The sequence below is a fragment of the Gopherus evgoodei genome, chromosome 10 (genome assembly GCF_007399415.2).
Source record: "Gopherus evgoodei ecotype Sinaloan lineage chromosome 10, rGopEvg1_v1.p, whole genome shotgun sequence".
Lineage (NCBI taxonomy): Eukaryota > Metazoa > Chordata > Testudines > Testudinidae > Gopherus > Gopherus evgoodei.
Window position 1 is genome coordinate 69,930,324 of NC_044331.1, and position 101,806 is coordinate 70,032,129.

The 101,806-nt window shown below is 43.9% G+C and overlaps 1 protein-coding gene across 7 annotated transcripts; it reads left to right on the forward strand.

Moving 5' to 3' along the window:
- Positions 1–2,634: 2,634 nt before the first annotated feature.
- On the forward strand, positions 2,635–100,647 carry VWA3A (von Willebrand factor A domain containing 3A). 7 transcript variants are annotated; one of them, XM_030577895.1, is made up of 34 exons: positions 2,635–3,071; positions 3,974–4,064; positions 4,334–4,460; positions 6,835–6,959; positions 7,035–7,109; positions 8,914–8,968; positions 10,145–10,243; positions 11,747–11,853; positions 12,150–12,275; positions 15,117–15,225; positions 15,682–15,747; positions 16,754–16,879; positions 34,736–34,874; positions 34,966–35,069; positions 38,117–38,197; positions 47,906–48,000; positions 55,981–56,100; positions 56,890–56,964; positions 57,589–57,733; positions 58,385–58,580; positions 59,852–59,922; positions 64,789–64,947; positions 66,845–66,935; positions 67,476–67,586; positions 68,123–68,220; positions 68,393–68,545; positions 69,346–69,454; positions 74,160–74,304; positions 75,465–75,609; positions 77,063–77,214; positions 79,151–79,277; positions 79,935–80,032; positions 81,366–81,429; positions 100,584–100,647. In XM_030577895.1, exons 2-34 carry the CDS (start codon positions 4,000–4,002, stop codon positions 100,590–100,592), a joined length of 3,567 nt encoding a protein of 1,188 aa, XP_030433755.1. In that variant the 5' UTR covers positions 2,635–3,071; positions 3,974–3,999; the 3' UTR covers positions 100,593–100,647. The 7 variants fall into 7 exon arrangements, with proteins under 7 accessions (XP_030433755.1, XP_030433754.1, XP_030433751.1 ...); XM_030577894.1 differs by lacking the exon at positions 100,584–100,647 and adding an exon at positions 82,455–83,241; XM_030577891.1 differs by lacking the exon at positions 100,584–100,647 and having other exon boundaries at positions 81,366–83,241.
- Positions 100,648–101,806: the final 1,159 nt, after the last annotated feature.

A 101,806-nucleotide genomic window follows, 5' to 3' on the forward strand; every position in this document is an offset into this window, starting at 1 on the left:
TATAGTTCAATATTCACTTAAAATCTGACCTTTATTAGCACAAAACTTTGATTGATGTGCCAGGAAGCTTGCTTGCAGGATCATGGCCTTATTCTCCAGGTAATATTTAATCTTTTTGTGGGGAAGTATTGACAAACGTATCTCTTGACAACAAAGTGTCTGTCCAAATGTACTTATGAAAAGAGCTGCATTACTTAAACTTATGCTTTTATAAAGGCATAAGTGAAACTGAGTGCATTTTTCTGTAAGAATGATGATTATATTGCTTCTGAAATGTATTTATAGTTATTTTGGAAAAAACAGCTATTATGGCAGAAACAAGTGTTAGAAATGAGATACCTTATACAATTATATTGAACTGTGTGCCATTAGAAGTATATTAATGAGGAAAAATTACCTGTTTGATGTATTGGATCATTTTCTCTTGGTTGTAGAAAAATCTCTTATCAGTTCACTCACCGGCTGAAGTAAGCTTTCACATCAAAGTCTCTCTAAATTTTTCTGAAGTATAAGAATATACAGCCAGATTCTCATCTGGAACAGCTAATTCAGATTTGATTGGTTTTTAATTCAGATTCTGATCTTGCAGTCATAGCTGCACAGGCAATCCAGAGCTTCACTGATATCAATGGAGCTCTGTATATGGATGCAATCTGGGTAGATCCAATTGCAGGACAGGGGTCTAAATGTTTTTTCAGTAGTGTTATATCAGGTGGTATAGCCTGATATAAAGTGTTAACAATGAATCATAGCTCACTACTTAATTTGATAAGCTAATAGCTTTTTTTTCCTCTCAGAAATGTCAGTCTTATTGTAAATAGTTCCATACAATATTTTAACTGGATCACTGACATGGGGGCGGGGGAAGAGTTTCTCAGCTGCTAAGAATTTTCCCCCATGTTTACTTATTTCAGTTAGTGACATCCTGTATAATAATAATCATCATTTAAGCTTATATTTAAAATGTATTAATTAAAAAAAAACACTTATCATGAAGCATATCCAGTCCATGAATGGCTGGCTAGAACCTTAGTGGGTTAGCCAATGCTATGAATCACTGAAAGACAGCATCGCTTCAGCTAGCAGGCTGTTTTAGTTAATATTTGGGCATTTAAGTCTACAACTAGATGGATCCATTTGTATTAAAAATGTCCCTGTAAGTGAAAAGAGACAGCTGTCAATAGTTGCTTTTTAATAAGGTCACTAAGTACTATATAGTACAGTATTAATTTATAGCAGAAAATCATATCTTGTAAACTGTATATAAAACACTGTTCTATGGTGCAATCATTTGTCAAATTTATGTCTGTTACTTTTGTTTTAAAGTTGTGTGCATTCTTTTCATACCTAAGAGCATCACTGTAAAATCTGCTGAATACTATTTATAGGTTTTATTTGCACAAGGATTAGTTTTTAAACTACAGGAAGTTCCTGTTGAACATGCCTAAACATCTGTAGACTTTCAACTCATTAAAGCAAATGTTTCAGTATGAATCTTCTCCAAAGGTAATAATCCATGTTACATGTTGTTGTTGTTTACGTAAACTTTTCAGACTCTGCCAGCCATTTTATATATTTTGAAGGACGGTTTATTCTATTATAGGTCACAGCACACTCTTGTGTAGTCTTCATTTCATTATCACCTGAAAGGTTTAATGTCACAGCATAATGCAATTTATGTATGCATTTTGTAGTTTTATCTGTTAACCTCAAGTCCTAATCAGAAACTTAAAATATTTTAAAAAGGAAAATTGTAAATGTGTCTGTATAACGCTTTTTGAAAACAGAAGGAATAACTCACAAGAAGCTTTTTTAGTTTCTCTGTTGGGCAGTGTGATTCTCTGAAAGCATTTACAAACCCATTCACCATTTGACTTCCATTGCTGAGCCTCTAGACATTTAACAACTGGTCCAAAATGCTGGTATTGTGTAACAACTCTAGACTTAATCCTGCTCCTGCCTTTACTCAAGCAGAACTCTCTTTGGGTTAGTTTCAATGGGCGTTTCTCTTGAGGGACACGCTCAGCTGCAGGATTAGGCCCACCAACTCCATGGACCGATCCTGCTGTTTCAGAGCCTCTGTGTAAGCATTGCAGCCCATCCCTGGACATGCCCATTCACCAGGAAGCCTGGCTGCCCTCTGCAAACGGTGCGAAGGATGGAAAAGATGAAGGCAAGAGGTGTCTGCCGCTCGCTCGTCCGGCCTCGGCGTTAGCGGGCACCTTGCTCCTGGGCGGCGGGAAAAGCTGTGTTGCAGCGCTCTCCTCCCCCAGCCTAGGACACTGCCGGCGCTGATGGCCAGGCACCTGCTACTACGGACTGTGCAAACGAACAGACTTTTCTTCACTTGTATTTTTGTTATCGAGCAAGTTTATCAAAATAAATTGTCTACGACAGGCCTGGCCCCGTCTGCACTGATTGCGAGCCGCGCCTGCTGCAGCCCCCTCCGGAGGCGGCCCTGGAAAGCCGCCACCTACCCGCCCCGCCTGGGCTGCGAAGCGGCATGTCGGGCCCCTACGGGCCCACCCCGGGCGGCTTGCAGCGCCGCAGCCCTGCCCCCCTCGGACCGTACCACTCCCTGGCATGGGGGGAGGACACCGAGCCCCTGCCGGGCGGGGAATAGTTCCTCCCGTTTCTGTTAGCGACGCGGTAACACACGGCTGGGCCGGAGGCCGCTGCTCCCGTGCCGAGGGCGGGCTGCCCTGCTGTGTCGGGCCCGCTCCGGCCGCGTGCAGGCTCTTGCAGAAGCCAGGGCGAGCTGAACTCGAACGGGCTCGCGCCTGCCTGCCGAGGTTCAAAGGCTTCAGCCCCCTGTGGCTGCGCAGCTCCCGAGTCCCTTCAGAGGCGCCTGGGCTGCCCCGGGCCGGACCCGGCGCCTTTTGAGCGCCCTCCGCTCCCGCTGACTGCGCTGAGGGTGTCAGGCCCGTGGGGCTCGGGTCTTTGCTCAGAAGAAGGAAATGTCAGCTCAGATTTAATGCAGAGAGTCAGTGGCGTGCATGGCTGTAAAATAACGGACAGTCAAATTGTATGAAGGGTGGTCGCTGTGTAGGTCCCAGGATAGGAGAGAGAGGGTGAGTAAGGGAATATATTGTATTGGACCAGCACCTGCTGGTGAGAGAGACACAAGCTTCCCATATCTTCTTCAGGGCTGGGAAATTTACTCACCGCTAAATACAAGGTGGAACAGAGAGTTTAGCATAAGTAGTTAACACATTTCAAAGGACCATTCCAGGTGAAGTGGCCCATTAGCACCTGTCCCTGATCATAGGGAAGAAAGGGACTTAGCTGGTGGGGGGTTCTTAGTAGGTTATTTTACCCACGAAAGCTTATGCCCAAATAAATCTGTAGTGCCACCGCATTCCTTGTTTTTATAGATTGTTATAATAAGCATAAGTAGCTACTGGATTTATGGTTTATCAATCTGTTCCATCTTTGTATTAAGTTATGACATTGGGAGTGAGTTTCCCAGACCTGAAGAAGAGCTCTGTGTAAGCTCGAGAGCTTGTCTCTCTCACCAACAGAAGTTGGTCAAATAAAAGATATTACCTCACCCAACTTGTCTCGAATAGTTAAATTGCCATTATTATTGAAGTACACGGGACAGTCCAACCAAAAGATAAACCCAGAGTACACATGGCTAGTGTGCTGCTCAGGGTGTCTGGTCACATACAATATGTTTTTAAAAATGCATTTGTGCTTCATACTTGCAGGGTACCCTTGGTGAATGACTTCTAGCAAAATGGTTTCCAAGTAAATTATGTAATAATAATAATCAAAGAATGACTTCCACTTTTTTTAATTTTCTTGGTCACAGGCGCTGCATGCAATGTAATTAAGTATATGGTTTCTCTTGGTTTGTGTCTATGGGACTATAAATTAGGGAAGTGATATCTTGTATCAAGCATTTATATATAGCTTTTATTCTTGCTATTCTAAACTTCCACTCTTTAATGCTGTGTCTCTTTTTTAAAAGAAGGTTAAGTCTTTGGTCATAATACAATGGATGCACAAACCAGAAAAATGGCTCAGTTATTGGACAATGATCAGTTCTTGGAAAAAGTAGGGTAAGGATGTTTTTGCAAAATTCTTAGGGGAAATGCTTAAATGGAAATTAAATATACACCTCTGGTGACGCAAACTACATTTTTCGATGCATATGTATATTGGGATACTTAAAATGGAGCAGAAGAGTTCTTAGTTGTTCAACAGACACCAGAATGTTTAATTCTTATGGGTGATGATGAACAGTTTTATAAATGGACTATTTGACAGTGCAGCAGCACTCTCACTGATGCAAACAACTGCCCAGTTTTTGAAATGCCTTATTTTGTAGTGTAAGCGTGGGATCTGGCACAGTTCCGGTGAAAGGCCGACCATCCTGGCATGATATTACAATAAGAGATTTGGAGCCCGATAATGGATTACTGGTTACACACATCAACCAGACACAAGACCTGCTGGTAAGCAGATATGCAGTAATTCCTCAGATGATGTATACTTGCATTAAATTTATAGAAGGGAGTGTATGAGGAGATAGAAAATTAATGTTCTATCACTATCACCTATGCAGTCACAAAAAAGAACACAGTAATTGTTATCACTAAAGCCACAATAAATATAGGCAACTTTTTTTGAGGAGATCTGTGTACCAGCAGGTATATCTCTTGAGGCTAAGTTGTCTGAGAGCCTGTAAGTAAGGTAAAATTAAAAATGTTTAGATCCATGAATTTTTTGTTCATGTGAAATTTTCATTCCCCCCTACATCCCCCCCGAATCCCCCAACTTTTAAACCAATGAATCAGGCTAAGGAAATTTAAGACTTCCTGTCCTTCTATAAAATACATAATGAACTTCTTCCATGTTGAGCTCTTTATTTTCTATCCCCTCTCTGCCCTCCTATCCATTCTCTATCACCAATGACAAAATCATTAACCGTTCCATCGCTCAAGTCCACAATCTTGGTGTTTCCAGGACTCCTTCCTCTCACTTGCCTCCCATGTCCAAGCTATGTCTGATTTCTTCTGCCTTTTTTCTCCACAACACCTCTAAAATCTGGCCTTCTCTTTCCATCCCTTATTAAAACTCTCATTGTATCTAATCTTGGTTACTGCAGCATCCTCTTCTCTAACATCCACATCACTCTTCTCAAATCTGTTCAAAGACCTGCTGTTAAAATTATTTTCTTTATCGGTTGTTCTGATCATGTTATGTCCTCACCTCTAACTCCCTCCACTGGTGGTGGTTCTCCCCCCACATGTAAAATTTAAACTTCTTATCCAATGTTTCAAAGCCATGCATAACTAATTATGTACCTTTGTCTTGTTTTGAATTGTCCCCCTAGCCCTCTACTCCACCAACAATGGCAGTTTCACCCATCCATTGTTTAGTTTCTTCAATAAACATCTCCATGCCTTCTTCCACAATATACCCATGCATGGAATGCGCTTGCTCAGCTCATTGACAAGGGCTCTACCCTCTCTGCATTAAAATCCCTCCTAAAGACCCAATTCTACTGTGATGTTTATAGGGAAATTGGTAGACTTATAAGTATACATTCCAGAAGTAATTTAAATGATCTGCCTTTTTAATTTAAAATCCTGTTAACCTTATTGTGGTGACATGGCCAATCACCACCTTGACCACTCTACTAATTAATTGTACTCCTTACTCTTACACCCTCTGTTTAGATTGTGAGCTCCTTAAGGCAGGCACCATTACTACTTCTCTGACTGGAAAATGCCTAGCACATTGTGATACTACTGGAAGCAAACACGTTTTCTGTTTTCCTTATTGAGATTTGTACAGCTGTGATTATTACCAGCCCTTTGGACTGTCCAGTGTCTGAAATATAGTAGGTTCTTCAGTTAATGGCAGTCTATGGACCAGCTAGATCAACCATTATAATAATTCTTTTCATTTACATGCTTCTGTATTTATCAGCTGTTCCTGTGTTGTCTTAAATTCACAAAATAAGATTATTCTGACTGCAATTTCCACTTACCTTTATGCTCCGTGATGTGCTTTTTCACATGTTGCTGGGTTTATATTGAGAAGGAAATGAGAGCAAATACTATTGAGTATCTAATTTTCTGTATTTTAGGTATCAACTTTCATGAGTATCAGTGCTTTACATCAGCAAATGTATATATTATACACAATAAAATCAGCTCCAGTGTCCTTAATGGTTATTCTCTTCTCCATGTAGCAATAGAACTCTTGCATTTTCCTACCTTTTTTGTTGGTTATTTCTTAAAAAATAATAAAGAAAAGAAAGAGAGGAATAGCTTATGGTTCTTTTTGATTCTATGGATAATTAAGCTATTATGAAACAGGAAAATGAAGAGGGACCATGACATCTAGTGGCATCATGGTGATTTATTTGTTGAATTACATGTACAGTAGATGCTTGTTTGCACCAGCACCTTGTAAGTGCAACTACTGCTTACCAGCAACATTTCCCTGGAGAACACTTTCCATACTGTGAATTGTTGACACTCCCAATAACAGCAACAGCTGCTTAGGAGCAACATAGCAAAAGGGCACTAATATGTTGCTACCAATAAGTGTCTAATATATTATGTTCCAAGAGGAAATAACAGACTATAATGCCTGTTGAAACTATGTAGCAGGCACCTTCTTTGGTGTCTGCTATAATAGACTCCAGGCAGCGTTCCTTCTGTTCCAGATCCGTACTTGCTGCAAGCAGATTTGTGTCAGTGGTTAAATTACTAAATAATACCTTTTTCCTGCCATCCCTCAGCACTGGTTACATTTGAACAAGATTTGCTGTTTTCTAGCACTATCTTTAACTTTTCTCCTGCTTCTGATCTACAGAGAGTGCAAAAGAGGAAAATGCGATCCAGTGAGGTGCAAACCACAGAAGAATGGCTAAGAAACCACAGTTTAGAATCCATGCAATTAACATTAGAAGATCTCCTAAAGAAGGGCAATGTTGTTTTGTGAGTACAATACCATCCCTTCTTAATCAATCAGTTTGCTTATATTATTCATGTTAAATATATACTTCATTCTAGGAATGCAAGAAACGCCACAGAACAGATAGAGTTTGATGCCAAGACAGTTGTTAATTTTGAATCCAAGCTGTCTGAGTAAGTATATAATATGTGCTACAGTTTCAAAGTACAAGAGTGATTTCCTTCCTCCAAACTTAGATAGTTGTAAAATGAGTTTTTTTTCATATCTGAGGCCATGGCTACACTGGCGCTTTACAGCGCTGCAACTTTCTTGCTCAGGGGTGTGAAAAAAACACACCCCTGAGCACTGAAAGATACAGCGCTGTAAAGCGTCAATATAAACAGTGCCGCAGCGCTGGGAGCGTGGCTCCCAGCGCTGCAAGCTAAACCCCATGAGGATGTGGAGTACCTGCAGCGCTGGGAGAGCTCTCTCCCAGCGCTGGCGCTGCGACTACACTCACACTTCAAAGCGCTGCTGTGGCAGTGCTCCCGCAGCAGCGCTTTGAAGTTTTGAGTGTAGCCATACCCTGATGTTGAGCTGGGTCAACACTGGAGATGCAATAAATGAAACATAAACAGCAACTTTGAAAGCTTCCCACATGCTGCCTTTCTAATGTACCTCAGTACTGAAAGGCAATCTCGGGGGAATACGGGTTCTCTCGGTGTCCATGAGAACCCCAGGTGGTGGTGGTGGTTTTTGTGATGATACCTGTCAAGTAGGATTGTAACGATCAGCTCATCTCAGATAGTCTCTGAATATCCATCAGCTGAGTAATGACTTTTGTTTGCTATTGACCTGGATTTGTTTCAGACTGATGACCTAACAGTGAAAGGCTGTATAGCCCGGGCCTGGTATGCTAAAAAAGTGTGTGTGTTTTGTGGAGGGAGGAAGAAACCTTTTTCGAGGTTTGAGGTGTGACCTTTTTTTACATAAACCTCTGCTCTTTTACAGTTTATAATCAACAAGAACAGCAGTAAAGTCACTAAAATTGTGAGACAAACCCCCAAAATCAAGGACATTTACGTTTAAAGAACAGGTCTGATAAATATGCTTAGTATTCTGCAGGATAATATTATAATAATCCTCTCAGTCTTCCATAAATACATCTGTCTGCTAGTTCCTAGGTCTACTGCCATGTATCAGATACAGAGACCCAGATTCTTCAGGATGCCCCTTTTCAGGACTCACTATCTGTATATTGTGAATGAGCTGCCTGCAAAGTTTTGGTAAAAAATAATTAAAAATAGGCTTGCAGTCCAGAGAAGTAAAGAGCTTTTTCATAAAAATCCCTTCTTTTAACTTTTTCTCGGCTCTAAAACCATGAGCATGATGTTGAAATGCAAGTTATTTAAAAGTAATTCTGAAACAGTTTGTTCTAGGGCTGGGACAGCAAATGCTAAGTTTCAGCCCAATTATAAATCCTTTAAATTCGGTTACATAATTAAAAAGATTTGTAATAGTCACCAAAATATTTTTCAACACTGATAAATTTGCTCCTTTTGTCCCACAATCAAGAGACTTTATCATTTAAAAAAAAATAAGTTTGTACGGTTTGGATTAAATAAATCTCCGGCCAATAAGCTAAATAGATAGGATGAATTGACTTGACTTTTGGCTGAACTTTCCTTTATCCATACACACATATCACACACTTTGGCCAAACACAACTGATTAAAGAGCATTTTGCTGATCTTATTTTTTTCCAGACAATTAGATATTTAAACAATTAAACAAGTTCAGAGGAGGAAGTATTAAAATAATTAACACTGCAGCCACTAGTGCTGCATCACAATTGAGAACGTTGTAAATAGAATAATTGTAAAAGATGGTTGTGCACTTGATGGAAAACTTGGCCGATATTAAAAACAGATCTGAACTTAATTTGACGTACCATTCAAGAGAATACATTATTGAAATGTGTGCACTGTATTTTGTCAGAGCAATTGAACTTTATCACCAGCGAATTCAGTGGCTGTTGGAGGACAGCAGAAAGGTAAAGTTAACTTTTTAATATGCTTTTAAAGGAGAACCTGCATATGGTGTTAAAGGATAAATTAACTCTTTAATAGTTGTCTAGAATCCCACCCAGAAAGCTTTTTTGTATTTTTCCCATATTGTGAGTAACTAGAGCACGATGGAGCAATATTTTGTCTTCTCGATTGATGTTTCATTTAAGATGGCTGTTTTACTTTTTAAACATATTCCCTAACTTTCTGACTGTTAACTCCAAAAATTATATAAGCAGGGATTGCATACTGGCAGTATCCAAAAAGCTAGCACACTTGGCTGGCCTGATGGGTGGGTAGGGTGACCAGATCTCCCATTTTTAAAGGGACAGTCCCGTTTTGGGGGACTTTTTCTTATATAGGCACCTATTACCTCCCACCCCTTGTCCGATTTTTTTCATTGTTGCTATCTGGTCACCCTAATGGGATACTATGGAACTGAAAAAGCAGCAAAGAGTTCTGTGGCACCTTATAGACTAACAAACATATTGGAGCATGAGCTTTCATGGGTGAATACCCACTTCGTCAGATGCATCTAGTGGAAATTTCCAGAGGCAGGTATAAATATGCAAGCAAGAATCAGGCTAGAGATAACAAGGTTAGTTCAGTCAGGGAGGATGAGGCCCTCTTCTAGCAGTTGAGGTGTGAACACCAAGGGAGGAGAAACTGCTTTGTCGTTGGCTAGCCATTCACAGTCTCTGTTTAATCCTGAGCTGATGGTGTCAAATTTGCAGATGAACTGAAGCTCAGCAGTTTCTCTTTGAAATCTGGTCCTGAAGTTTTTTTGCTGCAGGATGGCTACCTTTAAATTTGCTATTGTGTGTCCAGGGAGACTGAAGTGTTCTCTTACAGGTCTTTGTATATTGCCATTCCTAATATCTGATTTGTGTCCATTTAAAATGAGTATCCCTTCATTTTCTCAAGTAACAAACATGTCATCTTGGGGTAGAGGTAGTATTGCCCAGTCAGAACAGAATCTAGAATTCAAAACTCCTATCTCTTTCTCTTTGCTCTGTCCTTGTCTCTTTTTTTTTATGCGTAAAAAGTAACAGTGACAACAAATATGTAATATTTTAAATGAAAATGGCAGCATAAAGAGGTACATACTGAAATTTAAAGTTAGATCAGCACAAAATATTTAAATGAACATTTCATATGTTTAGGTGTTTGGCCTTATAAAAGGGAACAAAGTTGGACTCCTGGTTGATGTATCTGATATAAGTTGCGGACCTCGACTATTTGAGTTCCAGAAAGACCTTTTGGTAAATAACTCTGAAAGAGACTCTGACTCTTAAAGTAAGTTAAATGAGACTCTCTGAGTGCAGGGGAGAAAGTAAGTGTAATAATCTCTTGTTTACATATTACTCTAAGTATGAACCGTTAATTTTCTGGAGATGTATAGATTTACCTTAATCAGTTTTAAAGTGTTAATTATTTGTTTAATATCCAGATTCAAAAATTTTAAGCATCTACCACAATAATAAAAATTGAAGACCTGACTTCAAATATTAATGAGCCTCAGACATATGTGCTTCCAAAGCATCTCCTACAGCAGCGGTTCTCAACCAGAGGTCCGGGGGCCCCTAGGGGGCTGCCAAGCAGGGCTAGTGTTAGACTTCCTGGGACCAAGGTCAGAAAGCTGAATCCTTGCAGTGTACGACTGAAGCCCAAGGCTCCCAGACCTGCCATCTGGAGCTGAAGCTGAAGCCTGAGCAACTTAGCTTTGTGGGGACCCCTGTGGCATGCGGATCTGGGGCAGTTGCCCTGCTTGCTACCACCTAATTCTGGCCCTGGCTTTAATATGTAGAAAAACAGTTGTTGTGACACTGGTGGACTGTGGAGTTTTTATACATGTTGGGGGGAGGCCTCAGAAGGCAAAGGTTGAGAACTCCTGTGCTAGAGTAATATACATAATACAAATAAAGTTCATAGTACCTGAGAGCCAAGTTGTACATTCAGTACTATGGCTATAAAGAATAGGATGCAGTTGTGCTGATGCACTTCAATGCAGCAAAGTGTGTTTTTTGTTGGGTCAGGACCTCGCTGACTTACAGTCTGTTCTCCAACTTCCAAAAGAAACAAAATTGTGTTTTTCTGCTGTTCTTTATTTTTACAAAGTGTTTATAGTGAGAATTATTAAAGGTAAACACTATAATGTCACAATAAAAATTCTATTTTCTGTTTTTGAAGTTTTCTCTGTACGATCTTTCTTCATATACCAGTGAAGGTTACTTAAAATTGATTGGCACCTACTTCTTTGTTAATTCATGCAGCATAATTAAAGGTACTTCAAGAAAATTGTTACACTCTCCAGTTGACGGGCCTAGAATGCCCTAACTAAGGGATAGCCCTAGAAGTGAAAGCTACTTTTATCTGGCAACCTATTATAGCTGCTTCATTCTTTTTCAGTTGCTCATATGATCACAGCTCAATAGGTGCTTTCTGAATCAATAGCATTTCTCTCTCATTTTCCTTGCCTATTAAAGGGTGTTGATGAAATTAACACAGTATGTATTTTCCTCATTTAACTGACTGAATGGGACTACTATGTCAACATGGTGCACAAGGACTAGGTTAAGTTGCTGTATCTCAGTATGCCAGACTAAAACTAAATATGTGTCACTTCAGTTCTGAGCCTAGTTTTCCTCTATTATAGCTCACAATACTACAGTCTGAACTGACATTAGCAAATCGCAATTTTTTTTCTTGTACATGATAACTCCAGTGATAGCAGGGATATTAACTCATTAACATTTTTTATTAAGTGTCTAATAGACGAACAGTTGTGTTATAAGAAGCAGTTATATTTCCTCTCCTTTGGTACTGAGATTTCATCTCTGTGGGAGAATCCAGCAAACATCAACATGCGCGTGTAAGTATGTTTCCTAGTTTATCACAATGGGTTTTCAAACACTGCCTCCTTTTAATTAGGAGCAGTTTTGTTCTTTTAATGAATTGTAGCTGTAGTTTTGTGCCTTCAGTGATTTTCCAGAAAAAATACAGAAATGAATTGTGCGTGCAATGCAAGTGAGTCTGTTCATTCATACAGGTAAATCACACAGGAGATCTTAGCCATCAACCAGGAGTATGTGATCTTGACGCTGGATAAAAAAGGCCATATATTGTTTAAGTGTACAATAATTTTTTTTTAATTTTCTGTCTTCCTAGCCTAGATGAAGCAAGACAGTGGGTGCAGGAGCTGCAACCCAGTGGAGGCTGCAATTTGCTGAAAGCTTTAAAGAAGGTCCTTACAATGAGGGAACTGAATTCATTGGTTCTTATTGTAGGAAGCTGGTAGGTCCATTATCTAAACTGGCAATAACCATTAACCTGCATACAGAATTAAATGCTTCAGACTTATACTTTCCACCTAATTGTAAATTAGGCTAGATTTTTATCTTTTAAAGAGATATTATTGACATCTCCCTTTCTTCAGCTCTTCCCTTATTTACGTATGCTATTTTTTCTATTTTAACCCTTATTACTTGCTAATACTCTCCATAACAATATGAAAATAGTTTTCCCTTCCAAATTTGTCCTCTTGTTGATGAACAGAATGTCTAACACTAGTAGTATGTCAATAAAAATCCATCAGCATCACTGAGGATTTCAGTGGGAATGTGCATGGCTCTGGAATTACTCATTGACTTCTGTAAAGTAGCATTGTATGTTCACACTAATCTGCTTTCTGTAATCATGAGCAGTGGAGCTGATGGAATGGTTTAAAAATAGAATCCATAATGCTTTGGCCAGCAGCCAGTGTTGAGCTGACACAAATTTTGGACTTAAATTTCGCAGACCGTGGTGTCTGTTTTAAAGTTTGCACAATTTAAATGAATGAATACAAGAAAAGGATAATATATAAAGGACTCTGAGTGGATAGGTAACCAATGTGGACTAATTCCATTATATTGACTTATTAAATTTATTTTAAAGGTTCATTGAGGAGACTGTTGGCTTTGCTAAAGTGACATTTGGGGTAGTCAGGATCCAAATTCCATTTTGACTGAACCTCCAACACTTAGGAGACTCAAAGAAAGGTTTCCAGATTTGGCTAAGGTCTGATTTATTTTGGTTTTGCAGTAGTCTCACAACAGCAGAGAAGGGGTTAAGGAGAACTTGTGGGCCTAGCTAGCCCCATCCTGCTATGCCTGCAGCCAGTGCCAAGCCTGGAGGGGAGTTAAAAGGAAGGAGCCTGGCACAGTTCAGGCCTGACTGGCAAGGAAAGAAGATGGAGCTCTCTGCCTGAAGGGAGATTAGCCTGCAGAGTTGCATAGAGCAGGGCCTGCCAATTGGAGCAGCAGCTGGGAGGAGAAGTTAGACTCTAGGGAGTGAACCACACACGAGTAAGAGACTGTTTGGCAACCAAACCCAAAGGAAAGGGCCTGGACACCCCATGGAAAGAATGGTGGATGGCCCAATGTTGAGTTGGATTTGCTTTTTGTTTAAGAACATTTTGGAGCTATACCTCTCCACCCCCGACCCTCCCCCTCAGATAGGACTGAAGGGATAGTTAGCCAGTGGGCCAAAGCCTGCCTCGGCGTGCCTGGAAGTTCCACAGCGGAGTGCTCCCCCAACCACACCAGTACACACACAGTTATGGTTGCGTTGTAATTTTCTGTTTTACAGGGTGTGCATCTCAGTGTCTTGCCATTTTTAAAACTCTATTTTTCTAAACATGTTATGGAGAATTTGAACCAACGGTCAGGCACTAATTCATATGTGTATGGAATGATGATGATTTTTAGGAAATTTGAGGAAACTGGAGTACTGGAAAAGCCTGATTCCTTCCCTCTCCCCCATCCCCAACACACACAGAGTACATACACGTTTCTCCCTGCTGGTGCTTGAGCAGGAACATTATGACATCAGCCATGCATCACTCTCTCACTCCAGTTTATTTGGGTTGTCATGACAATGACTGTCTTGGATAACTGGTTTACCTTAGACTCCCATAATATTCTTACAAAGAAGAGTCCCAGGAGGAGTTGTAAGGAAAGCAGACTGAGTTTGGATACACTTCTGGTGTTCCGCTTTCTGGGGAAAGTTGTACTATTTCTTCTCTTACTGCTTGTTCCATTCCTCAGAAAGGGTTATATGAAAACAAGATGCAAAATTCAGCTCTTTTTCATGTAGATTATTTATCTGCTTCTTATAAATTGGGAGGTGGGGGGTGGCTTTCTGAATGTTTACCTTTAAAAAAGGGAGAAATTTTAGCTGAGAGTCCCTAATCAGTTTTCTGGTACAATTTAGAAGTTTTAGTAAAATTGAAGTTGCATTTAAAAAAAGTTAAGTCTGAATACAGTTTAATTAAGCTACTTTCAGTGTCAGCATGCTATTGACTGGTGAAATATGGAGCTTCACAATGATTGTTAGCAGTAAAAATGGTAGTCTGAGGTAAACTCACTGAAGGCAACCTATGTGTAAGCGCTTTATTTATTAAATAGCACAGATATAAAATATTTTATTTATATTAAAGAACTAAGGAAATTCAAAGACAAAAAAATCAGTTAAAGTTGCTTTAATAAATTAAACTACAAAAAATTAGGAAATACAAAGTTAAGGCTTAAGAACATTAAAAGTTTGCAAAGTCAGGCACTCTCAAATTAGGAAATGCCAGAATGAACATTGCCCAGGCATGCCCAATTTGGACCCTTTGTGTATATGCATTATGATACAGCCTTTAATTACATGCGGAAGTGAATACATGTGAAAAGTTTGTTATATATGGCTTGCCCAGCATCACACAGGAACTTGTAAACCAAGCATATTTGATCCAGAAGTCATTACAGACAAATATGGAATCCTATGAAACTTGCCCAGCATCACACAGGAACTTGTAAACCAAGCATATTTGATCCAGAAGTCATTACAGACAAATATGGAATCCTATGAAACTATTTTAGAACTTGCTTTTCAGAGTAGAACCACACTAGAGGAACTGTTGAAAAGGGAGCAGATACACAAATGTATGAAAAGTTACAAAATGGCAGGTACCCCTTTTTGGCTAATGCTTAAACTATATTCCTGCAATTTGATATTTCTCCTCCACCCCTGCCATATGCACATCAGTTTTATCAGCATGACCTTTTCTACTCTTTGGTTGATGGAACTGTGGATGTCATTTTTCATCAGCCCTGATCAGTCTTCGGAAATATTGTGTGACTATATTCAGCAATGTACCTTGGGGAGAAAGCTGCTGATACACACCATTACATATGAGTGTAGCAGTCATGTTCCTCCTGTAAGTAATCATTCTTTGTATGTGTCCTAAAAATGATGTGTCATTTGTTTCCTTTTAAGCTGTAGTTAAGATATTTTGTACATTAACAGATTTACAGAAGTGTTAAATTAAATATTTGAAAACCTATTGTGGGACCTCAGTCTCTAGTAGTGAGTTCTGTGAAATATTTCCCCTTTAGAAGGAAGAGGTTTAACTATGGCATTTTAATACAGAGGTGAAGCCTGTCTGTGACCAATCTTGTCACTTGTTATCAATCTCTTCAAGCTATGTTAGTTGTTTTCCTATTCCTAAGTATAACAGCCTAGAAAAGATTACAGTCTTAAAATTGTTTGCAGCCCTTGCTACACACAGCTAAGGGTGCTACTCTGTTCATTTTAGAGAACCGATTAGCACAAGAAATCCTATACATTGGGATGCCCAACTCTTAAGTAACTTTTCTTCTCTTCATATATGTAGGCTGTTTTAAAGAACCTTGCGGAAGTTGTTGGAGGCCGTTATCACTGCTATTCTTCAAAGAGTGAGGTAGGTTTAGGCTAGCAGTACACAGAAAAAAATTTCCTTTGTTTGTTTAGTTTGTTTTCATGCAGTCACTCTTGGTGAAATAGGTTCTCATCTTTGTAGCAATTTATAGTAAAAAGAATTGGTAACTAAGGTCTTTGTTCAGGAAAGCACTTAAGAGTGTGCTTAAAATTAAATATATTCCTAAATGCTTTCAAGAATCAGGAATGCTCTCCTAAGAGTGCAGGAGACTTCTGCAGATATAGTGGGACCAGGAACAGGGCTGCGACTGCAGGGGGAATGACACTGACAGGGATAAGGGGGCCAAGGCTGGAGCTGCAGCTGGGGATGGGTCTGGGGCCGGACCGCAATGGGGCCTGGCAGTGGGGTCTGAGGCTGGGGACAGGGCCAGAGCAGAGCTAAGGGCGAAGCAGGGCTGGGTGGCACTCCCTCCCTGCCCCTTGGGGATTGTACTGGCCCTGCTGTGCCCCATGAACATTCTTCTGTGCCACCCTACGAGGGCACACTCCACTGATTGAGGCTTACTGGTCTAACTTCTAAGCAGCATGAAAACTATGGGCTTTATCATTGAAGACTGATTCAAATATTATGGGAGAAAGTTCTGTACACAATCTTAATAGATACAACTATATTTACTCAGTTCTGCAAGGCAGCATCATTGGTAATGCCATAAAATAACTGATAAACCAGTGTCAAAAGAGCTGGCATTTTGCTTGATGTTTTACCATGAAGCATAGAGAGACAAGGTGGATGAGGTAATATCTTTTATTGGACTAACTTCTGTTAGTGAGAGAGACAAGTTTTCAAGCCACACAGAGCTGAAGAAGAGCTCTGTGCATCTCAAAAGCTTGTCTCTCTCACCAACAGAAGTTGGTCCAATAAAATATATTACCTCACCCATATTATCTCTCTAAAAACTTGGGACCGACACAGCTACAACTACACTGAATACAACATAGGAATTATAGACTCCTTTTGACCATTTTTTCCTCTTCTTGTTGCATAACAGAATTACGATAGTAGTGATGTTTATCTGCTACTTTGTGAATCCCAAAAAGCCAAGAACGTTCTCAGCAGCATCAAAGAAACTTTCCAAGGAAGGATTGGTGATTCAGTTATTGGTAGAGCACAAGATGTAAGTACAGTATTTGTTTTGTTTTCAGGTAATCTTTGTATAGCACAGACATGCAGAACTCTGTATTAATTATCAGAATAGGGAAAACATACTAACAGAACACGATAAATTTAAATGCTATTTACTGGCTGTAGTTCGTAAGATCAGATAAATACTAACAAATGATAAGAGAAAGCTTTGAATGGATCCTCAATGGATTCATGCTAGGTACAATTATTTTGGTAAACTAAAATACTTACCAAAAAAGAGAGCAGCAGGGAAAATATTTTTTTAAACATAGAGTGTGGCCATAATGGACACCAAAACAAATGCTGGCCTACCTAAAAGCTCGCCTCATTCGTTAACTTTTATTTCCATTTCCAACCTCCCGATGCCCTTGGTGAAGTTGGGAAAGAGGAAAAGGATATTTTCCTGTTCCTTTCTCTCCTTCTCTAAAGCACCTGAAGAATTTTCTGCACTGCTTTATTCAGATGGAAATGCCGCTTTATCACATCTTTCTGTTGGCTTTGATTTGCGTAGAAGGAGCTATGTTGTCTTTTATTCCACATCTTTTTCTTTGCCACATACACCAGCCATCATGTACTTGCTGGGGGCCTGACAACCTAGAAACAGTTTAATAACTCATCTGTGCTTACCAACCTTAATGTAAACGAGCTGAACAGCTCTCTTTTTTTTTTAAATTTAGATGCATAGAAGATTTTTTAAAAAAAAGTAAGCTTTTCTGTCTCGCAAGTAAAAGGGGCAATGCTGTGCAGGTGATTGGGTCCTCTCCTCCAGGGGATTTGGAGGCAGTTAAAGAGGACTTCCACCAGGTGTCACTAGGACTTTCTCATGGACTCTAGAGATGCCTGTCTCTAAGGCAAGGGAAAACAACAGCTGATAGGAGCTTCTGCTTGCATTTCTTTCTCTAGATATGTTTAACATCTCCCAGAATAGGATTTTTGACAAAATTTAACTCCCTCCTTTGTAAGGCGATAACACTTGAGCATTTTATAGGCATAATAAGAGTTCTTCTTCGAGTGATTGCTCACATCCATTCCAGTTAGGTGTGCGCGCCGCGCGTGCACGTTCGTCGGAAACTTTTTTACCCTAGCAACTCCAGTGGGCCGGCAGGTCGCCCCCTAGAGTGGCGCCGCCATGGCGCTCTATATATACCCCTGCCGGCCCGCCCGCTCCTCAGTTCCTTCTTACCGCCGTGTCGGTCGTTGGAACTGTGGAGCGCGGCTTAGCTGTCCTCCACGTCCCTAGCTCTCCTAGTTTTCAATCGCTTATCTCTAGTTCTATATAGTGTTAATTAGTGTTGTTAAGTAAATAGTTTAGTCAATAGTTGTTAAATAGTTCTTGGCCGGGGGCTTAGCCCTTCCCGGCACCCGGCGCCAGGCTCATGCCTGTTTCGCCGGGCTTCAAGCAGTGTGCGGCCTGCAAGAAGCCCATGCCCACCAGCGATCCCCACGAAGCGTGCCTGAAGTGCCTCGGGGAATCGCACAGGTCTGACAAGTGCCGCATCTGTAAGGCTTTCAAGCCGAGGACAAAAAAGGAGAGAGATCAGAGACTCCGAACTCTCCTAATGGAGGCGGCACTTGACCCGTCGACTTCGCGGACCGTGGTCTCGGCACCGGCACCGGATCGCTCCGGCACCGAGAAGACTCCTCGGCACCGACCTTCTCCGGCACCGGAATCACAGCCTAGGCCGTCGAAGTCTGCTACTCCGGCCAGGCAGACCCGGCTTGAGCGCCCGGCCTCGACATCGGCCGCGGCACCGCCGGCACCGTCAGCACCGTTGACTCCGGGCCAGGCGGGTCCGTTGAGTCCGGTGCCGCCGAGCTCCCCCATGAGATCTGGGGTTGAGATAGTGGTCCCGTCAACACCGGAGACCTTCGCCTCGGCTCGGGACCTTATTGCCCTGACGGAGGCCACTCGGCTGCCACCCCCGGTACCTACGGTGCGGGTCGTGTCCAGGGGCAAGCCCATGATGTCGGCGCCGCCCAGAGACAGTCCTTCGCCATCTAGGTCCCGACGTCTTGGGCGCTCCAGATCCCGACGCCGCTCGCAGTCCCGGCACCGCTCCCCTCAGCGGCACCGGTCGCACTCGCGGCAACGGTCGACCTCCGGACGGTCGCGGTCAAGCTCCAGTCGGCGTCACCGACACCGCGACTCCAGGAGCAGGTCCCATCGCTACTCGCCGCACCGGTCGACCTCCCGGCACCGAGCTGGTGGCAGGTCCCGGTCTCGGTCGACCTCCCGGCGCCGAGCCGGTGGTAGGTCCCGGTCGACCTCCCGGCACCGAGATGGTGGCAGGTCCCGGTCTCGGTCGACCTCCCGGCGCCGAGCCGGTGGTAGGTCCCGCTACCGAAGCGACACCCGGTACCGATCAGGATCCCGGCACCGTGACAGATCCAGGTCCCGGTCCCGATCCCGGCACCGATACGACTCCCGGCACCGGTCCCCGGCACCGAGACGATCCTCCGTGCCGACCCGCGCCGGCCCGTACCATCCGGGGTCGGCCCCGCCGTGGCCCTCGAGACAGCCGTCCGTATCTTCGCAGGCGGACAGTGCGTATGCGCTCGGCACCGACCGGCAGGCGGCGCTCTTCGGGGATCCGCCGCTGGAAGACCAAGGCCCACCACAGTGGGGATTCTGGACACCCTGGGCATACCATCAGGCCCAGGGCCCCCAGCAGCTCCCTCCCACACCGGCGAATGCGGAGCGTAGGGCCCCTGAAGCCTCCTTGTCTCGCCCCCCTCCCTCCCCGGAGGCGGAGGAAGGGTCCAAACAGCAGGACTCCGCTGTGGCTCCGGAGGTAGAGGCGAGGGCTGAGGAAGACCCTCAGTTGGACACTATCGTGCCTGGGGTCTCCTCATCCTCCTCCCCGGATGAGGCGGTGGCGGGTACCTCCTCCAACAGTCCCCCCCCGCTGGATCTCAGGGCGCACCAGGACCTCCTCAGGCGGGTGGCCCAAAACCTGAGTCTGCAGGCAGAGGAGGTCTCGGAGATAGAGGACCCGATTGTTACCATCCTCTCTTCGGATGCTCCCACCAGGGTCGCCCTGCCCTTTGTACGGACCATTCAGGCCAATGCCAATACTATCTGGCAGTCCCCGGCCTCCATCCCTCCGACAGCGAAAGGAGTCGAGAGAAAGTACATGGCCCCTTCCAAGGGGTATGAATACTTGCACGTTCACCCGACTCCCGGTTCACTGGTGGTGCAGTCGGTGAACGATAGGGAGCGTCACGGCCAGGAGGCTCCGGCCCCCAAATCCAGAGAGGCCAGGCGCATGGACCTCCTTGGCCGTAAGGTATATTCGGCTGGGGCCCTGCAGCTCAGGGTCTCTAATCAGCAGGCCCTGCTGAGCAGGTACGCTTTTAACTCCTGGGTGGCAGTGGACAAATTTAAAGAGCTGCTGCCACAGGATGCTCGCCAGGAGTTTACGGCCATCCTGGACGAGGGCAAAAAGGTCGCGCGCACGGCCTTACAAGCATCCTTGGACGCTGCGGACTCGGCTGCCCGTACCCTCGCGTCGGGAGTTACGATGCGTCGCATCTCCTGGCTGCAGGTTTCCGGCCTTCCGCCAGAGCTCCAGCACACGATACAGGACCTTCCTTTCGAAGGCCAGGGCCTGTTTTCGGAAAAGACAGACCCCAGACTCAAGAGTCTGAAGGACAACCGGGTCATTGCGCGGTCCCTCGGGATGCACACCCCCGTGACGCAGCGTAGACCCTTTAGGCCACAGCAGCAGCCGTACCGTAGGCCGTTTTCCCAGTTCCGCCAGCGGCAGGACCCTTACAGGCGCCGCGGCAGGAACGGCAGGCGCAGGCAGTCTGGGAACCAAGGGGGGCAGAACCAAGGCTCCTCAAAACCCCCGCCTGGTCCTAAGCCTTCATTTTGAAGGTGCGCCCGAGGGCGCTGTAGCAGTTTCCCCTATGGATCCTTTCCCCCCGTTTTCAAACCGCCTTTCGTTTTTCCTTCCGGCGTGGTCCCAAATAACATCGGACCGCTGGGTCTTAAACCTGGTGCAGACGGGATACCGCCTGCAGTTTGTTTCGTTTCCTCCTTCCCGCCCTCCTTCCTCGTCCCTCTTCAGGGACCCCTCTCACGAGCAATTCCTTCGACAGGAGGTGCAGACGCTCCTCAGCAAAGGAGCCATAGAGGCGGTTCCGGAAAACGAGAAAGGCAAGGGGTTTTATTCCCGCTACTTTCTGATCCCCAAGGCCAAGGGGGGCCTCAGGCCTATCCTCGACCTGCGAGAACTCAACAAATACCTCGTGAAGTTGAAGTTCCGCATGGTATCCCTGGGGACCATTATTCCATCCCTGGATCCGGGAGACTGGTACGCCGCCCTCGACATGCAGGACGCGTATTTTCATATTGCCATTTGGCCGTGCCACAGACGCTTTCTCCGCTTCGTTGTGGGGGCTCTTCATTATCAGTTTGCAGTCCTCCCTTTCGGCCTGTCCACGGCCCCAAGGGTGTTTACAAAATGCATGGCAGTTGTCGTGGCGCATCTTCGACGCAACCGTGTCCACGTGTTCCCTTATCTGGACGACTGGTTGATTCGGGGCACGTCGGAGCAGCAGGTCAGCAGCCATGTCCGCCTGATCACCGCCGTATTTGCAAGTCTGGGCCTCCTGATAAACACAGACAAATCCACTCTGAGGCCCACGCAAAAGGTGGAATTTATCGGGGCGGTCTTGGACGCCACGATGGGCAGGGCCTCGCTGCCTCTGCAACGGTTCCAGACCATGGCGGCGATCGTTCAGCGTTTGCGGTCAGCCCCGTTGACGTCAGTAAGGACATGTCTAACCCTGTTAGGCCACATGGCAGCGTGCACTTTTGTGACCGGCTACGCTCGGCTCCACATGAGGCCTCTCCAGCTGTGGCTTATCAGCCGTTACAGGCCGCAAAGGCAACCTTTAGACATGTTAGTCACAATCCCCCAGAAGGTCTTGGACTCTCTCGGCTGGTGGTTGGACCAGTCCGTGTTATGTGCGGGTCTTCCCTTTCACCCCTCTCAGCCATCGGTATCCCTGACAACGGATGCCTCAGATCTGGGCTGGGGGGCCCACCTGGGGACCCTGCGGACACAGGGCCTGTGGTCCCAGGAGGAGGTGGGGCTCCACATCAACATACGGGAGTTGAGAGCGGTCCGCCTTGCTTGTCAAGCGTTTTGTCATCAGCTTCAGGGTCGTTGTGTCGCCGTGTTTACGGACAACACGACGACGATGTACTATATCAACAAGCAGGGCGGCACCAGGTCCTCCTCCCTGTGCCACGAGGCGATACGTCTCTGGGACTTTTGCGTAGCCCACTCCGTTCACCTCAGGGCTTCCTTCCTCCCTGGAGTACGGAACACTCTGGCAGATCGACTGAGCAGATCCTTCCTGTCGCACGAGTGGTCCCTTCGCCCGGATGTCGCTCTCTCCATTTTCCGGAGGTGGGGTTATCCCCGGGTGGACCTCTTTGCGTCCAGGGGGAACAGGAAGTGCCCAGCATTCTGCTCCTTTCAGGGCAGGGAACCGGGGTCGATAGGGGACGCCTTCCTCATCCGGTGGTCGACCCACCTGTACTATGCATTTCCCCCGTTCCCTCTGGTCCACAAGGTCCTCCTGAAGGTGCGCAGGGACAAGGCGCTCGTGATCATGGTAGCCCCGGCGTGGCCCAGGCAGCACTGGTACACCATGCTGCTGGACTTGGCCATAGCCGACCCAGTTCCCCTGCCCCTTCATCCGGACCTGATTACCCAGGACCACGGGACCCTGTGTCACCCAGACCTGCAGTCGCTGCACCTAGCGGCGTGGCTCCTGCGTGGCTGACTGGCCCAGAGCTGCGATGCTCCACGCCTGTGAGAGAGGTGCTCTTGAGCAGCAGGAAACCGTCCACAAGAGCCACGTATTCAGCGAAATGGAAGCGCTTCTCCTGTTGGTGCGTAGAGAGAAATCTCCGCCCTATGGAAGTTTCGGTTTCTGAAATATTAGACTACGTTTTGTCCCTCAAAGGGCAAGGTCTGGCCTTATCGTCGTTGCGAGTCCACCTAGCTGCTATCTCCACCTTTCACCCGGGTGCGGACGGTCGCTCCGTTTTTTCTCACCCGACGGTGTCGAGATTCCTTAAAGGGCTGGAACGTTTATTCCCTAACGTCCGTCCCCCTGCTCCCACCTGGGATCTTAACCTGGTGTTGTCCCGACTCATGGGGCCCCCCTTTGAGCCGTTAGCTACTTGCTCCCTGCTCTACCTCTCTTGGAAAACTGCCTTTCTAGTGGCTGTCACCTCAGCTAGACGGGTGTCGGAGCTCCGAGCTCTTGTGGTAGACCCCCCATATACGGTCTTCCACAAGGACAAGGTGCAGCTGAGACCACACCCTGCTTTTCTGCCCAAGGTGGTCTCAGCCTTCCATGTCAACCAAGAGATTTTCCTTCCGGTTTTTTTCCCAAAACCTCACTCCTCAGGCAGGGAGCAGCAGCTCCACTCGCTGGATGTCCGTAGGGCTCTCGCGTTCTACATAGACAGGACTAAGCCCTTCCGAAAATCCCCCCAACTTTTCGTGGCGGTAGCAGATCGTATGAAAGGTCTTCCTATCTCCTCCCAGAGGATATCCTCTTGGGTTACGTCCTGTATCAGGACTTGTTATGACTTGGCCCATGTCCCTGCGGGCCGTGTGACTGCGCATTCTACCAGGGCGCAGGCGTCATCGCTGGCTTTCCTAGCCCGTGTGCCCATCCAGGAAATCTGTCGGGCAGCAACCTGGTCATCGGTCCACACTTTTGCTTCCCACTACGCCCTGGTCCAGCAGTCGAGGGAGGATGCGGCCTTCGGAACTGCGGTGCTCCGGGCCGCGACTTCTCACTCCGACCCCACCGCCTAGGTATGGCTTGGGAGTCACCTAACTGGAATGGATGTGAGCAATCACTCGAAGAAGAAAAGACGGTTACTCACCTTTGTAACTGTTGTTCTTCGAGATGTGTTGCTCACATCCATTCCACACCCGCCCTCCTTCCCCACTGTCGGAGTAGCCGGCAAGAAGGAACTGAGGAGCGGGCGGGCCGGCAGGGGTATATATAGAGCGCCATGGCGGCGCCACTCTAGGGGGCGACCTGCCGGCCCACTGGAGTTGCTAGGGTAAAAAAGTTTCCGACGAACGTGCACGCGCGGCGCGCACACCTAACTGGAATGGATGTGAGCAACACATCTCGAAGAACAACAGTTACAAAGGTGAGTAACCGTCTTTTATGACAGCACTAGGGCACAGCAACTGCGGTACATATTTCTGCCAGCTTTGTAATTACCAAGTGGAAACAAACCCACACTGTAGTATCTTTGAAGGCCATGCTTCTACAAACTAGTTCCACTGTCAGTCCAGAAACTTGCTGGCCAGACAAGCTTCATCAGGGAACCATCTGCATGATCTATTCTCCATAAATTCTAGTGTGCTCTGTAAAATTAGTATATTTATCCCTTTTTGAAAATTTATTTATATGTAATCCTTCTGCCAGTCAAAACCAGCAGCAACCAAGGCCAGGTTCAATATCTAGGGGTTTCTTTCCATCAATACAAAACAGAACCAGCTTGAGCTGCCACCCAGTAACCTGGTATCAGAGGGGTAGCCATGTTAGTCTGGATCTGTAAAAGCAGCAAAGAATCCTGTGGCACCTTATAGACTAACAGACGTTTTGGAGCATGAGCTTTCGTGGGTGAATACCCACTTCGTCAGATGCATGTAGTGGACATTTCCAGGGGCAGTGTAAGGAGGCACCCTGGCTCCCCGCCACGCCTGAGAGGGATGAGCCAGAGCAGGTGCCTCAGTGGGCGGAGTCACCGCCGCCTGTCCCCACGCCCCCTCCACCCCCCCGGAAATCACGGGGCAGGACAGGAAGTACAAAAGCCCAGCCCAAGCGCTCAGTTGGCGGCCAGCTGCCGGAGAGGACATATGCTGGAGCCCGAGCTCCCGCCGGGCCCAGCCTACCCTGTGCTCACTACCCAGAGGAACGCTGGCCTGACTTGCCTTGCGCTCGGTATCCAGAGGAGCGCTGGCCTGACCTCCCCCGCGCTCACTACCCAGAGGAACGCTGGCCGGACTTGCCTCATACCCGGTACCCGGAGGAATGTCGGCCTGACCTGCCTTGTGCCCGGTATCCCAAGGAGCGGCCTGAGCTTCCCTACTACCGGTATCCCGAGGAGTGGCCTGAGCTTCCCTACGACCGGTATCCCGAGGAGCGGCCCGAGCCTCGCTACAACTGGTACCCGGAGGAGCCCATGGTCTGGGACCCCCCAGTTGAAGCTGGCGAGAGACAGGTACCCAGAGAGGGGGAGGTCGGAAGTGGCCTGGGGGTAGCCGACCCTGGTTTGGCTCCTGAAGAGCCTGAACCCATGTCTATGTGTTTCGGCCAGGATCCCCACTGACAGCAACGTGCCTTTGCCGCTGCTAGGGCTCCGAGTTGGAACGCAGTAGAGTGGGAGGGCCTGCGTTCCCCCTGCCACCCTCCCAAGGGTGGCAGACTCCCCCTCTCCCTGGCCTGAGTCGGCCTTCTATGTGGACGTATGATATAATGTGTTTGCTCAGCCTGCTGAAGGCCTGAGCCTGAACTGCTACTGCCCCGCCCTGTCCAAGGGCCTGGGCTGATATACTTTGTTTCCAGACCCTTTATTCCCTCAACGCCTGCTGAGGGGTTAGGCCTACCCAGACTGCTGTGTGTAAGGAGGCGCCCTGGCTCCCCGCCGCGCCTGAGAGGGATGAGCCCCGACACTGCCGGCTTACACGTGGAACCAGATGTGAGGAGTTCCGCCCAGGATGTGGGCGTGGACTCTTAATGCTGGTGAACGAGGGGCTGCGGGAGAGGGAGCCCCCTCCCCCGAGATGGACATGTCTCAACTCGTCGCTCTTCTGACCGAGAACCAGGATCGGCAGCAAGCGGCTCAGTCACGGCGGCAAGAGGAGCAGCAGGCCGCCTAGCTCCAGCAGCAGCAGCAGCTCGTCGAGCAGCTGGGGACTCAGCAGCGCCAGCTGATCCAGGATCTGGTTAAGCAGCAGCAGGAGTTCCAGCTGAAATGCCTCCAGCACCTTGCCGCGGAGCGGGCCCCCTGAGAGGGGCCCGAGCCCCCGCCCACCGATCCGACTGACCAAGTTGGGCCCCGGCGATGACCCCGAGGCCTTCTTGGTCACCTTTGAGCGGGTGGCGACCGTCGCGGGGTGGAACCCTGACCAATGGGCCTCCATCCTGGCCCCATTCCTAACAGGAACAGGTCAGGCAGTCTATCGAGGCCTGTCTGCCGAGGTCGCCCAGGACTATAGTCAGGTGAAATCCACTATCCTGGACTCCCTCGACGTAAGCCCGGAGACTTTCCAACAGCGGTTCAGGGGCCTGACGTACCCCACCGGGGACTGGCCTCGTATGGTGGCCCAGGAGCTCCGGGAGACCTGCCAGCGGTGGTTGCAGCCCGAACGTCGAACATCGGAAGAGCTGGCAGAGCAGGTGATCCTCGAACAGTTCACTCACATCCTTCCATCGCGAGGAAGAGCCTGCGTCCTCCGTCATCGACCGGCAACACTGGCTGCCGCTGTCACCCTGATGGAGGACTTCCTAGCGGCGGAAGCCCCGGTGGGCCCAACTGGCCGAACAACCCCATCGGATCCGGAACACCCCAACCCCGAGAAGAAGGCGACGTCCACTCGGGCTGCAGCCCCACCTGCGAGGCCGGCCCAAGCCCCAACTCCCACTCCCCGGAAGATGCCCTGGAACCCTTCTAGGGACTCCCTAAGGATTTGGCCCTGATCGGGACTAACCGACCTGGGGCCTTGTTTCTCTTGCGGCAAGTCAGGACATCTCCAGAGAAACTGCCCCCAGATGGAGTGCACCTTTGGCCAAGTCTGCTCCGGGGAGGCTCGGGCCCATCTCTGACAGCCCGCCAAGATTACGGCGCCCGTGGTGGTTGAGGGGTACCCAACCGTGGCCCTCCTCGACTCCGGCTGCGGACAGACATTAATCTGCGACCACTTAGGTCCCCAGGCGGATGCACGCCTGGGGGAAATTCGCCTGCAGTGCATCCACGGCAACATACAGCCTTACCCCAGCGCCTGGGCCCAACTGACAATAGCCGGGGTGACCCAACGGCTGGTGGTAGGTCTCGCACCCAGGCTGGCATATCCAGTGATCCTGGGCCGGGACTGGCCTGAGTTTCCGGCCGTCCTGCGCCAACATACCGGAGGCGGCATGGGTCCCGTCCCGGCCTTGGGAGGAGAGACCCCAGAAGGGAAGGAAGATGAGTGGGTGGCCCCAGAAACAGAGGAGGATGACCAGGACCCCCCCGAGCACCCCGTCAAGACAAAGGCAGGGGATCCCTCGGCCCCCACGGACTTCTGCCAGGACCAAAGAGCTGACCCCACCCTCAACGGGGCGTATGAGCAGCTTGCCGCCGTGGATGGGGCTATCCTCGATCCGGGTCGAGCAGCCCAGTGGCTACACTTTGAATTGCGACAGGACCGCTTGTATCAGGTCGAGAGGGACCCGCACACCAGGGAGCCCCGAACTCAACTCCTCGTGCCCCGATGTCATCGGGCTGTCATGAAACTGGCCCATGATGTCCCGGCTGCTGGACATCTGGGTACCGAAAAGACCCTAGCCCGAATATTGGGACGCTTCTGTTGGCCAGGGATACACCGCAAGGTGAAGGACTATTGTACCTCGTGCCCGGATTGCCAGTTGACCGCTCTGGCAAGGACACCCAAGACACCGCTGGTCCTAATGCCACTAATCGACACCCCTTTCGAGCGTGTGGCCATGGATCTGGTGGGGCCCCTCCCTAAGAGTGTTCCGGGGTTCCAGTACATCCTGGTGATGCTGGACTATGCCACCCAGTTCCCCGAAGCGATCCCGCTCCGTAACATCACCGCCTGCACCATCGCGGGCGAACTGGTCAAGGTCTTCGCCCGCGTCGGCTTGCCCCGGGAGATCCTCACGGATCAGGGGACCAACCTCACCTCGCGGCTGTTGGAGCAGGTGTGCGGGCTCCTAGGGATCAAGCAACTGCGGACATCGGTGTATCATCCCCAAACCGATGGGTTGGTAGAGAGGTTCAATCGAACCCTAAAGGACATGTTATGAAAATTTGCCCCGGAGGACCTCCACTGGTGGGACCAGCTACTCCTGCCCTTGCTCTTGGCGGTGCGAGAGGTCCCCCGGTCCTCAACCAAGTTCTCGCCTTTCGAACTATTGTATGGCCGCCGACCCCGGGGCCTCTTGGACCTGATGAGGGAAACCTGGGAGCAAACCCCATCACCTGCCTAGGGTCTCCTACAATATGTGATCCAGCTCCAGGAGCGTCTCAAACAGGCTGGGACCCTGGCCCAAGCAAACTCGAAAGCCGCCCAAGAAATGCAGGCCCAGACGTACAACCGGGATGCGCACATCCGTGACTTCCAACCTGGAGACTGGGTCTTACTCCTCCTCCCCTCCAGTGAGTCCAAGATCCTGGCTCGATGGCAGGGCCCTTATGAGGTGGTTCGAAAGGTGGGCCCCATTACTTATGAAATTCATCAGCCTGACCGGCAGAGCTCCAACGGTACCACATCAACCTCCTCAAGCCCTGGCAGGAACGAGAAGGGTTATTGATCAATCCCTATCCACCGGAACCCGAGATAGGGCTCCAGGTACACCCCAATGAAGACCCCGAGGGACCCCAGCTTGGGGAAACGCTGACGGAGGAACAGCTCGAGCAAACCCACTGCCTCCTTCAAGCGTTCCCCCATACTTTTACGGCCCAGTCGGGACACACCTCCATGGTCTATCAATCGGATTCAGACTGAGCCGGGGGTGGTGATCTGGGCCGCGACCAGACCCCTGCTGTATCACCAAAGGCGGATCATTGACAACGAGGTGCGGGCGATGCTAGACCTAGGAGTAATCGAACCTTCGCAAAGTGAGTGGCGCAGTCCAGTCGTCCTGGTGCCAAAGCCCGATGGCTCCCAGCAATTCAGTATTGACTTTAGATGCATTAACACCGTCTCTAAGTTTGACGCCTACCCCATGCCCCGAATAGATGAGCTGCTGGCCCGGTTGGGAGAGGCCCGCTATATCACTACCCTGGACTTAAGCAAGGGATACTGGCAGATCCCCCTGGAACCGGCCTCCAGGGAGAAGACAGCATTCGCCTCTCCGACCGGCCAGTATCACTTCACACGGATGCCCTTCGGCCTTCATGGGGCACCCGCCACGTTCCAGCGCTTGATGGACCGCCTCCTCCAACCACATCACGACTACGCCGCAGCCTATCTAGATGACGTAGTCGTCTACAGTCGGCAGTGGGAAACCCACCTAGAAAAGGTCACCGCTGTCCTAAGGTCCTTGCGGGCGGCCGGGTTAACAGCCAACCCTAAGAAGTGCCGCATCGGCTGGCGTGAGACCACCTACTTGGGATATACCATCAGAAATGGGCAAGTGAAACCTCTTGTGAACAAGGTTCAGGCCATCGCAGCCTGTTCTCCTCCGACCACGAAGCGCCAAGTCCGCCAGTTCTTGGGGCTGCCAGGATATTATCGACGGTTCATTCCCCAATTTGCGGCAGTGGCCGCCCCCTTGACCGGGCTCCTCACTAAGGACAGCCCGTGACAAGTACGCTGGACCTCCGAGTGTGACGAGGCTTTCCAGTCGCTTAAGGCAAGCCTCTGTAGCAAGCCGGTCTTGTTTAGCCCTGACTTCCATCAACCCTTCGTCCTGCAGACAGACGCGTCAGCCGTGGGGCTCAGGGCTGTCCTCTCACAGGAGGTGGATGGGGAGGAGCATCCGGTCCTCTACATTAGCCGGAAACTGTTCCCCGGGGAGCAAAACTATGCAGTGGTTGAAAAGGAAGCCCTCACGGCAAAATGGGCCTGCGATGCCCTGCGTTACTACCTCTTTGGGGCCCCGTTCACTTTGGTCACTGACCACTCCGCCCTTTAATGGTTGTGCCGTATGAAGGACCACAACATGCAACTTCAACGGTGGTACGTGGCTATGCAGCCCTACGCCTTCACCGTCCGCCACAGGGCTGGAAAGGACCACGCCAATGCTGACTTCCTTTCCCGCTTGGGAGGTATGGACGAGCCTGGCCCCATGGCCCGGGAGCCAGCCTCTGGGGGGGGAGGGCGGGGGTGTAAGGAGGCGCCCTGGCTCCCCACCGCGCCTGAGAGGGACGAGCCAGAGCAGGTGCCTCAGTGGATGGAGCCACCGCCACCTGTCCCCTCCCCCCAGAAGTCACAGGGCAGGACAGGAAGTATAAAAGCCCGGCCCAAGCGCTCAGTTGGCGGCCGGCTGCCAGAGAGGACAGACGCTGGAGCTCGAGCTCCCGCTGGGCCCAGCCTACCCTGTGCTCACTACCCGGAGGAACGCTGGCCTGACCTGCCCCGCGCTCACTACCCAGAGGAACGCTGGCCAGACTTGCCTCATACCCGGTACCCGGAGGAACGTTGGCCTGACCTGCCTTGTGCCCGGTACCCCAAGGAGCGGCCTGAGCTTCCCTATGACCGGTATCCCAAGGAGCGGCCTGAGCTTCCCTACGACCGGTATCCCGAGGAGCAGCCTGAGCCTCCCTACGATCAGTACCCGGAGGAGCCCATGGTCTGGGACCCCCCAGCCGAAGCTGGCGAGAGACAGGTACCCAGAGAGGGGGAGGTCGGAAATGGCCTGGGGGTAGCCGACCTGGTTTGGCTCCTGAAGAGCCTGAACCCATGTCAGTGTGTTTTGGCCAGGATCCCCACTGAAAGCAGCGTGCCTTTGCCGCTGCTAGGGCCCCGGGCTGGAACACAATGGAGTGGGAGGGCCTGCGTTCCCCCTGCCACCCTCCTAAGGGTGGCAGACTCCCCCTCTCCCTGGCCTGAGAAGGCCTTCTGTGTGGACGTATGACATACTGTGTTTGCTCAGCCTGCTTAAGGCCTGAGCTTGAGCTGCTTACTGCCCTGCCCTGCCCTGCCCAAGAGCCTGGGCTGATATACTTTGTTTGCAGACCCTTTATTCCCTCAAAGCCTGCTGAGGGGTCAGGCCTACCCAGACTGCTGTGTGTAAAGAGGCGCCCTGGCTCCCCGCCACGCCTGAGAGGGACGAGCCCCGACACCGCCAGCTTACAGGCAGATATATATATGCAGGCAAACTAGAGATAATGAGGTTAGTTCAATCAGGGAGGATGAGGCCCTGTTCCAGCAGTTGAGGTGTGAAAACCAAGGGAGGAGAAACTGGTTTTGTAGTTGGCAAGCCATTCTGTGAATACACAGAATGGCTTGCCAACTACAAAACTAGTTTCTCCTCCCTTGGTTTTCACACCTCAACTGCTGGAACAGGGCCTCATCCTCCCTGATTGCTCTAGCTTGCCTGCATATATATACCTACCCCTGGAAATTTCTACTACATGCATCTGGCGAAGTGGGTATTCACCCACGAAAGCTCATGCTCCAAAACGTCTGTTAGTCTATAAGGTGCCACAGGATTCTCCATTAACCTGGGAAAATTACACACCACTGAGAGGCAATACTTCACCACTCACAAACACAGAATCTGAGTGTAGAAAAGAAACTTCTAATAAAGGAGGAAAGTAACTTGGCGTTAATTTGGGAAAACACTGCAAACAGAGTTGACAAATGTACACCATGTGCAAAAGACCCACCCCAAGTAAGTTGGGCAATGTCTTTTACCCCTCAGGTTCTTAAGTCCAGCAACCCAAAAGTTCCTTTAATGTGCCCGTGCCTTCTCTGCATCCCTCTCACAGTTGCTGTCCTTGGTCAGTGCAGATCCAGAGTTCAGAGGTGCATCTGCACAGTTTACGTCCCACCCCGGGTGAAGGTAAGGAGGCACCTTACTTGCTCAACTGCCTGAGCATTCACCCACTGCCCCTCTCTGCCAGCCACCCTGCTGGCCACTTGCTCTGCTCACCACCTCACGAACCACTTGTTCATCTGCCGACTGTCAAGTCACCTTCTGCTATCACCTACCTCTCTGCTGTGACCTCTGCAAATCAGTTTCTTAGTGTTTTTCAGCTCTATGCAGGCTGGGCAGAAACACTGCCCCATCTCAAGTGATTTCAACTCTGGGAAAAAACACATTCCCAGCGCAACTGATTTCAGCTCTGATTGAGCATTTAAAATAAGAAAAGAAGCTCTTAAGGAAGCCTTTTTAGCTTTCTTTAAACAGCGGGGAGGAACAGGTCAAACCATTCTGGGGACTCCTAGGGAGAGTCCACACACCACCTGGCTGGGACATCTGTCCCCACCCCTCTTACTTTCACAGGGTTCCAGCATTCGAGCCCCTGGCCTAACGAGGTGCTTTCAGCTGAGGGTGACCCCTCTCATTTAGGACTGTTTAAGCATTGTGTAATTCCTACAATAATTACGTTGGTAACAGCATTTCACTACCCCTGCATTCAGTACTAATGTGTTTTGTAACCCCACACCAGCCGAAGTTGATTACTTTGAGCAAAACACCACTCTAATTGCTGGATATCTCAGCAGAGCAGGAAAAACTGTGTTTACATAAACACACACAGTCTCTCCCCCTCCCAGCTAGCTGACAGGGAAGCACTCATTCAGACCCTACTTTTTATATTTCTGTGTGTGTGTGTATTTCAGATAACACCTAGGAGCCCCTATTCTGGATCAGGGCCCCACTGAGGCTGTTGAGCTTAAACTGACAGCTGAATATCCACAAAGGAAATGTTAGAAAGGCTGAGATTTTAATTTGGATAGAAGAAAACAGTAGAAAGGTAGATCTGTGTTTGTTCAGCACTGAGATGATAGCTGCAGAGGTGTTTTTTTAATGTGATTATCCAGAGATAAATTGGAGAGGGAGATGAGAAAGGGGACCCAGGACAGAGCCCTTTAGGACCCCACAGAAAGTTGAAGGGGAAGGATGAGGAGGATTCTCCAGATGAGACACTGGAAAAGCAATTGGAGAGGTAGAAGGAGAACCAGGAGAGGACAGAGTCAAAAAAGCTGAAGGAGGATAAAACTTCAGAGAAAAAAGCATGGGTTAAAGTAAGCTGACAGATTGAGGAGGATGAGTATGAAGTATTGGTCTTGAGCTTTGGCCTGGAAGAGGTCACTAGAGACTTTGTTGAGAGACTGATCAGAAGAGTGAAAGGGGCAGTAGCCAGACTGGAGAGGGTCCAGGATGGAGTTAGAGGAGAAGAACTCTAGAAAGAAGTTGCAGACAATGCATTCAGTGAGCTTAGAGATGGAAAAGAGAAGGAAGGCTAGTTGGAGAGGCAAGTAGGGGTCAAGGGACGTTGATGAGAGAAAATACATATTTCTGTTGCAAAGGGAATAAACTTAACCTAAATTAAACCAAAAGCCTACTTCTTTTCTGTAGTATAAATAAATGCATGGAGACGGGGTTTAAGTGAAATGATGTACTTTGTTTGCAAGAAAGTATTATCTGGGTGTGTTTTTTAACCACAACCATTTCTATTTGACCAAAGAGTGTCAGATGTAGCAGTAGTGGAAACACATCTCAACATAGTTGAGAGGAAATCACTGGTCAGCAGCCAGAGGAGAAAATAATGTTGAGAAATTTAACTGTAATTTTGTTTCAATTTTTATAGAACAGTAACATTTTAATAAGCATACGGGGGCAAAACTCTCTCCCACAGAGAACAAATCCAAATGGCTCTCTTTTGTTGTAGAATTGGCCAGCAGGCACACTGGTCCTTGACTGACATCTGGTCTGTTTTGAAGAAGCATGACTTTCTACACTACTGCACAGTGAGGGGCACTACTTCTGCTCCTTTTATATATTTTGTACAACTCTTGATAGTTATGGAGTTGTTAGAACATGTAGAACAGTTTTTGAGCCCTAGTGCTGCAGTAATAATGTGCAATCCCACTGAAATCCACAGGTTTGCAAAGTGCCTAACACAATGTATGCAGTGGAATGCTGTACTCCAAAAGCTATTTTAAAAGGGATTATTGGAAACATTATCTATGTTCAAAATATTTTACAGCATTCTGCCAGTTTTTAGTTAGCTGTGCAACTAAACATTTTAGCATATGTAAAACTGCTATGGCAAAATTCTCTTGATACATTGAAGAATTGATCTCAAATCAACAAGATTAAATTCAATAAAGATAAGTGCTTCGTTTAGGAAGGAAAAGTTGATACACAAATACAAACTGGGGAAAAAACTGGCTTGGCAGTAGTAATGCTGAAAAGGATCTGGGAGTTGTAGTGGATCACAAATTGAACATGAGCCAGCAATGTGATACACTTGTGAAAAAAGCTGTTATTATTCTAGAGTCTATTAACAGTAGCATTGTGTGTAAGACGCACCACTTGTACTCCACACTGGTGAGGCCTTAGCTGGAGTATTGTGTCCAGTTTTGAGCACCACACTTTAAGAAAGATGTGGACAAATTGAAGAGTCCAGAGAAGGGCAACAAAATTAATAAAAGGTTTAGAAAACCTAACCTATGAGGAAAGGTTTAAAAAACTGTCCATATGTTCAGTCTCAAGGAAGGAAGGCTGAAAAGATCTGAGGAGTCTTAGAGGACGGTGGTCAATTGTTCTTCATGTCCACTGGAGATAGGAAAATAAGTAGTTAATTTAAACTGCAGCAAGGGAGATTTAGGGTTAGATGTTAGGAAAAACTTTCTCACTGTAAGCATAATTAAGTATTGGAACTGGTTATCAACAGAGGTTGTGGAATCTTCATCACTGGAGGTTTTTAAGAACAAGTTAGACAAACATCTGTCAGGGATGGTTTAAGTATATTTGGTCCTGCCTCGGTGCAGGGGACTTGGACTACATGACCTCGCAAGGTCCCTTCCACCCCTATGTTTCTATGCTTCTATGTTTTAAAATTGAGAAAACTAATATTGATATTTACATAAAGCATTTTTTAAATCTCTAGATTTCCACAGTATTTACCAAATTGACGCCTGCTAGTTTCCTACCCAAGCCTCCAAAGCATGAAGGACCTCTTGTTGTACAAATGCCAAGCTTCCTGGCCAAAACCTCTGCAGGCTGGTTAAAGACAAATGGATTGAAAGGTATTGCATATAAAAGAGCTTAATGTGGTATGAAGCATGGATTACAAAATCAGTGTATATTTCATTTTAACATTTTCCTTGCTTGCTATAGCCAAGAAGTTAAGCCTTTATCAAGTTTTGGCTCCTAATGCTTTTTCACCTGTGGAAGAATTTGTGCCTATTCTTCAGAAAACAGTGTCATCAACTCTGCATGAGGTAAATAATTGATCTGTTCCTCCTCCTCCATATTCCTTTATCTGTTACACAAGATAGTGATGACTCATTTTAATGTATGTTTGCTTTCACAAAGCTGCAGCTCTTTTCTCTCTGGAGCCCACTTTATTACTCAAGTGCTTTTTGCTTTTTAAATGTCCTTAGATAAAACCATTGACTGAAAAGTCAGCCTGGTGTCTGAGCTATGTTTATAATTCTTCAAAGAAATATTTAAAATGTTTCTACAGTATTGCTGTGCTGATGAACTAAACTGTTTCACAGCCAATTTAGATAAGTAACCACAGTATGCTGATGGAAATTTTCAAGGCAGCACAGATGGGTTAGCCAAATATTATTCACAAATGTGTGGTAATTGTCTAAACATCAGGCATTGCTTTGTGGGAAGAGTTAAGGCAACTGGCTGAACTAGTGCAATTGCAAGGTTTGTAGCTTCCTGTGTAGACTAGGAGTAAATAATTGTAGACTGCACTGGTTCACCTGGATCTGAGCTAAAGACCTCATCCAGGTTGTTGCAAACAACATCTTTCCAAGATGGCCTCTACATCTATTCCCATTGTTGGGAAACATGCCCTTAGCACTATCTACCTTTTCCAGCATTGTGACTATACAGAGCCAGTGCCCCTCAATTGCATTTAATATTACCAGGAAGCTCTCTTTGCAATATGGGTTAGTCAGTCAGTTGCTCCAGTTATATGTGGGAGAGAAGAGCAGACATCTAAGACCATGACTCCAAACCTATCACCATCCCCAGTATAGTCTAAGAGGAAGTCAAAGAGTAATCATACATCTGACCTGCACCTCAGTTCTACTCTATCAAAAGAGGTGCACTTTTCAGCCCCACACTACCATTTGAGTTCAGTTGCCAACCCTCCTATATCAATACTGACTACAGTGGTTCTGTCAGTTCCAGAAACCTTGGTACCACATAGAGAAACAAGATCTGCATCGATCCCCATAGAATTAGAGCCTTCAATACCACCTCCTTTAGACCAATCAACCTCTGCTCTGGCTACATTGCAACATCTGGATTTAACTGTTGCACTGGAACTGGAACCTAACCTTCCAAACACGACACCATTACCAACATCTACAAAGCTTCTGTCAGTACCTAGGGTACTGATAAGGAAGATTTAACTTTGTCCAGCCTCATCAGCATCCAATATCTATATCTCAGGAAGAATTGTCTAGAACCTCAAAGTTCTTCAGAGATCAGGTTTTCTCTAGAAGAAGTTTATTCTTTAGCTTATAGCAGAAGTTCTTCTTTCATAGCAGATACTCACTGCCTGAGTAAATCTATGAACAGGAATCAAAGGAGGTCACATCATCTAGCTGTGAGAGACATGGATCGGGCAAAGTGCAGATTCCCTGGATTCCTCCACCATGATCTCATAGGCCATATCCTTATAGTATGCCGTCTTGGTCTTATGAAATCCTCAACCTCATTATTTAGGACCATATTTTTTGAGCATGCCTCCACCTCATCCAGGAATAGATGGTCTCCTACAGTTGAGCCTCCCAAATCAATGCAACATCCTCAACAGCATGGCCTTTGTGATCCCAAACAAGATGTACAGAGTACTGATCATGATCATCTGGAGAAACATGTGACCCCTTCTGCATCTTTGGCACTTATTTTGTCCTCCCCAGAGGAAACGGTTAATCCTTCATTACCAGCTAAAGCTGACAATTTCATGACACGCCTTTTAATACACCCTAGTATGATACTATCTTCTTTCGCAACTGCATCATATTGTTGACTCTCAGCTTGTGAATCCATTTTAACCCAAAGAACCTTTTCAGCAGTACTACCACCAAGTCAGTTACTCTCCATTTTATAGTTACGCATTTGATTTTTTTTCTTCCTATGTGAAGTATTTTTTCACTTGTCATTATTGAATTTTATCTTGTTGAATTCAGACCAATTCTCCAATTTGTCACGGTCATTTTGGATTCTAATCCTGTCCTCCTAAATTCTTGCAACCCCTCCCAGCTTTCAATGTTTCTACTAGGCCATCTGAGTGCCAAGGGTAGTTTACCAGCATATTAGAAGGGCACACTAATTTATTTATAGTTCTCCTGTATTCTATAAGCTTCCTTGTCAGTGTCTGTTAGCCTCCTGGTTACAGCAGGGGACTGAGGGTAGAGGTAGGACATTTTCAGTGAGGGGACATCAGCTCTGAAACTCCTGTTGGGCTGCCAGAAACCAATTTTTTAAATTGTGTTTTATGCTGTGATGAGATTGTAAAGTTTATTCTCAAAAGTGGGATCTTGGTGGGAGGTGGTTGTTTTTTTCAGGGGGAAAGGTTTTGTTGATTGGTTTGATATTGGTGTTTTTGGGGGATGGAGGAAGGGGTTGTCTCCTTAGGTGAATATAATCAGAATATGTATCCAAATCTTTGTTATTTTCATATTACCTGAAGTCATCGTACACTGATGGAAAAATGAGGTAAAGTATTTGTTTTCAATTGTGTAGCATTGCTGCCACAGAGAGCAGTATTCCTAGTTGTATGACCCTAAATAACTTCTCTAGACTGGCCTTGTGAGATTCTAAATACTCTCAGCTTCCTTAAACTTCACTGGAGTTGTGAATACTCTTGCAGGAGTACCTTGCAGCACTGGCTCCAAATAAAAAACTTTTTTTTAAAAAAGTATAATGCCTCATTGTATGGCCTGCTCAGAAAGCTTTCATCCTGTATAGAATATCCAGCCCAAAGAGGTTGTCTGATAGATTTTTATCTGAAAAAGTAGTATTTATTTGAAAGTGTGATGCCTAATCATTGTAGGTTTAAATATCCTTCTTTGTTCTGCCTCTTAGGCTCTCAGAATCAAATTCAGCCCTGATGTAAGCAGGTGAAACTCCATAGACTCTGAGTTTTCTTACATTTATGGATTTATATCAGACATATAATGTCATTAACTATAGTCTATGTATTTCTTCATTAATAAACTCAATGGAAAGAATGTTATGTTTATGTAACTTACAACATACATATTGCTTTAAACAGCTGAGTGTTTTCTCATCCTTTCAGAAAGCAATGATGCAGTTTGAATGGCATGATGGGACTGTGAAAAATGTTCACGTGGACCCACCAATATTATATGACTATCAGGTGAGTTATTAATATTTGTCTAGTTGGTCCTGCCATCCAGTACTATCCATGCACACCTAGTTATTCCATCTCAGTCATCATCCTGCTCTGAGAAAAGGCCAGCAACAGAGAGGGTTCACAGGCACAGTTGGTTACAAGACGAGATGCTTACAGCTGTCATTGAGTGTATCTGCAGCATACAGGAGCCAGTAACCTGGATGGATATATGAACGGATTCATCTAACAATGAAAAATCCTAAACAAGAGGAACAGGTCTGTCAGGAGCGCTGCTGGACTAGTGCTAAACATGCTTTGTTGTGTAGCAGCTAGTAATTCTGCTGTTACAGTATTAAAAGCAGTAACTCCCAAACCCACCCTAATACAATCCTCTCCTATAATTTCATACCTTAATTACGACTATGTCCCCATTCTATTCCGTCTGAGAAGCAAACAAGTCCAATAAAGGAGACTGCCTAGCAGTCATTGGTCAAACAAAAAAAGTAAAACTAGGCCATACATTGGGCATTTTAGCAAGCAAAGCACTCACAAGCTCCAACAACTGCTGTGTGATATGGCAGGTCTATATGCTGGAATATTTTTGTTTCAGGTGTACTGCTGTTACAGCTAAAAAGAAGCAGTATTGTCAGATGATAGGAGAGTAGACAGACAGGAGTCAGGAGACATAGGCAAAATTCAAAATATAGTCTGATTTCCCATGTGACTTGAAAATTACCCTTTCTATGCCTCAGTTTCTCTTCCATCAATGAATCATGGTAATTCTTACCCACCATTGTAAAGCGATGTGAGATTAATGGATGAAAAGTTCTGTATAAGTACTAAGTGTTAATAATCATCAGAGGGCCATCATGGAAATCTTCACTTTATAGTCCTTAGTAGCTCTGCATATCATATTTGTGAGTCGCATTTTAACTCAGATTTGGATGATCATTCCCACAATAACCTTTCCATGTGTTTTGATGAAATGTAATTTATGTAACCATAAATGCTAGGGCTCACCTTTGTTAAAGAATAAGAAACAGGGAACTCTTATCTCCTGACTATACATCTCTTCCCCCTTCCCCCCCCACATAGATGCACTGGTTTGCCTTATATGTGCAATTCAGGGTACTGTGTAATTCAGGTTTTAGAATGCTCTAAGGTCTTATCTACTCTAGACATTTTGAACAGGAAAAGTGTTGCCAGCATAGTGCAATTATTCCAGCAGGGTTCATTCATGCTTCATTGTTCGTGCTGGTCCATCATGTCCATACAGCATCAGGTTAGACCAGCAAAAGGTATGTTGTATTGTGGATAAGCATTTCAGTGTCCTCCATGCTGCCTTCAGGAACACTGCCTCGTGGGAAATTGTCACTGCTTTATGAGGCAGCTGCTGTATGTTGTGGGATACCTCATTCCACTCAGGAAATTTTGGGAATTTGGGTTAAATGCACACAATTCGTTCCGTTCCACCACATAATCTACTGCTCTCATGCACCATTTTCAAACTCATAACAACATGGATGTGGCACAGACAAGAAACTTTGTTGTATTTTCAAGGCTGCACCAGTCAAGCTCAGCTGAAGATGAATGAACAGTGAATGTAGTGGCTAGGTTATTACAGCCATTCATACAACTGCCTGGGGTGCTCCAGTTCAGTGAATACCAAGTGGCACAATTGGAATGTTATGCGAACCTACGTCAACCAGCACTGGCGTCAAGAACTTTCAGATGCAGAACTCCACATCCCTGCAGTTATGTGATGAGATCACTTGAGTCCTACAGCACAGAAACACCAAGACGAGAGTTGCCCTTACAAGACAGAAATTAATGGCAATCACCAAATGGAAACTTACAGCCCTGGAATGCTGTCAAGTAGTGAGGAATCAGTTTGGCATTGGAAAATCAACAATGAAGGCAGTCGTTATTGACGTATGCAAGGCAATAAAGCATGTCCTGCTATACAGGACAATAAGGCAGGGCAACATGCAGGAAATAATAGATGGATTTAACAACATGGGCTTCCTTAACTGCTGAGACAGTAGACTACGCATGTCCCCATTGTGTGCCCTCTTGACCACCAGCCTCCAGGTAAATAAAATGGGTGTTTCTTGATCGTTATGTAGTTTGGTGGATCACTAAGAATTGATGTACTAACAACACAAAGTTGGCTGGTCTGGAAAAATCCATGACACATGGATTTTTAGAAATACACAACTTTTTGGCCAACTGAAAGCTGGGACGCTTTCCAGACATCCAGTTGACATTAACAGAGTTTCTATGCCAGTTGTGATTCTTAGTGACTCTACCTTCCCTTTGCTTCCCTGGTTTATGAAGCCAAACACCAGTAACTTAGAGAGAAGTAAGGGAAGGTTTAATTATCCCCTGTGCAGCTACAAAATGAACGTGTGTGTGTCTTTGGAAGACTGAAGGGCAGGTATTTCATGGCATGATTCAAATTCAGCAAGGAAATTTTTCCTGCAGGTATTGCTGCATGCAGCAGATTGCATAACATCTGTGAGACCGAGGGTGAAACCCTAATGCCAGGGTAGATAAAGTGACGTGGACAAACAGACTGTTGGCTAAATTCAAACAGCCTGAAAGTAAGCCAGTTAATAGTGCCACCATTAGCCCTGTGTGGGTGAAGGAAGCTTAAGAGTGTCCTCTGATAGTGAGTAGTAGCCTGACGTCTCATGGAATATATACACTGACTGAGCCGCTCTTCGGATAATATGCATGAATGTGATTTGTATTAGAAATTTTAATGAGGATTGCATAAAGACAATTTTTTTTGTAGTGCACATGGATTATTAGCTTTAATATCTTATTGAAATTTTTTATTGTGGTATAGAAGCCTTTCTGGTTATATGAAGTACTTTTTACCACCTCAGACAGCTCTGTAATGCCAAAAAAACACAATAAATATGTGCAGTAACTTTCAACAACTTTGAACTCTATTTAAAACACAGTAAGACGTGCCTCACAAACAACTTTGGATTTATTAACCACACACCATAAACTATATACAATGAAATTTAACATGCAGACTGGATGTCATGCGTCTTGCAGTGTCTAGTTAAAACATTTCTCTTTATTCCCTATGCTGTTTGTCTATTGGAGTTGAGTGTAATGGGAAAGATGTGTGATTCAGGGGTGGAGAGGTGTACTATCCTTGCCAGCAGCCAGTATTACTCATGCTTTAGAGTGGGTGGAACTGCTGCAATGTTATCTTTGATATATTCACTGTTCAACAATGGTGTCTGCTGCTTCAGTAGCAGCAGCATGTCTTTCTGTGTCTGTTTTTCCAGGTCTCCTCCAGCAGATTTCACACCACACCCTAGCATTCCTCACATTTGCCTTGATCTCCTGAAAAATCTCTTTAAATGTGTCCTCCTTTGTGTGGGGCGGTGGGGGGGGGGGAGGAGAGGGATGCTTTGATTGTTACCAGATGTTCTGTAGATGTTGGTGAAGTTCTCCCCACAAAGGTCACTGATAAACAGATTAAACAAACAGCAGTTGTTAGGTTTGAGGATTTAGCATTCTATGGTAGATAGCTACGCCAGCTACTCAGATGCTCTTATCTCGGGCAGTCTACATTTGGGGTTAGCTTCAGAATTATATGGGGATTGTAAGCATTTTAGACCATACAGGATGGTGAGTATATGGGGGGTACTTAACCAGGTCACTTAAATAGGGATGGAGTGGGACATGAGGTACATATAAGAATAGTATAGTAAAGACTGCTGAATTAATTTCGGCAGTTGTGAATCCTTGAGGATTTATCCATCAGACGGATAGTAAAGTGGCAGAGAAAGGAGGTGTGTAAGAGGCCCAGAGGCTGCCTGAGAGTCTATGTAGCCAAGTTGTTTTTCCCAGTGATCCACTCACAGAAGTAGTGCTGAAGCAGCAAGGGAATATGCCATACAATGGTGGTCCAACCAAGGCAACTCGGCCTGACAATAACAAGGAAAAGATTAAATACCACCTGCTAATACAATGTTCCGTAAAATTGTGGCAGCATCCCAAATCTGTATGGGTAAAGGTTAACCAGCTATTCTGCCAGCAGCCCAAGGTACTGTAATGTCAGTTGAGGGTGTGCAAGTTCTGGCATGTCAAGTGTAAAAGCATAATAAGACAAGCCAAAAAACAATTTGAAGAGCATCTAGCAAAAGACTCAAAAGCTAAATAGCAAAAAAAATAAAGTAAGTGTATCAGAAGCAGAAAGTACCAAAAAATCAGTGGGGCCACTAGATGATCAAGATGTTAAAGGTGCACTCGAGAAAGACAAGGCTGTTGTGGAGAAGCTAAATGAATTCTTTGCATCAGTCTTCACTACAGAGGATGTCAGTGAGACTCCCACACCTGAGCCATTCTTTTTAGAACACAAATCTGAGGAACTGTCTGAGATTGAGATGTCAGTAGAGGAAGATTTGGAGCAAATGGATAAACTAAATAGTAATAAGTCACCAGGACCAGCTGGTAATCGCCCAAGAGTTGTGAAATGAGCTCAGATATGAAATTGCATAACTACTGTATGTGGTATGTAACCTATCACTTCAATCATCTCTGTGCCAGATGACTGGAAGATAGCTAAAGTAACGCCAATATTTTTAAAATGCTCCAGAGGCAGTCCTGGCAATTACAGGCTCATAAGAATGACTTCAGTACCAGGCAAATAGGTAGAAACAATAGTAAAGAGCGGAATCATCGGACACACAGATGAACAGGATATGTTGGAGAAGATTCAACAGCTTTTGAAAAGGGAAATCGAGCATTACCAATCTATTAGAATTCTTTCAGAGGGTCAGCAAACGTGGGTCAAGTGGATATAGTGTACTTGGACTTTCAGAAAGTCCTCACTAAATGTTCTTAAGCAAAGTAAGCAGTCGTGATGAAGGAAGGTCCTCTCATGGATCAGTAACTGGTTAAAAGGTAGGAAACAAAGGGAGGAATAAATGGTCAGTTTTCACAGTGTAGCGAGATAAATAGTGGGGTCCCCCAACGATCTGTACTGAGACCAGGGCTGTTCAACATATTCATAAATGATCTGGAAAAGGAGGTAAACAGTGAGGTGGCAAAGTTTGCAGATGATCCAAAATTACTCAAGATAGTTAAGTCCAAAGCAGATTGCAGAGAATTACAAAGGGATCTCGCAAAACTGAGTGACTAGGCAAGAAAATGGCAGATGAAATTCAGTGTGGATAAATGCAAAGTAATCATAGAATGATAGAACTGGAAGGGACCTTGAGAGGTCATTTAGTCCAGTCCCCTGCACTCAAAGCAGGACTAAGTATTATCTAGACCAGTGGTTCTCAAAGCTGGTCCACCACATGTTCAGGGAAAGCCCCTGGCAGGCCAGGACAGTCAGCTTATCTGCGGCGTCCACAGGTTCGGCCAATCACGGCTCCCACTGGTTGCAGTTCACTGCTCCAGGCTAGTGGGAGCTGCAGGAAGGCAGCCAGCACATCTCTTGGCCCATGCCGCTTCCCGCAGCCCCCATTGTCCTGGAGCAGCGAACCGTGGCCAGTAGGAGCCACAATTGACTGAACCTGCGGACGCAGCAAGTAAACAAACCGGCCCGGCCGGCCAGGGGCTTTCTCTAAACAAGCAGCAGACCAGCTTTGAGAATCACCGATCTAGACAATCCCTGACAGGTGTTTCTCTAACCTGTTCTTAAAAATCCCCAATGATCCCCAATCCCCAACCTCCCTAAGCAATTTATTCCAGTGCTTAATCACTCTGACAGGAAGTTTTTCCTAATGTCCAGTCTAAACTGCCCTTGCTGCAATTTAAGTTAATTGATTCTTGTCCTATCCACAGAGGTTAAGGACAACAATTTTTCTCCCTCTTCCTTGTAACAACCTTTTAGATACTTGAGAACTGTTATCATGTCCCCTCTGTCTTCTCTTCTCCAGACTAAACAAACCCAATTTTTTCAATCTTCCCTCATAGGTCATGTTTTCTAGACCTTTAATCATTTTTCTTGCTCTTCTCTGAACTTTCTCCAATTTGTCCACATCTTTCCTGAAATGTGGCACCCAGAACTGGACACAATACTCCAGTTGAGGCCTAATTAGCACAGAGTAGAGCAGAAGAATTACTTCTCGTGTCTTGCTTACAATACTCCTGCTAATACGTCCCAGAATGATGTTTGCTTTTTTTGCAACAGTGTTACACTGTTGACTTATATTTAGCTTGTGATCCCCTGTGACCCCTAGATTCCTTTTCGCAGTACTCCTTCCTCTAGGCAGTCATTTCTCATTTTGTCTGTGTTCAGCTGTTTGTTCCTTCCTAAATGGAAGCATTTATCCTCATTGAATTTCATCTTACTAATGCATGTTGGAAAACATCTTCTCAGCTCTACATACAGAATGATGGGGTCTAATTAGCTGTTACTGCTCAAGAAAGAGATCATAGAGTAATCATGGCTAGTTCTCTGAAAACATCCACTCCGTGTAACAGCAGTCAAAAAAGCTAATAGAATGTTAGGAACCATTAGGAAAAGGATAGATAATAAGGCAGAAAATATCATGCCTCTATGTAAATCGACAGTATACCCACACCTTGAATACTGTGAATAGTTCTGGTTGCCCCATCTCAAAAGAGAGAGATTATAATTGGAAAAAGTATAGAGAAGGGCAACAAAAATTATTAAGGTTATGGAACAGCTTCCTTATAAGGAGAGACTTACAAAAACTAGAACTAGTCAGGAAAAGAGACAAATGGTGGGGGGAGATATGATAGAGGTCTATGAAATCATGAATGGCGTGGAGAAAGTGAATAAGAAAATGTGAAGCAATTAATAGGCAGCAGGTTTAAAACAAATATAAGGAAGTACTTCATACAATGCAGTAAATCTGTGGAACTTGTTGCCAGGGGCTCCTGTGAAGGCCAAAATTATAACTGGGTTCAAAGTGAATTAGATAAGTTCCTGAACGATAGGTCCATCAATGGCTATTAGCCAACATGGTCAGAGATTCAACCCCATGCTCTGAGTGTCCCTTAACTTGTGACTGCTAAAATCTGGGACTGGAGGACAGGGGATGGATCACTCAATAAATTGCCCTGTTCTGTTCACTCCTGAAGCATCTGGCACCAGAAGAATCTGGGACTGGAGGACAGGATACTGGGTTAGATGGGCAAGTGGTCTGATCCAATGTGGCATTTCTTATGTTCACTTCTGTGCTCTGTCCCTACCCTGCTATGCCTTGAATTTTTTGGAAGTTCAGTGTCTCCTTTGTGTCAGCTGTACCCCATAGATGTGCTATGAATGTGTTTGTGGATGTGGTTCTTGGTTTATGGTGCCTTGCTGAGTTGCAAGGAATAGCTTAAAAGCAATGCTGTATTACAGAAAGGCATATGTATGCAAGGCATTGTATACATTCATTTTACATGTTGTGCTAGGTTTTGCTCTGAACATTGCCTAGTGCTACTGTTGATGCAGTTCGACCTTTATAGTAAAACTGCTGCTTAGAAACAGAAGTGTTTTACATGTATATGCTTGTCTGCCGTTTTTATAGGGACAGAATCAAAGGGGAGGTTTAATTATAACTTGGGCATTAGATCTGGATTTGTCTTGGGCCCCCGATGGAGGGTTTGTAGCAGGGGTGGGCAAAGTTTTTGGCCCAAGGGCCACATCTGGGAATATAAATTGTATGGCGAACCATAAATGCTCATAAAATTGGAGTTGGGATGTGGGAGGGGGTGAGGGCTCTGGGATGGGTCCAGAAATGAGGAGTTCAGGATGCAGGAGGGGGCTCCAGGCTGAGGCAGGGGAGTGGGGTGTGGGGGGCAGGTGAGGGTTCCGGCTGGGAGGGGGGCGGGCTCTGGGGGTGGGGCTGGGGATGAGGAGTTTGGGGTATAGGAGAGGGCTCTGGACTGGGACCAAGGGGTTTGGAGGGCAGGAGGAGACTCAGGATAGGGCATGGGGTTAGGGTATGCGGAAAGGCTCAGAGATGCAGGCTCCAGGCGGCACTTACCTCAACTGGCTCCCGGAAGCAGCAACATGTCCCTTATCCAGCTCCTATGTGGAGGTATGGTCAGGCGGTTCTGTGCACTACTCCATCTGCAGGCACCGCCCCTGCAGCTCCCATTGGCTGTGGTTCTCGGCCAATGGGAGCTCTTGGGGCCGGGGCAGTGTGCAAAGCAGAGCCCCTTGGCTGTCCCTACACATAGGAACTGTAGGAGGGCCATGTACTGTAGGAGGGAGCCCTGTGGAGCAGCCTCTGACCCTGCTCCCATGCTGGAGTGGGGCAAGCCCCAGATCCCACTCCCCAGCGGAAGCTCAAGGGCCAGATTGAAACAACTGGCGGACTGAATGCAGCCCGCAGGTGTAGTTTGCCCACCCCTGGTTTGTAGTAGTAGCAGACGAAGTTTGCAGATGTATGTTGGGGGCAGGGCTGTGGTAAGGCTCTATGGCGGGACATACTCTCTCTGGCTAATGTAAACATACAGGCTTGCGATTATCAGACCCAATTATAGTTTATTAAATATACTAGTATTGGTAAATTGCAACTACCAGATTCTCCCTCTTACAAGGATGGCACATGCGTTGCCACAGGGCACTTGCACAGTTGTCTGGGATTTTGGTTGTATATCAAACAGCTCCTGGCTGTTGCTCAGCTCGCTGTAATCATCATCATCACCATGCAATGCCAAGCACCTTTTCCTCATCCCGCTATGCAGGGAGGGGTTCCTGGGCTCTGTGGGATGCTGAAGTGTCCGCAGTACATTTTAGAGGTGGAGATAGGAAACCCTGCTTGATATAGCATCAAGCTATGCATAAAGGGGCAGGGCTTGCGGGAAGCTCCAGACCTCCTCTTGTGCTCCTTGACCTTTTGGTAGACTTGTCTCCCTTCCTTTTCCTTTGACTAGCATTGGGTCTCATCTCTGGTGTTCTCCCTGGATTTGAATCACTTTTGAAAGATTGGCATATATATCTTTCTTATTATAATAGTGCCATAGTTGTGCCAGAACATGCTCCTTTCCCCAGAGCCCTAGAAATTCAAAGACCTAAATGCCAGTGTCCCTCCCCATGACTGAAATCAAGCACACCACTACCTCCGTATGACGCCACCCAATATAACACAAATTTGGATATAACGCAGTGAAGCAGTGCTCCGGTAGGGCGGTGCTGCACACTCCAGTGGATCAAAGCAAGTTCAATATAACATGGTTTCACCTATAATGCGGTAAAATTTTTTGGCTTCCAAGGACAGCGTTATATTGAGGTAGAGGTGTATTTTATATGCTGTGGAGCAGCTTTGCCTCTAATGAGGAAGTTTTAAAGACTGGAGTTATAGCCAAAATGATTGAAAATTAATTGCATCAAGTGATGTTAACAGATGATGAAAATGCACAGAGGCCAATTATGAGCAAGCTAAACTATCATCTGACATTCCTGTGGTCAGTGCAAATTGTGAGGGTCAGAGAACCACGGAGCCCTTTTAGTTTCTTCTTCATTTTCTGTGTATCTTATTTGCAGATGTTTTAACAGAATACATGAACTGTAAAGGTACTGGAAACTTTATCTACTTTACCATAACTGATCATTTCCCTCAGTTTAAATACTTGGATTTTATTCACTAAAATGTGTATAGTTTGTAATAGTCATTTATCCTTTTTTTAGGTCAACAAATATTTGGAAATACAGATTTAGTCTGAAATAGAAACATGTTAATTTAGATTATTTTTAAAATCACCATTCATCAGTTGTCTATATTTTGTTCACAGAAACAGCTTGATAGAATGGTGAGAACGTATGAGAGGCGAATAGACTGGCTTTCTATGGCTAGTAGAAGAATATGGGGAACTGTTTGTGAACTGAGGTATTAATATTGGGCATTGTGGGTCCCTGTTGCAGAAGTGGCATCCTAATTTGGCAGTGTTAACTTTGTGCCTGTAAATGAGTATAGAGACACAGTACAGAAAATGTACACTCCTAAATGCATCATTTGCAGATAAGTGATGTGTGCATGAAAATTGATATTGTACTGTTCAGCATGTAGGTGTATATTTTTATTATTGATGATGGGGTGTTCACTGGACCATAAAGACACTAAAGTTCAAATATACTAGAAAAGAAGCCATAGCTTCAGTGAGACCAGTTAAAATGCACATTTAAATGTGAGGTATCTAGGAAATGACCCTTTGGGAAATGTTCTGTCTTAAATCCTATGTAAACAGAGCCTGATGTGTATAGCCATAAAGGCTGAAACATTAAGACCCTTCCTGCAAAGCATGTTGGGCCATCTGTACACCTCTACCCCGATATAATGCGACCCAATAAAACACGAATTTGGATATAACACAGTAAAGCAGCTGTAGGGGACCCCGGAAGACTGTGTCACGGCCTAGTTAGGGCTTTTCGCTTTCTCGGTGGTAGGTTATTATAGGACACAGTATGCCAGCAGATGCTGCTTCTAGCTGGTTAGAACTGCCTTTGCAGAAACCCCCTGGCCATAGGCCAAGGGAGGCGGCCATTGTTGATGGAAAGCCCTGAATTGCATATGTATGTGCTGCTTTGCATAGTATTACCATGATATAATTGCTGCGGGCTATTGATTGCACATTCGGACTCCGTACCAGGCCGAGCTTTTTCGTGCGCTGGGTTCCCCATCCCAGTGACAGCAACACTTGAAGTCCCCGTTGCGGGTGCGTCACATTACCTTCATTAAAGCCAATTAATTCACCGTGTGTGTGAGCCTCGTCCTTGCAGAGCATCCAGGCACATAACAGCAGCGCTCCGGGGAGACTGGGCTGCGCACTCCAGTGGATCAAAGCAAGTTTGATATAACGCAGTTTCACCTATAATGCAGTAAGAATTTTTTGGCTCCCAAGGACAGCTTTATATCGGGGTAGAGGTGTACTTAGTGCTAAAGCTTCCTACTGTGAAGTCTCAGACAACAAATCTTCCATCCAGCCCCACTCATAGACTGAGTCCTTTTTTCCACAAAAACTGTATATGGAGTTATGAACCACAGTTAAAATGATGGGAGACCTTTCTTCTCACCTTGGAGCTGTATTGCATGGGTCCAGGTCCAGCATTAGGATAAAACAAAGCACGCTCAGTGTGGATTAAGTAAGGGCCAATCCTGGAAACACTTACCAGGACTATTCATGTGTTTAAAGTTAGGCATGTGCATTATTGTTTGCTGGATTGGGACCATAATACAGCTCAATCCCATTATGTTAGATAGTGATTATTTAAAATCAAACAGTCACTGACTAACTATGCTATAGATCAGTGATACTCAGACTGAGGTTTCTAAGCCGCAAATGATTCTTTAATATGTCTCTTGTGGCTATTTGCAGCACATGATATTAAAACACTGTGATTTAATTATTAACCAATCAGAATGTTTTTACTATATTATTAACCAATTGTAGTTGATACAATGATAATACTTGGTCAGTCATTTTGGTGTGTGTGTGTGTAAGGGCTGCTGATTAATCGCAGTTAACTTGCAATTAACTCAAGTAATTTTTTTGTGATTAATCACACTGTTAAACAATAGAATACCAATTGAAATTTATTAAATATTTTGGATGTTTTTCTACATTTTCAAATATATTGATTTCTATTAAAACACAGAATACAACTCATACAGTGCTCACTTGATATTTATATTTTTTATTACAAATATTTGCACTGTAAAAAAGATAGATAAAAGTATTTTTCAGTTCACCTCATACAAGTACTGTAGTGCGATCTCTTTTTTGGGAAAGTGCAACTTACAAATGAATATTTTTTTAATTATTTTATTTTTGAGTGCAATATGTAACAATTAAAACTTTAGACCCTATAAGTCCACTCAGTCTTACTTCTTGTTCAGCTAATTGCACAGACAAACAAGTTTGTTTACATTTACAGAAGATAATGCTGCCCGCTTGCTTAAGATGGCACTTGAAAGTGAAAAAGGCATTCTCATGGCACTTTTGTAGCCGGCATTACAAGTTATACTAGCGCTGTCAATTAATCGCGGTTAACTCAAAAAAAAATTAATCATAATTAATTGCACTGTTAAACAATAGAATACCAATTGAAATTTATTAAATATTTTGGATGTTTTTCTACATTTTCAAATATATTGATTTCTATTACAACATAGAATACAAAGTGTACACGTGCATCCGACGAAGTGGATATTCACCCACGAAAGCTCATGCTCCAATATGTCTGTTAGGCCAGGTGCACACTACAGTGTTAAATCGATTTAAACAGCGTTAAATCGATTTAACGCTGTACTCATCCACACTACAAGGCACTTAAAATCGATTTTAAGGGGTCTTAAAATCGATTTCTGTACTCCAGCTAAACGAAAGGAGTAACCCTAAAATCGATATTACTAAATCGATTTAGGGTTAGTGTGGACGGAAATCGAAGTTAATGGCCTCCAGGAGGTATCCCACAGTGCACCAGTGGCCGCTCTGGACAAGTAAGGGAACTCTACTGCACTGGCCAGGTATACAGGAAAAGCCCCGGGAACTTTTGAATTGCATTTCCTGTTTGGCCAGCGTGGAGCTCTCAGCAGCACAGGTAACAATGCAGTCTCCTGAGAATAGGAGAAGAGCTCCAGCGTGGAACACACAGGAGTTATTGGATCTGATCGCAGTATGGGGAGAAGATTCTGTGCTATCAGAACTGCGTTCCAGTAGACGAAATGAAAAAACTTTTGAAAAAATTTCTAATGCCATGAGGCAGAGAGGCCATAGCAGGGACTCGGTGCAGTGCAGAGTTAAAGTGAAGGAGCTCAGACAAGCGTACCAGAAAGCCAAAGCAGCAAATGGCAGATCCGGATCTGGGCCAGAAACATGCCGCTTCTATGCGGAGCTGCGTGCAATTTTAGGGGGCTGCGCCACGACAAGCCCCCCCTTGTCTGTGGATTCCGAGGTGGGGGTAATAATCTCAGCCATTGCTGACGATTCTGCGGAGGGTGAAGATGAGGAGGAGGAACAGGAGGACGAGATTACAGAGAGCACACAGCAGTCCATTCTCCCCAACAGCCAGGAGCTTTTTTTCACCCAGACAGAATTACCCTCCCAGCCCTCCCAAGCCACTAGCCCAGACAATGAAGCCATGGGAGCGACCTCTGGTGAGTGTACTTTTTTAAATATAAAACATAGTTTAAAAGCAAGCGTTTTTTAATGATTGATTTGCCATGAGGGCTTGCATGCATTAGCTGGCATTAAAGTTACTGGAAAAGTCTGTTAACATGTCTGGGGATGGAGCGGAAATCCTCCAGGGACATCTCTATGAAGCACTCCTGTAGGTACCCCAAAAGCCTTTTCAGAAGGTTTCTGGGCAGGGCAGCCTTATTCCGTCCACCATGGTACGAAACTTTACCACGCCATGCCTGGAGCACGTAATCGGGTATCATTGCATGACAAAGCCTAGCTGCGTATGGTCCCGGGGACTGCTGGCATTCAAGAAGCATAATTTCTTTTTCTCTGTCTGTAATCCTCAGGAGAGTGATATCGTTCATGGTCACCTGGTAAAAGTTAATGTATTTTATTAAGGGGACAGAGATGACCATTCCTACAGTGATGCTTTCCTGCGGCTTAAAAGAAATCCTTCCCTTGCAGTTAGCCATGCGGGGGGAAGGGAAAAAGCTGCCCATTACTACGAGGAGGTGTCTCTAATGGCGCTGACCTTTTTAGCATTTGGGCAGCAAGAATTTTTGCTGCTAATTGCCAAGGGAGGAGGGGTGAGGGGGAGGGGGTAAGGTTTCAGTGACCTGCCATTACAGCAGACATGCAGAGTGGGGGGGGGGGGGGAAATTCACAATTTCCTCTACTGCTTAACCTTTCTGATGGCATAAGAAAAGAAGCAAAAGATGTGCTTTTTAGCAGTTTGGCTGCCCAGCATGAATTTTACCTGCTAATAGCCAGGGGTGGGGGGAAAGGAGGAGGTTGTACGGTTAACTGCCATTAGATGTATGCCTTACCATGTCCGCCTGCAAGCTGATTTGTAATCCCCGGACCTGCGTCTGGGTTGATCTGTTACACCACAGCCGCAAGCACTAAATACTAAAAGAATCCAAAGGCGGCCTTGTAGTGAAGTGACATGTGCTACGTACGGTGAATAGTGTAGTTCACTGTGAAAGAGTATAACCATTGTTCTGTGAAATGTATCTCTTATGATCCTTCTATCACTCTTTTCCCCTACTCATGCAGCTGCACATTTTTCAAGCCTCCCTACTCCAGTCCGAAAGATAGGTCAGATAAGGAGGCTGAGGAAGAACAGGACACGGGAGGAGATGTTCACAGAAATCATGGCAGTAACCCGCAGTGAAAGAGCTCATCTGGGGGAGTGGAAAGACGTGGTAGCAAAGTACAGGAAAGCTGCCAGTGAACGTGAGGACAGGAGGGACCCTTGAGATGAGATGTGGCGGCAGGAAGATCAGCGGTGGCGGGATGCAACGCTGGAGCTGCTGCGCGATCAAACTGACATCCTCCGAAGTCTGGTGGAAGAGCTGCGGGGTCACAGAGTGCCACTCCAGCCCATGTTTAACCTCCCTCAGTACTCACCATGTCCCATATCTTCCACACCCAGACGTGTAAGAACGCGTGGGGGAAGGCTTTCTGCACCTGCCCACTCCACCCCCGTGAACAGTCCAACCAAAAGGCTGTCATTACATTGAAATGTCCTTAATGACCTTTTTCTTCCCTCCTATACTCCTCCCAAACCACTCCCGGGGTACCTTTTTATTTCTCTTACTCTTCTTATAATGACATGCTATTCAAAGCAAGTGGGAGGTTGGGTTGGTTACAGGGAATGACTTTATTTCCATAAGCAAGCTGTTAGGGAAGGGTGGAGGGTAGGTTGCTTGCAGCAGGAGTCAGTACAGGGGGGGGAGGTTCATGAAGGGGAAAGAAACACAGCAGTCACCCCTTACCCTGGCCCATGATGAAACTTGTTTTTAGGCTTCCTTAATGGCCTTTTTCTTCCCTCCCATCCTCCTCCAAAACCACTACCGATGTACCTTGTTGTTTCTCTGTAATATATTTTTAATTACATACTTTTTAAAGCAAGAGGGAGGGTGGGTTGCTTATAGGGACTGACTTTTAATAAAGAATACAAGGTTTTTAAAAGATAGTAACTTTATTTCCATAGGCAAGCTTGTTAGGGAAGGGTGGAGGGTAGGTTGCTTGCAGCAGGAGTCAATACGGGAGGGGGGGAGGTTCATGAAGGGGAAAGAAACACAGCAGTCACACTGTACCCTGGCCCATGATGAAACTCGTTTTCAAGCTTTCTCTGATGCGCGCCGCTTCCTGGTGTGATCTTCTAATTGCCCTGGTATCTGGCTGCACGTAATCAGCGGCCAGGTGATTTGCCTCAGCCTCCCACCCCGCTATAAAGGTCTCCCCCTTACTCTCACAGAGATTGTGGAGCACACAGCAAGCAGCAATAACAAAGGGGACATTGGTTTGGCTGAGGTCTGAGCAAGTAAAGTTCTCCAGCGACCTTTGAGACGCCCAAATGCACATTCTACCACCATTCTGCACTTGCTCAGCCTGTAGTTAAACAACTCCTGACCACTGTCCAGGCTGCCTGTGTATGGCTTCATGAGCCATGGCATCAAGGGGTAGGCTGGGTCCCCCAGGATAACTACAGGCATTTCAACATCCCCAACTGTAATTTTCTGGTCTGGGAAGTAAGTCCCTTGCTGCAGCCATTTAAACAGAGTAGTGCTTCTGAAGACACGAGCGTCATGAACCCTTCCTGGCCATCCCACGTGGATGTTGGTGAAATGTCCCTTGTGATCCACCAGTGCTTGCAGCACCATTGAAAAGTACCCCTTCCGGTTTATGGACTGGGTGCCCTGGGTGCCAAGATAGGGATATGGGTTCCATCTATGGCCCCCCCACAGTTAGGGAATCCCATTGCAGCAAAGCCATCCACTATGACCTGCACGTTTCCCAGAGTCACAACCTTTCGTAGCAGCAGCTTAATGATTGCTTTGGCTACTTGCAACACAGCAGCCCACACAGTAGATTTTCCCACTCCAAATTGATTCCCGACTGACCAGTAGCTGTCTGGCGTTGCAAGCTTCCAGAGGGCTATTGCCACTCGCTTCTCCACTGTGAGGGCTGCTCTCATCCTGGTATTATGGCGTTTCAGGACAGGGGAAAGCAAGTCACAAAGTTCAAAGAAAGTGCTCTTATGCATGTGAATGTTCCGCAGCCACTGCGAATCGTCCCACACCTGCAAAACTATGCGGTCCCACCAGTCTGTGCTTGTTTCCCGGGCCCCAAATCGGTGAGCAATGGGTAGAACCTCCCCCATTACCATCAGGAGCTCCAAAGCGCGGGGGCCCGCGGTTTTGGAGAAATCAGTCTCCAGATCCTCATCACTCTCGTCGCCGCGCTGCCGTAGCTGCAGCCTCCTCTCCTGCGTTTGCTGTTCATGGTTCAGCATAGACAGCACGAGAACGCGTGAACTGTTTACAACGTCCACGATCAAGGTACTGATCAGACCAGGGTCCATGCTTGCTGTAAAATGGCGTTTGCTCACTTCACCCAGTAAAAAACGCGCGAAATGGCTGTCTGCTGCTTTCAGGAAGGGAGGGAGTGACACTGTACCCAGAACCACCCACGACAGTGATTTTTGACCCATCAGGCACTTGGGTAGTAACCCAGAATTCCAAGGGTCAGGGAACACTGCAGGAACTATGGGATAGGTACCCACAGTGCAACGCTCTGGAAATCGATGGATGCCTGGGACCATGGACGCACACCACCGACATAATGTGCCCTAGTGTGGACGCGTAAAATCGATTTTATAAACCCTGTGTTATAAAATCGATTTTACTAATTTCGATTTTAGTCTGTAGTGTGGACGTGGCCTTAGTCTATAAGGTGCCACAGGACTCTGCTGCTTTTAAAGTGTACTGTGCTCACTTTATATTTTTTATTATAAATATTTGCACTGTAAAAATGATAAACAAAATAAATAGTATTTTTCAATTCACCTCATACAAGTTTTGTAGTTCAATCTTTTTATCATGAAAGGGTAACTTACAAATGTAGATTTTTTTTTTTTTGTTACATAACTGCACTCAAAAACAAAACAATGTAAAACTTTGGAACCTACAAGTCAACTCAGTCCTACACAGCCAATCGCTAAGACAGACAAGTTTGTTTATATTTACATACTGCTGCCTCCTTCTTATTCACTCGAAAGTGAGAACAGGCATTCTCATGGCACTTTTGTAGTCGGCATGTCAAACCATTAAAAAAATTAATCATGGTTAATCGCAGTTTTAATTGCACTGTTGAACAATAATAGAATATCAATTGAAATTTATTACCAATATATTTTGATGTTTTTCTACATTTTCAAATATATTGTTTTTAGTTACAACACAGAATACAAAGTGTACAGGGCTCATTTTATATTATTTTTGGTTACAAATATCTGCACTGTAAAAAAGATAAAAGTATTTTTCAATTCACCTCATACAAGTACTGTGGTGTGATCTCTTTATCATGATAGTGCAACTTACAGATGTAGATTTTTTTTGTTAAATAACTCAAAAACAAAACATGCAAATGCCTGTTTTCACTTTCGGGTGACTGTAAATAAGAAGCGGGCAACATTATCTTGTTTATTCCATACTAAGCGTGTTTTGTTTTACTCTAATACTGCGGGGGTGAGGATGGAAGAGATCTATTACTTCATAGATTTTAAGGCCAAAACTTGAACACTAATTAATTCAGTAGTGATTAAAATATCTAAACAGAGAGACAGAAATATTGTCTTTGATTTGGGTCTTTTTTAATTAAGGCATGTGTTCCTTGTTTAGGGTTGTTATACTTGTTGATATCTCTGTAACAAATTCCTTGTACATCATTCATATCCAACATTCCTTGCGACTTTTACTTGAAGAACAAATGTCAAATAAGGATTTCTTCAATATTATAGCGTAAGTAACTGATAAAAAATATTTTTCTTTAAACAATTACCTATAACACATTGTGGGCAAGCAGTACACTGGTAGCTAAATAGAAAAATGACATGAAAGGTGACTAACTAGCTGTTGAAGATTGTCAATGTCTTATCTGATTTAGATGATATTTTACATATTTTTGTGATAGCCTATGAAAGCCACCCTAATTTGCCTGTATCGCTATTTTAAATAGTTGAAAGTGGCCAGTCTGGTAATTAAGGATCATCATCTACTTTATGATGTTTATGCTGCATGATTTACACATTTCAAATAACAAATACTGTGCATATTATAGTATTGAGAACAGTTGCAAAATTCAGGTGTCAAAAACATCACATTTTTTTAAATAATTGGGTTTCTCAGGTCCCTCCACTGCAAAATCCCTCTTGCAATTTACAAGAGTCATAAATACAATAGTGTGTGAACTTTGAATAGTGTTTTTCCTAGTATACAACAATGCTAAAATTCCTTAATACACAGGTAGGTGTGAAATGTTCAGTGGTTTGAAACAGAAACTGATATCGGATGACAAACATCTGTAATGCTAGATTTTTTCTAGGAATTTACATTGTACCCTTTATCAGAGGGTAGCTGTGTTAATCTGCCTCTGTAAAAAGCAACAGAGTCCTGTGGCACCTTTAAGACTAACAGATGTATTGGAGCATAAGCTTTCGCGGGTGAATACCCATTTCGTCAGATGCATGACGAATTGTATCCTTAGGAGCTATAATTTGAAAATGTAACTGCTGTTTTTCTTCTCCAAAGATTTGGAAGTGACATCAAGTCTTGGAAACCAGAAATGGTTCCTTGTAATCCAGAAAATTTACAAAGTGCCTGGAGGTACAATCAAATTATAACTTGCTTATATTTATGAACAGAACCAAGTTTAACCAGAGAAGTTAACAATTTTGAAGATTTAAAGTTTAGTATGGTGTGCTGTACTATAGTTTGTGTAGTTCTACTCTGAAAAATGGCTTGTGAAAACATCATGATAGCATTTAATATTTAGTGTGTTAAAATTATTTCCATATCGTACGTGCTCCATTTGGAAGTATATATACTGGCACCACTCTGCATGCCAAATTATGCCCTCATTGACCCTATGCAGTCCCATTGTCTTCAGAAAACCTGCACAGATGTAACTGAATGGAATTATGTGTAGAATTATGAATTAACATGGAATCTCATATTACAGCGTTCCTTCATAATGTGCATTAATAATCCTTCTGCCTTAAAACTGTGCCTTGACCCTTTTCAGAGTGACTAGTTTGCTGCTGTGGCTGCAATTCAAAAATTAGGCTAGTCCACTTGGGCCATTGTATCATCGGACTGTGCTGAGTGTCATAATTCAAAAGCCATTTCTATATTCCAGTGCATCACCATGAGATTTTAGTTTGAGATAGTGGGTTTAATAACTTTTATTGCTTCTTTGCATTCTGATTATTAGTAAAACTCTCTTTCTAGGTGGGTGTTGAGCCTGCAGTGCAAAGGCAGTAGAAATTTCATGAGTGCTCTAAGAAGAGCAGTGGAAATAGACCTCAAAGATAAAGACAAACATGTATCTCAAGGACTTTATCTGCTTACCACTGGAGTTCCTGACCAGGAGATGGTGGGTATCGATACAAAATTTTGCATATTCTTTGTAAATATTTATCGCTTATTCAGAATTAATCTCAAACTTTTTTCAGCTGCCTCCTGTAGTTTGGTGATAGAACACTTGTCTTTCATATAAGTAAGCCCATCAACCAAACCAGGATCTGTGACTTCACCTCCTGAAATTATTCATTCTTATATAATTCAAGGCAGGAAATATTGCTGGGTGAATCTCAAAAGGTTCTGTATGTTTTTCTGTGACCCACCCCCAACACTCACTGACACCGTAAATTCCTTTTCTAGTGACAGCAGGATCTTCCTTGTCCACTCCTGCCTCTATTTGGCAAATTCTCATCAACACACCCCCCCCCGCCCTGCCCCTTCTGCAGGAGAAGACAACAGTCCACTCCCTCTTCAGCCAAGCCACACATCCTTCTCCAGACAGAAGAGGATTTAAATTATAAGGAGATATCTCTCATCAGTTCTGTAACTAATTCTAGACTACATTTACTTAAAGTTAAGCTCTGAGGGTCAGATCCTCAGTGGGTATGAAGGGATACAGTGACTTCAGTGGAATGACATTGATTTACACCAGCTGGCCCTACAGGTCAATAAAATAGTCACTCTTCTGAAGTTGATGGTGGTAGCCTTTCTTTTTGTCTTGTAGCATGCAGTTAGTACTTACGTGGCTGATGTCTGTGGCGGTTGTGATTTGCAGCTTCATGTCTGTCTGTTCAGTATAAATGGTTTTGACCCCAATGGCATTATTCCATCTCGTTATGCCAGTCCAAATGAAACCGCCAGCACGTTTAGAGAAATAGCACATGCTGCCAATGGAAGGTTTCATTGGTTTGGAGAAACAGGTGTGTTTTTCAACTTTCATCTTAATACATTCCTCCTCTGGGCAAGTCTGTAATGCACTATTACATGCAACTGTTTCCTAAGATAAATATCTTAACACAGTGTAAAGGAGAAGCTATTATACTGGCACTGAAATAGACAGAGTACTCATCCCAGTTAAGGCTTCTAGGCGCTACTGCAATATCAAAGTTTAATAATGATGTAGGATTTCTGTACTTTAGTATTTTAGAACCTACCATATATACTCGTTCATAAGCAGAATTTTTTTAGTAAAGAAGGGAAGTACCAGAGAAGGGGTGTTGACTTATGAATGAGTATAGAGAGGGAGAGGTGGGACACAGCCCCTCCCCCCAACAGAGGGAGCAAGGATAGGCAGCAGAGTCAGAAGGGAAGAGGCAGGGCCAAAGTCTTTCCGCTTCTGGCCACGCTGCTCTCCCCCCAGCCTCGGAAGCAGCCGTAGCTCCAGGGCTGGCAGGCTGCAGCTGTGCCACCTGGCCCACCAGAGCACTCTGTGGCTGTGCCATCCGGGCCAGCCCGCTGGAACATGCTGCGGCCATGCCACCCAGTCTGGCCTGCCGAAGCAGGCTGCAGCCACGCTGCCTAGCCTGCTGGAGCAGCTCCAGCCAGGCCAGACACATCCTACCCAGATAAGGTGGGAAGGGATGGGATGGGGAGAGTTTGGGGGTCCCTGGCTATGGGTAGGGTCATGAAGGGGTGGTCATAGGGGTTACTCTTCTGACCCCCAGCTTCTCCCTCCAAAAAAATTTCCCCACCAGTTGCTGTCCTGGCCCGTCAGGGTAAGCAGCTTGCACTCCTGGACACTTTGTTTACTTAGGTTTACTTCCATGCCTGCAGACACTTGAGGTAAACAAACCATCTCGGCCCACCAGCAGCTTATCCTGATGGCCTGGGAGCCAAAGTTTGCTGATCCCTGAATTATAGGGTCAGCTTATGAACAGGTTATAAAAAATTTCTATTTTTACTTATCCATCATGGGGGGGTCGGCTTATAAACGAACCGGCTTATGATCGAGTATATGCTAATTAGAAACTAATGTAATCATACGTCAACTCCGGATAGGCATTTCTAAAGACAAACATTTTGAAATGTTTAATTAATTATGAAGTGTGGGATAAATTATATCTAGCCCTTATGAAGTACACACTTCACTTTTTTGTTCTCTTTTTCTGTTGATTTCTTTGTGTGCTCTGCCAGTTGCAATATACTTTCATTAAAATAATTACCTATGGATAAACATATGTTTAATTACCAGGTATTTATGAAAGTGATGATATCAGTATTATTGTATCTGAAATGGAAAAAGCAGTCAACTACTCCCAAAAGGTATGCTTTAAAAAATACCATTTTATATTTTCTTTAGAAAATAGCTCTACAATATTTATTCAGTTGATGATGTTCTGGCATTAGCTACACAATCAAAATACTGCATGATTTAGGATGATATAAAATAATGTTTAAAGTAAAAATAGCAGCAAAGAATCCTGTGGCACCTTATAGACTAACAGACATTTTGGAGCATGAGCTTTCCTGGGTGAATACCCACTTCGTCAGACGCACGTAGTGGAAATGTCCAGGGACAGGTGTATATATATATATGTAGGCAAGCTAGAGATAATGAGGTTAGTTCAATCAGGGAGGATGAGGCCCTGTTCTAGCAGTTGAGGTGTGAAAACCAAGGGAGGAGAAACTGGTTTTGTAGTTGGCAAGCCATTCACAGTCTTTGTTTAATCCTGAGCTGATGGTGTCAAATTTGCAGATGAACTGAAGCTCAGCAGTTTCTCTTTGAAGTCTGGTTCTGAAGTTTTTTTGCTGCAGGATGGCCACCTTAAGGTCTCCTATAGTGTGGCCAGGGAAGTTGAAGTGTTCTCCTACAGGTTTTTGTATATTGCCATTCCTAATATCTGATTTGTGTCCGTTTATCCTTTTCTGTAGCGACTGTCCAGTTTGGCCGATGTACATAGCAGAGGGGCATTGCTGGCATATGATGGCATATATTACATTGGTGGACGTGCAGGTGAATGAACCGGTGATGGTATGGCTGATCTGGTTAGGGCCTGTGATGGTGTCGCTGGTGTAGATATGTGGACAGAGTTGGTATCGAGGTTTGTTGCATGGATTGGTTCCTGAGCTAGAGTTACTATGGTGCGGTGTGCAGTTACTGGTGAGAAAATGTTTCAGGTTGGCAGGTTGCCTGTGGGCGAGGGCTGGCCTGCCACCCAAGGCCTGTGAAAGTGTGGGATCGTTGTCCAGGATGGGTTGTAAATCTCTGATGATGCGTTGGAGGGGTTTTAGCTGGGGACTGTATGTGATGGCCAGTGGAGTCCTGTTGGTTTCTTTCTTGGGTTTGTCTTGCAGTAGGAGGCTTCTGGGTACACGTTTGGCTCTGTTGATCTGTTTCCTTATTTCCTTGTGCGGGTATTGTAGTTTTGAGTATGCTTGGTGGAGATTTTGTAGGTGTTGGTCTCTGTCTGAGGGGTTAGAGCAGATGCGATTGTACCTCAGTGCTTGGCTGTAGACAATGGATCGTATGATGTGCCCGGGATGGAAGCTGGAGGCATGAAGGTAGGCATAGCGGTCGGTAGGTTTTCAGTATAGGGTGGTGTTAATGTGACCATCACTTATTTGCACCGTGGTGTCCAGGAGGTGGACCTCCCGTGTAGATTGGTCCAGGCTGAGGTTGATGGTGGGGTGGAAGCTGTTGAAATCATAGTGGAATTTTTCCAGAGTCTCCTTCCCATGGGTCCAGATGATGAAGATGTCCTCAGTGTAGTGTAGGTAGCGAAGGGGCGTGAGTGGACGAGAGCTGAGGAAGCGTTGTTCCAGGTCGGCCATAAAAATATTGGCATATTGTGGGGCCATGCGGGTGCCCATAGCGGTGCCACTGATCTGGAGATATATATTGTCATCAAATTTGAAATAGTTGTGTGTGAGGATAAAGGCACAGAGCTCAGCAGCCAGTTGTGCTGTGGCATCATCAGGGATACTGTTCCTGACAGCTTGTATTCCATCTGTGTGTGGGATGTTCGTGTAGAGAGCCTCTACGTCCATGGTGGCTAGGATGGTGTTTTCTGGAAGGTCACCAATGCATTGTAGTTTCCTCAGGAAATCAATGGTGTCACGGAGATAGCTGGGAGTGCTGATGGCATAGGGTCTGAGTAGGGAGTCCACATATCCAGACAGTCCTTCAGTGAGAGTGCCAATGCCCGAGATGATGGGGCGTCCAGGATTTCCGGGTTTGTGGATCTTGGGTAGTAGATAGAATAACCCTGGTCGGGGCTCTAAGGGTATGTTGATTTGTTCCGGTGTTAGTGTAGGGAATGTCCTGAATAGATGTTGCAGTTTCTTAGTGTATTCCTCAGTGGGATCTGAGGGAAGTGGCCTGTAGAATTTGATGTTGGAAAGTTGTCTGGCAGCCTCCTTTTGGTAGTCTGACCTGTTCATGATGACAACAGCGCCTCTTTTATCAGCCTCTTTGATGATAATGTCAGAGTGGTTTCTGAGGCTGTGGATGGCATTGCGTTCTGAATGACTTAGGTTATGAGGCAAGCGATGTTGTTTTTCCACAGTTTCTGCCTGTGCACGTCGGCAGAAGCATTCAATGTATCGGTCCAGACTGTCATTTCAACCCTCAGGGGGAGTCCATGTGGAGTTCTTCTTCTTGTGCTGTTGGTGGGAGGGTACCTGTGTATCAGTGCACTGTTCAGTGTTGTCCTGAAAGTATTCTTTGAGTCGGAGACGGCGAAAGTAGGCTTCCAGATCATGGCAGAACTGTATCATGTTGGTGGGGGTGACAGGGCAAAAGGAGAGTCCCCGAGATAGGACAGACTTTTTTCTTCTGGGCTGAATGTGTAGTTGGATAGATTGACGATGTTGCTGGGTGGGTTGGGGGTACCACGGTTGTGGCCCCATGAGGCAGCAATGCATATGCCAGCAATGCCCCTCTGCTATGTACATCGGCCAAACTGAACAGTCGCTACGGAAAAGGATAAACGGACACAAATCAGATATTAGGAATGGCAGTATACAAAAACCTGTAGGAGAACACTTCAACTTCCCTGGCCACACTATAGCAGATCTTAAGGTGGCCATCTTGCAGCAAAAAAACTTCAGGACCAGACTTCAAAGAGAAACTGCTGAGCTTCAGTTCATCTGCAAATTTGACACCATCAGCCCAGGATTAAACAAAGACTGTGAATGGCTTGCCAACTACAAAACCAGTTTCTCCTCCCTTGGTTTTCACACCTCAACTGCTAGAACAGGGCCTCATCCTCCCTGATTGAACTAACCTCATTATCTCTAGCTTGCCTGCATATATATATACCTGTCCCTGGACATTTCCACTACATGCGTCTGACGAAGTGAGTATTCACCCAGGAAAGCTCATGCTCCAAAACGTCTGTTAGTCTATAAGGTGCCACAGGATTCTTTGCTGCTTTTACAGATCCAGACTAACACGGCTACCACTCTGATACCTGAAAGTAAAAATAGAGTTCTGCTCTGGAAAGCAACTATAAAACTGGCCTTGTGGTGTTCCATGTTTGTGTTTCAATGATTCCATATCAAATATGATGAGTTTATAAGTAAAAGGATGCTCTTTTTATCTGCTAATTTTGTAAACTCAGCCTGAGCTTTGAGAGTCAGTAATAAAGATTCTGCTGCCAAATTATGCCCTTAATTATTTGTCAACAACCCAGATGGAAATAGTAAATATAACTGTGGACATAATTTGTCCTGCAGAATCTTTATTACTGGTGAAGATACACAAAATGGTCAGAACTCTGCTGTGTAGTCTAATCAAGTTGTAGTTCAGTCTAGTGGATAAGGCACTGGGATTGGGAATCAGGAGGCTTGGGTTTCATTCCCCTCTCTGCCTTTGTCCTACTATGTGATCCATGGGCCAGTCACTCCATCTCTCTATGCCTCTGTTTCCACTCCCATCTTTGTCCGTATTGCACATGTAGATTGTAAACTGTTTGTGGCGGGGACTGGCTCACTCTTTGTACAGTACCTAGCGGAATAGGGCATCTAGGCATGGCTGTAATACAAGTAATAAAAAATGTATTCTTCCTACCTGGGTTGATTTTACATTGCCATCAGTTTTACTTGTAAACTAAGCTAATATAATATGGAATCATTTATATACAACAAAAATGGACATTTGATTTGTTCTCAAATTACATTCAACGTAGTGTCATGCATTTGATATGCCTGTTTCTCTTGGAAATGGTTCTTCTGACTAATGCTAAAATTAGACACCGTGAGGTAAATGTTCAAAAATCTACCCCTCATCATCTGCCCCCCTTATTGAAAATCTACCTCATCAACTAAGGAAACATGGAACCTCTGTATGTAGGTTATTTGATTGTTTTTACTATGTTTTTTTCCTGTAATGCTCTCTCCTTAAGAATAAATGTGTTTGCTTAGAAAGGTCTGTGTAGCAACTTATAAATGTTCACAGCCTCTGAGGAGAAAACAAAATCTAGATGCATGCCTGTTTAGGCCGTCTGACTTGCCAGGGAACTCACACTATAGACAAGGAACTGTGCAGCCTGGAAAAAAAACAGTTAGGAGGGACAAAGACCTGGGTCTCCCCCCAAGAGATATGATGGCTGAGGAGCCAAGAAGCCTAGAGTAGGCTGTACTGTGGAGGGGGTTGCAGATGCAGTTGTCCCAAGCTGTCACAGATGTAATATAGGTACAGTTTAAAAGCTGAGTTTTTAATATATGGAAGACCCTGAGGAAGGTATATTGTATTCTGGTATCTTTGTTGCTCAGGCAAATGCAGAGGGAAGGAGATTCCACTGACAAAAACCAGGTAGATATTCAGGAGAGTCTTATGATATATGTCTTATTTATTGCTTGTATCATTTTAATTAACCCCGTAGTGTTCACATAGCTAATCTCTGTAAAACATTTTGTTGTTGGCTTTGTCCTCTATCCCACTCAGTCCTGTTTGTTACACCCACTTATCTGTGCCTCGTTTTAAATCAGATTGTGTACTCTTCAGGACAGGAATTTTCTTTGTGTGTTTGTGCAGTGCAAGGCACAGTGGGGCTCCAATCCTAACTAGGACAGGTAGGTGATGCTATATTACAAATAAGGAATAGTAAGGTGGCTGTTTTAAATGTATACTTAAATTGCCTGCAAAGGAACTGTTAACCTTAGCAACAATCTGAATTTTCATTTCAGTGTGCCTTGCTGGTGGAATCCTTAAAGCAACGTTCAGGAACTCAGTTGGTTAATCAGTTTATCCCAGAAGAAGACTTAAAGATGCTCTTAAAAAAGAAAAGAACTAGAGCACAGAAATTGCTGCCTCCTAAACCTACAGCTCTCACTCTGGCTAGAATGGTTTGATTTCATTTATTACCCGTATTTTAAAGATATACAGTATATACTTGTTCATAAGCCAAATTTTTTTAGTAAAAAAGGGAAGCACCATAGAAAAGGGGTGTCAGCTTATGAACGGGTATAGAGAGGGAGAGGTGGGACACAGCCCCTCCCCCCAACAGAGCGAGCAAGGAGAGGCAGCAGAGCCAGAAGGGAAGAGGCGGGGACAGAGTCTCTCCGCTTCTGGCCATGCTGCTCTGCCCTGAGCCTCCGAAGCAGCTGCACCTCCGGGGCTGGCAGGCTGCAGCTGTGCCGCTCAGCCCTGCCCTCCAGAGCAGGCTATGGCCATGCAGCCTGGCCCACTGGAGCATGCTGTGGCTGTGCCGTCCGCCCCAGCCCTCTGGAACGTGCTGCAGCCGCCCAGTCTGGCCCACTGGACCAGCTCCAGCCAGGCCAGACACATCCTCTTGTGGCCCTCCCCAGATAAGGTGGAAAAGGATGGGATGGGAAGAGTGTAGGGGTCCCGGGCTAGGGGTAGGGTCATGTGGGAGGTGGTCACAGGGGTTACTCCCCTGAACCCGAGCTTCTCCCCCCCCCAAAAAAAATTTCCCCACCAGTTGCTCTCCTGGCCAATCAGGGTAAGCAGCTGGCGTGCTGGGACACTTTGTTTACTTAGGTTTACCTCTGTGTCTGCGGACACTCAAGGTAAACAAACCATCTTGGCCCGCCAGCAGCTTATCCTTGATGGCCCAGGAGCCAAAATTTACTGACTCCTGAATTATAGGGTTGGCTTATGAATGAGTCATAAAAATTTTCCATTTTTATTTATCCATCTTGCGGGGTGGGGGTTTGTCTTATAAACAAACTGGCTTATGATCAAGTATATATGGTAATCGTTCTAGTGAGTGACAACACACGAGAGGTCAGATGCTGCCCTTTAGAAAAGAAAAGGGTTTAAGATGGAAACTTTAGGGAATATCTTTTTGGTAAAATACCGTAATAATACTCAGCAATTATATAGCACTTTATGTTGAGTGCTACATAAACATTATTAGTAAGTAATCCTCTTACCAACCATGTGAGGTAGGCATAGTGATACCTGCAGGATGGTACAAGAGATCACGCTTGTAATGCAACCTCCTGGCCTAGGAAACTGCACCAAAGTATATACAAATATAGCAAGTACAACTTTGCATTGCCTCTGTTTAAAAAAAAAAAAAAAATCTGAATAGCCAGTTTTGCCAGTCCCTTGAGTGGCAACTTATGAGAGATGCTGCAATATATTCTCTCCATTTTATAGATGAGACTGAAGCAGAGAAGTGGCTTTCCCCAGGCCACACAGTGAGTCCACGATTAGAATTCAGGACTTTTTGCCTCCTGACCCTTTGCTGGAATAGTCTTAGTGGATAATCTCGACAATTGTTCCATGATAAATTATCCAAGACAGTATTTACCAAATATCCCATAAAAAATACAGGACAAATGTATAATACAAGACATGATATGAAGCACTGTTGTATACTTAGAGATGTGAAAATCTTCACAGAATTTTCCACAGAAGTCTAGTGATGTTTAATGTTCCCTTTATCCAGTAGTTAGGGTTTGTCAGCTAGAGGTGATCAGGTTTGTTATGCTGTTTGCTCCAGAATGTCCCTTGTATATTCAGTGGTATAACAAAGACTGACCCTGCTGTTGAAGCCAACAGGTGTTCAATGAGAAAATACAGCATAGTGAATTAGTTGGGGTGGGATGATCCTGGAAGTTAGCCTGTGCTAAAACTCATCTGCAAGTTTGTCCTTGGTACCAGAGTAAAAGGGAGATAGAAAATAGGGTCTAGTGTATTGAGTGTGAGAATTCTGTAACAAGATACAGTCAAAAGGAAATGTTTAGAGGATTCACTCATTATCTGTGCTTTTAGAATATCAAAGACAATCATGAGGGGGGAAAAAATGCTGCCTTAAAAGCTCTGACATGGCGTCCAACTAGTGCCAAAGCAGAAATCCCACCACGTATGTATAGATAAAGTTCATTATTTTATATTGAAAGCCACTGGAATAATTAGATTAGAACAAGTGTGTTTATCTTCACAAATACTTTCTAGAACCTGATTATACACTTCTTAACCAGACAGCTATGACAATTAGTAAACAGGACAATTGTTTTCAAAGTAAAGCTATTTTAGTTTAGAAAATCAGAATTGATTTGGTTCTCATATTCTGTCATCTCTTGAAGTTTCTGCCAGTGAGGAGTAAAATGTATTGTTACTTGCCTTCCCCCATGATTATGGTGTTAATCTCTCAACCTCAGACTCCTAAATCTGTTCATTTTACCTCTTTGTAAGTGTCTAAGCTTGATGATCCCCACTTGTATATGGAGAGCATGAGTGAATTAATAATAATTTACCATTTTTATCTATATGTAAAATCTTTTAGGTATTTCAATCTGTGACAATGTAAAATTATGACATGAGTAGTACAGTGGAGTAACATTGAAAAAGCAGGCATGATTGTCCTATCTGAAACAATACAATATTTACTTTTCTATTGTAGCTCAGCCGATAAAAGAATGGACTCAGACTTCTGTGAAGAAGAAATATAAATCAAGAAAACAGTCACAGATCTCCCTCTCAGTATTTTATATTGACAAAGGAAAAAATGTGGGTAAGTGCTTTCAGCATCTGACAGCTAAATATTTGTCCTTTTACTTACAAAACTATTTAGATATTAATTCACTGAAAACCAGCAAGCTTTTTACAATGATTTTTACACATAGGAGAAATGTATGGAAAATGGTTTGTCAAATGGTGAACGATACAACCAGTGATTTATTTTATGCTTTTATTGATTTCCTGCATGATCTTGGCCAAATCACTTCTCTCTACATCATTTCAGTATATGTACACTGAATGGAATGACATTTACCCACCTTTTGTAAAGTTCTTTGAAATCATCTGCTCAAAGATATTAAAAGTCAATAGTATTGTCTTTGTCGTATGAGCCCAGGGGGAAAAGTTAGGATCACGGTGCTCCACAGCAAATACAAGTTTAAACGGGAAGTGACATTTTTTTATATACAAAGTGTTTTAGAGAATCTTAGGCACATATATTATGCCAACTACAGAAAAAATCCCATTGACTTAAGCATGGCCACGATTTCACCCAGAGTGTCTAATTTCACTTTTTTCTGATCTGGCTAGGTGCAGTTTACAGAAAGTATCCAAAGAAAAAAAGTATGAGGAGGTCTGTTCCTGTTGCTACACTGCCAAAGGAAGAGGAAATATGTTCAAGCAAAGAGGTATTCAGTTATTTATTAATGTAACCACTATCTTTATTAGATCACTTAAGAGAAATGAACATTGAAAATGAATATTTGTGACTTAGACAAATATAGTTTTGCATGTGGTTTTAATATTTGCTGTCATACATCTAGTTAAGTTAACAGAGTGCTCTGTTTTTTCTCTTAAAAGTGGTTGAACAAGTACAGTATAAAAAAGTTGAAGTTAGAGTTGCCCAGAATTATGTTTGGTCCCAACTGTGTTCACCAGAAGAAAACGGTGGAGTCTTTGCATAAGAAAGTGTCAGCAAAATACTGTACCATTTTTCCCAGTGTGGAAATCAATGTAAGTTGATGCAGCTATCATGAACCCTTGTATTTGAGGTGCATATCATAACATGGTTTTGTATCCATTTAACACAGTTCCAGTTGGTCTCTAATTGTGCCAAACCAGTGTTAAACTTACACTATGGGTTAGGTTATTATCTTTCCCACAGTATACAAAAACATGGGTCTATCTGTTAATAAGAAGTTGTATATTATTTTAAAATTATTATGAGTAATATACAGTACACCTGTGTGAGTATATGTATGCACTTAATATCCCTAGACAAGCTCTAGATTAAGATCTCTTCTGCCCCTGCAATTTGAAAAGAAAAATAAATAATGAACTAAATCTATCTGTTCTGACTCGAATAAATTTCCCACTGAAATCAGTAAGAGTTGTGTGTGAGTAGAAGCTGATGGATTTGGTTCAGGCTGTAAACATTTCCATATAATTAATTAAAGTACAGATAATTCAACAATCTGAGGGAATCAGCAATTTACCCTAAGGTATTGATCAATGGTCTGTCACCTAACAAAAGTGACGCCATAAAAATACAAGAAATAAATGTATCCAGTCAAATTCTATCATATGCACCCTCGTTTGACCAGAACCAGGTTTTCCTAATGTGGTTAAACCTACAACAGCCGCCAAAGATGTAATATGGGAGCTCTCCTAAATGACTGTCTTCAGCCACTATATCATGGGTGTTCTACATGGTAACATTCATGTCCCTGAGCAGCCATACAGACTGATATGGCAGCATAGTACATGTCTGCTGAAATAAGACATTCTTCTACCAATGGTGTAAATTGTTCTAGGGTATTGTGAAACACCTACAGTTTCAGCCTAAGGAACTAGAAGACTATGTTGAACAAATGGAGAAGGTGTTATGTTGCTATATACGAAGAATACAGTGGCTTCTTTCAGGTAGGCTTTACATTTGGGATAGGGATAAGGTTATAATCCATTGTTGTGCAAGTGTAATCCAAGCATGATTAAAATATTTCCTCTTGCCTACGCTTACTGGCATAAAATTTGGACCGAATAGTAAACATTAGGTCTCAATAAGGAGCTAGTGTATCTATTATTCCATGATTATTTAGCTGCACAATTTGCTGAAAGATCCACTCCCTCCTTGCTTCAGAATCTAAACTTTCATTTTTTTAAATTAATGTTTATGATAAAGTCCTCATGGTTGTAAAGAAAACCTTGAAAGATGAACTAAGGTATGTACACTGCAATGAAAAACAGCTGACCCATGCCCTCTGACTTGGGCTCACGCTGCAGGGCTGTTCCATTGCAGTGTAGGCTTTCTGGGCTCATGGTGGAACCTGAGCTTTCGGACCCTCCCACCTTGCAAGGTCCTCCAACCCAAACCCAGAAGTCTACACTGCAGTGAAACAGCCCCACAGCCTGATCCCCAGGAGCCTGAGTCAGCTGGCATGTGTCAGCTGCAGGTTTTTATTTGCAGTGTAGACATACCTTAAGTGCAAACTTGGGATGCAATATTCTCTTCCAGAGTCTGCGGAGAGCTTGAAACACTAGTGTTGAGTGGTGGGAAATGCCCCTGTTAATCTCAATAGGGTATTAAGCCTAAAACCCAAAAATTTCAAGGCAATCCAAGTAACTGTGTGGAATTTAGAAGAGTCTATCTTTAAACAGAAAGCTGTTCTAAACCTTAATTGCAGCATAGTTGGTAGTCCACTATAATCGGTTAAATATCAACACTAAATATTTCACTGTGGATCATTTTAATAAAAACATCTATTTAATGTGTTTATCCCACAAATCCAAATGGTTTGTTGTGCCTCCTCAGTGCCAGAAGTCTTTATTGCCCTTATCTAGCAGCCAAAAGCTCCTGTTTTCCCACCTGACTTTTAGAATGCAGTTATCAGCTGCACAACCCAAAAAAGGCAATGTTGAAAATTGAAGATGTGGGGATAGTGTTAAATACATTAAATGTACTGTCAAAAAAATCACCCAAGGGCTACCATACTGCTTGTGGTATGGTGTTTATTTTTAAAAACTCAAAAAAATTAAAAGAAGTTGCAGTGGAATTTCCAATCTGCCATCCCAGAGTGCAGCAGAATCCAGGGACCTTGCCGCTTAATTTAGACCTTGCTTGCTATGTAATACATGGTGTCCTGCTCATACATTTTTTAGTGTTTGTGAAGAGTACCAGGTTGATATTCCTGGAAACAGGACATGGCCATAGCAATGCAAGCTTCCCCACATCCATCACTGCTAATGTGCCTCAATCTTGACATGGAGGGCCCATTCTAAGGGTGAAAGAATGGTTCAGTATCCAACCTGATTAAGTCTTGGGTTTCATGTACAGCTATATCGCAGCACAGCTACACCACTGTAGCACTTTAGTGAAGACATTCTTGTGCCTGCAGGAGAGCTTCTCCTATCAGCGTAGTTAATCTGCTTCCCCGAGAGGCAGTAGCTATGTCAGCAGGAAAAGCTCTCCCATTGACATAGTGCTGTTTCATGGGGGGTTAAGTCAGTATATTTTAGGGCTCTCAAGTGATTAAAAAAATTAATTGCAATTATTTGTGCTGTTAAACAATAATAGAATACCATTTATTTAAATATTTTTGGATGTTTTCTACATTTTCAAATATATTGATTTCAATTACAACACAGAATACAAAGTGTACAGTGCTCACTATATATTTTATTACAAATATTTGCACTGTAATAAACACAATAGTATTTTTCAGTTCACTTAATACAAGTACTGTAGTGCAATCTCTTTATAATGAAAGTTGAACTAACAAATGTAGAATTGTATACCAAAAATAACTGCATTCAAAAATGAAATAATGTAAAACTTTAGAGCCTGCAAGTCCACTCAGTCCTACTTCAGCCAATCACTCTGACAAAGTTTGTTTATGTTTGCAGGAGATAATGCTCCCTGCTGCTTGTTTTCAGTGTTACCTGAAAGTGAGAATGGGTGTTTGCATCGCATAGTTGTAGCCAGTGTTGCAAGATATTTATGTGCCAGATGTGCTAAAGATTCATATGTCCCTTTATGCTTCAGCCACCAGTCCAGAGGACGTGCGTCCATGCTTCTGACAGGTTCTGCTTGATAACCATCCAAAGCAGTGCAGACCGACACATGTTCATTTTCATCATCTGAGTCAGATGCCACCAGCACAAGGTTGATTTTCTTTTTTGATGGTTCAGGTTCTGTAGTTTCTTCCACATCAAGAGTGTTGCTCTTTTAAGACTTCTGAAAGCATGCTCCACATCTCATCGCTCTCAAATTTTGGATGGTACTTCAGATACTTAAACCTCGGGTCGAGTACTCTAGCTATTTTTAGAAATTTCACATTGATATCTTTTTTGCGTTTTGTCAAGTCTGTTGTGAAAGTGTTCTTAAAACGAATATGTGCTGGGTCATCATCCAAGACTGCTATAACATGAAATATATGGCAGAATGTGGGTAAAACAGACAAGGAGATATACAATTCTCCCCCAAAGAGTTCAGTCACAAATTTAATTAACACACTATTTTTGTAAACGAGCATCATCAGCATGGAAGCATGTTCTCTGGGATGGTGGCCAAAGTACCAAGGGGCATACGAATGTTTAGCAAATCTTGCACGTAAAGACTTTGCAATGCCTGCTACAAAAGTGCCATGCGAACACCTGTTCTTACTTTCAGGTGACATTGTAAATAAGAAGGCGGCAGCAGTATGTAAATGTAAACAGACTTGTTTTTCTTAGTGATTGGCTGAACAAGTAGGTTCTGAAGTTTTACATTCTTTTGTTTTTGAGTGCAGTTATGTAACAGAAAAATCTACATTTGTAAGTTACACTTTCATGATGAAGAGATTGCACTACAAAACTTGTATGGGGTGAATTGAAAAATACTATTTCTTTTGTTTATCATTTTTACAGTGCAAATATTTGTAATAAAAAGTAATATAAAGTGAGCACTTTACACTTTGTATTCTATGTTATAATAGAAATCAATATATTTGAAAATGTAGAAAAACATCCAAAATATTTAATAAATTTCAATTGGTATTCTATTGTTTAATAGTGCAATTAATCGTGATTCATTTTTTTGAGATAACTGCAATTAATTGATAGCCCTAGTATAACTACATTGCTTAGACATGTGGACAAAGTTTTATACTGATATAGGTATTGTGACAAAGTTCCTCCTCTACCTTGGTGGTCCTGTGCTTATTGGCAGATTTGCTCACCTCACAGATTCACCTGTGGGTCAGGAAACAGCCCAGAGACCTTCCCCTCTGGTAGAAGCCACAGTCCAGGTCACTTCCCCCTGTGTTTGATCAGGAGTTGGGAGGTTTGGGGGGAACCCGGGCACATCCTCTACTCCAGGTTTCAGCTCAGGGCCCTGTGGACTGCAGCTTGCTAGAGTGCCTCCCTGGTACAGTTGCACAACAGCTATGACTCCCTGGACTACTTCCCCATGGCCTCCTCCCAACACCTTCTTTGTCCTCACCACTGGACCTTCCTCCTAATGTGTGATGATGCTTGTACTTCTCAGTCCTCCAGCAGTATGCCTACTCACTCTCAGCTTCTTGCACACCTCTTGCTCCCAGTTCCTCGCGCACACACTTCCTCTCCCTGGCTTCTCCTGGGCCTGACTGGAGTGAGCCCTTTTATAGCCTCAGAGGGGCCTTTATTAGAGTTAGGTGCTTAACAGCCTCATCTGACTCTTGGCAGGTTAATTCGAGTCAGGTGTTTTCATTGACCAGAGCAGGGGCTGCACCAGGCTACTCAGGGAATAGAAAACTACTTATCCAGTGGCCAGTATATCTCCCTTCTAGTACTATGCTGTTCCCAGCTGGCCTGGATCTATCACAGTATATAATGTAGACCTGGCCTTTGACCTGTACAGCATCTTCAAAAGACAAGCCTGAGTGCTTAAATTCACAACTTTGCTAGAAATTGAAAAACCTGGTCTTAAAGACACTGGATGTATGGGCTTATTACAACAATCTGTAACCCACTAACACCCATTTTTTGTCCAATGACAGAAGAGGTGTCAATGGGCCACTTCACCTTGAATGGTCCCTTAGAAGCTGTCTTAACTATGTATTGTAAACAATCTGTTCCACCTTGTATGTAGCTGTGACACTCTGAGAGATGTCTACACTGCAATTAGAAATCCGCAGCTGGCCTGTGCCAGCTGACTTGGGCTTGTGGGCTCAGGCTAAAGGCTGTTTAACTGAGTTAGAATGTTCTGACTCAGGCTGCAGCCCAAGCTCTGGGACCCTCCCATCTTGCAGTGTCCCAGAGCCCAGGCTTTAGCCTGATTGTCTACACTGCAATTAAATAGCCCCTAAGCGTGAGCCCCACAAGCCAGAGTCAGCTGGCATGGGTCAGCTGCAGGTTTATAATTGCAGTGTAGATATACCATAAATGCCTTTCCCAGACCTGAAGAAGAGCCCTGTATAGCTCAAAAGTTTGTCTCTTTCACCAACAGAAGTTGGTCCAATAAAAGATGTACCTCGTCTCTTTCTAATATCCTGGGCCCAACACAACTACAACAATGCTGCAAACAAGTGATAATCTCAGTTGAAATGGTATATTTATAAAATGAGTCTATGAACCAATACTATGCTCTAAATTTCATGCTCTGGACTAGGAAGCCGGCGATTATTTGGCACCATTTTGGAGACAAAAGTATGCATCTTGATTGATACATCTGGTTCCATGGACCCTTATTTGCAACAGGTCACAAAAGAGCTTACCTCCCTCATCTGGGAACAGCTAAGAAAGAATAATGCTAGGTATGTGTGAAAAGCTGGTGACTGAAAGCTGTACATTGCTAAATAGCTAATTAAATGGTATTGAAACACAATAGGAGCAGTTATTAGGAACTAGTATCGAATACATGTTTATTTTTTAAACCAGTAAGTATCTATTAAATCTTACATCTTTTCAAAGGATGTAAAGTATTACTTCCTTGATTATCTGAATCTCATTTATCTGAAATAACCTCTTATCCAAAATAGTTTTGTCCCCCAGCAGCTGTTGTTTACAAAGATAATTTGATCAAAAGCCTTGATTAGCCAAACTTTTTTAAAAAAATCACCCATTCAGATAATAGAGGCTGAACGGGTTTCAGTATACAGAACATACACGGGCATTGCTTTTTAAAGCATTGCTAGCATGACAGGAGCCTGTGCCTCAGAATAGACTTGGACAGTCCAGTTAGTTTACAATCTTTCAGATGGCACCATTTGAATAAGTATTGTGAGCTGTTCTCTGATGGAAGGAAAAACACAACTCAGGACTCAGAAGAGAGAGAGAAGGGAGTACCCACCAAGAAACTCAGTGGAAAACATGCGCATGGGAAGCCCAACTCAATAAAGTGCAGTCCAGATGCTAGCTATCATCAGCTGGGAAACAATGAAAATCTGTAGGCCAGAAGGTGGCAGCCATTGGGGACTGAAAGTAACAGTAACGTATAAAAACCACTCAAGTGGAATGAACTTCCAATTTATTTAAAAAAAAATTTTTTTGTATTACAGTAGCAGCTAGCGGCCCCAAGTGAGTTCAGGGCCCCACTGCGCTAGGTACTTTGCAAACACACTGTAAGAGATGATACCTGCTCTAATATGCTGACAATCTAATTAGATTCTGAGAAAGGAAATATTGTAACACACAGTTTGCAGAGATACATTTTGTAGGTGGGGAGAACTAAGGGATAAAGAGATTAAGTAATTTACCCATAGTCACATAGTGGCAGAGATAGGAATTGAACTCATGTCTCCTCAGTCCCAGTCCTGTGCCTTTCCCACAAGAATATTATTCCTTCGAAACTTAACTATAACCTAACTATAGAAAATAGAACACATAGGTGCTGACATTTGACACTAAAATATAATTGTGTGTTAGGATGCTGATATTGGCATTGTCAATAACAGAATTACATCTTTCTTGCCAGGTTTAACCTGCTGAGATTTGCAGAAGATATAGACACTTGGCAGGAGTTTCTTGTAGAGGCTACAGATGAAACATGTCATGATGCTGTACAATGGGTGTCAAAACTCCAAGCTCATGGTAATACATGTGTCCTTAAGGCTTTGCAGGTTAGTTAACTGTATATCATATTGTGGCAAAATCATGTGTATTATGATAATAAAAACATTGCTCTACATAACCAAATTATTTTCCAGCGTTAATGTCAGTTAAGTGCTAAATTAGCACTTAACTCTTGAAAAATGTGTAATATATTGAACAGATCTGGGATCAAGCCACATTTGGATCCAGTCCTTATCCCGAAATTCAGAGGTTTTTGGAACCATCATTAGTATTGGAGTCAGTAAAAACCTAAAATGTTTCATTCTTTTAGATTAATGCAGCTATCCATTAACCCTCTGCACATTCAACCAAAGTTTAGAAAAAAGAAATAACATGCCCGTAACTAGTTCTTCAAGATGAGAGCCCTTGTAATGCCACTTGTTTGGGATATTACATGTGCTTGGGGACAAGTCGGGGGGGATGAAAAGCTCAGTAGTTTGAGCATTGGCCTGCTAAATCCAGGGCTGTGAGCTCAATCCTTGAGGAGGCCATTTAGGAATCTAGGGCAAAAATCTGTCTGGGGATTGGGCCTGCTTTGAGCAGGGGTTTGGACTAGATCTCCTGAGGTCCCTTCCAACCCTGATATTCTATGATTCTATGATTGGAGCCCCCTAGGAAAGCAGGGTCATTGAGGCCATGTACATGCTTCTTTGTAGTTTCAAACTGACACACCTGACAATATATAAAGTGCTATATCCCGTCTGCTTCCTTTTTCCACATAATCAAATATTCACCTAAAGGCTTCAAAGAAGTGGAAAAAGTAGATGAGAAGTGTGAATCTATATGGGCAGTCACTTGAAGTACGGTAACTAATAAGTATCCCTTTTTTCTCTTGTGAGAATTGTCAGAATACTATGGAAGATTAACTTTTAAGAGGTGAATATGTAGAGGGCTAATTAGGGATCCTACAATCTCTAAATCTAACTCCAGATAGCCTTATAAGACTCCCAGTTGGAGACAATTCTTAGGTGAGGCTGCACTGGATCTAGTGGAATGTGATCTCAGTCTTGTCATCTCAGTACAAGTTTTCTTAGTGTACACAAATCTTTAGATAGTGAAATACCTGCCAAGTCATAATACTCTGATTTTCAGAGATTCAGTCCCTGTAAGTTCAACTGATGTCAGTGAAGTCTTACCAGCCCAGCTCAAGTCAGAAACTTTCAAAATCAGGACTAAGTAGTCTGCCTACCTAGTCTAATCCACTGAGACAGTCTCAGAAAATAATCTTTCCCTGGGTTTATTGTCGTATGAACATTCTATCAATTTAGAAAAAAGATGTATCCTTTCTAAACAGTAACTAAGATCCTTTTCATATTCAATATAGTCATTGTCTATTCTGCGAATCTTGATACGATTTGTGTGTAGTTACCGAAGTAAACAGGATTTAGAAAACTTTACAATAAAGTGAAAATGCTGTTTAAGTGGTACCCCAATGTTTAAATTCATTTTCTGCTTTTTCAGAAAGCTTTCTGTTTTCAAGATCTAGAGGCACTGTATGTTGTGACCGATGGAAAGCCAGATACCAGCTGTAGTCTCATTCTAAAAGAAGTTGAAAAGATTAGAAAGAAAGAAACTATTAAAATCCACACCATTTCTTTTAACTGTTCAGACAGGTATGTATTACTTTACAGAAGAGTATGAAATTTATTAAAATACTAGTTTAGGTATTGTCATTGTAATGCTCCCAATGGTAACACAAAAGCATGAGTACCAACATCAGGGTAGCCCGTTAAAAACCAGGGAACAAAATCCTAATTGGTTATGAGTTCTAAACTTAGATTTCATCAGCCAACTGCAAATTCCTCAGGCACTTTCACAGTCTTAAATGGAGTCACAGACAGAGACTCCTTGCATACTCAGGTCTGTCTTGCCACAGAGGCGAGCATAGCTCTGTGATAGCTGGCCCTATACACTAAGCACAGTAATATTCAGGTAACTCCTGATCCCAAAGGAATAGTCACCACAGGTCAATTGTGCTTTAGGTCTAACACCTACAGTGCTTGTAACTAATCCTAAAGTAAACTATATGAAGATTTATTAGATAGGAAAAGGAAATTGGAGAGCTATTTATAAGCAAGCAAATAGATGCACAAGTGAGTTACAGTCTTAGGTTTCAAAAAGTAATAAAGGCTTCTGTAATAAGCAAGCTCTATTTGTCCCTTAGGGCTAACCTAGGCTAAACAGCTAAGGATCTCTTGCTTATGCCTAGAAACACCTTGCACCCCCAGAGTCTAAGTAGCATAGAGATACCTAGTCCTTTTATTTGGGATTTTTATCCCCCTCCTGCCATGTGCTCTGAGCTGCCAACTCAGCTAATGGGAGTAGAGCAGAACAGTAATAAGTCTGTAGACGCTACCTATGCTGATGGGAGGGCTTCTCTTATTGGTATACATAATACACCTTCCCAAGAGGCGGTAGCTAGGTCTATGGAAGAATTTTTCTATTGACTTAGTGCTATCTACTCTGGTGGTTAGGTCGGTTTAAGTATGCACTTAGGTGTGTGGATTTTTCACATTCCGGAGCAACATAGTTAAGCCAACTTAGTTTTCTAGTGTAGAACAGACTATAATTAGTGTGTAATGATTCACAGTCATAGAGGCTCACAATGGAGTATCAGATATTGCATTACACTATGGAACACATATTAACAAGCAAGTTTAATGGATGCAGCAACTCAAGCATTCAATCAAGTCCAAACACTAAACTCTCTTATAATTCTAATAACCTTTTTTATCCATATTAACTCTCAAGTGAGGCAGACAGATTCCAGTTATGTATCTGTTAGTTTCCAGTTGAGAATGGATACTGTAGCATTAACTAGCGTCTGGCCTGCCAGCATCACAGTCATGTTTTGCAATCCTTGTTTTCCTGACATTCTGGATATGGAACACTGTGTTGTGGCGACTTAACACATACCTTGATTTACAGATTCAGATAATAGGTTGAGCCAGCAATTATGGCTGTTTAAAAACAAACCTTGTATTGTAAACTGAGCAAGTCTCTTAATGTGTAACATATACTGTTAATAAAGGACACGTCATATTTAATATCACTTTTCTGACCCTAATTTGCACTGAAATTAAATCTCAGTGTTTTCCTTTTTGGTGTAGCTGTAGACTTCAGGGGCCAGCTCCTCAATTTGTGTAAATTGTCATAGCTCCATTGACTTCAATGTGAGTTATGACAATTTACACTCATAGAGGATCTGGCCCTAGAGATAGAGATCTATTACTTTATTGCCATTGTAAGTCATTTAAGTTACTTATCGTACCCATGATTATTTTCTCCAGTATGTAAATCCACGCATTTCTGCCTAGAAGTCTGGGTTCCAGTGCTTATTGCTATGCTGTCCCTATAACTATTGGTTAAAATTAACCAGCCTTTGGCGTTTATGATCACTAAGTATTATTATATAATTTATATATCCACCCCCCACAGCTGGAAAAGACTCTAGAAATGATCTAGATATTTATAAGCTTACTCACCAACTGCATGCTTAGAAATACAAGAGCAATCATTACTGGTAATTTACTGCTTCATTGTCAACAGAAGAGCTAATGAATTTCTGAAGAAGCTGGCCTCTCAAACAGGAGGACGCTACCATCGGTGTATTGGAGATATGGATGGACAGTTAGCAGCACACAGAATGTTGACAGAAGGGTTTGATGATGATGATGTATGTTCAACAGTTATTTGGGTTGTGTTTCTTTATGGAATGTATATTTTCCTCCATATCTAAAGTACATTGGGAGTCTTATATTTAATTTTTTTGTAAATGTATCTTGCACTGAGATGTTTGGGATCTGAACAACAAAATTTAATGTCTGGCTATACCTATTGCCCAGCCACACTGACGAGGTGAATGAAGCCAGGAAAGGAATGTAAGATGCAGAAGAATTTGGAAATGAGAGCAAACCAAAACCCTGGATATGAATACCCCTAAGTTTTATCAAAGTTTGGCTGTCCTCACTACCCTCTATTTATGTTTTAGCCATCTGTTATGTCTTGGTTTTAGATCATAAAATATTTGGGACAGGGACTGTCATTTACTGTGTTTTTACTGTGCTTAGTATACTGGGGCTTCAACCTGATTGAGGCCTCCAGGCACTATTGCAATAGAAATGCTTAATAAAAATAAAGACCAGATCCATCTCAAGTAGAATTTGGAGTTAAACACTCTGTTCTATCTCTTCATAAATAGAAGATCTTGTCTGGCCCTGGTGAATGTGAAGTTCAGAAGTTTGGGTTCAATTATTTACATTTGTTTGCTGCCCTAAGATTTGTAAGCAATTGCTGTAGATTGTAGTAACTACATTTTAATTTTATATTTTAGGATCCAGTTTTTCCTTTCTTCGAAGGAGATGATTTAAAGAAACTTGCTCAAGAAGTAGCAAAAGCCAGAAGCTTTTTAATGCAAGCAAAATCCTTTAGGTGAGTATCTATCCAGGATCTTTCAATAAATACTGCTTTTTTTTTCCCATAGAGGGAGCAAAGGAGGAAGTTACATGATTAAAGAATATCTGGCTACTAATTTCTGCTTCTTACAAAAGAATCATTTTATCTCCCTTATATTTGTTTCTTGTATTCATGGCATTATTGTTAAATGTGAGGAAGAAACATCCATGCAGACTGCCTCCTCTAGAGTTTCTGTTCATGTTCTTATACCACAGCCAATCACCAGTATCTGAGCATCTTCTAGAAGTGCACTGAGCTGCATGACTAATATCTCTGTGTCTTGTGGGTGTCTCTCTCCCTTTTCCTAAGTGAAAAATTCTGTAAGGTTGATCTTTTTTTCAGCTCTCCCCTACCAAACAACATAGTGCTTGGTTCCTGTCTTCTTCAAAGAGAAAAGTGACTCTATCTGATGTGAGCTTCCTCCTCCCTTTCACTCTCCACTCTCCGTCAGCCTGATTTCAGAATCTGAAGTATCAGTCCTACTCTCTCTCTGCCAACACCAGTAACTGCTCCCTCGATCTCATCCTCTTGTGACTTCTGTGACCCTCTACCATCTTCTGCATAGTATCTCATTCTACTTTCAACTTTTCTTTCAGCATCTCCTATGGCTGCTCCACATTCTTTGCTTCCACATTCTGTCAAGGTCCCACAGGATTCAGTGCTGGCCCCTCATCACTTCTGTCTGTGTGCTTTAGTTCAAGGCAGCCTAATCTATCCTCATGGTTTAAGTTATCATCACTGTGCCAGTGACTCCCAGACAGTTTCTCTCTCCTCCCTGACCTCTTCCCCTTCTGGATTTCCTGCCACCATTACAAGCTCTTATCACAGAAAGATATGGCACACAGGGAGAAGGGCATTACTTATACATAAATGATATAAAAATTTAAACCTAACAAACTTGCATAATTTTACAAACACCCTTGTAATGCTGTGAAAAATATCATCTGTTCTTGTACCCAACAAATCCACAACAAATCAATTTCAGCAAGTACAGCTGAACTACAATTGATCCTTATGTTCCTACAATGTCATTCTGATGTCGGCCAGGGCCAGGGCCAGTGCTTAAATTGTGCCAGGGCTTATCAGGGCTGAGCCCTGGCACCTCTAGGGTTGGCAATCCATAGCCCCAGCACCTCTGATCTTGCTGCATAAAGTTAGGTTAAAAAAAAAATTGTTTAAAGTCCAGCACCTCTTTCATTACAAATTAAGCAATGCCAGAGCTAATAAATAATAACTATATAACTAGATACCTTCCTTTAGGAAAAAATGCTGTCATAATCTGACATTCCTTATTTTTCCTTTTGAATAGGTTGCTATTAGAAAAATGGAATTTGGACCAAAAGGACAATTCTTTTTTAAAAAAAAATCCTCAGGTAACCAGTCAGTACAAAACAAGTCATTGATTGTATATTTTTATAAGGATGTTATTTCAAATTAGAATCCCGTATTTTCCAACTTTGAAGAGAGTCATTGCTTAATGTAAATAGCTATTCATTCCAGCCGTTTTAGTGTTTAGCTCAGTTAGCTTAGCAGCATGTAACGAATACATGCACAAGGAAGTTCACAGGTTGTAATGTGTTTTGGGAGGATGAAAAGTGCTATACAGACTTATGTTTTTATTAATTAAGGGCTCCATGCTTCAGAAAGAATTAATAGCAAAGCTCTTTTGGAGGCGTAGTAACCAATATTACGTGTTTTTGCTTTAATAAAAAGATTCTAGTACATGTCTCTTGGTAACGTGACTATCAGGTTATAAAAACTTTGAATAGTCAAGTACAGTGTACATGGGTATCATCAGCATCCAGGTATCGCAGGGTTCAGACAAATGGATTCCAAGATAAAAATGAGAGCACTGTTTACCAAAATTTTAAATGAACCAAAGATGCACTGTTCAAGCATGTATTAACTTAGCTGCTTCAATGCAGCTCTTCCCTGCTTCATTTAATATGCTATTTTAATAGGCATGCATTGAGTAAGGAAACCCTTCTTCACTTGATGTGACTTCAGTGGGACTACTCATATGTTAAAAGTTATGTACTATCTCTGTACTTAATTTGTGCATATGTTTAGGTGCTTTGCTAGGTCAGGGCTGTGACAGAGGTGAAGACTTTCTGCCAGTTGAAGCCTGCAGCCTGGACAGTAAATCAGGCCCAGAATGCACATACAGTTCAACTTTTGTAAGCATGGGGAAATAATAAGTTTGGATAATAAGGGTTTTGAAAAATTAAGCAAATTTGCAATGTAAATAATTGATAAAATGGGGATACAACTGTTTATCCTAACTGAGGTCCAGAACATTTTTTTAAACTGTATTATTGTAATAAGAATTGCTTCAATTAATTGGCATTGTATGTTGAGCCTCTTATTTGGTTTTGTTTTTTTACGGTTATTTTAACAGACTCCAGATATTATCCTTGATGGGTAAAAGAGATGGACTATCCTGCTAAAAAGAAAATTATTACCAACATCTTTATATAGTGATGTCAAGAAACAACTGTTTGCACAGAAAAAAAAAATAAAGCCTAAAGTTGAAGAGAATGCATTTGCCAAAAATTTTGCAAATAACCATTTTCACTTCTTGCTTTAAATTTTCTCTTTGCTGCCATCACAAGTAGGGAGGAAAGATTATTCTAGAAATCAGCAGATCCACAAGTAAGCAATACCCTTTTATGCTGATAAAATCCAGCTGAATTCACTATGGGTCCAATTCAGCTGTCAACTAAAACCACTGACATCAGTGGTAGTTTGTTCAGAATTCTTTGGTAACAGAGAGAGACTGAACATGTGTTCACAGGAGTCTTGTGAGAAAATGCAATTCAAACTATCTGCACGGTTCTGAGAGATGCAGAATTTTCCAGCAATTACATAAAATATGCACATCTAGCTACCAAACCCAGGCACCAAGGACGGAATCCTGACCTAACTGAAGTCAGTGAGAGTTATGCCATTGCCTTTGGGGCCAAGATTTCACCCCAAACATTTAACAGACGTAATATTCAGTAGAAATGGGCCAGAAATGTAAAGTCCAGATAGTGATCTGAGATTCCCAAAGTCCAGGTGTCTATAGATCCAAATGTTTTGTTTGGGCCCACCTCAAATACTAACTGTAAATGTATACATCTGGGAACAATGAATGTAGGACATATTTACAAGATGAAGGACTCTATCCTTGGAAGCAGTGACTGCTCTTTGATTTGGGGGTTCTGGTGGTTAATCAGCTGATAATGAGCGCTCAGTGACAGTGTGATCCTGTGGCCAAAAGAGCTAGTGTGATCCTGGGATGCATGAACAGGAGATTTCCAGTAGGAGTAAAGAGGTTATTTTACCTCTGTATTGGGCACTGGTGTGACCATTGCTGGAATACTATCCAGTTCTGGTTTCCACAGTTCAAGAATTATGTTGATAAATTGGAGAGAGTTCAGAGAAGAGCCACAAGAATTAGTAAAAAATTAGAAGATATGCCTTATAGTGATAGACTCAAGGAGCTCAATCTATTTAGCTTAACGAAGAGAAGGTAAGGGATGACTTGATTGCAGTCTATTCATTCCTACATGGGGAACAAGAATTTAATAATGGGCTCAAAGATATAATATGATCCAATAGCTGGAAGCTGAAGCTAGACAAATTCAGACTGGAAATAAGATGTAAAGTTTTTTATGGTGAGAGTAATCATTGGAACAACTTACCAAGGGTCATGGTTTATTCTCTATCATTAACAAAATTGAATGTTTTTCTAAAGGATCTGCTCTAGGAATTGTTTTGGGGAAGTTTTATGGCCTCGGTTTTCTGGCCTTTGAATCTATGAACTTCACTTTTATGCTAGCAAAAGACTGTGGAAAGGAACCAAAGTTTTTTAACCAGTACCCACTGAAATAAATTAGGGGGGTTACCTGTAACATGTGGGGTACTCTTGCCTCCCTTCACCCTTTATTCCTCTTTCCCAGAGAACTAATGGGAGATCTTATAATACACAGAAAAATAAACGGAAAACTGTCTCCCATTGTCCAAGTGGTGAAAAACTTCAGTTTGATGCCTCTTCTGAAATAAAACAAGAAGTGTTTAATATTTTTATTCTGAGTTTTACATTAATGCTCACATAACTGGTACTGTAATTTAAATCTGGTTACGTTTTTGCAATAGACAAAACTAAGCAACTCTTCCCGTTGATAGTATAAAAATGATTGGTCCATGTCTGTTTGAAATAATCAGAACTCTATGTATGCTTTTTCTTACATTGCCATGTAGTCTGACATTGAATCAGTCACTACCCCACAATCACTATTTTTCAGATTGTAAGCTTCCTTTAAAATTCATTTAGTTATACAGAGCCTTACAAACATGACCCAAGACTAGTACAGTACAGTTTTGTCTTCCTGAGTCTGCAGGCAGTCTGAAACAATAACTCTGAGAAGTTTGAACTTGTCTCTGTTCAGCTCAGTGGGGTCTGAACTCTGATACCAATCACAGGTGACAGCACTGACATTTATTTCATGGCTTATTATTTTATTATAAACCTACCCAGGAGCTTAGAAGTATGAGTTGTCCCCTGTGCAGCTGGCAAAAGTTCTAGCTTCTCTCTGATGTAAATGGATTTATTGCATTTTCAGCACAAAATTCTGTGACTGGCCACTCAACCTCGTCCATGATTATAGGGGCTTTAAAACTACTGTGACAATGCTGGGCAGTGCCTTCATTTTCAGAGAGCTGCCATTGGTCATCTCTGACTCCCCAGCTGTTAGATGACAAAGTATAAAAAAGGAGGGGTATCTTTGGCATCGTTTCTTGTGATTTCACTCATGCTATATGTATATAATTTCTAAAGAACTTTGGGATGAGAGGTGCTATATAACAAATGTATATTGTTGTTATGAATGACTAGGACTAGCTCTGTTAAAATAGACTATTTAAATGTTAGATATGATAATTGAAAGATGGAAACATTGATTTTTGTAGTAATAAATGGTGAACTGGGAAGACCACAGTGGGGAGTGGGTTTTATATTGGTTATGTTTTTCTTGGGGGGCAAGGAGTGGCTGGCTTTTAAAGAGAAAAAAATCTGACTGTTGCCAAAAAGAGGATGTCATTCCTCCTTGTTTTAAAACAATGGATTTAAATTATGGGCTAGATTTTGACACCCTCACTAAGGGAGAGTGGAAATTTCCTTAGCAAATGGTCCCATTGAAATCAGTAGGGCTACTCTCAAAATAAGATATTACACAGTATGAATAAGAGTGTTTGAATCTGGATCTGTATGACGTTGCAAATCCAGACTTCAGCGAGTTCTTTGTTAGATGGTGACTGACTCTTATTTAAAGATTTAGAAGCATTTTCTCTCCCTTTTAAATGTTTCCTGTGTCATTTTTCAGCAAGACATTTCTTGCATGTTGTTTTTTGTAAGTTTAACTGATTCAAAATGTCGTTTGAGTGACAGCTCTGTCTGTACAGAGTAATCTTTACATTTTTTCTGTAAAATTATGATTATTAATAGTTTATATAATAGTACATTAAAGCTACTTGTAACTTGGCTCAGTACCCCTTTGTATGGACACCAATACTAAAGATTGCTACTTGGAACATCAGACTATGATAGACAAAGACAATACGTTTTGATTTGAAAGAAGAACAGCTCTCCTTTCAAAAGAGCTTGCCCAGTATGACATTGACATTGCAGCACTCAGTGAAACTAGATTGGCAGATAAGGCCATTATTACAGTATCAGCTGGGAGTTTGGAAGGGGAAAGAACCACACAAGGATAGAATCCATAGAGTGGGAATTGCCATCAAAACCAAACTCTGCAATGTCTTGAAGACTTCCCAATAGGCGCCAAGAAACTCTCGTTACCGCTAAATAAATCATGATTTACTACCATCATGAGTGCATATGTCCCACCTTCACAAGCCCCGACGATGCTAAGGAATGATTCTATCCCAGAGGTTGGCAAACTACAGCCCATGGGACCGTCCTGCCCGGCCCCTGAGCTCTTGGCCCGGGAGGATTGCCCCCAGCCCCTCCACTGCTGTGCCCCCCTCCCCCACAGCCTCAGCTTGCCCCACTGCCAGCGCAATGCTCAGGGGGGTGGTGCTACAAGTTCCTGAGGAAGCGCAGTTGCAGAGCCTGGCCTGACCCAGTCTCTGTGCTGTGTGGCGGTGGTGTGGCCCGGCTCCAACCAGGCAGCACAGCTTTAGGCCACCAGCCACTTTTTTTAAACAAGAGACTTTCCTGTGTGTTTTTCAAGGGAGAATTTAAAATTCCCTATATTTTATTGTTCATAATTCTGCCTCATTCAAAATACACCCACATGAGACATAGCTTTGCTTGTACCATTTATATGTAGAATTGCAATATAAATAATAAATGTTATATTCATGCTGCCTGTGGATCTCAACAGTGCATAAGCTAAGACCTTGATTCAGTGAGACCGGTCTGACAGAAGGAAGGCTGACACAGGCTGCTTCCAGGGAGGGGAGTAAAATGAGCCCTGCCCTAGCTTCCAGCCAGATTCCAACTATAGATTAAAAGCCTTTCTCTCTTTCGAAATTATGGGGCAATATAAAGAACCTGAGCACACTTGGGAACATCAGCATGCTGTTCCAAGGCTTCCTGCTATCCTGGTGCTAGCTGATAGACATCCACAGAACAGAGTTTTCACCCACATTTGCAAGGAAGAGCCAGGACAATTACTAACTGTAAGTAGTAAGGTACTTTATAGCTTTTCTGCATCTTTTGTGATCAGGATTGCAGTGGGGAAGCTAAAGATGAACCCACCATATTTGGACTTAGTTAAATATAACCCTGAGCATATTTACATTGATTATATACAAGTCTTGAGGGAATCACTCAAAATAGCCTCTACAAATTGAAAGAAACAGAAGGAGTGATGTAATAGATAATGGAAACAAATTTCTGACTGGGAATTCCATACAGCACTTAAAATGCAATGATCATTTTCTAACACTGGCTGATGGTGATGAACGCACTGGTGCCAAAAGTGGTTTTAAAAACAGATTTTGTGTAATATCCTGCTTGTGAAAGAAAGTTTCTTGAGGAACTCTCCAGTTCCTTGGGGAACTATTGGCTCTTTTGATCCAAGTAGCTGGTCAAAGGGGGAGGGATAGCTCAGTGGTTTGAGCACTGGCCTGCTGAAACCAGGGTTGTGAGTTCAATCCTTGAGGGGGGCCATTTGGGGATTTAGTTGGGGATTGGGCCTGCTTTGAGCAGGGGGTTAGACTTAGATGACCTCCTGAGGTCCTATCCAACCCTAGTATTCTATGAAAGTTTGGGGCCCTGAGTATGTTTCACCTGGGAATAGAAACTGGCAGCAATCAGGTATTTCTTTGGACCAATCTTATTTATTTACAAGGAATGTACAAAACCCTGTGACTCTGAACACAGAAGGAACCAAGAATGAAAGGAGCAATTTCTTAGCTTACCAAATGTCTTTAGCCAACATCAAACCCAAAAGCACTCTCAAACTTTTTCTAGGGTCATGCTGTTCTTACAGGCTCCTGCTTGGCTTTCTTGCCTCTCCCTGTTCTTAGTTTCTGTGTGTTCTCTTCTACCCACTGTGACACTACTCCATATTCTTCGCAGTATTATTATGATATGATTATGACATAATCAAAGTCATGTGAGATATTGGAAAGGTTATAATTTACTGAATATGATTATCCTATTCTTATGCATGTATCATTTTTGTATCTGAAAGTAGGAATAGTGACTATGTATCTGTATCACAAATCTGTTTACACCTGGGGAAAACCCACTAGGCAAAAGATTGTCAGTCTAGATGGCTGGCTGAGAAGAGCCCATTCAGGCTACAGGGCCATTAGGAGAAAACAGTAGGTCTTAGAAGAAGTTAAACTCCCACCAGAGAGTCTTCCTGAGGATGCTACAAACAGCCTCCGAGCAATGGCTGCTGTGGCACTATAAAGGCAATGTGAACAGGTCACCTGGTACTGGACTCCATCGTGGAATACCAGTGTTTTTCCACTAACTGGTGTGGGAACGAAGCTTGGAGACAAAGGGTTCCCACCATATGCAAAAGCTATTTAAGGCAGGGGAGCGACATCATCAAGGTTCTTCAATGACTCCCCACTCAAAGAGACTCCTGAGAACACCTGAGGAACAAGGACTGACATGAGGGGAAGTGCTGGACTCAGTCTGAAAGGGAATTTTAGCCTGTGAAAGGAACACCTGGGGATTTTAAGCTGAAAGCAAGTGCAGCTTGTCCCTTAAGAGCCTGCAGCCTGGTGGAATCAACATTTAGGGTGAGAATTTGCTACTTATATCCAATCCCTTTAGTAGATTAAGCTTATATTGTGTTTTTGTTTATTTGCTGGGTTGTCTGCTTTGATCTGGTTGTTATCCCTTATCATTGCTTAAAATCTGTCTCTTGTAGTTAATATACTTGTTTTGGCTTTATCACAAACCATTGTGTGTGAGGGTCATAACTTGGAGCAAAAAGCTGTTGTATATTTTCTCTCCACATTGAGGGAGGGGGTGAATTTCATGAGCTTATGCTGTATAGGTCTCTGCAGCCAGGGCCAGCTCCAGGCACCAGACGACCAAGCACCTGCTTGGGGCGGCACCTTGTCAGGGGCGGTCAATCTTCGGGTGGCAGGACGGCACTCAGGTTTTTGTTTGGTTTTTTTTTTTGGTTCGGCGGGGTAACGTTTGAATCTTTTTGTTTGTTTGTTTCGGCCGGGCAGCACTTGGGGGTTGTTTCGTTTCAGCAGGGTGGTGCGGTGCTCAGGGGAGTTTCGGCGGGGCAGGGCAGCACTGGGGGGGTTGTTTTGGCGGGGCAGAGTGGCGTGGGGGGGGCTGTTTTGGCGGGGCGGGGCAGCGCTTGGGGGAGTTGTTAGGGCAGAGCAGCGCTTTTTTCTTGGGGCAGCAAAAAAGTTAGAGCCGGCCCTGTGTGCAGCACAAGATGGGACAATTTTGCATTTACACTCCACAGGGGTGTGTGCACATGAACAGCTGGGCAGTTCCTTAGCTGTAGCCTCCCCATGCAGAGGTGATCACAGCATCTGTATGTACTGCAGCTGGGTGTGCTGTATGTGTATGTGTGCTGAAGCCTGAGAGAGGGCTTGGCCGGGTGGTCACGGCAGAGCAGTATAAAGGGAGCCCAAGCTGGTGGCTCAGGGGAGCTCAGTGGTACCCCACTTCCAGGTGGCATCCCAGGGGGAACCCATCACACTCACACCCACAACCTGCTCACAATACCTAGTCAAATGCCCCCCCACCTGGTGCTAGCTTCTGGGCTCACTCTGTTTAGACTTTGTTTGATGTGTGGCCCCTGAACTGTTTCTTACAACTGACTTAAATGGAGGACTCATTCACCCATCAGTTTAAAGAGGTTTTAGCTCAACTCATAACACCACCTCAAACCTCAGCTTTGTCCATCATCTCAATGAGGCCTAAAATGGTGAAACATGATAACCCATCCCAAATAGAAAGAAAGAAAATAAATAACTTAACAAATTAAAGCTGGTACAAGCTTAACTATTTACATATCTACAGAGTATCAGGGTAAAAAGAACAGGAGTACTTGTGGCACCTTAGAGACTAACAAATTTATTTCAGCATAAGCTTTCGTGGGCTACAGCTCACTTCTTCGGATGCATAGAATGGAACACACAGACAGGAGATATTTGTACATACAAGGAACATGAAAAGGTGGAAGTACAGATACCAACTGGAAGAGTCCAATCAATTGAGATGAGCTATCATCAGCAGTAGCCCAGGAAAGCTCTTTTTGTTCTTTTTGAGGATACAGACTTAACACAACTGCTACTCTGAAATTTCTCAGGGTATTTTCACATTATCAACATGAAAAAAAAAATGCTTTTGTGGCTTTTCTCTCCCTGGCTTTCCTTTCAGTGTTCTCCTAAGGCATGTCTATTGTTTCTGTGGAACTTGTTGGCTGTGACAGTTCCTGCCCATTTTGTTCAAGTGAGGGACTGCTTACTGTTACAGTTTTCCTAGCATCAGTATCCACAGTTACATGCTCAGATCTGGAGGGCAGCCATGCTGAAATCTCTCCCCCACTGATACCACCTTGCTTGGTCCTTAGATAACTTTTGGTTTTATCCTGTGCACCTCTTTGTTTTCATTATTGTATAGGGTTCCTCCCAAGGTTTATCCAGCTGAGGGCTTCTACCCTTCCTCTATCTAGTATTGTGTCTCAGTTTCCCCCATATTTTGCATTGCTACCCAATGGGGAAGGGGAGAGAAGGATTAAGTTTGCTTTCAGGACAGATTTAGGGATGGTCTACAGTAGACAATTAGATCAACCCAGTTATGTCAATTAGGGGTGTGAAAGACCTACCCACCTGAGCAAAATAGTTAAGCCAGACTAAGGGTTTGGCTACACTTGCAGGTGTGCAGCGCTGGGAGTTAAAGCTGTCTTCTTACAGGTGTGTAGAGAAAGTGCTGGAGTGTGGCCACACTTGACAGCTACCAGCACTGCAGTGTGGCCACATTTGCAGTGGTGTTGGGAGTGGTGCATTATGAGCAGCTATCCCACAGAGCACCTCGTCCCATTTTGGCGCCATTTTGGTGCTGTGGGTTGTGGGAAGGAGGCGGAGGGGGCAGGTCATTCTGCTTCCTGTCCCAACGTCCTGTGATGCTCATAGACTTTAAGGTCAGAAGGGACTGACCTCCTGCACAAAGCAGGCCACAGAATCCTACCAATCCACTTCTATAACAAACCCCTAACCTATGTCTGAGTTATTGAAGTCTTCAAATTGTGGTTTGAAGACCTCAAGCTGCAGAGAATGCACCAGCAAATGACCCATGCCCCATGCTGCAGAGGAAGGCGAAAAATCTCCAGGGCCTCAGCCAATCTGCCCCGGAGGAAAATTCCTTCCCGACCCCAAATATGGCGATCAGCTAAACCCTGAGCATGTGGGCAAGACTCACCAGCCAGCACTCAGGAAAGAATTCTCTGCAGTAACTCAGATCCCATCCCATCTAATATCCCAAAGATCAATTGCCAAAATTAAGCTATCCCATCATACCATCCCTTCCATAAACTTATCAAGCTTAGTCTTAAAGCCAGATATGTCTTTTGCCCCCACTAATCCCCTTGGAGGGCTGTTCCAGAACTTCACTCCTCTAATGGTTAGAAACCTTCATCTAATTTCAAGTCTAAACTTCCTAGTGTCCAGTTTATACCCATTTGTTCTTGTGTCTACATTGGTACTAAGCTTAAATAATTCCTCTCCCTCCCTAATATTAATCCCTCTGATATATTTATAAAGAGCAAGCATATCCACCCTCAACCTTCTTTTGGTTAGGCTAAACAAGCCAAGCTCTTTGAGTCTCCTTTCATAAGACAGGTTTTCCATTCCTCGGATCATCCTACTAGCCCGTCTCCGAACCTGTTCCAGTTTGAATTTATCCTTCTTAAACATGGGAGACCAGAACTGCACACAGTATTCCAGATGAGGTCTCACCAGTGCCTTATATAACGGTACTAACACCTTATCTTTGCTGGTGCATCCTAAAACTGCATTAGCTTTTTTAACGGCCATATCACATTGGCGGCTCATAGTCATCCTGTGATCAACCAATACTCCAAGGTCCTTCTCCTCCTCTGTTGCTTCCAACTGATGTATCCCCAATTTGTAACTAAAATTCTTATTATTAATCCCTAAATGCATGACCTTGCACTTTTCACTATTAAATTTCATCCTATTACTATTACTCCAGTTTACCAGGTCATCCAGATCGTCCTGTATGATATCCCGGTCCTTCTCTGTGTTAGCAATACCTCCCAGATTTGTGTCATCCGCAGACTTTATTAGCACATTCCAGCTTTTTGTGGCAAGGTCAGTAATAAAAAGGTTAAATAAGATTGGTCCCAAAACTGATCCTTGAGGAACTCCACTAGTAACCACCTTCCAGCCTGACAGTTCACCCTTCAGTACAACCCGTTGGAGTCTCCCCTTTAACCAGTTCCTTATCCACCTTTCAATTTTCATATTGATCCCCATCTTTTCCAATTTAACTAATAATTCTCCATGTGGAACCGTGTCAAATGCCTTACTGAAATTGAGGTAAATTAGATCTACTGCATTTCCTTTGTCTAAATAATCTGTCACCTTCTCAAAGAAGGAGATCAGGTTGGTTTGGCCCGATCTACCTTTTGTAAAACCATGTTGTAATTTGTCCCAATTACCATTGACCTCAATGTCCTTAACTACTTTCTCTTTCAAAATTTTTTCCAAGACCTTACATACTACAGATGTCAAACTAACAGGCCTATAGTTACTCAGATCACCTTTTTTCCCTTTCTTAAAGATAGGAGCTATGTTAGCAATTCTCCAGTTGTACGGTACAACCCCTGAGTTTACCGATGGATCGCTTCACATCCCAGCAATCTCTGTTTTTCCGTCCACGTTTGGCGCCATCTTGACACTCTCAATGATTTCTGTGCAGTGCAATTTCTGTGGGAAATGGAACCCGAACTGCTAAGGAGTATGCTGACGAGTCTCGCCAGCACATCATGTGTGGCAATTGAGCTATTCCTTAAGATACAAAGTGATGAGGAGTCTGATGATGATAGCGAGTCACCTGACGCATATGACACTAAATTGCTTCTGGCATTCACAGAAATGCTCAGCACCTTGGAATGCCGCTTTTGGGCTCAGGAAACAAGCACTGAGTGGTGGGATCACATTGTCATGGAAGTCTGGGATGATGAGTAGTGGCTGCAGAACTTTCAGATGAGAAAAGCCACTTTCATGGGACTGTGTGCTGAGCTCACCCCCACCCTGCGGCGCAAGGACACGAGATTGAGAGCTGCCCTGACGGTGGAGAAGCGGGTGGCTATTGCAATCTGGAAGCTGGCAACTCCAGACAGTTACCGATCAGTCGGGAACCAGTTTGGAGTGAGAAAGTCGACTGTTGGAATCATGTTGATGCAAGTTTGCAGGGCCATTAATCGCATCCTGCTAAGAAGAACCGTGACTCTGGGGAACATGCAGGACATTGTGGATGGTTTTGCACAAATGGGTTTCCCTAACTGTGGAGGGGCGATAGATGGGATGCATATTCCTATTCTGGCACCACCCCACCTTGCATCCAAGTACATTAACCGGAAGGGGTATTTCCTTATGGTTCTCCAGGCACTTGTGGATCACCGTGGGCGTTTCATTGACATTAACACAGGCTAGCCTGGAAAGGTGCATGATGCACGCATCTTTCAGAACACTGACCTGTTCAGAAAGCTGCAGGCAAGAACTTTTTTCCCAGACCGGAAGATCACAGTAGGGGACGTTGAAATGCCTATTGTGATCCTTGGAGACCCTGCTTACCTGTTAATGCCTTGGCTCATGAAACCGTATACAGGCAAGCTTGACAGGAGCAAGGAACGGTTCAACTACAGGCTGAGCCGGTGCCGAATGACTGTGGAGTGTGCTTTTGGCTGTTTAAAGGGGCGCTGGCAATCTCTATATGGGAAGCTAGACTTGGGGGAAAGCAGCATCCCTGCGGTTATATCCGCATGCTGTACCCTCCATAATATTTGTGAAGGGAAGGGTGAAACATTGTCAGGCATGGACCTCCGAGGTTCAACACCTGGAGGCTGAATTTGCACAGCCAGAGAGCAGGGCTACTAGAGAGGCCCAACACAGGGCTTCAAGGATTTAGGGATGCCTTGAGGGAGGAATTTGAGGCTGAAAACCAACAGTAAGGTTTGGTGCCTTGCACAGGAGTGAAGTGCAGTGGTTACAATGTTAGTAGGAATCTGTTTTTCCTAAGCTGATTTGCAGTGCCTGTTTCTTTCCTGGGCTAAGGTATCTTTGACTTTCTGCAATAATAAAGACTGTTTTCAAAGCCAAGAATTCATTTATTGAAAAGAAAATAACTTTACTGACAGACAAACAACATTTTGGGAACCTAAAAGGGCAGGGGGTTGGGATGGGGAACTGTACAGTCACAGGTTTGAATATGTCCTGTCTGGAGTGCTGTGCAATGACTGCTGCACTTCAGGATGCCTATACTGCATGGTGATAGGGGTTGAGTGCAGAGGGTAAGGGTCGTAGTTCTCAGGGCTGGTTGGTGAACGTACAGGTGTTGGAGGCAGCTGGTGGTGGTAAGAACCTGGATGCTGGGGAAGGGGGTTTGGAGCTGACATTGGGGCACAAGTGAAAGAATTTTGGGATGGGGGGGAGGGGCTGGCGCAGTAGTGCTCTGCCTGCATGGCTATGAGCACCTGGATAGAGTCCGCTTGGCGCGCCAGGATACTTATCTGCTGCTTTGTGCTTTTCTTCCTGGCTGCTGCGTTTCTCTGACAGATCCTGCTTTCCTTGTCTCTCCAGTCCTGCAGTTTTTGATTCTCTGTGTCAGAGTGATCCATAACTGCTTGAAGTAGGTCGTCTTTGCGTTTTTGCGGCTTCTTCCGGAGGTTTTGAAGTCTTTGAGCTGTTGATAACCTGGGCAGCCGAGAACTCAAGATTGCTTGTGGAAAGGCAAAAAAGGCAACAGTTAACAGAGGCAGCATTGTTTATATCTCAGACAGTTATTCCCACACAGTGAAGGAGTAACATTCTTCACAATCACATAATTTTCCCATACCAAAGACAGCGCACATAACCCACAGGAGCCCCGAAATGGTGAGTAAGGGGGACTGATTGCTTCAGGGTTGTACTGTCCTCAGGGTTTCTGTGCGTTGGGGAAAGCAAACAGCTGCAGTGGGCACCTACACTGAACACTCTCCCAACATTTTCCACAGGAGTTAATCCTGGAAGATATCTCGCTGCTGTGGGTCACCTGGGAAGAGCGTGAGGGTCTTCTACAGCAATGCGGATTCTGCTCTGGCCCCTATGCAGCTTGCCTGTGTGCAGCAATGCTCCCCCCACCTCTCACTATTCCACATCTAGGCATGCATGCAGAACCCTCCCTCCTCTCCCGAAAAATGTCTATCCTGAAAATAAAAGCTGCTTACCGGGAACCAGCTCCTCTGTTTGTCCTCCACCAAGTACCGGCTGTTGCGACTGGCTACCTTCCTCATGGCTTGAGGAGCTCCTGGCTGCATGCCTCCAGGGACTCCAGGGTGTCTCCCCCCACCCCAGTACCCTCACTCTTGGTTTCCTCCTCCCCCCACCCCACTCTGAAGTGTCCATCATGGTCCTTGGATTGGCAGTGGGGTCACCCCCAAGTATCACGTCCAGCTCTTTGTTAAAACAGCAGGTCATGGGAGCAGCACAGGAGCAGTGGTTTCCCTTGCGGGCTTTGCAATAGGCACTCCGCAGCTCCTTCACTTTAACCCTGCACTGCAGCACATCCCGGTCATGGCCCCTTTCCAGCATGGCCCTTGATACCTGCCCAAAGGTATTGTAATTCCTACAGCTGGAGTGCAGCTGGAACTGCACAGCTTCCTCCCCCCAAACACTGATGAGGTCCAGCAACTCGCCATTGCTCCATGCTGGGGCTCGTTTGGCGCGTGAAGGCATGGTCACCTGGAAAGATTCACTGATTGCACTCCACACCTGGCTGAGCAAACAGGAAGGGGATTTTTAAAATTCCTGGGGCATTTAAAGGGTGGGTCACCTGAGGCCAGGGCAGTAGAGTTCGAACTGATGAGCAGAGTGGCTGAACAGGCATTCTGGGATACCTCCGAATATCTCTGGAGGCCAATAACAGCACTTTTGGTGGCCACACTGGCGGAGCAGCGCTGCATCACCAGCGCTGCAGTCGTTATTCCCCAGGCCGAGGTGGAGTACAGCCAGCGCTGTAGCCAAGGAGATACAGCGCTGTATGTGCCTTGCAAGTGTGGACAGTGAGTGAGTTGCAGTGCTGTAAAGCCACCACCAGCACTGCAACTCTCCAGTGTAGCCAAGCCTCTAAGTCTCCATGTAGACAGCAATAGGTCAACAGAAAAATTCTTCTGTTGACTTAGTCATTGGTGAATTACTATGCCAAAGGGTGAAGTTTCAATTGTAGAGAAGCCCTAAGAGAAATAGACGTGTGTGTCACTGTCTGGGCAGAATAAATAGAATCATTAAGAAACTGGTTGAAACAGACCCAGATCAACAAGGGGTCCTGAAAAACAATGCAAGCTCCAATGACTCGTGATCAACAGTGGAGGGCTGGCCAAGGCACTTTGGAACTCAGTATGACCCTGCCCGGGGACAACCAATAGACATGTCCAACAGGAAATAAAGTATAGGCTCTACAAGAAGCTGTAGCTTTGACCAGGGCAGACTGGGAGGTTCCCAACTCAGGACAGGAAGATAGAGTCAAGGATGAAGTCCATCACAGCTTGGCTGATGGTACTGACTTACCCTAGATGAACTTCTGCCTCTCGTTGCTAACCTAAAGGCTTTCCGATTATGTATGCCAGGTAACAAATTGTTCTCTTGTTTTGAAAAGGCCGTCTGAGTCACTGTAAATGTTCACTCAGATCATTGCACCCTGAAGGGTACAGTACAAGCCTCCCACAGGAATCTGGCTGGATCTGGATTTGCTTCAGGGAGCCTGTAACAGTGCAGGACTCACCTCAGCAGTGCCTCCTGCTGGTCTTCTTGGGAATTAGCTCTTCAGCCTCCAGAGCACCCCATTGCCGCTTGGCCCCCATGTCCCTCTTAGACCCAGTGCCCCACTATCTGGGGTGCTGCAGCCTGGCTGTACACCCCTCAGTCTCAGGGTCTCCCCTCCCTAGGGAACCCCCAACCACTATCCCCACCTTGACTCAGTATAAGGCTACTGCCAGTCATCATCTAGCCCCCACACCCTGGGGCAAACTGCAGTATCAGCCTACTCAACACTAGTAAGGTTGGGTTTGGACCTGCTGCCTTTGCCTACCCCTGGCCTGCCCTCTGCAACCTTCAGTACCTATTTGCCTTATGCTAGGCCAAAGCCTGGGACTTTCCAGGCTGGAGCTCCCCAGCTCCTTTGCTTTTCTCCAGCCCTGCTCCACTCAGGTACCCTGTCTCTAGCTCCCTGCAGCCAGGCCCATCTCCCTCTATAACTATAGAGAGAGACTGCTGAGCTCCTGGCTCCCAGTCTCTTTTATATAGGGCCAGCTGAGGCCTGACTAGGGCGTGGCCCAGCTGTGACTGCTTCTGCAGTCAGTTTAGTAGCTTTTCCCCTGCCACAGCCCTCTCCCAGGTCTATCTTTAAACCCCTCAGGGGAGGAGCGGGTGACCACCCGGCTACAGAGCCACACAGAGAAACAGGGATCACTAGTGCTGAAGGCTCAGTTTTGGAGGCTGAGGGCCTGTCCCTGTGGAACTGTGTGAGTCCTTGGAGTCTGGCACATTAAAGGGTCAACTCTTAAGAGACTAGTTACAGGCTGGGATATAGATTAGGCCCTGTGGACCTCTGACAGGTCCCTCCCAAGGGTTATCCAGTTAATGGCTTCTACCCTTCTTCTTCCTAGCATTATGGAACAAGACCAGATCCCCTCTTTTAAAATATTTCCCATTTGACCTTACATCATAGAGTCTTTTCATTTTATCAGAGTCTATCCTCAAATTTTTCCTAGCAAATGTGTGAACTCTTTCAATTTTGGGTTGTAGTGTTTCTACATAGTCCAAGTCCCTTTGTCCCTTTTCAGGAACTCCAACCAAGAGGTCTGCTGTGGTCCCTAGCTCATGCCCAAACATAAGGAGCACTGGATTATACTTTGTACTCACTGACCGCTGTTTATAAGCCATCAAAAGGAATGGGATGTGCTGGTCATTAAGAACATAAGAATGTCCATACTGGATCAGACCAAAGGTCCATCAAGCTCAGTATCCTGTCTTCCGACAGTGGCCAATGCCAGATGCCTCACAGGGAATGAACAGAACACAGCATGCTCCATCCATGCTCATCCTGGCTAATGGCCAGTGATGGACCTATCCCCACTAATTTCTTTTTTGAACCCTCTTGTAGTTTTGGCCTTCACCACATCCCTTGGCACCAAGTCCCACAGTTTGACTGTGCATTGTGTGAAGAAATATTTCCTTTTGTTTGTTTTAAACCTGCTGCCTACTAATGTCATTGGGTGACCCCTAGTTCTTGTGTCATGTAAAGGAGTAAATAACATTTTCTTATTCACTTTCTCCACATCATTCATAATTTTATAGTCCTCTATCATATCTCCCCTTAGTCGTCTCTTTCCAAGCTGAACAATCCCAGTCATTTTATTCGCTCCTCGTATGGAAACTGTTCCATACCCCTACTCATTTTTGTTGCCCTTCTCTGTACCTTTTTCAATTCTACATATATCTTTTTTGAGATTGGGCGACCAGATCAACATGCATTATTCAAGATGTGGGAGTATTTATGTCCAGCAGTTTTAAGATAATGACATAATCTCATCCCCCTGTTTTCACTGTATTTATTACAACCAGCTGATAGCTCCCATCTCCTATACAATATTTAATCTTTAAATTCAAAGTTTTATCTCTCTATGACTAGAAAGCTTTTACTGGAGTGTTGTGAGGAGGCACTACATTCCAGGGTGTCTGTTTGCCAGTTGATTTTCCAAGGGTAGGACTGGAAGGGATCTCAATAGGTCATCTAGTCCAGTCCCCTGAACTCAAGGTAAGACTAGACCATTCCTGACAGGTGTATGTCTAACCTGTTCTTAAAAACCTCCAGTGATGAGATTCCACAATCTTCCTAGGTGATTTATTCCAGTGCTTAATTACTCTGACAGTTAGGAAGTTTTTCCCAATGTCCAACCTAACCCGCCCTTGCTGCAATGTAAGCCCACTGCCTCTTGTCCTATCCTAAGAAGTTAACTAAGACAATTTTTCTCCCTCTTCACTGTACTTGAAAACTATCATCATGTCCCCCCACTCAGTCTTCTCGTCTTCAAACTAAACAAACTCTATTTTTCAATCTTTCCTCATAGGTCATGTTTTCTAGACCTTTAATCATTTTGGTTGCTCTTCTCTGGACTGTCTCCAATTTGTCCACATATTTCCTGAATTGTGGCACCCAGAAATGGACACAGTACTCCAGTTGAGGCTATGTTAGCACAGAGTAGATGGAAGAATTACTTCTCATGTCTTGCTTACAGCGCTCCTGCTTAATACATCCCAGAATGATGTTTGCTTTTTTTTTTTCTTTTTTGCAATAGTGGCTTGTGATCCACTATAACCTCCAGATCCCTTTCCGCAGTTCTCCTTCGTAGACAGTCATTTCCTGGTTCCATATATGCACAATCAATTTTTTCCTTCCTAAGTGTAGTAATTTACTTTTGCTCAATTCAATTTCAATTTATTTATTTCCCACCATTTCTCCAGTTGTCCAGATCATTTTGAATTTTAAGCACTTGCAACCCTTCCAGTTTGGTATAATCCACAAACATTATAAGTGCACTCTTATTATCTAAATCATTCACGAAGATATTGAACAAAACAGGACCCAAGACCAATCGATCCCTGTGGGACCTCACCTCCTAATAACTTCATAAATATCTGCTTTAGTTACCTGTGGTAAATGAAATAACCAAACAATCATTCCTTTTCTAATATAGCTGTAAATCTAATCTGAAAAGTTTTCAAAATAAATCACTGTTTAAAAATGTGTAGTGTGTACCTTCTAAAAATGAAACCAACATCTATCTCTGAGTTGTGAAGAATATGTATTAAGGTTATAACAACCAACAAGAATGCACTTTTATGTAGAAATACATGATTGTGTAAAAATACATGATTTGATTTAAATCCCCATTTGATTTAAATCAAATCCACCCTGCTGGCTTGACTTTATTCTTAATTTTTACACTGTTTGTGTGGTAGGGAAGAAGTATAATGAACGTGCTTGTCAAAGAAGCTGGATGGGTAACTGTGGAGATAAATAGGGCGCCTGGGCTGATTTAATGCACTCTAACATGCAAATATAGACAAGGCCTCTGTTCGTGTCTCCTCAGAACACACACAGCACAAGCAATAACAATGCAGACCTCCTGTGCCTGCACCAAAACCTGGAGAGACCACCCTAGAAGTAATGGAATTAGTATAACTCCTTGCCCATTCAGTTGTCATTCTGCTGAGGCTGCAAAGGTGCCAAGTGCAGTGGTGAATTTTATCATGAGGATAGATGCTAACAGAAACTGGACAGAGATCCCTAAACTCATTTGCACAGGCAAATAGTCATTAGATGGTAACAACTGTTGATTGTTATTATTAACAGGAAATTTGACACAAAATGGAATAAAGTAATATATACAAGCAGTCTGGGACATTCTGCTATAGTCTTTGTCTTGATCAATTATAAACTCATCCTTTTTTCTTGTATGCTATGGTAATATTTATATAGGACATCAATATATGCAAACGTTGTGAACCTTTTCAGGGTACAATATTGCCAATAAACTATTTTTAAAAATATTTTATAACTAATAAGCTGTTATTGTGCAATGTTTGCAGAATGCCAGCATTTCTTTTCATTTCACATGAAATTTGTGATGAAAAAGAAAAAGGACTAACACTGAACATATCAATAAGCATTTATATTGGTTACTCTCTGTACCTGGAAATCCTGCAACTAATATTATGATTTCTCTTTATGCCTTCTAAACAGGTTAGATAAAGAAAACCTTTGCAGTCGTGAATGGAGCTTTGTAACACAAAACTTAGCGGAATTATCTGCACCCAAGAGCTCTGTGAAGGAGTTTTCAAAATGGTCTCTCAATCTGTAAACATGACACATATTTGGGCTGATGAGGTACTGCCCCACTGGAGCCAATCATCTGACTGCAGACTGAATGGACAAGCTGGACCACATTTGAAAAGCACAAAGGCATTGGTGACAGGAGGTGGAGGCTACTTTGGATACAACCTAGGGTGTGCTCTCACCAAATTAGGAATCACCGTTGTTCTTTTTGATATACAAAAGCCTAAATGGGAAGTTCCTAATGGAGCCATGTATTTCCAGGTATGATAAAATTACATTCGAACAACAATCAAATTAAATGAATTGTTCTACTCTTGTGCACAACAGAACTTGTCATCTCAGCAGTTTTCATGGAACACAGAACTGTCATTAGAAAGTATGTGGAAGATTTCCAGCTGGTGTAAATCAGAGTAGTTTCATCAAAATTAATGGAGCACTGCCAGTTTACACCATCTGAGGATCAAGCTGTCAGAATCCACTAAAAAGAATTTTTTCCCATATTTTAACAAACCAAAAAACTGCAGCGTATATATGAACTAATCATCTAGTGGTTAGATGATTAGTTCATATATACTCTCATCTAGTGGTTAGAGTAGCAGATTAGACGTTGGAATGCCTGGATGGTCTATTCCTGGCACTGGAACTGTTGTGTGATCTTGGGCACTTCATTTCACCACTCTGTGTGCCTACACTTAAACTGTAAACTGGCTAGATCTAATATTATTTATCTGACTCATGGGGTGTTCTGAAGCTTAAAAAAAATCATATTTGTGAAATGCGTTGAGAAATTGAGGTGCAAGGTGTATTATTTTATTAGCTCTGTGATAGTAGTCTGAGTCACATCTGATGTTGAAATCTGACCACCCTGCTATAGAACTTTCATATTTGTTTTTATATCCATCCAGAGGGATATGATCTACCCTGAAACTTTGCACGGAACTAGATTATGTCAATTAAATAGCAAATGTCTAACAGAAACGTGTTTAAAATAACCTATTGGAGAGCAGATTTTTTTATATTTTTAATAAACTGAACAAGCTGAGATTTTGATGTCTGATCTCTTATGAATACAGTAAAATTTAACACTCTTATCTCAGGGTGGCAACATTGCAAATCACCGAACCCTCCCT

What these genes read in the sequence shown, in the direction of transcription:
- VWA3A (XM_030577891.1), top strand. Translation starts at nt 4,000, where the DNA reads ATGGATGCACAAACCAGAAAAATGGCTCAGTTATTGGACAATGATCAG. An exon ending in CAATATTATATGACTATCAG is followed by an intron (nt 38,198 to 47,905) that starts GTGAGTTATTAA and finishes TTTTGTTCACAG; the next exon opens with AAACAGCTTGATAGAATGGT. An exon ending in AAGGGTTTGATGATGATGAT is followed by an intron (nt 79,278 to 79,934) that starts GTATGTTCAACA and finishes TTTATATTTTAG; the next exon opens with GATCCAGTTTTTCCTTTCTT.